Source organism: Plectropomus leopardus, chromosome 13, assembly GCF_008729295.1.
Source record: "Plectropomus leopardus isolate mb chromosome 13, YSFRI_Pleo_2.0, whole genome shotgun sequence".
Lineage (NCBI taxonomy): Eukaryota > Metazoa > Chordata > Actinopteri > Perciformes > Serranidae > Plectropomus > Plectropomus leopardus.
Genome location: NC_056475.1, coordinates 26,166,773 through 26,310,951, shown reverse-complemented (window position 1 = coordinate 26,310,951; position 144,179 = coordinate 26,166,773). Strand labels below are relative to the sequence as shown.

The 144,179-nt window shown below is 38.9% G+C and overlaps 7 protein-coding genes across 19 annotated transcripts in view; 5 read left to right on the top strand and 2 right to left on the bottom strand.

The window, feature by feature from the left end:
• Window positions 1–86, bottom strand: part of LOC121952786 (unconventional myosin-XVIIIa-like) — a 2,351-nt gene extending 2,265 nt beyond the window's left edge. Inside the window, exon 1 of the mRNA XM_042499611.1 lies at window positions 1–86. This exon is cut by the window's left edge and continues 868 nt beyond it. Within this exon, the coding sequence (XP_042355545.1) occupies window positions 1–86 (86 nt within the window).
• Window positions 87–3,867: 3,781 nt separating this feature from the next.
• Window positions 3,868–4,974, bottom strand: LOC121952335 (gap junction delta-2 protein-like). The gene has a single exon (XM_042498941.1). The coding sequence runs from the start codon at window positions 4,972–4,974 to the stop codon at window positions 3,868–3,870; it is 1,107 nt and encodes a 368-aa protein (XP_042354875.1).
• Window positions 4,975–8,828: 3,854 nt separating this feature from the next.
• LOC121952704 (vascular endothelial zinc finger 1-like) lies at window positions 8,829–27,133 on the top strand. The gene is made up of 5 exons (XM_042499512.1): window positions 8,829–8,923; window positions 17,823–18,574; window positions 21,962–22,031; window positions 22,136–22,298; window positions 24,708–27,133. Exons 1-5 carry the CDS (start codon window positions 8,891–8,893, stop codon window positions 25,067–25,069), a joined length of 1,380 nt encoding a protein of 459 aa, XP_042355446.1. The 5' UTR covers window positions 8,829–8,890; the 3' UTR covers window positions 25,070–27,133.
• Window positions 27,134–38,162: 11,029 nt separating this feature from the next.
• ksr1a (kinase suppressor of ras 1a) lies at window positions 38,163–79,497 on the top strand. 2 transcript variants are annotated; one of them, XM_042499010.1, is made up of 21 exons: window positions 38,163–38,682; window positions 52,982–53,122; window positions 62,481–62,628; window positions 62,713–63,202; window positions 65,057–65,238; window positions 65,536–65,605; window positions 65,759–65,842; window positions 66,432–66,493; window positions 66,577–66,686; window positions 67,176–67,344; window positions 67,646–67,687; window positions 68,007–68,055; window positions 68,496–68,559; window positions 70,212–70,499; window positions 70,580–70,776; window positions 70,876–70,972; window positions 72,276–72,409; window positions 72,832–72,963; window positions 73,099–73,234; window positions 74,573–74,706; window positions 77,854–79,497. In XM_042499010.1, exons 1-21 carry the CDS (start codon window positions 38,458–38,460, stop codon window positions 77,858–77,860), a joined length of 2,961 nt encoding a protein of 986 aa, XP_042354944.1. In that variant the 5' UTR covers window positions 38,163–38,457; the 3' UTR covers window positions 77,861–79,497. The 2 variants fall into 2 exon arrangements, with proteins under 2 accessions (XP_042354944.1, XP_042354945.1); XM_042499011.1 differs by lacking the exon at window positions 67,646–67,687.
• A 7,007-nt stretch (window positions 79,498–86,504) lies between these two features.
• On the top strand, window positions 86,505–88,835 carry LOC121952878. Its single transcript, XM_042499735.1, has 2 exons — window positions 86,505–86,656; window positions 87,677–88,835. Exon 2 carries the CDS (start codon window positions 87,685–87,687, stop codon window positions 88,489–88,491), a length of 807 nt encoding a protein of 268 aa, XP_042355669.1. The 5' UTR covers window positions 86,505–86,656; window positions 87,677–87,684; the 3' UTR covers window positions 88,492–88,835.
• A 2,712-nt stretch (window positions 88,836–91,547) lies between these two features.
• Window positions 91,548–94,022, top strand: LOC121953043 (oligodendrocyte-myelin glycoprotein-like). The gene is made up of 2 exons (XM_042499967.1): window positions 91,548–91,856; window positions 92,621–94,022. The coding sequence occupies exons 1-2, from the start codon at window positions 91,849–91,851 to the stop codon at window positions 94,020–94,022; spliced, it is 1,410 nt and encodes a 469-aa protein (XP_042355901.1). The 5' UTR covers window positions 91,548–91,848.
• Window positions 94,023–107,130: 13,108 nt separating this feature from the next.
• LOC121952124 (RNA-binding protein Musashi homolog 2) overlaps window positions 107,131–144,179 on the top strand; it is a 332,436-nt gene continuing 295,387 nt past the window's right edge. For 11 of the 12 annotated variants that reach the window (XM_042498631.1, XM_042498626.1, XM_042498630.1 and 8 more), the window contains exons 1-5: window positions 107,131–107,314; window positions 107,637–107,677; window positions 107,975–108,056; window positions 108,607–108,691; window positions 122,753–122,794. In XM_042498631.1, coding sequence (XP_042354565.1) covers window positions 107,253–107,314; window positions 107,637–107,677; window positions 107,975–108,056; window positions 108,607–108,691; window positions 122,753–122,794 — 312 coding nt within the window. In that variant the 5' untranslated portion in view covers window positions 107,131–107,252. The remainder of the gene's footprint in view (window positions 107,315–107,636; window positions 107,678–107,974; window positions 108,057–108,606; window positions 108,692–122,752; window positions 122,795–144,179) is intronic. The other variant, XM_042498627.1, reaches the window with a different exon arrangement.

Below are 144,179 nucleotides of genomic sequence, written 5' to 3'. Positions count from 1 at the left end.
TGGGACATACGCTCTTTCTTCTCTTTCTTCTCCTTCTTGCCCAAGTCCTTCTCCTTTTCCTTGTCTTTCTTAATTAGGTGAAACATGCTCCAATTATTCTTTATACCAGTTTGAATTGTTTACAGTGACAAAAGAGCTGTTTGGTTTAAATGATGAAACATAAGAGCATCCACAGTAGCTATGGACCCGTCATGTCATCTGTAAGGAAGAGAGAAAGAGAAGAAAAATCAGAAAATATTAGATGAGAGCTTAATTGTATCGGCTAATTTAGTTTTGGCATGCCAATTATTTGCCAGCATTGTTAACACATGCTCATCTGTAACTGCACATGCAGTGTAGTGACAGATGTGCAAAAGAAAATTGCAGTAGATTCAGTAAATTCTGGCTTTTTTAACCCTTTGAAACCTGAGCGAATTGCCTTGATTTCTTTTAAAAACATGGGAATAAGGCAATGAGCAACATTAGAAGAAATGACACAAAAATAGCAAGAAATTGGTCAAGAAAAAAGAGTACCAGAAAATTACCTGGAAAAAAATAGTTTTAAAAAAAAAATAAAAAAAAGAGAACAACCTGGGAAAATACTTACCTTCCTAATAATTTATAATAAATTATATAATAAATCATAATACATTTGTAATTATGATAATTAGCTATAAATACAGTTTTCCCTAGCCTTTTTTCTTTTCTTTTTTGTTTATAATTTTATACATCTACTAATTTCTTGCAATTTCTCCAACACTTTTTACCAAGTTTCTCAAACAATTATTTGTTGCGTTCTTGTGACAATACTATAAATCCATTCCCACACACAATTGCCAAAGCTAACAGTCCAAGGTCCACAGTCCTGTCTGCATTCTTCCTACATCTTATTGTTGCAACTAATTTGATCAAATAGGCTACAGTACTGCATGCCATAACACTTCTCATCTTGCACTTTTTGTATGGTTTTAATCAGACATTTTCCCACCCAAACATTAAAATAACTTAGATCTGAAGTACACTATCAACTGTTTGAAAGCAAACTCACATCACCTACATCTGGATGTTGATGCATTAGTCTCAACAAAGTAAATGACCTACAAACATTAATATATTAAAGATATGGGATGTATTCTCTCAGTCCTACACACATACCACAGTACATTTGAAGCTGCCCTACATAGAGACATGGTTTGCTTGACCTCATCTTGTCTTGCTGTCAAATGATCAGCATCACCATTAAAGTGATGGAGAACATTTGAACATGTGCGCACGAGGCTCTGTACGCCTTGCACAAACATACATGATGTTTGTGAGGCCATAAACGGTTAAATTCGCACTTAATCCACACTTAATCACGTCTCCTGAGGTCAGACAGGCAGTGAAAAAACAATACAATCACCTTAAGGCACTTTGTAATACAACTGCGAATATTCTCAACATGACAGTTAACAGACAATAATAAGAAAATATTGGGTTATAGCTTTCGTAAACTTACTGTAGTGTACACATGCTATAGCTATGTTGACGCTTCGACTCGTCCAGAGCTTGGCTGTAATGCTCTCCCTTTAAGCTGCTTTGCCCTCATTCTCTAGCACCGGTGGCCTTTAGGGAACACTTTCAGTAGAGAATATAACAGTGTCATTCATGTAAAATAACTAAGAGTTAGAGCTATTATCAGATATGTCACCGACCTACCTGTAATTTCCCGCGTTGATGTCTTGCTTGAAGTTTGCAGCATTTTCCTCGTTTGGATTGACAGTAGGTGCGAGAAATGTTTGTGCTGCCTTCAAATGCTCCCCGTAAACTCCGTTTTCACAACAGCGTGGTCGGTTAAAAACGACCTGGGAGTAGCCTAAAACCAGTGTCATGTTCGCAGTTTTAATTTGGCAGTTCGTCATCGTGTATAGAATAGTCTATGTATATTTAAAGACGGAAAAAAATATGAAATCGGGACCTGAATTCTGTGCATGGAGAAAAAAAACACAAAATGATTGAAAACTTTATTTCAACCACCTTTTAGTTATGTTTATTTTATGAACTTCATCTTTATGTGTTACTTTTAGAAAAACTGTGTCACGTTTAGTATTCTACAATGATCATTTTTGGTCGTCAGTGTTTAAACTGCTCTAAAAGTCTAGTAATTCGAATGGTATTTGAAGGCAGCATCATTGTAGACCGGACAGCAGTGACCCCTCCTGGTCTTTTTGCTCACTGAAACACTAAATGAGCAGGTAAACCACAGGCCTAATTGAGTGAAGTTCATGGTGAAGGCAAAAATTATACTTCCAGGTAGTCCATTTTTACTCATCTTAGAACTTAACACCCACAACACAGGCTTGGTAGGATAATGTAGCCTAATATGTGTTGAATTCAAATTTGATAAAATATGAAATGTTCACTTGAATCTTTAAAACTTTAGCTGTGCCTATAATGACTGCATTTAAGCTTCATTATAACTTTCAAATGTAAGCTCTTGGAGATTTAATATATTATGTATAGCCTATATTCAGAGGTGAGACCACGTCATTGTTTTGCAACTCAAAAGTAAGTCTAAAGACTTGGCACTCAAGTCCCTAGTCAAGTCCCAAGTCTAGACTGACAAGTCCTAAGTCAAGTGTTGAGTTTTGAGTCCTAAACAAGTCATAATGTGCTCCTCATCAAATTTGATGACATTTAACAACACAGTATTATCATATTAAATTTTGAAAAATTAGAAATACTTGTGTATTTATCAGTCAAAAGTTGTTGCATCTGTTATTTTTTCCGACAGGTTTTGCATACTGCAATTTGTAAACTTTGAGTTCTAAACAATCATAAAGTGCTCCTCATCATATGTAATGACATTTTTAACAACATAGTAATATTATATCACAGTTTCAACAATTATGAATACTTTTTAAAATTTTGCAAGTTGTTGCATCTCTGTAATTTTTTACCCATAGGTTTTGCATACTGCATTTTGGGGTTTTTTTTTTGTTTTTTTGGACCACTGCAGATGTTAGCAACGTGAATCAAAATTATCTTAATAACATACTTTTTAGTCTATGAATCGGGGAAGCTATCAAGTACTTTCTGGTTGACATTAAGTCACAAGTCACTTGTTGAAATGTTGATATCTAAGTCAAGTTGCAAATATTTTTTTGATTTTATCAAGTTCACTCGAGTCCAAGTCATGTGAATCCAGTCCACATCTCTGCATATATTATATTTTTGCCATGCAGGACAGCAAAAAATATTTTTTCAGAATTATATCTGGTCATGTTTAGAAAAATCAAGTCTCACTCTATGGCACAGCAAGCTGTAGGTTACACATTGCTGTAGGTGCTGAAATTTGGCTTCTGGATAAAACACTGACAATATGACCAATATAAAGTCTTCTTCACCAAACCAGAGCCCCTGTGATCACATGCCAACTTAAGTTGGTGATGTTTAAATGCATCATCTGTATATTCACAAATGGTCCCTTATGGACCCTTTTCTTCAGCAATGGAAGTGTGAGTTAAGAGTGAGTGTAGGTATGAATTAACCACTGCAAAGACGTTAATTTGACTATATTTACAGAAACATTTTCATAAACCACCACGTTCATATCAATGCTTCCCTCTACAATACAACTAATAAGCCAAGAAACAAATTGCAACATCTCCAAATCATTCCAAAACCCCAGCTTACCAATGTTAGCTACACTTGCACCGTTTTAAATCCCTGTGATTAGAAGCAAATACACTGAATCTGCCACAGTCTCTCCCTGAAACTGAATCATTTGAATAATCTCTTACGTACTTTAACTGATCTACCCTGAAAAGATTTCAATTCAATTTAGAGATATGCAAGCACATTCATAAATAAAATTGAACACAAAAGAAAAATATAGTTTGAAATCAATCACAGCCATGACTTTTTGCCCCGTCCGATTTTTGCCATATTGTGCAGTCTGGTCTTGCCGCGTTCCTTTTCATCTGGATTTCTCTTGGAAGTGCACTCCAGTGTGGAGTCCGTCTCAAACGAGATGGCCGGGCCCTGGTTTGGGATGCCGCTGCTCTTGTCCCGGGACACGGTAGAGGTGGTCTGAAGGACGACCCTGCCGCGCAGAGAGTGTTTGAGCTCCAGCAACAGTGGGTTGTTATCGGAGTATAAATCCACCTGCTGCCTGGGGTTTCTATCACAGCATATACAGCATGCAGAGAATAAGACCCTGAAAATATAAATCCAGCCGAGGTAATGCAGCTCCACAATGTTCAGGATAAAGCAGCCAAGACTGACACTGAACATGAAGTTGAGAAAGATGGTCTTTTCTGTTGCTCGAGACACGAAGCAGTCAGTCCTGTTCGGACAGGGGTAGGTCTCACAGCGGAAAAGGTGGGGAACTTCAAATCCAAATAGGTAGTACTGCCCAATGAGGAAAATGATCTCCATGATGGAGCGCAGCAACACATGGATGATGTAGATGAGTAGCACTTGGCTGGAGAGCTGAGTTGGGTCCTCTCCGACCTCTCTGGTGTCCTCCTCCAGCTCACTCCTCTCCTTACACTCACCTTCCTGTGAGCTCCAGTCCTCAGTGTTATAGATCGTGTTGTAAGGACCGCCGGCTTCCAGCGTCACCTCTTTATCTGCTCCTATGTGTATGTCCTTGTCAAGTGAAGTTGACGACCTGGGTTCAACCTTCTTATCCTCTATCTTTTCATTCTTGGTGATTTTCTGCAAGACGTAGACGATGTAGAAGATAGAAGGTGTGGAGACGAGAACAATCTGAAAGACCCAAAAGCGTAAATGCGAGACAGGAGCAAAAGTGTCATAGCAGACGTTGTTGCAGCCGGGCTGTAGGGTGTTGCAGGTGAACTTGGACTGTTCGTCACTGTAGACAGCATCCCCCACCAGGGCCACGAGCAGGATGCGGAAGATGAGCAGCATGGTCAGCCAGATCTTGCCAATGACTGTGGAGTGGTTCTGAACCTCGGTTAGGAAGCGGCCAAGAATGGACCAGTCTCCCATTTCTGTGGAACACACAATAGTTAAAACACTACAACAGCATTACTACTAACAGTTGTCAGAACGAGCGTAGCACCAAATTCTGGGACCTGTGCTCAAGAAACCTCAGTGGGCCCCCTGTGGGCACCTTTTTCTTTAAGTCAGTTTTCTCTCTTACTTTCATTTTTTTCTTGTTTTTTTTTGGAACTTCAATTTCCATTTCTTGGGGAAATGTATAAGAAGTATGAGCAGTCACTCACTCGACTCTAGCTGAGTTTAGAGATGAATCCTCGGGCAGGGGTAGACTATACCATTTTGTGCCTTTAAGCAGCCTGTTCCCAGCTTGTCGAGTACCACTTGATTTCGGCATCAGACATCACAAAAAGCCACTTTTCACTACAGTATGATATGCCTCTGGTTGGCCGGGCAACACCTGTCGTTGTGGTGTAATATGCCACCGGACAGCAAAAGTCAGACGGTACCTGTTGTGTCAGTATGCTACACCAGCTGATGGCGTCAGTTTGAAATTTTGCCAGAAACTAAGAAACATAATGAAATGGAAAGTCCCTATAGAGTTTGCAGGAGGTGCAGTGGTCCAAAAAACCCCAGACTTTCACCTGAAGGCCTGCTGCCTACTTCCCATATGAATGTTGGGCCAAACCATGATGTTTTTTTTATACCTAACTACATGCTTGTGTTGCACATGGAATTAGAAGTCAATGCAAAATGTTGTATCAACATTCTAAGTGTATGTTTTAAAAGATTATCTAACATGCAGAAACAGTATATTTGAAAATATATGCAATGCATAATGCATTGAGCAGGTGGAAATTGACACATCCTCCTGCAACATCAACAACAGACACACAAGGATATGCTTTATGCAAAGTTCATTCATTATTTATCCAATTTCAATGTATTTATGGCACTTTTTTTTTTTTTTAAAAAAAAAAAAAGCAAACTTCACCAAACTTTTCATTACATGACTTTTTTAGGTAGAATTTTTTATTGATAACTGAAATAACTTAAATGGTTTGGGAGGAAAAAAATGCCCTAAATGTGACTCAATAGCCTTACCGTGGAAGCAGGTGCAGAAGAACACATATTTGCACATTATTGCTTTCAAATATTATCTAGGCTCAAATATTGACCTAAACATCCCCTTTAACTGTAGAGTAAATATAAAATAGCTTTCATGGTGTGTCATCGCCTCAAATTTCACATTCTTCAGTGTAATTTTTCACTACGGATTTCTTCAAAAGGACAAACTGCTTGAGTTAAAATCAATAATCATTTTTAGATGTGTATTTTATAAGAAATTACATGAGATCAGATATTGCATTAAGCTTTAAATTACCAGCAGTCTCTTATATTTACAGGAGACTTTGGCTGAAATTAATGAGACACAATTTCCCAACAGAAATTTGTGTTTTGTTTTGGGTTGGTTTTTTTTTTTTATTTAACGAGATATACAATCTTTGAATCTAAAAAGGGAAAATGGGCTAAAAGGTAATCAGCTTCTGAAATATTCAGTCTGTTCTCCTGTCCCTGAGGAGCTTACCTTTGGAGAATCTGAGTTTTCCTTATCCAAAGCTGGAAAAATATCAGAGGAAGCAATCTGCATAACTGTATTTTCAAGTGGAGCCCGTTGCTGGACGTTATCGTGTCTTTTGAGCTGGATGAGGGCAGAATGGGCTGACCACACATATTCCCCAACTCCTAACTGAAACATTTGTTGCACTGTATGTGAATAAAGGCTTTCAATGTACAGTGGGACAAAGATTGAAAATGTACAATGGGGGCACCTTTACTGAACAGCCCATTCAGGCACGAGCAGAGAGTTCAAAGAACGTACTGGAAAGAGAGTGCACAATACTGATTCAAGCACGGATCTGTGTCCACTTTCTTTTTAGAGCTGGGACACAAGTCTCGTTTCCCGGAAGATTTTATTACTTTGGTTATAGTGGGAGTGAGAGGAATCACTTCATAATTTGCATGACACTTGTGATGATGTTTTTCATAATTTTTTAAAAACTTTTTTCGACTTTAGGTTGTTGTGGAGCAAAGAATACCTCAACTCATTCACTTATGGCAGCTTTAACAATGCTTTTCTCACTCTCTACAGAATAGTGTGAAATAATAAAGCAAAATAGCAGAATATTCCTCTTTGCAAGAAAAAAAACACATTAAAAGTGGTATATATATATATATTAAGCATCATGAATTAAATGTAATGGTTATTTTCTTTTAAAACTGTCATAATGACAATTTAATATTGTTTGGAATACTTGCCCTAAGTGTGTATGATGTACATCGTGTTTTGCTGCTAAGCAATCTGAGCCCTGTTGCTTTGGTGACACCCAGGTACTTTAAACAGCACTCTTTTGCAACCTTGAAGCTGATTATTGTATCTGCATGACATAGTTATTAGCTGAACTGACATGTTTATTTTTAGTTAATTAACATATTTTACAACAAATATGGACTAAGAAAAGGATAATGGGGATATTATATCTTATTATATGCCTAGCCTGATTTGAATAAAAGATATTGGAAAGACACACAATCACGTGTCTCAGTGATCTGAGCCTCTATAGGACAGCCGTTGGTGCCTATGAAGGTCATCTGGCATTACTTCAGATGTACTGTGCTTTATTTCTTGGCTGTCTAGAAGGTTTGAAGGTGTCATTTGACCACAGGCAGCCATCCTGTATTTCTAATGTCCTCTGCCTGCATCTAGAGATATCAGTCATAGGACTATATTGTTATTTAACAGTAACATATCCCTTATTCCGTTCTATCAAACAACTTAACTGAAATCAAATGTGTGAAATTTCTTTACGACAGGTGTAAAAACATCAGTGAGACAATGCAGCTATGATTCATTTTCATTGTGCTCATGTCAGTTTCCTCTCTTTGTGAGGTTTTAATAATCTTTCGTTTTACATGTTTTATGATATATAACACAGTGAAGAACAAATCTGCATTTCGTTCAAAGAAAATAAACGCGGTAATTTGTAGAAAGAATGCTGACAAGATTTGGTTAACCACACAGAAAGTATCATTTCCTTTTTTTTTTTTTACACACTCAGCCTTCGCTTTAAATCAGTCAACAGCCTTAACATGCAAACCAAAAATGTTGTGTGTCAACAATCTTAATAAAAACCATATTAGAAACAACTTATTCACCCAGGTTTAATGTAATCGTTATTCCATATGTATCAAATTCTGCATAAATACGAAGAACATTTTTTAGTCATAGTTTGTTTTTTTTTTCAATACATGTGGTGTATTCACAGTCAAGAAGTAGAATGGATGTGTGCTGTTTTGGTCCACTGCAGGCAATTCGTCCAATTTATGGGTTCTGTCGTTTTCATTCATCCCCATCCTATGAATGAAAACAAACTGCTGCGCGGGCGATTTATGTATTGCTCCGTTTAAACGGAAACCCCTCTAATTTTCGTTAATAAGTACGGCCAAGTGTTAATAATGTGGATCAAACCGCTTTCCAGATCATTTTCTTATAAATACGATCGTAGTGTTACTGAAACACATTCATATCCCAACCACATGCGACAGTAGTCGACTATAACAAATGCCCCTCGCAGAATCAGCGACAAACCATTCAGAGGGGTGTTCAAAAAAATCAAACTACATCAAAATAGTTCTGTTACGGGAGAATGACGTTTCAAATAATGTCTTACAAATATATTTCAGGATACATTTTAAGTGGGTAGTCTTTGGTTGTTTATGTGTGCTTTATAGGCTGCGTAAACAACTACATTAATTCTTCTGAACATACTAATTTTAACATCCTCCCCCTAAATATTACGCGAAGTGGTTCAGCCCTCGAGGTTACCGGAAGTTGTTTCAGCTGCCATGTTTGGTTGCTTTGTTGTAGGCTTCTACAAGGTTTCCTACAGAATTAGTAAGTGTGGAAATGGAGCCGAGCTGGAGTACGTTTCTTTTCCAAGTAAGTTGACTCTTTGGGAGGGAAACTGGGATAGCTCGCGAAACAACCTTAGAAAACGAAAGCATTAGGTATCTTAGCGGTAAAATCAGTTTTTGAGCGAGTAATGCCAAGATCAAGTAACCAAGCAAAACAATGGTATATGAATCCAGGCGTCCAGCTGTGAGGCTTGGGAATGACGCTAGAACAAAAAATCAATTCTCCTCAACGTGCGTGTGGAAAATGTGGCTTGTTTTTGTATTTTACGAATAGTTAGATGAATATTGTTGGAATAACTCGACAGCGTTTAGGGGGTTTTAAGTTTGTTTGCCAAGTGGAAGCCAGCAAACATGCGGGATAATTTGAAGTAAGGCTGGAGACGCCACTGCACCGTTACAATCGAGACAGACCTGTTTTTTTCCCTGTGACTGAGAGCTTTGATCGGACGCCGTAGGATAATGAGATGTAATGCGGGTGAAGATGTTCATTATAACGCTGTTAATACCACATATCATTTCAACCCAAAGCAGTGGATATTTGCAAACGTTGAATAAGTGAATACTTTAGTTATCTGCTGCTGAGATTTACCAACGACGACCCGTAAGTCCGCGGTGAACTTTCCGCTTGCCTCAGCCGGCTCGTCAGTAACTAGCCAAGTTAGCTAACGATGTTTAGGCTGCCTTCATCAAACTCGCTGGCTAATTTAGCTTAATTTGGGCGAGGCTGTCGTAATGAGCTTACAAAACTAGTGTTACACGTCTTTATAAACAGCGCTGCACGGCTTTCTTGTTTATTAACTAGCTATTTATTCTGGAGGACCGTGGTGGAAAGGAATTCAAACTATGCACAGACACACATCAGCTAACACTAGCAACGAAGATTTGAAATTAGCAACGACATTACGCAATTTAGAAATCCTTTTTCTGCCAGAAAGTGAGTGCTGCTGTCGAGAGTGATATGTCTGCCTCGGTTAAGTGGTTTTCGCTGTAGAAGGAAGGTTTTTGTAAATAAAATTAATGAAATGGTTTCTTCCAATGGCCTTACTTAGCCCAAAAGATTTAAGCCTAAGTGAGGACATGAAACATGTTTTATAAAGAAGAGGGTCAATTTTAAACGATTAAATGTTTTGCTCCGCGTCCCATTGTTTTATTTGAATGCTGTCATTTTGTTCGTTGTTAATCAATATAGTATGGTATAAAATATATCCCATATTTTAAGTATATCGCCATGCTGCTGTCTCGGTTGTAGTTTTTAGTCTTTAGAGGGATATCTTGGTGTATTACTTAAGGAGTTATGCCCCCGTGTGTTTTAGTGGGTGTGACAAACTCCTCGTGGGAAGAACCTCCTCAATGAACTTTGCAGTAGTTCAGTATCATTCATAAAAATACTTTAAAGGTCCCATATAATAAAAAGTAGAATTTCCATGTTGAATTTAATATAAAACAGGTATATGTGCTCCATAAATACTGTGAAAGTATGAAAGCGCTGAATCCACAGAGAAATGCACACAACCTGTATACAGAAACTGCCTTTAAACGAGCCGTGAGGATTTCCATCGATTTGTGATGTCACAACCGTAGGCTACTAAATGAAATTCAGTTTCAAACTCAAGTAAAATGTTCTGAATGGGGTCCTTTGTATTTCTTGTTGGAATGTTTTGTAGTGTGTGTAAAAAACGAGTATTTCAGATAAAAATGAGCACAATATGGGATGTTTAAGCATACTTTTTTTCTGTTCTTTTTTAAAGAAAACTATCAAATCTACACCCTCAAATCGCCACAACGGAGTTGCTGGCTGTTAAGGTTTTTACTTTACTGTAGCTTCATGTGAGTGACTAATTGAGAGCAGGATCAGATATATCATGAGTGTTATGACCCTTTACAATCTTCAATAATATTTATTTAATATTTTGTGACAAGTGTACAACCTATATAGAGAAAACTTGCTCACTTTGTATCACATATTTACCTATCCCTGCGTGGGACCACATTTATACTACTCACAGTCAACTGAAATGCATGAATAGGAAAAAGATGATTTGTCCAAAAATCTGTATTAAATTTTGTTTAAAAGTATGTCGAGGAGGTCTCAAAAAGTATTACATTTGATACCTGTAGATACCCTGTGAAGCATATATAAAAGTTAAATAACTCAAAGGGCTCGTGTGCTATCATTACCAGGCTAATGGAGTTGATATCACAGCAATAGCAGTCAAGAGTTGATAGAAGTGCCACAGGGAAGCTTGTATTTTTATCGGTACTTTGGAGAACTTTTAAGTTTCTCATTTGATGCTTTTAAAAGGTCAAAATCCAAAGTTATCCAAATTTTGTTGTTAACGCTTGTCTCTTTTAGTATTAAGCAAAGTATGAATGCACTTTGGACTGCTTTTATAATAAAATTACGTTGGGTATCACAGCCTTTAGGATACGTCACCTTTTTTGTAGTATTAGTAACATTTTGCTGTGCTGTCATAGGCTGATCACTTACTCACATTTTGGAGCACTATGTCTTCTTGATGAAAAAGGCAGATGGGCGGTGTGGCTTGTTGTGGAGAATCTGGCATCTAGCCAGAAGCTCTGCATGTATTATGTACCGCACACTGTTACTCTGTCAATCTCATGTAAATCTGTGAGCAGTTATCACTTGGGCGCTCGATGTAAGAGGGCAAATATTTCATTCAGCTTTACCATCCATTGACACATGCTTTGCATTTTTAGTTTGAAAGTACTCCTAAGGGTTACCTTTCGTAGAAAGATATTATTTACTAGGAGGTGTAAATTAAACGATGGTGAGTCTTGTTTAAATACTTTGTCAGGCGTTTTAAATTAGCCACATTGTTGTGTAAATGAGCTTGAATATTACCATAAGTACAGCTGCATCTCCTCCTAGTTTTTGCTAAATGTGCAATGTATTAAAAAACAGTATTTGTCAGGCTATAGTTCAGTGAAAACCCCCAGTGAAATATGTTGTTGGGACCAGTTTGACTCTGGCTGTGCAGTGATACATCAGTAATGCTGCAAAGTAACAGGAAAATGGTAAAGGGTGCCCCAAAGTGATCACTTTGGGTCACTTTTTCTCCCCTTTACTAAATATTAGAGAAAAACATCGTATAAACTGCATAATAATAACAGATAAATGTATAAAAGTGATACTCATTCATGAATTCCCTCAGTACATCGGTACATTTTTTTCAAAGCATTTGGCTGACAAGTTCCCAAATGTCTAAAAGAAAATGACGTTCAACAGGTGAAGACACTATACTGAAAATGGTAAATGATTGGCTCATCTTAAACTAATACTCGTACAGGACGCTTCAGGACATGTAAATATAGTTTAAAAAATAGCAGTTGGTGATGCATTTTGCATGTGGAGGCCATTTTGTTTATATTTTTTTGACATAGATTTGTTTCTTATGATGTTAAATAACCATCGAAAGGTATACAAAATTACATTTTATATACTCACAATCAGTGCAGTGAAACTTTATTTAGATATAACAAAGTGTTCCGATAGCATTGGAAATTGCATTCAGTATATTAGGTTAAGATGACAGATAACCAGAAAGTTGTTTTGGTTAACATGAAAGCATATTATTACCCACTGAAATACTCAGAAAACATGACGTGATAATATCAATAATTTGTAACCATGGCTCTGGTCACCTGCAGAATGCAAGGCCAGTATTTTAGCTCTGGTTTGTTCTCCACTTAATCCTGAAAACGTATCTGGGTCTAGCTCGCTAAGTTTAACTTTGTTTATTAGTTGACATTAACTCCAGCTGGTGGAGTTTTTATTGGCTGTATGAAATAATGGACAAAGCAAATGGAGCGTCGGCTGTTGCCAAATTGGATTTGTGGAGCTAGAAGTACACAAGAGGGTCAAGATAACCCTATACTAGCCGCTAGTTTAATTAGCATGATGCATTGGCAGCTATAGTTAACTGTGTTAAGGTAATGGTATTTTTTGCAAAAATCAGGCTCAAAATCATTAAAACAAATCTACTTGCTAGAAAAACATCTGACCACTTAGAGGTGAACAGAACTTTTTCTTTTGGTCGACAAAAACATCAAAAAAATGTCAGAAACTGCTATGCGGCTACGCCTATACTCTGTCAATCTGGTTACGTTACCCTAACCAGATCGTTGTTGATTACAACTTGTCAACGGATGTCACCCACCTGTCAGTCAAAGAGGGTCATGGCCTTAATTATGCATAACTTTAAGTCGTAGTAACATGTCGGCCGAACGGGTAAGAATGTAAAAAATTCACCCCCGTACAGTTGTCATGAATGTTGAAATTGGCCGTATAGACCAATACCGTTTTTTTGTACCAGGCTACACACATATTTATTTCTGTTATGAAGTTTGTTTTGGGGGTCTAGAGCGATTGACATGCTCTCGAGGCCAGCCTCAAGTGGCCATTCATGGAACTGCAGATTTTGGCACTGCCACATGGGCTTCATTTTTCCGCCCTGGAAGTTGCTGCTATATTTTTTATAAGGGTTCATTTGGCATGGTCCATTCCAACAAACAACCCCTTTGAAATAAAACAAAGTTCTTAAATTTGCTGATGTAAAAGGGAGAGGCTTCATGCAGGCTCTGCATTTGGCTGGTCAGTAGTAAGGGTGAAATGATACATTGATCTCGGTCAATATAAAGATTTAATGATCACGCAACAAGTTAAAATAGTGCTAGCAGCTTAGCGCTAGACAGATAATGTCAAGCAAAAGAAATGAAAATGAATGAATGAATTCATGTCTTTATTTCGAACCACATATTGAAACATATTAAAATCAAACAAATAAAACAAATGTACAGTATGTAGAAGTAAAACTTTTCATTATTTTTCTTTTAACTACGACATTATTTCAACAAATAACCACCCCCAATTAACTTACCACCCAGTTAAATAAATAAATAACTATCCCAAGTTTATTTACAAATAAACAAATATATTGTATCAGAATACAACTTGTGATTACACCCATAGTTGGTAGTCTGTGATAAACCTAGCACAAGTAACTTTAAAAAACAGACTTGGAAAACTTAAAGTAAGTGTCAGCACTGGCACTTTTAAGCCTCGATTTCACAGTTTCACATTTAGTGTACGGTTCGTTGGTGTTCTGCATGTTTGTTTTTAACAATACATCTGTTTCGAGGGTTAGATATTTTTAACATGATCTAAAATAAGTGTCCCAGAGAGTTAGCAGTACAGTTCACCTAAATGGAATGCAGTTGTTTTTTAATCAGTGACGACACCTGTGCTCTTACTGCTATGGCAAGCCAAGATATCTGCTTTGAAAAATGTCTATTACCTTTTGAGAATCGTATTAACTTTGGCCAAACAAAAGCAGAGAACGATCAAAATACAGTGATTATTTAAATTAAGGGCGACTTTGGTGTTTTACAGTACTGTTACAAAGACCACGTGCTAGCTTTTCTCATCACTGTGCTTGTAACCACAGTCATTTTGCCAGCAAGTGCTGAACTTTTCAGGTAACCGAGCCATTTCATCATAGCTGTGAAGCCAAAAAATAGCGGATCAGTCTGTGCCATACACATGCAACAGAGATGTACTGTAAATCAGCTTGTAGAGTTACTATTTTAAATGTTATCTCACTCTACCACCCGAGGCTTCCATCAGATACAGTCCTTCTTTATGAAATCCCAGCTGTGGCCACATTTAAGAAATATTTGCAGTTTTCCTGAATCAAGAGAGTTCTTTGTGCTCCCAGGCAATATGTGTTCAATATATTTTAAACCACATTACATCTCACAGCTGTTTCCTTGCTCCTGACAGGACTGTTTGCTATCAGATGCTGTATTAAATGCCACCACTTTTGGAGGTTTTGGATCATTGATTTCAGTATTTTTGGGAGAAGGATGGCATGGTGAGTTGCTTAGAGGTGGCCTACATCATCCTTTTACATGATGCGGTCCACAGCCCAGGTGAAAGAATTAATAAATCAACCTCCTCTAAAACATTTTGCTCACTGCTGAAATACCACTGCTTGCAATCTACAATATCAGCAAGCAAGACTGCGGTATTCATGCAGCTTTACAGGCTATGAAAAAATCCAGAAGGATTACAAACAATACAAAAGAGATGTTTTGTGAGAACTTGTCAACTCAGCAGACAGGGTAGCAGCCAAAAATGTCTGAACTTGTAAACAAGTGAAGAGCAGGCTAGAACAAACCCATAAACTTGAAGAGATTGCTTTCCATTTTATTTTATTACTCATAGTTTTTGTTTTGTTTTGAAAAAAAAGTGGGATTTTTGGCAAGCAGCTGTAGAGTGTGGCACAAAAGATTGAAGAAAGACAGCGCATAATCTGACTCAGACTCAATTCAAGTCTACAGTGGCCCATGGAGCCATCAGGACACTCCCTCCATTTTGATGTTATTTATGAGGGAGCAGCCCCAGTTGTCAGAGCGCATTTGTGTCAAAATGGTCAGAGCTGCATGAAGGCACAGCAGCTTACAGGCCCTGCACCTCTGTATAGACGCAGGCTGTCTGCAGCGGCTATGTCTGCTGTTCACAAGCTTCACAAAGAGGGTTCCCGGCTGGTATCCCCCCACCCAAACATAAACCCCCCCCCCCGCCCCACCCCTGGTGTGCCAGCGGACGGGTTAGCATTGGCATGATGATGACTAATCCTAGAAGGTGGCAAGTGTGAGCAGGTGCTTAGACAAATGGATGGGTGGGCTTGGTGGCATTCTCCACGAGTTCCCAGGTCCCCTTGCGTATGAGGGAATGACGGCTAGTTTGGTTGAGTAGTGTGTGGATAAACAATGTCCCTGTCTCATGAATAGATGAGCCAAATCAATGAAGATGAGCATACAAAGATCCCCTGCTGAGGCATCACTGCTCAGATTTGTGTCTCTCACAATAGGCTGGATGACATAAGGAGGACACTGTGTGGTTCATTTTTCTTTTCTATCCCCTGCCTCCTCTTTTGCAACTCCTTTCTTGGCTGGCCTTCTGCGATGGATGATTGAACCTCAAAGGGAAAGGTCAAGCATTTCACCTTGCCCTTTCTTGCTGGTGTTTCACAACACAGTTGTCTTGACTGTGTCCGTTTAGCAAAGTAACAGTGTCAACTGTGATATAATATTCAGTGTTGTTGTAAAAATGCTTACGTTAAAGTTTAGCAGGACCCACTGACATCTGTCCCTGCTGATAATGTGTTTGCAACTCTGCCTGCTTCTCTGTTAATTGCGCTGGGTGTTGGTGGGGCAGTGCTTAGGTCTACAGGAATCTAAGGCATTTCTTAAAGGAATACCTCACCCCCCAAATGATCATTTGTATGTCAATTACTCACTCATTTAATTTGAGAAAAAAACGTAAGTTTTCTTGCATGCCTCCCCAAGGAACGGAGAATCCAAAAACTGAGGAAATTCTTTAAGAGGTGTCCACGTTTAGCAAAACTAAATCAAAACATGTTTTTGCAAACTCTCAGACAACTCCTGCAGTGTAATGCAGGTCTCATTTATCCAGTCATGCGCTCAATACTTTCCAAACATGAATTTTCACCAAAACTTTATTATTCAAAACCCTTTTGCATTCAGCGTAAGTGCACTACTGGTCTGTGCCTCAGACTGGTAATGTGGAAACATTTTAAGAGAGATGTATTTTAAGTGTTGGATTATACTGTACAAGTTGTGAGAGTTTTGTAAACAGATGTTTTTGATGAAGTATTCCTGTTATGAAAAATTTTGAATTCTTCGTTCCACTTTTCTCCCTGAATCGAACATAACACTGGGTGAGTAATTCATACACAAATGATCATTTGAGGTGTGAAGTAGCTATTCCTTTAAGGGGGGTAAATCACAAACTCCTTATAAACTGATCTGAAAAGTGTGCACTTGTCAAAATATAGATTTTTAACTAATCTGATCTTGGTTAAAACAGTAACTGACCTGAGCTGACAAACCCCAAGAAAAGCAGTTGTACCAACATGATCCCCATTGTTCTGTCTAGTTTAGTGTGCTGTGTTTTTCTGTAGTGTGTGCACTGTACTCCCTTGCTTCACCATGTCCTCTAACTGAGCTCCTTAGCTGAGCTAATGGCCTGCTCTCCAGAGCACTGGGCTCTGCTTTGCCTCTAATTTGGTATGCTTGCTTTGCAGTCACATGATGAATCAGCACCGTCATGATGGGATCATTTTTCATCCAGTATATTTGGATTCTTTTGCACTAGTGGCATGCTGCATCCACCTCATTAATGACAGATCCAGTGCCCACTTTGTATTCTGTTACATCTTACTAACCCCTGTTGTTTTCATGGACCTGTCAAAGCTGATTCCTGACGGGAGTGGTACAGCTGTCAGTAATGCTTTTGGTTTGCTATGGTTATTCTTGTGCAGAAGTAATGAGACACAAGGGTATTTCAATGGTTTTGAAACTACAATCCCCAATACTGGAGGGGGGGCACACTTCCTGTTTTTTTGTCCCCCTTTTTTAATCATTCCGTGTCCTCTCTGAATTCAGACATTTTTTTTAGGTCCATGGCGTGAACACAGCACAGGCGGCACACTTCCCTGAGTTCTTTTTTCCTTCAGCTGCAGTTTAAGTACTTTGAGTACCAACATCAGTAATTGCTCTGTCAATCTGATCAAAGCTGACCAGATCAGATTGATAGAGAGAGGAGCAGCTGAAAGCAACATTTAGACCCAGCACAATGAACAGGTTTAATTTTCACTGCATCTGATGTTGTGTTAGTCCGTCTGTCCCCAGAGTATGCTCTGCGCTCCGAGAGTGTGAAGCATGAGCAGTATATTTGTTCCAATAGTGCACCCAATTGAACGGACCCGCTTTAAAAATATAACATCAGTACGTGGTGGGCTGCCACAAATAAATGAATGTGTGGAAAACACTGCCTCAACGAAATATTTACCTTTGAATATGTGTTTTTGTTCCATCAGCAGGCCAATGAAGCCCTCCACCACCAGCACCATGTGGCCCAGAACAGCCTGCTGCCACTGCTGAATGCAGGAACTGAACAAATCGACCAGAAGCCTATCCTGCCTATCCAAATAGACCAGAAGCCCCCTTCCAGTGCCGCTGAGCTACTCAAAGACAATGTGGCCAGCGGAGGAGGTGCACGGCCACCAGTGCCTGTGATAAAGAAAGAACACAAAGGCAAAACGCCGTTTGTCTGCGGCTACTGCAACAAGGCCTTCCGTGACAGCTACCACCTGCGACGCCATGAGTCCAGCCACACCGGTATTAAGATGGTGTCGCGGCCAAAGAAGACTGCCCAGACAGCTCCCACCATGGTACCCATGATCTCCACCATGCCACGAGAGAACAACGGCAACCCTTCCTACATCTCCACGGTAGCAGGCATCCTCTCCACAGCGACAACCTCAGTTTCCTCAGGCACAAGTATCATGACATCATCCGCAATGGGCAATGTGCCGCAGCAAAACGTCCCCAAGAAACCCGCCAAACCCGTCAAGAAAAACCACGGCTGTGAGATGTGTGGCAAGGCATTTCGTGATGTCTACCACCTGAATCGCCACAAGTTGTCTCATTCAGACGAGAAGCCGTTCGAGTGCCCCATTTGTCAGCAACGCTTTAAAAGGAAGGACCGAATGACCTACCATGTTCGCTCTCATGATGGGGGAGTCCACAAGCCCTATGTATGTTCTGTATGTGGGAAAGGCTTTTCAAGGTAAGGACCGCATTTTCTGGCCTTTTGTTAGGTGGTTTAAATGTTGTTCTTATGAAATTGTGACTTTTTTCAAGTTAAGCCACTGGTTTGTTAGTGATGTGTCTACAATGCAAGTATCTGGGCCTATGAATCTCTGCATATTATGCTCTCAGTGAAGCTCCATTCTATGTGTATCTGAGGTGTTTGGTAGGCAATTAGATCAGCAGAAACGGGGGCAGTACACAGTGACAATAGCAAATTCTAAATTGGTGAGAAAATGGGGTCAAATGCAAAAAAGATCGCTTTATGACTGCTCTAGTTTATTTCTTTGCTTTCAATCAACGTGTTACAAGGCTATTGCAAACAGGAAGTATGAGATGTAATTTATTGTTATGGTAGCGGAAACAGTGATTTCACTCTGATGGATGCATCCCAGGGTCAAAGAATTAAGTCTTGACTTCTCTTCTTGGAATTTAACAATAACATCAAGATTCAACGTTAATGTTTTGTTGGTTGTATTGCAAGTGGGTCAGAAATCTACTTGCCCAAAGTCAGTTTTTACTTGCCCTGATACAAATTGTTTTATTAGTGGTTATCAAAAACGAACAGAAACCAAATATAATAGTCACATTTAATCTGTATTTAAGAGAGCTGCTGTCAGCTGTTTGTATGGAACTCTGGCAACAATTTTCGGAAACATGCCTATGAAAAACAGCCCTATTTTATCAGCCTTTCTCTCAAACATGCGGCAAACTGTGCATTACGTAGTTGGAATCACATTCCCAAATGACACCAGAATACCAAAATTAGCACCATCCACGAGCCAGATGCTTGTAAAATAGGCAAGTGGTTTGTAGATTTGCTTCCCTCATCAGCCAGAAAAACAGTGATAATCTATTTAGTAGCTTCTAAAGTTTGAACATTTACTTGACATTTGGCAAGTGGACAAAATCTATAAATTTAAACCCTGAATGCCACCCAACTAAACCCAGGATAACTCAAATTATTGCTTGCACTTCCAAGGTTTCCCACTCATTCATTTATTTTTGGCAGACCACCACAGTCAAAACATCTGCTGCCATGTATTGACATTATATTTTTGACACTGGACAGTTCATTGGGAGTGCTATTGAAATTGCACCACAATGTCAGAGCGCAGGGTGTATTCTGGTCATAAATGGAGTAGCAATCCACCAGACACAGTGAAAGTAAAACTTAACTGTTACTATTGCGCTGGCAAAAATGGCAAAAAAGGGATTTATTTAAACAAAGAATGCAATCACTAGGTGCTGCATAATTATAATTTTTTGCTCTGGCTAAAGTTCACTAAACAGTGACCCTATTGCTTGTAGCAGCCCATGACTTGTATGCGAGTGATTCAGCTAGTGGTGTTTGGATTATTCGCTCGCACCATGATTTCATATAAAGGGATGATTGTATGCCCATCTACTGTCTGTGTGGCCTCCCAGTGGCTGTGTTTTCATATTTATAACTGTGCGAAGCAGTTGAGATTTGTACTTGTATTGACCCCCATGCCATTTCAACCACATGTTTAAACAGTCGCACATGGGAGAGCACCAGCGGTAGAGTATCAAGGGAGGGGGAGGCGTCACTTGTCACTTTGCGGTTCCCGCCAGCATGTCACAGACTCTCTTTCCCCTGGGAATTCAGTGAACCATGCAGTAATGTTCAGGTCAACACATTTACTATGTAGGGAATAAATATTTTGTTTAAGATGGTCTCATGTTGCCTTCAGATTTGGATTTGTCAAAATAAAAAACAAAAAAAGGTTTCACTGTCTTTTAACAAGCTGAAAATATCTGTTTGTGTGTGTAAATGGAGTGAGCAGAGGGATATTGCTGCAACACGATTTCAACAAAAACATCAGCTGTGTACCCCAAGCCAAGCTGTAACATTAGCACTGTGCCGTGTAGGGCAGTTTCAGGCATGCCTCCAACACGGTGACGTAGGGCAGGGATTCATCAGCATACTGGAAAGTGAGAATGGGGACTGAATAACAGGGCACTGAGTCACTGCCACTCAGCCAGATATGTAGGCAGGCACTGTCTGGAGTCTGCTCCCTTCATCAGTGGGACAAAAAAAATAAGAGAAAGGGAAACAAAAACCTAATTCTGGTTCATTGTAAGATTCCTCTCATTTGTATTGAAAAAAAAAAACAGTAGCATGAAACTTTGGGTTTGGGAGCAGCTGCCAATGCTGTAGCCCTTACTCACTCCATTATGGCACTTCTAGCATGATTCAGCTCACAGCGTCAGTAGAACTAACAAGCTGACAGAGCAGGATCAGTGCCAAGAAGAATTTGTGAATGCTGGAGTTTCACTGTAAAGGTCAAGAGGCAAAGAGCTGTATTCTTAAAATGGCTGTTACGCAGCGAACGGTAAATTATACAATAGAACACTGAGGTTTTTATTTTTAACCTTCAGGTTAATAACACATTTGTATGAATCCTTTTTTTTTTAACAGTTATGAATCTAAAAATATATTTCCCCAAATGCCATCTGTTGCAAGTAAACATCACCTGTTGTCAGAGTTTGTTTTCAGCTATTTGTCATCTAACTGTGATTAAGCTACATGTTACATGTTGATGACAAATTGTGGAAAGAAGTGAACACGTGTTGTAGCAAGTTAAATCACACACATTGTATTAATGAAGTTGAATTAACTTTGTGGCCTACACTCTGTAGTCTGAATCCTCAGACAGAGATATTGTGCAATTCAGTCCAGGATTTTAGGAAACAACAACCAAATTCCTGGAAATTGTCAATAACATTCTTTTCATATTTTTATAAGTAATGTCAAGGCTGCAAGAAAATAAACAGAAGAAGAGTGATATAATGCCACATTGTCAATTTACACAGAAAACAAGTGGAAAGTGAACATTTTTTACCATCTCTGTTTTGTACGCTTTTGAAACTAGGTCAAACTGATTCACGCACGATCGATCATGGAGAATTAACCGCCACTGACTGAAATTTTAGGGATGTTTTTGTGCCCATCCCCTAATTATGACTGCACAATGCATGTGCTTCTGCACTTGCAATATATGAAAAAGATGTACATCGGGTTTTTTTACTTTGTGAGGCTCCTCATAGTATGTGGCTTCTTGACAGTAAATAATGCACATAAATATGTATTTTTGAACAAAAAAAAACTACTGCTTACAATTTCTTTTGTGATTGGAAAATGACCTGCGTTGTTTTTGTTTACAATAATTACAAATCTTTAGCAGACGACACAGTACTGTTTTAAAATGAAGGGTTGGACACTCTGTGCTCTAAAGAGACTATGGAATCAAAACAACATGCTGTATTACTCATCTACAACTCATGGCGCTCTGAGCATCACTGTCCAAAAATTAAATGTGTTGTTTTTGTTTTTTACATCTAGGCCAGACCACTTGAGCTGCCATGTGAAGCATGTGCATTCTTCAGAAAGACCGTTTAAATGTCAAGTAACGGTAAGAGTCGTGAATGCCTCCACATTATTGTTGTTGTTTTGTATAGTGTTGTTATTGTTATTGTACTCCACTGACCTTTGACCCCGTCTGCTCTGCGGCTGCAGGCCTGTACCTCTGCTTTCGCCACCAAAGACAGACTGCGTTCCCACATGATCAGGCACGAAGGCAAGGTCACCTGTAGCATCTGCGGGAAGATGCTCAGCGCAGCCTACATCACCAGCCACCTGAAGACTCACGGACAGACCAACTTTAACTCCTGTAACAAAGGTTTGTCACACACATCACAGACACACACCCACCAGCGTCACAACAGTGTTCAGCAGCTAAAAGACAATTCCTGAAAAATTAGAAAACACAAACTACTTGTGTCTTGTCTAAACCGGTCCGTAAATCACACGCTCTATTAACTTCTTTTGTTTTTACAACTTTCCTCTACACTTTTGAAGTTTTGCCAGTGCGGAAGCTTTTTTCCTTTGTGTTAATTTTGCTCTGACATCATTTAGTATCTCTTTACTTGGCAAAGAGCCTTTGTGAGTTACATTACTGCTGTTGTAGTCATAAAAACAGGATGTTAGTCAAGCCTCACATGTTCAATCCCATCACCCAACACTATTCAGGGTTCCCACGATCCTGGCATTCTTGGAAGAGCTATAAAACTTTTTTTCAGGTTTGGAATGAAAAAAGTTTTAAATACACTTTGTTTTGGCTATTGTTTAAAACATTTATAAAAATCTCAAAAGACATTGTGCAAAATATGCTCCTCCTGTGTTACTTATATAAAATCTAATGCTCTGCTGCGTGACCGTTCAGTGTCACTAGTATCGCTTCACGTGATAAACGTACACCAGATTGGCATTGCTAAGGTCATGTCCCCTTTTGGAAGAAAATAAACATGCTGTCACATAAGGAGAGAAAACAGTAGAATATATTAAAGCTGTTGTGTAGCTGGTTGAGATTTCGGGCACATAATATTAGTGATTATTCACCGTCAGTGTGGTTAATCTCTAAAAGTCAGTTATTACTGATGGATAGCTAACACTGGCTTTGAGTGGGAGGCTGCTGCTGCACAAGCACACTGTACAGCAGCATCAGGCTGTTATCTCCAACTAAAGTCTCAGATGAACCTGATCAAACAGTTTGCTATATTAACCTGTTGATTTTAATCCAGTATAGATGTTTAAGTGAATCACCAGGGATTGTGGATTGGTCATCAATCCACCTGGATGACTTGATGACAATCAGCCTTCATTTATTAATGATATAGTATTCAGGTTTTTTCTTAAAAAGAAAAAACTATTTTAAAAAAGCACAAAATAGATACTAATACAGAAGTGATCCCTCTTTATTAACACTCATGACCCTCTGCAAGTGTGTGGTGGTGTATTTTGCTGCAGTTATTCTGCCCACTGCCTGTATTTTCCTATTTTCTCCCTTTTTTCTGTGATCTGGTCTGTTTATGGGCGTGTCCCCCGGCAGCACTCAAATGAGCTGGGGACTTTAGAAATGGTAGCGAGCAGATGCCGGACCGTAAGCGGCCGGCCTTTACCAGACACAGTGCCAAAAAATAGAGTGAGGTGAATCCCCAAACAAGAGTGAATCTTGGCTTTTGCTTTCACTTCTGTGGGCGTACGTGTTAACAAACAGTAACTGACAATCCTGCGTTACATACTTTTGAGGTGCCACAAACAGGTTCAGGAAAGGTCGCAAAACAACCATTAGGCAGGTTCATAAAACTAATATTTGTTTAACTACAATTAAATGCAAAGAAATTTGTCAAAATTGTAATCCAAACACATCAAATAGGTCTCAGTCAAGTGATGTGTCTGTATCAGCTGACACCCCAATCTGTATCACTGTGCTGCTGAAGAAAGGCAGCACAATGGTCAACATTATACTTAGAGAAAAACAAGAATAATAGAAAAATAAAGATAAAATAACAATACAATTAAATGCAAAATATGTGCATGACAAAAATAGAGGAAAAGACAGCCTGTGGGTTCCCCTGGTCCTGGTCACACACTGGACGGGGTTAAGCAGGCAAGTGTAAATGTTTCATGTAAATGCTTCTCCAGCATGGCAATTCAGATAACAGTTATTGAACTTTCCGTACTTACCACAACTGTGCCGAACTGCTCCTCCTGGTCCTTCTGTTGTTTGCATCCATGTTACATCCAAAATGGCACCTGTGGGTTTGTCAGCTAGTACAGACACGTGACTGACAAAGACCAATTGTTGTTTTCTATGCCCTAGAAAGGGGCGAGGCCTTGACGCTTGATAAAGTACTCGTATTAGCCAGTCTGTTGGCACATGCAGCTAGTTGGCGGCTGAAATATCTAAGGAACAAGTAATATTAGCAAGCAATAGCTTTTTACTAATCTGCAAACACTTAGGGAGTGCATCCTTTAACAATACGGTATATTAATTTAACTACTTAAATTGGAAATGGGTAAACTATTATAGAAAAGTTTAAAAACGTGCGGGAGCCCTGTTCTAATCATGGTTGTTGCATTACAATGTATAATGTACTGGTACTGTTAAAGTCTTGTAATGCATTAGATCGCAGTAGAAGTCATGAGGATTTTGCCTGTATAGCTCATTTTTTATCTCCTATCATCACAATAATTTTGAGTAGCTGCCAACCAAAAATTAAAAACCCCCTTTCTTGTGTTTCCCCAGAGGGTAACGGAGTCTGCAATTCTTCCTCAGCCACACCTGTGACCATTTCCGCCCCTATCACCACAGCGATGAACCGAGGCCACTCCAACAACCCCGTCACTATAGCCGCACAAATGAACATTAGCACCAACACGGTCAACATCACATCTCCCATCAGCCTCCAGCACCCAGTCACCATCACCGGGCCCGTCAACATCGCCTCCGTCAACATCCCCGCCACGGCGCCCATGAATATCGCCCACCCAGTCGCAATAACGACCCCCATGCCTATGAATATGGCCGGGCCGCTCAACATCGCCATGAGGCCAGTGGATAGCATGCCTTTTCTGTCCCAAGTCTTGCCTTCTTCCCCACCTTGGTAAGAAAAAGAAAAACAACGGAGAGAGGGAGCAGTGAACTGGCCAGAAAGAAAGGGAAAATGAAGTGAAACAAGAGACTCCTGTCCTCGTTATTTGCACCTCGAGCCCTGCTCTTTCTCCCCTCCGGAACCATGTTTACTTACCCCGAAGTGAATATTTACATGAGCTGTGCGGCCGGTAGGAGCTGCCCAAGTCACAGCTGCGTCCCGACTAATAAGTGACTGAGATGCAGAACACTTGAGTAGAAATCGAGTAGGGTGTACCTTGAAATCAGGACAGCCGATAAGACTTAGTGTAGTCAGTTAGAATGATGAAACTGTGATTTGTATAACGAGAGGAGAGGATTTCTCAAGCACCCCTTGAGGACTCGGTAGAAAAAAAACACACCTGTGCTTTTGTTAAAGGGAGACGAGGAATGGACTGAAGCAATAACAATAAATTGCTGTTTTTGATGTTTTACAAGTTCTCTCCCAAAGCCTCTGGGTGTTACTTTGTATGTTTTTTGTTTTTTTTATAATTATAGCCTGCTAATCACTATTTAATGTTATAGGAAATGAGTCTAGTAAAAGGGACAGCAGCTTCCATTTGCATGGAAGAATATTTTTTCACATAGCTTTCTTTTCAAATAGTAGATATGCTCTTGAGGTACAGTGACTAACTTGTACAGTTGACATAGTAATGTATTTTCATGTCAGCATTTAAATTTATTTTTTTTTGCTTTCATCACTCAAGCTGGCGTCTCGGCGCCGTCCGCTTGACAATGAAATACTTTGTTTTCTGTCGGTATGGAAACACAAAGGTTTTGTTTTTATTTGCCTATTTGTAGTGTTATTATTTTCCATGAAGTCAGAGTGGAATGAGTCTTGCACTGAAAGCATATCCTACACACAGGTGAGCAGCAGTATTATCTAAGATCAAATTGGAGTCTTAAGTGTTTTGGTTAGCCAGCCTGCACTTGAGGGCCATCTAGTGGCTGAACACAGAAAGGCCTGGCCTTGTAGTGAAGCTTTTTCAGGCTGTTACCGTCATCATAATGGTGACTTATTAGTTTTGTCTGACTCTTCTATACACTGTTATTATTATTAATTTTTTAAAAATCATTTATCTGTGATTGCCCCAAGATGATACTAAGGACCCTTCACTCAGGAAACACACATAAAAGCCCATTACACATTTTTAAATTGAGTACCATGATTTTGAATCTCTCCATGTTGCTTTTTTTTAGATTTCCTATATCATTTGGCATTGTGGTGTTAAAAGATTTCCATCAAGAGGTGCGAGAATTATTGATTTTAAACAGCCGTCCATTTAAATAATCATTTCCTGTGCAATGGCATACACGCTGTACCTTTTTTGAAGTTCAGCTCAGGCTGCACGTTTATGTGGCTGAGTTTGATGAAAATGCAAGTTTGTGTCCATTGAAATAATGGGACAAGATTGATGTTGCATGACCCCGAACACTGTAGCTGTTGAACATTAAGTCTTTTTTTAATGAATGCCATGTTATCTCAACAGTGTTGCAGCTCTTTTGAGCTGATTCAGTTGATACTGAAAAATGCAATATGCATGTGTGTCATTTTTCCCAAGTTTTGTTTGAAACAAAAAAAATATTAGTGTAGCTTTTTTTCTTTGTTCTTATGCATTTACGTAGAGACACTATGATAGCCTGTTTGCCAAATTTGATACAATAATAATGTGATAAAAACTGAAAGTTTCTGGTGGAATTGAACATCTCTTTATTTTTTAGAAAGAAAAACAAATAATTGGAAATTCCAGGACCCTTGTGAAAGCAGTTGAATGTATATCTTTGTACAAAACTATTTTAGTTCCAAGGACATGGTAGTTACAATAGATGTGAAAAATAAGATAACCTTTTTTATAAATCTTTTGTATTAGAACATTAACAATGGTAATTTTGTATATATGAGAGGCTAGGCTTTCTGATTAGCAGAAAGGTCAAACATTCCTACATTTTTTTTAAATGTATGTTTGTCAAATTATTACATAAACATGCGCAATGTTATGTGCCTTTTATTTGGGTTGTCTAAATAAAAGAAAACTATCAAATGTGTTTATATGTATTAAGAAATGTTCAGTATAAAGAAAGCATCACAGTTTTAAATATGCAGGAGTTTATTACTGTTAATCTCTTCTTCAGGTTATTTTCAATTTTTACGAATGCCAATCCATAGCTGGAAACACGGTACGGTCACACGGTCTGTTTAATGCTTGGGAAAACTTTGGAAAAGCAATAGAATAAGCAATTTGGAAAGAATTGTCTCCTAAATTGAAAAAAAAGGTATAAGGTGGTGATGAAATCATTTGAAAATTAGCTAGGGGGGATTATACAATATTAACAAAAACTAGGGAAAAATATCCAGAACTTTTCTTTTATTGATCTAATCATGAGAGTTATTCTACAAAATAAATCATTTTTTATTTTTATTTATTTTTTGTTTTTTTACGGTCATTCTCATGTTCTTGTGATTTTTAGTAAATGTCCTGCTATTTTTTTTTTGCAATTTTTTTGGTAAGTTGCTCATTGCTTTCTTTCTCGTGTGACTTTGAAAGAAATCAAGCCAGTTTTCTCAGGTTTTAAAGGGTTAATGTTTTTAAAAACCAAATTCAAAACTATTCATTATTAAAATGAACACTGACTCAAGGCCAACTTAAATATTGTACCACTTTAGATTTCATAGCCTGTTGAGTGGTATCAGAGAAGAGGTTTTGCCAGTTATTCGCACATTGCATTAACTTAACATATTCCCAACCGTTTTTCAAAACAAATCGCAAGTTTTGACTTCAGTGCAGCATATAATAATATGAAAATCAACCCTTAGCGAACCTCTTTTGAATAATAAGATGCATTCAGGACACTTACATATGAGAACTTATTGTCTGTTAAATTTGGGGATTTCCTGCCTTAAAGCTTTTACAGCTGATTTTTAAAGCTCAGATGTTTAACTGCTTGAATTCACCAACAGTGTGTATTCAGAGGTGTAGTTTGTAGATTCCGTGGCATCTAGCGGTGAGTGTGCAGATTGTATATCCTTGTGCAGACTCTCCCGCATGTCAAGTGTGCTGGAGAACTACAGTGACTGATGCCAAAATGCTAATGGCGCTATCTAGAGCCAGTGTTTGGTTTTTTCACTCTAGGCTACTTTAGAAAGAACATGGCGGACTCTGTGGAAGATGACCCACTCCGCAGAGATGTATAGCTGCAGACGCATTTCAACAAACCGTGCCTACCACTAGTACAAGAAAACCCACCGTGATACCTTAGCCATAGCATATGTAACGAGCTGCAGCCTTCACATTACCCTTACTCTTACCTTAACTGTCTCTCTTTTATTAAAATATAGGATTTCAAGTTTATACTTTGAAGCGGGATACCCAAAGGCCGAGGAAGGCTTTTCCCCATTGACTTACATCAGTAGAGAGATGCCTGTAAATCAGTAAATAATTTTTTGTGAGTGCCAAAGCCCCCACAAAACAACTGATTTTTGATAACTGATTTTGCTAAAATTAAGCTGGCCAGTTTGATAACATTTGGAAAATCTAAAAGAGCTGCAAAAATAAATTTTATACCGCCATGCAAGCTAGCAAAGCACTAAACTGGTAGTCAGTCACTCCGCAGGCAGAGGTTACCTGCTTGGGCACACTCGGTAGCCGTAAGTCAACAGTGCACATGTATTATAAGTCAGTAAATCCATGTGTTTTGTTGTATTTTATACCTGGAAAAGGAACTTTATTTTTTGCTTCATGCATGAATGAGCAGCTCTCATAGAAACAAATGTAGCCCTATGTACTTGGATCCGTATGTAGATATAAAAAGTAAATTTTAAGATAAAGATGTGTTTCTTTGTCTCAGCTGATTATAAAGTAATGAAAACATAGTTATGCATATTTCCATGTTTCATTTTTGCTGATATATAAGCCCCCCTAAAATCCCTCACACGGGACCTTTAATTTAGCTGCAGTTTGCACTGATGACCTGCGTGGTCCCACAGCCTTCACCAAGCGCCAAGAAGGAGACCATGACGCAGTCAGACAGTGTATTCCAGAGACATGTCCTTAGAGGTTGGCTGACCAAGTGATGTTACTGGTCCCACCCAGGGAGCACAGTCCATTGTCTCATAATCTGTGCAAATGTCTAATTGGGGCCCCTTGTCATGTTTCATGTTGTTAGCAGCTCAATCCAAGATCCGCTTAAATTGTCAGATGGTTAAACTTAAATAATCATTCAAAGCCAAAAGAGGTAGAATTATCCAATATTCCACACGCAGAAAAATGATTCTGGAATATCTTAAAAAAAGATATAAACATTTGTATGGCAGAACTTTTTCTTCTCTTCTACTCCACTGATCATCATGTGACCTAGATTCATCTTGTGCTCCTTTAGGAAGGGGGCCCGACTCTTCATGTTTGGAGTCACTGGACTAAACGTAACTGCGTATAAAGCAGTTTAAACTAGCTCCACCTTGAGCAGCTACAACAGCAAAATGCTACTTACTCATTGATGGATTAATATTAATAATCAAATGATGCATAAAACTACATATTTTTTTCATTTTTTGCAGGTAATACTTGTGTACATTTACTTAAGTAAGAATGCAGAAATTAACTTGTAATGGCATATGTTTACATTGCTTTATACTTTTATTTAACTGAAGGAACTGAATATTTTATCGAACCCTAGCAGTACCCAATAGGACTGCACTGTAGTACTTCCTGGCACCTTTTAAAGGGTTGAATGGCACCAGTGAGTCTCAGGGCAAGTCTTAATCTGTTATGGGTTTAAAATAAACTTAGAAAGATATCAAGTTCGGTTCTGAAAGAGGAACTACACCCATTTATACCCACTGTTAGCTTGGATAAGTTTGCTTTCAGCCACAGAACCGTCCTTTGTCAATTGTGAATTCAAAATATTCAAGCACATGAAAGTCCCCTGAGGGCGCCTGCTTCTGAGATGACGAGATGACCACAACTGACAAACTATCGTACCACATTCAGAGTCACTTCGGTCATGCAGCTTCCTGCTGCTTGGTCAAACTATAGGAGTCAGTCTCGAGCTGCCTGCATATTCACTGAACTGCAGCCAGAAACCATCAGCCGTATATATGCACTGCTAAAGTACCTTAAGTCTGCTGGACATAAATGTCAAACAAAGATGTTCTTTTTTACATTGAATATGTTTAATGTTAAGAGATTGCGTTCTTTGTTTCTGATTCAGATCAACTTGTTTGAAGAGTTTCATAGAATCCAAAAAAATTTTGTTAGATTTTAGATTCTCATCTGTTGAGAATTTCAGAGAAAAAAAGGAAATATCTCCCTGCACACTAGAGAAGTGGTTCCCAACTGGTGGGTCACAACCCAAAAGTGGGTCACAGGTCCATTCTGAATGGTCTTCAACTCGTGACTGTGTCAAGTTTGTAAAAAAAAAAAAAATGGCTTTTTATTTTTTACTAACCCTATAGCTGCAAATACATTTTCCTTAAGCATCTCTGAGTGACTAGAAGACATTACATAAAGCGTTTGTCCCATAAGATGTGTTCAAGGGCCATCAGAAACTTGAAAATCATAATGATAATTTCAGATTGTAAAAGTTTTTCTTTAAAAATTGCCAAAAATCTTTAGAGAAAATAAGAATTGACCAAGAAATTTTAGAGAAAAAGGACTGCCAAAATTTTTTTAAAGGAAAAAAAAACAATCACCAACAGTTTTTCAAAATTACCCAAAACTTTAGAGGAAAAAAATTAAAATTTTAAATAAAATAAAAAAATCCTGCAAAGTTCTGGGCTAAGCACCTATGGTGGAAATTACAGTATTTCCATTCAGCAAAGTGAACAAATAAATGATAAAACAAAAGCAACTGTCTTTTGTATATTTTAATGAAGTAAAGAGAACAAAAAAAGAAAAGGATTTAACAGAGTCAATCTATTTCAGAAAAGAAGGTAGGTTACCCACGCTGAGATAAGGTGTAATGGAACCAGGAACGTTTGCTTCCTTTTCCCAGCAACAGTTTCCTCACACAGAAATGAAACTTCCAAGGACAGCTGGTCAGATGATCAGCACAAGATCATATGTTAACTTCAGGCCAAATCAAAAGTTAATATAAGGTGATTAAGGTGAATGTATTTGGTAAATATAAGGTGATTAATTTGAATATTTAAGGTAAAGGAAAAGTTTTGTCTCTACAGCTCCTAATATCCTCAAATGCTAATAATGGCACTGGTTTTAACTAATTGCACTTTATTCTTGCAATATGTTTTATTTCATGGTGTTTTAAGCCCACATGTTATTTACATTTTGTCAAATGAAATTGAATATGTGGTCATTTCTGTTATGTGCAAACCTTGAACTAGTGACCCAGTGGCTGGACCAGTTGGGAACCATTGCTCAAGAGAATCTTGAGAGCTGAATTTAAGACTTACTGTTTTTGCAATACCCAGTTGTCCAGCAGATGGCGGTGTCTATGCATACTTCACTGTGAGGTGCTGTTTGCATCCTCTCTAGCTTTATCTTCACAGTATTCCACCTATAAGGTATAATCCAGCTGAGCATATTGATTTACATATGATAGCAGCCAGTTTACTTACTCAGTTGCAAAGTTTGAATTTCATCCTGTCTCGATCACATTTATTCTATTTTACAGGGAATGGTGCAATCAACTAAGAAAAGGACACTCCAGAGAAGAGTATCTGGAGGTGGACATGTTATAGTGTTGACTACCTATCTGTCTGCAGTGGAATAATTTCACTTTACATTAAATGTGCAAAAGGAAGTGTTTCTCTCAGATTTCATCACAAAGTGTGACAATGTTACTTCCTACCTCTTTACATTCATAAGGTCACTAAGAGCAGACACAGAATGAAGAAGTTCCATTCATTTGACTGTCTTCAGCAATGTTTTATTTTTTTTTGGCTTCAAAATATAATTTAATGGAATTCAGGCTGAAGCATTGCTTATGCTTATGTACTTTCTCTCCTGCGCTGTATCTATTGTATAATATCTCCATGGCTGTTATCCTGCTGTATGTATACAGTAAAAATAGTAAAGGTTAGCAGAATGCCCTGTCCCTTAAAGAAAAAAAACAAAAACAAAACAAAACTCACTTGGCGTCCCTGTAGGGTGGAGAGTTCAGCTGAAGTTCACAGGACGCCTGCTCTGTCTTACGTCCTGTTTTCAGATTAATGCAATAATATCAAATTGGCAATGGACATACTTCTGTGGTCTAGTATGTTCAAAAGTACTTAAAAATAGAATAAAATAAAGATATATATATATATAAAGATCTATAAAGATACAAGCTGACTATAAACTTAACATTTTTATATATGTATATATAAACACTCATATTGACCAAATGGGCAAAGACTTGTGATTTAAGCCATGCAGACAAGTAATATAACAAATAAATAAGTATGCTCATGTTGTGTTACCAGTATACTGATACCAGTATGGTGGTGCTCTTGCGAGTGCTATGATTAAATAAAAACACACACATTTGGCTCTGTACCAAAACAGCAGTTGACATTTAAAGCCTAATTTCTTCTCCAGTCATAACCAAAGCTGTAAGCAAACATGTCAAACTTGTGTTCAAACAGCTAAAGGCCTGTATGGCCTTGAACTGCTCTCCACTGAGGAGTGACTGCATGACATATGCCCTCATGACATATGGGATATGGGAATGTTGATACAGAATTTTCTTCGAACTACATTTAGTTGGGGGGTGTGAGAAGTACGCCAAAAATTGTCTTAGCGGTGGTTATAAACTTTGACTCACGAGGAAAGAAAATGTTAGAAATAGGACATAAAATTGTACCTTTTAAACAACTAACGTTAATTCATTGTTTGCATTTTGAGTGAAGCTCATCTGTAGAGGTCCTGTAAAATGTCTTTAGATTTCAGATTAATTGTTTTGATTTTTTTACCAAAGCAGAGAATGCAGTCAAGATGTCAAGATCATTTGAAAGGCTACTTCCATCGCACAAGCGTTGTTTTTTCAACACGTATGCACATATCAAGGTAAAACTGATATGTTTTTACATAATTTTACATATTTAAAATAATTTTGATTTGTAATTTCTATGTTTGATTTATTCACTGTCCTTCAAATCCACCAGAGTTCATATTTTTTACAGCTCTGCTAATATAATATATTGCATATTTTATAATGAACAGATCTATTTAATATGAGGATTAGGAAGAATCATACCAAGACAAGAAAATAGGACATGCCAAAGGTGGGACAAAGTTATTATTTTGCAAGTCACAAGTCTCAATTCTTCAGTCTGAAGTCAAGACAGGCAGGTCCCAAGTCCTAAACTTTGGGTTTTGATACTCTTAGTACTAATAATGCACCCTTCACCCAATGTAATGTCTTTCTAACAGAGTAAAACTACATTAAATTTACAAAAATCATAAATGCTTTTTAAAAATTTGTATTTGTTTGTTAAAACAGGTTTCTTGAAAAAGTGCTGTTCATCTAACATTAATTAAGCATTAGCTTGCTAGTTTAAAAGCCTGTCAGCATCAACTTACTGTTCTACCAAATTTGAAGTTGGTGAGTTTCCATCTGCAGTTTTTGACTCCAACATTTTCCATACTGTAATCTGTCTTTTTTGTTGACTTCCACATTTTGTATACTGTAATCTGTCTTTTTTTTTGACTTCCACATTTAGAAATGATGTGTCACTGGTATGTGAGGAAAATTTGAGTTGCAAATCATCCAATTTGTGACTCAAGTCCAAGTCATGTGACTCCAGACCACACCTGTGGGACAAGCCTTGCCTCAGTTTTTTTCTTCCAAACATTTTTTTTCCTTTTCCCCATTTGTCTGTCAAGGCAGCAATAATTAGTTAATTCAGAAAAGAGGCACTAATGGGAAAAAAAGACATTTTTAAAGATACTTTCCATCAAAAATAGTCACATATATACAATTTCTTCAGGGCTTGCTTTTTTATATTGATAAAATATCTTGCCCTGATCTACTGTATCTCCAAGTATCAATAATTTTGCAGTATTTTGGAACTTAGCCCTTAAACCCTTAGAGCAACATCAGTTTTCTTGTGCTGCATTCAGACACCTTTTGCAAGCTTTTAAACCTCCAAACCGGAGAAAATGGATTTGATTTTTTTTTTATCATCTGTTTTTATTTGTGAAGGACATTTACAACATTTTTCAGTGATTACAAGTCACAGAGGTTTTCCTTCAAGATACCCAATACCACCCCTAGATATGTCATTTCACATTCACATACAGACCAACGTACACAAATTTCTAATCATTGTATTTAATTGAATAATCCAGTGAGTAGACCCACATTAAAATAATGTATCCAAATGGTCCAGTGAGCCAAGTCAGCTGTTTCTGCAGACCGCAGGGCAAAGGCTCCAGACCTGAAGGGGTTTGCCCGTGGACATCCTGGCCTGCAAAGAAGATGGAATCAGACAGTACACAATCTAATTTAATCTGAAGCCGTGAGCTCCGTGCTACGCGTGGCCGTCCAATAGTACAACAGTTTAAACGGCTTAAGGGACAGTCGGGCAGGGAAAGGATCACGTTATCCTCAGCTGAGTGAGAACTGTCAGCAAGCTGTCAAGTGCCTATCTCCACATTTCACATGCAAATTATTTTTGGACTATATTGCAGGTACTTTTTGGATCTCCCTGCGTGGTGCACACTATTTATTACTGAACAAAGGTCAGTGATGGGGAAGGAACAAACGGTGAGGCACTGAAGTGTTTTTCATCAGGGATGCTGCTGTTGTGCTCATATTTTTGTGAACTGTCAACTGTCTGGTGAACACATAGATTGATACTTGCTTATGGTGCTGCAGTTAAAAGGGTTAAATATGGAAAGAGAGAGGGAAAAATTATAGAGAATTTTCTTTTTAAATAGATTTTTTTAAGCATGTTTTACCTTAACTTTTAAACACATGCATTATTACTTCATTATGGTGCTGCTGGAATTGAAAAAAGGCCAGGCATATAGTATAGTGCTTACAGAACTTAGCAACAGTTATGTAAAATGTGAAAAAAAGTCTTGTATATTGCAAGAAATTAGTGGATTTAAGAATTTAAAAAAGAAAGCCAGGGAAGAAATGTCTGGAAAACTGTACTTCTGGTAAACACAATAACACATTTGAAATTATTTCATAGAATAAATATAATTTTAAGCACATTTTTTCAGGTCAGTTCCTTGTTTGTTTTTTTCTCATTATTTCTTTTTAGTTTCACTTCTTTTTGGTTTGGCTTTTTTTGTTTTTGTGTGTATTGTTAGGTAATGTTCTTGTACTTTTTTTTTTTTTTTTACTAATTTCTTGCAGTTTTCTTGGGTCATTTTTTCTTAAGTTGTTCTTTGCCTCCTTCCCATGATTTAGAGAGAACTCAAGCCAATTTGCCCAGGTTTCAAATAGTTAAAAACAGAGAGAGAAAAATATACATAGAAAATCCTTTTAAAAAATGACCTTTTTTTTTAGCACTATTTACTTTATTTTTTTTAACACATAGATAATTCCTTTCTCACGGTGCTGTTATGCAACAGAAAAAGGCCAGGCATATTGTATAATGCTTACAGAATTTAGCAACAGTTATGAAAAATGACACAACTGATCTAAGTCACCCTTTAGTTTGGGTATATGTGCTCGTTACTTTGTCGGCACGCTAAAGGGTGAACATGTGCAATATTAATTTTCTCTTTAAAGCCTTCCTTTAGTCCTATCCCACTGTTTCCACTTAGTGAGTTGATTTTAAAGGCAAAGAAGAGCAGAAATTGGCAGGGTGTTTGTTGGCATGTCACGATCAAATCTGTGCTGTTAATACAGCAGGACTGAATTTACAAGTACTGGACCAACAACAACAAATAGTTTAGCATTGAAACTTGGCTTTGTGTCTGATTCAATCCGCTGTTGTGATGCTGTTAGACGGATTTACAATTTCATGTTGAATCAGTGTCAGATTTCAGTGGTATTACAGAGTTTACATTGCTGATTTGGAGGTTGAGTCAGCGGTGTAGCAAAACACTCCAAGTGAGGATCCAGCTTCCCATGTTTGACTCTGATCCCTATATGTTAGCATGCAAGGCCATTGAATGGACATGGAAGTGCATGTGTGGCCAGAGTAAGATGAAGTACCCTGAAATCAGAAGACGAGAGGAGACAGATAGACAGATGGAGAGGAGGAACACAGGGCTCCATGAGAAGTGACTCACATTCCATTGTATAATCAGGGTATATTAAAGGAAGGAACATCACACCCTCATTGCAGCAATGAGCCATGTGTACTGTTGCTTCATGGTCTTTGAAACCTGCACACTCCTCCCACCCCCATACATATCATATGCGCTGTCCTCATATCAGGACAAACATTGTGCATTGCTCTTGAAGTTGCATTAAGTTCCATACACTGAGATTTAAAACATGTTCACATTTTTGGCTGCATGTTTTTTGCTCTGGCTGCATTGCTTGTGTGGAAATAAGAGGAGCATGAGGGGGGATTAGTGATTGGTTTTAATTTATTTTGTTGTAGTGCGTCAAGAAGACTTTCACAAATAGTTAAACCTTTGAAACTTGAGTAAATTTGTTTGATTTCTTTGGAAACACGGGGATAAAGGCAACACGCAATTTGATGAGAAATGTCCTGCAAATTGCAAATTGAAAAAAACATTTTTATGCATGAAATGTTCATCCCAGATGATGTGTTAAAGGGCCATCAGAAATGTGAAATTCAAAAGCCTAAGATCATTTGTGATTTTAAAGTTTCTGGCTATGATACATGGCATCATTGTGGCATTTTTTTAGCAGGCCAGTGATTTGGAAGGCATATTTTCTTTAAAGATCACCAATCACTACTGCCATTTTTTCCCCATGTAAAACAAAATTGCCAAAAAATTTTAAAAATCACCAAACAATTTAAAAGAAAATTATAATCCCCAGAAATCAAGATTTTTTTTAAAATGAACTTTATACTTTAACTTTTTATTTATTTATTTTTTTTTCTAATTTCTGGTCATATCTTGTCCAGTTGCTCATTGCCTTATTCCAATGTTTTTTAAGAAACAAAATCAAGTTATGTGCTCAGTTGTGAAAGGGTTAAAGGCCCAATACTCAAAAGGTGTACAGCCCCCTTTCCACTCCAAACATGACATCATTGTGAAAAGTGCACAGTCTGCATTTCAATGCAGACCATGTACACTCAACTACATGCATGTGGAATGTCAACTATGTGGACTTGGACTGGCAGGTTGGGGAGGGGGCTGTGCACTGATCACAGATTGTACCTTTGATAAAAGACATATAGATCTTTTGGTCTATTATTCATAGTGCTAAAGTCTCTTTTTCTCTTTTTAAGCCTGATGGTGCATCTCTTTTGCTCAACACAGGTGGCATGTACTGGTAGCGAATGGTACTGTAAGTGAGGTGAAAGGTAGTGAGTATTCCTCAGGCCTAAAGCCACTCCTGCACTGCCAGCCTACAGGTACGGGAATCATTAGATATTATTAAAATACAAGTGTAGAAAACTGTCATTCTTATAATTAGATGATAATTAGAAGTTATGTTACAGAGAAAATATTATTTATTTATGTATTTATGTATTTTTACCTCTTTCTTAGGATCATTTCTTCTGACTTTTTTTTTTTTTTTTTTTTTTTGCTTTTGCTTATTGGAGGTGATTTTCTTTTACTGTTTTTACTAATTTCTTGTTCATTTTTTGGTAATTTCTTGTTAGTTGCTCATTGCCTTCTTCCAATGTCTTTGAAATAAATCGAGCCAATGTGCTCAGGTCTCAAAGGGTTAATTGCACCTGTGCTCTTCCCGTTATTGCTTTTTGAATAATGTTAGGCTATAATAGGCCTACACTTTGCTGTAATAATTGAAACTGTATTTCCTTTAATAAGTAGATATAGTTAACTGTACACAACTGGCTGTTCCCTCTTCTGCGCGTGAGCACGCGCGCACGAGAGGGTGGGGGAGGATGTGGCGCGTGGAGCGCCGTCTTTGTGACCTGCGGGCTATGACTTCATTTCCCAGACTGCACCGCGCCCCATGATGTTCCCAACAGCTGACAGACGGTGAGAGCCTCTGCCAGTGCTGTCGGTGGAAGAGAGTAGCCTGTCGTCGGTAGCCTACACGGACTCTAAAATACAAGTCGAGTCCTGCTGGACTCCGTGACTCGCTTCACTCCGTGGCTCTACCGTCGAGCATCTCGCTTTGACACGAAGAAATCTCGTTTTGCATCCTGACTTTTCCACATTGGGAGCTGCTGGGGGACATTCGCTGTCAGCTAACTTCCACAATAGGTCGCTGCGTCGCTGGACTGCTGCATGTGTTTTATTGTAGCCTAACAGTTTTTGACTCCAGCCCTTCCAGCCGTGCCCAATGCTGAGGAATGGATAGTGTGTCTGCTAAAGGTGGGAAGATGGTCGAGAGTGATGAGCAGCCGGAGAGGGATAGCGGCGGCGGCGGCGGCGGCGGTGGCGCAGCGATGGCCGCACTACATCAATGCGAACTCATCCAGAATATGATTGAAATCTCCATCTCCAGTTTACAGGGGCTACGGACCAAATGCGCCGCGTCCAACGACCTCACACAGCAAGAAATCCGCACTTTAGAGGTAACGAGCCTTTCAGACATGTCACAGCCCTATCCTGCGATACAGCAGTGTAGTCAAATTGCGGAGTCATGAAGCCTTTAACACCATGTCCGCCTCATATAGGCTGATTATTGGCTACAAGCGAGTGTGTGTGAGGCACATTTTGTCGTTTCAACACACCAAGGGGTCAATGCATTACTCAAATGTTTTTTTTTCTACATAATAAATGCACAAACTAAATAGTCAAAATGTCAGTGATGTATGCTCCAGCTATTTGTGTGACCTCTTTCTCTAGGTTGGAAATATTTGTCAGGAGCCTCTCGGATAGTTCCCTGCACCGTGCTGTGCAGCTGAATCCAGCCTGGCCTAATGGCACACATTCAATAATCTGATATCATTTATTCCCCTGCACAAGGATTTCGTGTGTGTAGCGTACAATGGGCTCGCAAAATGTACGACGTGTACCATGTGTTTATTTGTTTGCCCCTACAAAGCAGGCAGGGTTGATGTACGCGCTGCTTTCTATGCGTGTGGATGCAGATTTAGTCCAGTCGTGTTGGGATGACTTGACATTGCTTTGCGCAAGAGCCACGGCTTTGTAGGGCCTCAGCATATCCTACTATAGCAGAGAAGCCATGTCTGGTATAGCATACAAAGGATGCACTCAGTGTTCTATGTCTCTGGTGCAACCACCACTTTGCATATTTAAAAAATGCTCTTAAAGTTCAGATTCAGAATGCTTTTTAAAGGTCCCGTATTATGCCCATTTTCACGTTGACAGTTGTATTCTAGGTTGCTACTAGAACATGATTGCATGCTTTAATGTAAAAAAAAAAACAACAACTTGTTTTTCCTCATCTGTTTGCTTGGATATACCTGTATTTACCGTCTGTCTGAAATGCTTTGTTTTTCACATAAGCTCCACAATATCCCAGCAGGAAATACAAAGGGACCCATTTAAATTGTTTTATCTAAACTTGAACTGGTTTACAGAGAACCCCACGAACGAGTCCTAAAACCCGTAAATTCGCTAGGATTTTAGAAACCTTTAGATGTCTCATCTCAAAGTCAAGTTTTTTGAACAGGTTTTTTGGTAGATGCCTGAAATAAAGTCTGTGGTACACAAGCTCAAGATAATAACATGTTTTGTTCCACGATATAAAATACATCAGTAAATACCCCACTCACTAACTATTTATGTGTCTTTCACTAGCAATGAACACACCATTAACAAAATGTGTTTAATGGTTTTCTTGAAGAAAACAATTAATAATGTCCAATGGTTTGACTGTTTGTAGCTCTTCCGTATTGTCAAATATGTTGTGTGGGAGCAACGAAAGAGGATCTGCCGTAGCAGTGCCCCATGTAGAGTAGAGGGAGAAAGAGAAAGCAAAGAACGGGATGAGGGAGGGGAGAAGATTATGAGTGGAACAGGAGGTGTGGGTTAGGTGGGTATTTATGCAGGAAGTGACACAACTGAGGTGTGGTTCTGCTCCTAACATGCTGCTAGAAAGCGTCAATAAAAAAAGGCTGTTGCAACAAAGTGGCTAAATTAATCCACTGAACATCATCACGCAGACATTAAAACATGCAACTGTGGGGTTGTTCCTATAGCCTAACATTTTTTCTTCTGGTGATTGCATTTAGACTTCAAAAAACCAAAAAAAAAATGGCTTTCATTTAATTTCATTTGCCAAATATTTTGCTGAATAAAACATGTAAATATCATAAAAAATTTGTTTGCCACAGAGCTTATTTTTCTACAGTTATCCAATATCCAGTGGGTAAATCCCTCAGGTTTTTGATGAGGGAACCAGGGCGAAGCTAACTTCCAATTTGGCCTACATAAAAACATCATCCATGGGAAGCCCATAGTTGTGACATCACAAACTCACAGAAATCCAGGCGGCTTGTTTTAAGGCACAGCTTCTGACTACAGGCTTTGTGTTTTTCTCAGTGGAGTCTTAAACGGTATTTATTTCACGCCTTTACCTGCTTTATAATACATAAGAAATGGAAATCTGACTTTTACACAATGTGAGACCTTTAATGCAAAGCAGGCCTTATTTAACTTTAAAAAATGACCATGCTTCTCATATTATGTGAATCTTACAATAATGTCGATATTGTAAGGGTCACCTTTATCTTGGGCCTGCATGTTTCCACCCGTGGGATGTTCACAGTCACATATTGTTTTTGTGATATTCTCAGCTGCAACATGACTGAAAGAATCATGTCATGGAAAGTCCAGCTTCATGTTGTCAGTAACAATGCCATGAGGGGGCAACAGGCCCTGCTTCTGCTGAGGAGGAGGATGGCGAAGTGGTGTAAGAGGGTATAAAAGGCTGATACAGTACATTTTGATGAATTGTGGAAAATCTGTGGATTAATGCCCACAAGTAGATCGATGTATCTGTGGTATGGGCTCCAGACATACTGACATTCTAGAGACACGATAGATGGTAAATGGGTTTTCTTGCTCATGGTTTATTTAAGGGCTATACCTTGGATAAAAGGAATATCCACTCCTGATTGGCTCCAGGCTATCAATTATCCATGTCTTGTTTTATTTCTGTATAACTGAACACCCTGTGAACAATTGTGCCGTCGCCCCTAAAAACTAATGTTCCAGAAAGCTCCGAGCGTTTAGTTTCAGCCACACAAGAGAGGCAATCGCCTGGTTGAACTGGTTTTCAAGTGACCTTCAGAATGGTCAAAAAGGATCACAGTTATATTTGTAATCTTGTCACATTGTTTGGCCAGATACACAAAAGATGTATTTGCGATGGTTGTATCAAAGTCTGCAGGAAGAAGAAAAAGATGACAAAGCAGTCCTATGTTTTTAGGCACAGCTTTTTAATCGTTTTCATAATGTCTTGAAAATAATTTGGTTCATCCTTAGCTGGCTGGCAGGCATGAGGTGCAAGTTGGCAGGCCACTGTGTGGGAACAAATTTTCACAGGCTCAAGCAAAGAAGCCCAGCATTACATGAAACATTCAAAGTATTAAACTGAAATAGAAACCAGACCAGATCAGTTGTCCATTTTAGTCCCCCCGCTGCTTTTGTACAATGAGTGAGTGAGAAAACATGTTTGCTTGAAAGAACTGTTAGAATAGTTTGTACAAAGAAATGTGAAGTTCACAGCCTGTCGTGCTTCAGCTCTTCATCCGCTGTCATGTGTACCTTGTCGTCACTGTGTGGAACAGGACGTGATCTGGCAGAGTGCTTCCTGTGCTACACTGTCTTTTAGGTGCATTTTGAACCGGCATTGTTCTTCATGACAATGGGCACACCATGCAGCTCTCACATGTTTCTTGAAGGCTATTAAAACTGCTCTGAGGTCTCTTTCCTGTCATTAGAGGCCGTTGAGAGGGGGTATCCCCGAAAGCCAGAAATGCAAATAGTGGATCTGGTTGCTTTAAGTTAGCTTAGCTGGTTTGTGGGTTAGCAGGGTTCAGTATCCTTATAGCATTTTGAGCTTGAGAACAACTAGGCGCCTTTTGATTTGAAATCGACCATTTCCTGCAGTGGAGATGATAAGATCCACGCACTGCTCGCTGGAAACAGGTATGTTAGATGCTTTCTGGTTTACAGCACAACTCATTGCAGGTCTCATTGGTATATTAATATACATTTTATTTTCACTGATTATAACTGTACTTTTGTCACGGTGGTCAAACTGCTCCTGCTCTAAAGCCTTGCCTTACAGTACAGAGCATATAACCTGTACTAAGGGATGTTTTGACTAAAAATGTGATCATCTTGTATGAGAGCATGTCTTCGGTCACAGCTCGAGTCAAAAGTTTAGAAACTTCCCTTGATCTGATCATTTTGCTTTTGGTCTCATTATGCAAAAGCAGGAATGTTGATTCATTTGAAAACGTCCAAAATGACTTTTGAGACTTAGTCTGGCAGAACTTTATCAGTTCTAGTCTTGGTTTTTAGGGTGATGTGTAAAGAATATCATGGTTTGTTATTCTTGTGGTATCTCGACTCAGTGATGCAAGCTTAAAATCTTCCCTTCGTTGCAGCTGCAGGTTTTCCAAAATCATCTCCCTTTTAACTTTTTCTTACTAATTTCGAATGATATGATTTACTGTTAGTTTCGCTTTTAATGTCATGTTTTTTTGCTTATCCTTCTGTCTTGTATGTTGTAGACATAGCAGCAGTGGATGAATGAGTAATTCCTCTAACTTATCTACATCAAATCAAGTAGATTCTTGGAAACTGCCTTCATGTTATATAAATATAGGATGAAGTCACAAACCGACAACTGGATGCAAAGAAAGCAGAGGAGAACACAGTCATGAAAGTGACAACTGAAATATATTCAAATTTTCAAATTAAAGAGCTATTTCACCACTTTAAAGATGGTCCAGTGAAAAATTGGCTGTCTGTGCAGTTAAAGGGGAAATTATTAAAAACAGAAAAGAGCTGCAGAGTTTTGCTCAAGAGGTAGAAAACCTACAACTACCATAATGCACTGTGCTACACCGGACCAATTATCGCAATAGCCGGCCGCTGACCTCATTTTTTTCCAGACTTTTTTAAAAGAAATATAGGGAACAGTATGGCACCCACTGTCTGTACACATAGTATAAGGAAACAGTGCACTAAAATATGTTTCTGAAAAGAAATAGGAGATACATCAACAGAATATGGCTTCATATTTCATCAGCACTGCCTATTTTTACTGTTTTCGATTGGAGTTTGGTCTCAGTTTAAGAGAGAGAAGGAGAGGCGTCTCTCTCCTCTCTACTTGTGTTTGTGATGCGGAGTTACAATCTGTAGTTTTAAGCAACAGCCTCAGAGCCGGAGACAATCATGTCATTAGGAAGGTTTGAGCTGGGAGATAAGCAGGGAGAAGTGGGCGCTAGCAAATTGGAGTTAAGTTAAACACAGTTCATTTTTGCATGCTACCGATGTTGTAAAAATAACAATAGGACTTATATAGCGCTTTTCTAAGTACTCAAAGACGCTTTACATGAGATGCAAAAAGAAAACAAATACAAGTACAAAATAAAAAATACAAGATCCTGAAAGACACTTACATGAATCAGAAGAAGATACAAATACAAAGAAAAGAATACAAATACAAAATGTAGAGGATATGAAAGTTAAGATTTGGGGAGGTAGGGGAAGACGTGTTGTAGGCTCTTTTTGAAAAGGTGGGTTTTGAGTTGATTTTTAAATGAGTGGAGTGAGTTATGATACAAAGCTGATTGAAATTTTGCAAATTTTGCAAAGAGTCCCTTTAAGTGACAATACAGTCGCTGTTGTCAAATACCTTCTCCCCTTATAAATCCTATTCACTGTTTTAAACAGAAGTTTTAGAAATGTGTTCGAGTCTACCAGCTTCAGAGTTGCTGAATTTGTCAAGCACCTAACCTCTATTTAAACAATACCGTGATAGCTCTTTTAGCCTGTCTTCCAGCTTGTCTTATATTGTTTAAATTCATTCATAAGAGTGTGAACTGACTAAAAAGCTTGTGATTGTTATTCCAGCTCGACATCTAATTCAAACACAGTCAAATGTCTGGTTGTCTTTAACAATCTTTTAAGTGGAGCTGGCAGGCCATGGGGCGCAGTCTTGTTCAGCAATCTTACTTCCTATGTCTTTACTGGCATACCATCTTGAAACCACATCTTGCCATAAGTGTGCACTTTCACTTCTTGCTTCGGATTCGCCTTCCTTAAGATTTCATTTGCCAGCTGCCTCAAACAGTCAGCAGATTCTTGAGTTAATCATCGATTTTGTCCGACCCTCTAGACCCCGACACCGCTATCATTCCAAATTTCAGCCAATGTGTCAGGTGCTGTGGTTCAGACGTGCACAAGACATTCCAGAAAAACTCATCTCCGTTGTGTCTGAACTTCGACCAGTTGATGTGGGAGGTGTGCAATGGCCATGATCTTGAAATTCTTGCCAGCGCTCTCCCACATCAGCGTCTAGGTGATCACATGTAAAACCATTCTGCAGCAGCCAGAGATGATAGATGCCGTCACTGCTGAAAATTTAAGGACTTTTAATTCATGTGATGATTTTTAAGTGAACTGGAGGTCAAAGTAGTTTTCACACTCGAGGTGCAAATGGGCATCGCTCCCATACTGCACTGGAGGGCCGTGAAGAGAGGCTTGAACTCACTTTATACTCTCGTTGAGAGAGCTTTATAATTCCACTTGAACTGTGTGTTTTTTCTGCCTTGCCAGTGAGAGGATAATGATACTGGCCTCTCAAATGGAGTGCTAACTGGTACTTCACTTTTCACATGTTAATCCCACTCAGCCTGCCTCTCATGCTGCCTCTGTGTTACTTTTACTGTAGCTCTTGATGTATCCCTGACTTTTGCTCTATCACATCTACATTTGTGTTTAGGCCCCAAAAACATGATCCAAACACAAGAAACATGACCTCAAAACATCTTGTAAACAGTTAAGTGTTTTGCCTACGTGTGGTATTTTACATAACCCCCAAAACAAGCATGCCAGATATTTATTCACTGCTGTAAATCTTCACACAAAAGCAATTCACCGACTTATCTGTTTTGTTATTAATCACTGCTCTCAGTAATGAATAGCAAACAGCAAAACGTCACTCTGTTTTGTCTCCTCACGGTGTTGGAGTGAGTTTTTGCAGTGCGCTCGTGGTGCGAGCTGTTGTGGCTGCATCTATATTTAGACATCTTTCTTCCTACGCATTTTCAGGGTTGGTTGTTAAATAAGAAAATCAAATGACGCGCAAAGAGCCTGTGCAAGAGGGGAGAGCAGGGAGGAAAGGGGAGGGGAGAATCAAAGCCAATCCGCTGGGCTGCTTCTTATGACATGACAACTGCTCTGTGTGTGTGTGTGTGTGTGTGTGTGTGTGTGTGTGTGTGTGTGTGTGTGTGTGTGTGTGTGTGTCGGAGGCCTAGGAGAAGACAATGGAGAATGTCGCTCACATGAGGCTGTAGAGGAAACACAACTCTAGTGAATGTAGCAACGCCGACCCAGTCTCCGTTTCCTTTTTTGCGGTGCTGTCGATATGGAGTGGATGTGGAAATCAGCATGGTTGAACAGTGTAGGCAGGCCTTCATCTATTCTTAAACTGACTCAGGATGAGTTGCATTACATCCTGTAATTTTGAGGTCTGCTGTACTTCTGTGGAGAAAGGAGGGGGGGATTTACTTGCTGCAAACCATAAGGAAGTCAGCATGGCGTGTGGAGTTGTAAATGGCTATGTGGTATAAATGGTTAATTGATGTATGTTGAGGCTATATATATTAGCAGTGAACTGGAATTATATCCCTTTTGAAAAGTGTTTATCCTTCAATTCAAAGTTTTCATTTATTTTCAAATTTACAGTTTTGACAAAACTTGTTTTTTACTATCAGCTGTTAGTGCTTTTGTCTTTTAGGTTTTCAGATGTATAAAATGACTCAACTGAGCACATGTTATTCTGTCAGACATGTCACAGTATACTAAACAAAGCCAATGGTCTGTCTGTTTATGTATGCATGTTGTAGGCAGGGATATTCGCTAACCTTGCACAACCTTACCACAGAGAGTTAGAGGCTTCTCTATCACCTCCTCACCCCCTCCTCCAGCCAAACATAGGGGTCAACTTGCACTGCTGGTAACAATGATGGAGGAGGGGCAACACACCATTGTTTGGGTCTGTCAGCCATAACTAGGTCTGCCTTTCTCCAGTGTGTTGTTGTCTATTTTATTTATTTTATTTTAATTAATTTTTTTTATTTGTGTAGATAGAACTGTGCATCATTCATAAAACAGCTACTCGCCATGGCTTACTTGCATAATCTGGTAGAAAATATGTCCTTGAAACCAATGTTAAACTTGCCTTTAATTTTGTCTAGCACCAGTGCTACAGTTGCTACTGTCCAACCCAATCACTAGTAAAAAAATGTTGGCATTGTACCTTTATGCCTTTATGTTACATTTGCACATTATTATGTAGCGGTTTGTTGCAATTTTAGGCTTCAGTGACACTGTGGTTAATATTTGGTTAGACTTACACACAAAAAGCAATTTTTGGCTTAAAATACATGCTTATGGTGGCACAATCACTGCTGGAAAAACAGAAAAAAAGAAAACAAAAAGAAAATTGCGTTTCATGCCACTGTTCCCACTGGAAAAAAACATTTATGGGTTGCTACAAAATGCCTATGTTTGATGCCTAAAAAGCTGCTGGAAAAACAGTGACAGCTCACTACAAAACACCCACATTTGCCATTGCTGGAAAAACAGCAATGACTCACAAAATCATAACCAGTTTTGTTTGTTGTTCAACCGCTTTTTGTTCTACTACACTGGCAGAAAATGTAGTGTCTTGAAATAAAACAAAAAAAAACCAACAGATTTTCGTGGTACTATCCCTGCTTGAAAAACAGTGACAGATCTCTACAAAACACACACGTTTTGTGCCCAAAAAAAAAAAGCTGGAAAAACAGCAGTGACTCACTAAATCACAACTGTTTGTCATTTGTTTGTCTCAAAAAGTGGTCTGCAGCTTGGCAGGTGTCTCACCAGTCTCACCAGTCACCCCCCCCCCCCCCCCCCCCCCCCCCCCCCCCCTACCCGCGCACACACGCACCCCCTTGGCAGGTGCGCCCACGTCCCAATGACAATATCAGCTCGTACACTACGTCACTTTGGAAATGTTATTTTGATCTGTTAGAGACGTGGAAATGTTGGTGGTTTGCAGAAACATACAGTGTAGACATTTTTCTCTGGCAGCCAGGCTCCTGCGTCGCCTTGTTGCTGATTGTAATAATATTATGTACAGATTTGGTTTTCCGTGATTGCATTTGTCTCATAGATTATACTGTAAGGACTTGAATTTTTACATTGTCTTTTAATGTTCGCTAGCTATTACACAAGGCGACATAACGCTTCAGTGAGCCTGCTTTAACTCCAAGAAACGTGAGCATTTTCAGTCGGGGAGAAATAACCTGACCTTCCTGTGCGAATATAATTTTCTGGGATAGAGCGTCGTGGCTCACTTCTCAGACAGGCCGTGCTATCCTTGGCAGGTGCGCCAAAGTGGCTGTGTCAGCAAGAGCCTCTGGAAAACAATTGGAGCAGTGGGATCTGCTCCCCGAGTCTGCTGTGTCAGGCAGGGCCGCTGCTGGGACTCCTCTCCCCTCTCTGGTGGCTGACACACTGGCTGTCACTCATCTGCTCGCAGCATTAGGCCGTTGCCATGGTGTTGTTTAGCTGTGCTGACAGGTGGGCTCTGACGCCAGTTCTCCTCCTCCCACCTCCAGGCCACACGTCAAATGCTGCTTTCTCCTCTCTGCACCAAAAATAATATGCAGTGGTGGGGGCTGTCATTATCTCCTGGTTTTTGTTGATGTGCCTGAATGTGCTCTCAGCACAAATACACATTACTGATATCAATGAGGGATTTGGGGACCTGTGTAATTGTATTATTTGTTTAGGATAGGTAAAGTGAAAGCTCTGTGTGATGGCAGATAAAAATGCTGTTTTGTTCCTACCACGGTTATCGCCTGGATGACATTTTGTATGTTGAGATGTTTTGTGTCTGAGCTCTGTGTTTCACATGTATGGGAAAATCCCACTGAAATGTTGCTGACGACTCAGAAGAGGGGTTGCTAGGTAACCTGACGTCACAGGACTGCACTAGTGTATAAGGGGGTAAAGCGGGAGGCTAGCTCATTAGCCACATTGAGTGAAGGCCTTTCATTGCTGGCTATGCTGCTCTCCAGAAACACTAAATTCAGACTCTTGATGAGAGATCTGAATAATCTGCGAGGCTCTGTAATTCAGAATGTGGCTTTGTAGCAGATTGGACATAAAATGTGTCACAGCTTCACATTGTTCAGTCACCCATCTACTTGGTATGCTTGCTTGTCTTCAGTGTTTGCGTGTGTGCTCATGGATATACTGTATGTGTCTACAGCTACAAATGTGTATAAATAAGAGTGTTTAAGGGGGATCAAGCTGCCTAGTGTCACTAGCTGGGCTCTAAGGCATTGATGGATTATGAGACAATGGGCCCCTGGGCACAGATATGCAGAGGGCCCCACCGCCTCTACTAGATACACAGAATTTATGGAGATTTTTTGTTACTTTGTAGTTGTTATGTGTCTTTTTGTGGGGGTTTTGTCTCCTCATAGTCATTTTGTTTCTCCTTGTGGCTGTTTGTGACATTTTGTTGCCATTTGGGTTTCTTTGAGGTAATTTTGTGTCTCTTTGATGAAATATTAGTCAGTTTGCATCTCTTTGTAGTCATTTTGTTGTCCCTTTGTGGTTGTTTTTCATGGTACATGTAGTACTTTTGTGTCTCTTTTTAGTTCATTTGCATCAGTTTGTGGTCCTCTTGTGTCTCTTTGTGGTCATTTGGAGTGTCTTCCTAGTCGGTACGTCTTAATTTGACTGACATTTTGTAAGTGTAGGCGAGGGGAGCCCCTGACACTTTGGACTCACGGCCTGTGCCCTGTAAGTCCGTTCTATAATCCATTCCTTCTCAAAGGTCAAAGTCACGCTACTAAAAGGAGGTTCCAAAAAGATACTTTGGAATATTACACCACTTTAATTTCTAACTTTTTATCAGAATTTTTTAAAAAAAATTTAAATACCCTCTGAAGATTGTTTAGATTTTCATGTGAGATAGGAAAGTTAGCATTGATCCTTTATTTTATTTGTTTGTTTGTTTTTTTCTCTTCAGGACCAGTAGTTTTTATTAAATGCAAGGTCAGAAGTTTTGTTTATGGGGGATAGATATGAAATGGTGAGTTTTGGGGGTCCTTCTCAGGAAATGTTTAGCTCCAAACGCTTACTTTTCTGCATCTGGTAAAATTTTACGCACAAATTTGTGCCTTTTCTGTATCAGCTTATGTTGGAAATGTATTTACTTCCATCAAAATAAGTGTAGCTGTGTATTTTGGCTGACAAATGTCCATGTTCTATACAGTATATTGAGGGGTTGGCGTGTACCCTGCATCGTCACCCCCAAAATCTCAGCCTGTGATTAATGCCTGAAGGATTTTTGGAACCAATACTGATTTTGAAGCAAAACAATCCACAGATTGCCAATATGGCAGCCAGTATAGCCTTGTGATTTTTTTGAGTTGGACTGAAAATAGACTTGTTCTGTGTGGATTTCACACTGATCGTGCACCAATGCAAAGGACTCAGAAGGCTGCTTTTTAAACAACTAACTTTAAAAAAAAATTAATATTATTATCCACTGTCAACCAATCCTAGAAATGGCAAATTACTAGATTTGCTAGATCTGTGGTCTATCTTTGCTTTGCGGACATATATTTTTTGCATAAAAATGATCTGGAAAGTGATTAGTAACAAACTCACAAAACGGCAATTTTTTTATTGGTTTGATTTCGATAACATTTAATGATTTTCTAATGCTCTCAGTACAGCTGATAATAAACGAGTAACTGTGGAGCTGAAAAGCTGCAGTGGAGTTGACACGGAGAGCATTTACTTCCTTTCCATCCTCTTTCATCTCTCTGGCCCTCAGTGGAGATGCTTTTGTTAGCTGCCACGAAGCAGCCTTTTTACATCCCAAGGCCGCACTTTCTGAGAGCAGCATTTTTTTGCTGTATGAGTTTCTCTCTGCTTGGCAAGTGGATGTGTCAGGGAGAAAAGCTGAATGAGCAGAGAAAGAGACGCGCTCCCCCATTGTTGCTCAGGCACTCGAGAGGTGCGCAGCGGGGTCGAGAGCTAGCTGGTGTCGCGCAGCTCATCTGAAGGTGCTGCCTGCTGTAATGGACTCTTAAAGATAGATGCCGAGATAAGGAGACACACTATACGGCCGTGCCGGGCTGCACAACGCGGGTTGTGCAAACTAATACCATGGTGTTCATTGTGATACTTACTCACAGGACCACTGCACTTGACATTGGCTTGGGATAAAGTCTCACAGAGTTATTGTGTTGGTGAATATGAGTGTTTTTGCAGCACGACAGGGTTTGGGATGTTCTGATGCATCATGAGACAGAAAAAGTAGAGCTTTAGTCATTAATGTGCTGATTAGCAGATGCAAACCCCGAGAGGAAGATCATAGGGGGATTGTGCACCAGCATCTTCCTCTTTCTCTCCTCTTCATTCACTCCTCTGCTTCATCAGCAGCGCCACCAGAATGTGAAGACATTAGGGACGTTCTCTGGTGAGAATTAGGAGGCACAAGTACAAGGAAAGCGATAATTCCTAGTAGCTTTGTCCTCAATTGGCTCATGCAGGAATAGTCATATATTAATGCATTTTATGACAAAATAAATACATATAAGTCTGATTGTTACAAAAGTTGCAACACTGCAGTGGTTGCTGAAGTACCTGAAAGTCATACCTGAGAAAAAGTACAGATATATCACCAGAAAATGACTTTGGCAGAAGTTAAAGTCACCAGTATTATTTGAGTAAAAGTCCTAGTGTCTTATATTTACTGTACTTAAATATCAAAAATAATTTTTATTAAATTAACCCTTTAAAACATGTAAAATTAGCTTGGTTTCTTTAAAAACATATCGGACAATGAACAATGAAAGATGAAGTGATCCAAAATGATCAAGAAATAAGTAAAAAAGCACCAGAAAAGTACCTGAAAATTAGTTTACAAAAAAAATAGAAAAAGAAGAAAAGTAGGTTAAAAAACCCAGACAAACAGGAAATGACCTGGAAAAAGTGCTAAAAAAAATTCAGTAACACAATTTTAAATCTATGATCATAATAACTTTACACAAAGTTTTTACCTAGACACTTTTCCCTAGCTTTTTTAAAAATAATTTCTGAAATTTACTAATTTTCTTGCCATTGGTACAAGTTGCTCATTGCATATTTTCCCATGTTTTTGAAAGCAAAAACCAATGTGCTCAGGGTTCAAAGGGTTAAATACTTATTTATTACTCATCAGTTTGCCAAGTTTATTTCTCTGCAACATGTGCACCATCTTTAAAAATGGAGTGTACATTATGCTGAAAGAAAAACAAGGTCTTCTTACAAATTAACCCTTCGAAACCTGGATCAGCATCAGTTTTCTTGTTATGCCTTCATGTGCCTTTCATAAGCTAATTAACACTCTGGAACGTGAGATCATATTTTTTTTTATTTCTTCTGAAAACGTGGTGAAGAAAAGCAGTGATTAACTTTGCAAATAAATGACAAGAAATTACCTGAAAATTAGTTTTAAAAAACAGGGGAGGATTATTAGAGAGAAAAAAAATAAAAATAGGGCAAAATGTCCAAAACATTATATTTTAATTATTATAACTATATATTTGAAATTATGTATCTCAACATTTATACATTGATGTTTTAAAATTAAAAAATCTGTTTTTTAACTCCTTTTTTTGTTCATTTTCAGATAAGCTTCTTGTCAGTTTTTACTAAATTGTCTAATTTTTGGGCCATGTCCAAGTCAGTTTTCAAAGGATTAAAGGATATAAAGAACAAAATCCAATTTTTCTTCCCTTCTATTCCTTCATGTGTCTGTCCATCCATTTCTTTCTTTTTCCTCCCTCTTTCCCCCCTCCCTTCTTGCCCTTTTTTTGTTATAAGTAACTAAAGCGGTTTGGGGAAACGTAGCGAAGTAAAAGTGAAGGTTGATGGAAACAGAAAAACTTGAGTAAAGCACTGACACTCCCAAAAAAGTACTGAACAATTGTAACAGATTAATATTACTTCGTTACATCACAACACTGCAACAATGTGTCATGTTTTCTAAAAGCTGGTGATAAAAAAGAGATCAGAGTGGCTCTGAAACTAACTGGAGAATTGACTGGTCATATGGCACTTTCTTCCGTCGTTATGTCACAGTTCTGCTCCCTTGTTCCAAGTACACTTGTTTGCTGTGCCAGCACCGCAGATGCTCTCATTAAATGACCAGCTCATTGTTCCTCTGTATGATAATAGCTGTTTATATCTAATTAACTGTCTTGTGCACCGGGAGCACTGGGAAATTGGGTTAAACTAACACTGGGATCATTACTGCAGGTACATTGGGTTCAGACTGGAAAAACAGTGCATCAGGTTAACCTTTTTATTTTAGTAAAAAGGCATCTGATAGCTGAGGTGATGATTGTAAGATGAAAATAACCCCATCTAAGGTCATTTTTTGTAGAAGCAGCATTAGTATCTGTTACTTATTATGTGTGGTGTTGCAATGACAAAAAAAGTGACACATACTGCATAATTTCTGTGCCATCTCACCAAAAAATTCCACTGCCAACACAGAGGTGTGACAGTGAAGGCCTGCTCCTTTAGCTGTAGCCAAGCATGCTGCCAGTCTCCCCCTCTAACCCGCCCCGCCGTCTCTGCTGTGTTCTCTATTGCTCCCTGCAGGTGAAGCTGATGAAATACATCTGTAAACAGCTGCAGTGCAAGCAGAAAGTGCCAGAGACAGAGAGGCCCGAGGCCCTGGACAGCTACCCACACTTACGAGACTGGCTACGCACCATCAACCTGCGACCGGAGCTCATCAAGGTAGGTCACGTTGATCTGTGTGAATATCAGTGTGTTGCTGTCTCTCCCTCTCTCTCGCTCGCAGGTCTGGGTGACAGTCATATTTATGTGGACTCAGTATGTGTGCTCAGGCTCCGCTCGCATGTGCATGAGGAATATTTGACCAGTGACTGTCAAAATGTCTTTCTAAAAGAGAAGCGCCGTCATTTTTATGATCACAATCAGCTGCACACAACTTGAACGTTAACCCTCTGATAACCTGGACTGACATCAGTTTTGTGGTGCTGTGGTACTTTTGAAAACGATTGGTAAAACGGGACAAGAAAATGACATAGGAATGAAAAGAGAGAAAGACAAAATTAGTAGGAAATTACAAAAAGTGTTTTAAAGTACACTACAGAACATGTATGGTTTTTTTTTGGGGGGGGGGGGTACCTTTTTATCAAGTACTTTACTTTTTTATTGTTGTTTTTAAAATTTTCTTTTATTGGTAATTTTCAGGTAATTTTCTTGTAACTTTTTACCTTTATTTGCAAATTTTTTGGTCATTTCTTGTTAGGTTGCTCATTTTTCCCATGATTGCTCAGGTTACAAAGGGTTAACCGATTAATATTAAAAAAAAACAGAGCTTTTTTTCCCACATTTTTCAAAGCAGCATGTTTCATGAGACTTATATGGCACGGACAATGACCGCTCACCATAATGAGGACAACATGATCTTGTCCTTCTTAAGACAAACTCGTCTTGGTAGCCTAAAATAATTCTGGTTCCCAGCCTTCTGCCATTTAATTTGACATAATAAATGTTAGTGGAAGTATAACTTATCATTAACCCCTTAGGGTCCACATTAATATTACACACACTTGTATTGCTCTGCGCACAGTGTGCTTGTCAAAATCAAGCTTCAAAAAATATTATACGTCAATATTATTTTTGACTTAATTGGGTTATTTTTTAACCAGCAGCAGTCCTAATCATAAATATAAAATACTGATTTATTTTCAAAATTTTAACCAGGTTTTTGGCATGATGCCACCATGTTTTTAGATTAAAAAAAAAACACAGAAAATGAATTATTTTCAATATACTGCATGCAAAGTATATTTTTTTAAAATTTATTTATTTAGTTTTTGATTATCACAGCTTGGGATATGTCAATGATTTGTAGCAACATTGATTATGACAGTGCACCTAGTGGAAATAGCACTTATTTCCTCCATATGCCAAATATGGTTTAAAAAAAAAAAAAAAAAGACGTCATCGGCTGGACAATGGTTAAAATTACAAGTTCCAAGGCAAAAGCCCAGAATTACACCCAGAAATAATACAATGCATGTGTTTATGCTTTAATGGCTGTGGGGTCAAAAACTGCAGTTTGAATGGGTTTCAATAGTGCATTTTTTGCACTAAACAGTATGAGTGTAACAATTTTGTTTCCACAGTGTATTTTAGACTTATTGTAGGATTTGGGCTGGAAGTTCCAAGAATAAACAAGAATATACAATCTTGCAAAAATGTATGCCATATGCTTGAACACAGCCAAAATTATCAAAGAAATTAAGAATAGAAAGTGCATAAAATTCGCCAAACAGTCCCTAAGGGTTAAGTAAGGTCTTTACTTTGGAAGATTTGTTGAAATTTGGATCTGCACTGAAAATAAAGGGGCTTTTTTTTTCATCATTTTATCCAACCCGAGCTGCAGATTCCAAATGCATTACTCTGCCCATTAAAATCTAAAAAAAATCTCTTTTTTGCCTATGCTCTAATGGCCCTCTTATGTTTCCCATGTAAATATGAAAATGGTTTTCTACAGGTGAGAGAAGCACAGCTGTACAGTAATTGTAAGCAAACCATAGCAAACAATAAATGCAACATCATGTATTGTAAATTGTTGTACAGTATTTCCAGACAGCTCAGTTCAGAGTCCATGGAAATGATGCGATGAATGAAACCAAAAGCAGCATCAAAGGGTGTCATGGTGGCAGTGGTGCCCTTTGATGGCCTCACAAGAGGTGACCTTCAGATTAAGGCCTGGTCCACATGCACAGGGGTATTTTTGACTATGGTATATTCCCCTTCTTCATTAAAAAAGTCTGTCCAGAAAATCATTGTAATATAAAAATATAAAAATAATGAGTATAAGCTATTAACTTACAACACATTCGCAGTGAAATCTGAACAGTTGCTTAAAGGCTAAATAGCTGGCACACTATCAAAAAAGTCTGTAATAAATGATCATAAACAAATATTTCTAAAAAAAAAAAAAAAGTTTGGCTGAGGAGTACTACTTCACATGTGAAGGTTTCAAAAACAGGTGGTCTTTGGATTCAAGGACAAAAAATGATCAAAAAAGACGGGAGAAATTAGACGTGTTATTTCTTTTGTCAATAAGTCAAAACCCCAAAATTGTAATGTACACTGTTTTGCCAAACAGTGTGCTTCGGAAATTTTGGGCCCCATGGGTTCAACTCCAACCTGTGGCCTTTCACTATATGCCATCCCCCTCTCTCTCCCTCTTTCACGCTTAAACTGCCCTATTATTATAAAGGCAAAAAGACAAAAAAAATCTTTAAAAAAAGAACATTTAAAAATAAAACCCCCTGAATTAATATTTCACTGAAAAATACAACAAAAGATTAATGACAACAAACAGCAGAAAAAGAAACCAGCAAGTAAACATTCATCTAAAAACCAAGAAGTACATAGAACACAGTACAAAGTGTATATATATATATATATATATAAACACATCCAGAAATAATTAAACATCATGAATTAAATGAAATGATAATCTCCTTTTATTTTATTTTTTTAAAGATGATAATTTCTTGATAATGTGTACTTTATCATTCCATATCCATACAGCCCGATATCTGAGGGAATACTGGCTATGTTTTGTTTTGTAAAACAGAAGGTGACCTGTCTTATTTAGTGCATTCTGATGCCACTTTTTCACAGTGTAGTTGAAGAGTAGCTTTATGTCAATGTGTAAACATGTCAAAAGTGTAAATCTTACCTTGTTAGCAAGATTAGAGGCTGCACTATTCGTGGCGCCTCACAGTGTAGATAACGACGCACACTCTGATGTCATTAGCCACAAGCTCAATTTGCTGAAAACAGTGTTCTTTAAAACCTTCACCCTAGACAGAGTTTAACCAAAGATCGTTTTTCAGTGACTTTAACTGCGTGTAGATGAAAGGCTAAAAAGGCATAGAAAAAACTGTCTTCAAAAATACCCATGCAGCCTGAGTTCAGTCATATGTTTCGCATGTGTTTGTCTCTGAGCAGGACACAGACTCCCCACCAGCTAATCTGACCTCTGACCTCTTTGAGGAGGAACAGGGGCCCTAACACAGACATTTCCCGCAGACAAAAACTTTCATCAATACATGTTATTCTTAATATAAACATACTGAAAAAGTTGTTGCTATTTGCAGCCAAAAAGAAAAAGCATTACTTTAAATCACATGCTACTGTTGCTTTAAGAAGAGAAGTGGCTCTTATTACTGTGGTTTTTATTATCTTGTTCTGACTTACGAAATAACAGCTGGTCTGAGATCCATTAATAAAGATATTAACTGCATTGCACTAAATGTGCTCGTGCTTTGGATCAGGAAGCTACAGTGTCTGCAGTTAAGGGGCTATTAACTGTTTAGTGACCTTGCCCGCTGGATCACAACCTCTCAGTATACTAGCACCACCAACTAGCTGCTTCTGCACTCCTGATTTTGCAAGTTTTGCATCATTCCACCACAATTTGTTTAGTTTTTTCTTTTCTTTTTTTTCTCGAATTTCCTCTTCTTCTACCAGCTTCCCTCCCTGCGCTGCTGCAAACTCCTTTAATCTCCCTCATCTACTTTATGTTTGCATGGCTTTTGTCTGTTTGTCTTTGTTTTGTGACCCAACTGCAACCTGCTTATTTTAAATGTTTCTGCACTTGTTATTCTTTAATATCTTCCAAGCTTGTGAACACTTTTTTTTTGTTTTCTTTCACTGACGTGCTCCATATCTGATTATTTGTCTTGTGTTTAGGGTTTAGTCATATCTGTCGTGCTCAGTGCTCTGATTACTTTGCAGTTTAAACCTCATCACATTCCCCTCAACGAATTTGATGATAGCGTAATAAAAGCACTCATTTGTATGTGTTGTATACAAAGTGGGATTTCCCAAAAGATGTAGCGCCATCATGGTGTGTTGATGACCCATTTAGATCAAACATTATTAGATTGAGATTTCTACAGTGCATCTCCTCAATCCATACTGGATTATATTATGGATGGTCCAAAAACATTGCAACAATTAAATGTAGTTTTTTTTTTGTTTTTTTTTTAAAAACTGGAATCCAGCCTCTTTGCCTCCATGATGCAACTGGCAGTGGGGTATTACATAATCTTGCACAAGCATGTGGATACCATGTTGGCAAGCTTCTTAAATGGTCATGTGTGTCTTTCTGTGAACTAATCAATGTTGTCTGTGGCTTTGCTAAGCGGCCTTACTGTATCTTGATTAACTGGCTACAAAAAAGTTTGCCAAAACATTTTTAGCATTGCCAAGAAATGTTCTTAAAGGGGACCTTTTATGCTTTTCTGCATTTTGTGTCATATGTATGGTTTTACTATTCCCTCTGATAACCTGGATGCTCATGTTAAATGTGGTCAAAGTGTCAAATATTGAGGAAAACAACTGAAAGTAATCCCTGTGAGTAAAAAACTAATGCTTCAGACCTTTCTGAAAATTATATTTTCAACCTTTTTATCTGCCTTTGAGACGAGCTGACGCAAGTTTGTGACAGATTTCTGCATATGGTCATCTGCTCCAGGCACACTACTGCAAGTGTTAACATTACATAGCCTACACTGCTGTGTATTTAGCTACATGTTACCAAAAGGGAACCATGAAATCTGGGTTGCCGATGTTGTTAATTTCTCTCCAACTTTGGGTCACATTCCTGCTGGAACATGTCCAGTTGTGAAGATTTTTGGTGTAGGATATTTTCTTGCTGATATTCATAGGTAGAAAGTGCTTTGATACTCTTTTAGAAATTCCTGGCGGCAAGTATACTGCTACATGTAATTCCATGCTCATGTTAGGGAAACATTTTATCTCAGTTCCCCATATTCTTACCGATAATTTCTCCCTAATGTTAGATCATATTCCCTCTGTACCATGTCTGAAACATTTTTTGTGGGATTTTTTTCATGGTAGAAACTGCTGGTGTACTCTATTGTAGTTATTCCCCATTTGCAAGTACATTGCTACATGTAGCAATGAGTTGATGTAGCCAATTTCTTCTCAGTTATGGACTATATTCCTGCTGGAGTTGTGAGGATTTTTGGAGATTATGTTGGTGATTTCATAAAGGTAGAAATTACCCCTATACTCTCTGTTCTAGACCGTCCTCAGCTGCAAATACAGTGCTACATGTAGCTACATGCTAACTTCAGTAAAAGATATAATCGTGGTTGCTGATTTTGTTAATTTCTCTCCAGTATTGCATCATGTACCTGCTGGAACATTTCCAGTTGTAAAGACTTTGGTTTATAGGCTTTTAATGGTGATTCTTAAACAGTAGAAAATGCTGCCGTACGTCCTACTCTATCATAGTCATTCCCCAGCTGCAAATACAGTATACCGCTACATGTACATCAGGACAACACACACTCTCAGTTGCCAATGTTCATTTCTCCACAAACATCAAGAGTACAGATTCGGAAGACCAGGAAATACTGACCAATCGGAGAAGACTGGGCTTTTTCAGGAGTGGTTTTAAAGAGACAGGTGCTAAAGCACAGTGATTCAGACAGAGGGTATACACAGGTGTTTCAGCACAGACAGTGTGAGGAAAATAATTTTTTTTTTTTTTTTTACATTAAAACATGTGAACATGTTCCAGTAAGCCCAAAATACAAGTAAGAACCTAAAAAAATGAGCATGATAGGTCCTCTTTACATTGACAAATTTGACTAAAATAAGGTTTTGATGTACATTTTAGCCTGGTTCATTTCTCTGTTTGTATGACATTTTTTAGAAGTGCATTCATTTTCAGTTTAATGTCTATGTGCACGACCATTATAGAATTCTAAAATGCCAACCAGTTAGCGGCCAGTATAAACTCAAACCCACTTAATGTGTAGACTCAATAACCACGTGAAGGTAATTTCTGTGTACACATACAGGCAATTCTGATCAGTAATACTGTATCAAGGATGCTGCGGTACAGCAATCATGTATGCAAGCTGTGCTGTTCATGGTGCTAAAATTGTAATGTTATTATGAGTGAGTAGGTGGGAGGGGAGCCGAGGGCCCACAGCCACTTCTGAATATCACATCACTCACCCTTATGTGTTTGTGCGTCTGTGTGTGTGTGTGTGTGTGTGTGTGTGTGTGTTTGTGTGTGTGTGTGTGTGTGTGTGTGTGTGTGTGTGTGTGTGTGTGTTTGTGTATGTCTGTGTCTGTGTCTGTGTGCTTCCTTTTTGCTTACAGTGTACACATGAGTGTGGGAGGTTGCCCTAGTTTTTTGATCAGTGTTTGCCCTCTCAGAGCAAGGGTTTAACCTGACTGATAAGCGATTGCGTACTTCCCATGACAGAAAAAACATCCTAAAGTTACTGGACTATCTCCCATTTCCTTCTGTGATCCACAAACAGTTTGTGCTGTCATATTGCCCACTTTCTCAGTATCAGTAATGTTTGTCTCCATACAGCTTTAGTCTCTATCGTTGACCCCTTTGTCCTCAGCTATTCCCTTCTATTCTGTTCAACTATTTAGTGATTTATGCTGTATAATCCATGGAAATGAGACAAAAGAGAGATTCTGTTCAACTATTTTCGTGATTTATGCTGCATAATCGATGAAAATGAGACAAAAGAGAGATGGGAGTATGTGGAACTAACTTAATGGAGCACTATACTCCCCATATGACCATTTGTACATAAATCACTCACACTGGGTAAGCAATTGATAAACAAATGGTCATTTGAGGTTGAAGTACTCCTTTAAGAACTGCTCTTACATGCACAGGATATTAGCAAGTGTTCAAACTACTGTTTAACGAAGTGGTGGTCCAGCAATGTAAAATTAAAGGTACAGTTAACATTACTGTTCATTTAACTACTGCAGCATGCATGCATAATGTAATATTCAAAATCTGCCACTGAAAATTAACTTTTATGTGTAAGTACAGATACACAAGTTTAAGTTGTTTTAAATGTAATTTTCCACCATGAATCTGTTGATATGGTGTCTAGTTAACAAGAGCCAAGGCTTGTTTTATTTATTTAATCTCATTGTTGATTTTGAGCAGTTTTGCTGTCTGCTAGTTTAAAAAAAAAAAACTGATCCATTGCCCTGTTTCTGTCTCAGTAGTGTTGCATTTTTCTGTCTTTTCACTGTGTGATAAAATAGTTGATTCACAGTATAATGTCTAGTATAAAAATAACAAGTTGTTTATTGTAGGTTGTCACATTTTTTCTGTATTTTCTAAGTTTGGAGGAAAATGTGATTGCAGATCAAACCAGGCTACAGTGCACTCAGTCTGAGCAACTTTATGTATTATGTCTGAGTGTTCTTTTCTTAATTTGTGGGCTGCCAGTGTTACTCAGTCTGCCTCCTACTCTGATTTTCCTTACTAATATAATCCTCTACTTGCGCAATGTTGTGTTGTTTGATGTCTGTTGTCTTCCTGTCAGATGCTGTCAAAGTTTCCCTCACCTCTGTACAGTGATCACTAACTAAGACTCATAACAGCAGTATAATAACTATTGCACAGACTTACTAAAATGTCTTTGAAGCTCTGACACAAATTTGTCTGAATTCAGCTGCAAGTTCAAAACTGAGCACAAACAAGTTGGCCTTGACCACTGCAGATTTTGGAAGCAGGTCCTGTCTGAAGTTTTGACTCCTATCTGCTGATACAGACACGAAACCACGTCTGTAGTGCTGAATAATCTGCACAACCAGATAAGTGAAAGAAGCAGAATGATAAATGCCCCAAACATACAGGATTACCACCGATTTCCAGGAACAGTGCAAGTCAGAGGTTGCGTGACCTATTTAATACTCTAACATGCTGCCCTTTTTAATGCTGACTTTCAGCCTGCTGCCGGCCATCATGGTGTTGAGACCACTGCACTGCTAGAAGACTTACAACAGTTTTTACTGATATTATATAAACAAGCAGAGTATCTTTGCTTTTTTTTCTGAGACACAAATATCATCAGTTTTATTATGTCCACATTAATCGTTTTAAGTTTCAGATAGAGGAGAATACGGCTGTGCGATATAGCTTTAGAATAATATCACGATATCTTTAGGCTATTTCAAGATATATATATAATAAGATATATAATATTTATTTCGATATTTTGAAATCTCCTCTAAACTTATGGAAACTACAAAAAAATACAAAATTATTAAATAAACTAGAGTTCAAAATTAGGTAGCTGCTGCCATAAAATAAAGTTTTATTAACCACTGTTAAAATAGAGATGAAAAAAATACTGTTAAAATGTTAAACTAAAGTATAAAGTCAAAGTACTTTTACAATAAAGTTCAGTATCCCTTTCCAGCTCCTCCATGTTTGTTTGTTTCGGTGCAGTGCTCTGTGTAGACCTCAGCCATTTGGACAGACACAAAGTATTATCAGATGATGTGAACAAAATAAATGATAAAGCACAATATGAAAAGATTTTTTTTTCACCAGACAACAGATTTTATCATATCACACATCCCTATGGGGGAAGCTAATATGCAACTTGTTTCTTGTGATTTAACAAATGATTCAATTCAGTTCAATTCAGTTTTATTTATACAGCCCGTTATAACAAATCACACTTTGCTTCAGAGGGCTTTACAGCATATGACATCCCTCTGTCCTTGTACCCTGGCAGCAACTATGGAAAGACTCCCCTCAAAAAACCCTTCAAATGTTGGAAAAAAAAAAATGTCAGGAACCCCAGAAAGAGTGACTGAGGAGGAATCCCTCTTCCACAATGGGCAGATGGGGGGGCACAGCAACAATAACAGTAACAATAACATCACATATAACAATAGTAAAAGACATAAATATTGAGTGTAGTTTATGATAGCATGTATATTGCATGCAAATATTGTAGTTTATATAGAAGGCAATAATAGTAATGTGTATTATAATAGTGGAGCTATGACTAATAATAATGGCAGCAGTAGTCGGCAAAAGACGAATAATCACCAATAGCTTGATTATTATGTATACACTATAACTGTTTTCCCCTCAGTGGTACACCAGCAGATTGTTTTCTTGTTGCAGAGCTTCATTTATAGCATTTTGCTTGTTTGTGCTCATTCTTGTAAAGTTATTGATCATGCTCTGTTTTTTTTCCTTGTTATTGCTTGTCTGCAGGCAGTGGAAGCAAAGTTGTCCCTGGATGCCTTACTGCAGATGACAGGTGCTCAGGTGAGGGACACAATGCGAAGACTAGGCTCCAGTTCAGAAGAATGTGCTAGGCTCAGTGCTGCCCTCTCCTGTCTGAAGAGTGCCACTGAATCAGGTATGTGTTTACTCCATAGGAGCGACACACATTGTGTTCTTTTTTTTTGTCTTTCTGCTGATGGTGTTTTCTTTGCTCATCTAGGAGGTGAACTAAGGGAAGACAGCAGCCCCTGGCTGTCCGAGCCCACAAGAAGGGACAGCGGCTCTCTACTGACTGCAGACCAGCTAACCAGCCTTGGGAATCCACTCCGCCCTCACAGTCCTTCACCTCTCGCCCGCCCATCCGCCATCCAGTCCACCCCATCCACCCCCTGCGCTACCTTCCCTCATCCCCGCTCAGGCTCAGTGTCAGCGGCGCCCACGCCCGAGGCGCTAGCATCATATGGCCACATTGAAAGCCCTCTCACAGATCCATTCCCAATATCCTTAGCTCGCACAGCTCGGCTCCACGGACACACCTCTACCCCACCCATAACTCCACCCTCAAAGAGGCGTCACCGGCTGAAGCCCCCCTGCACCCCTCCGCCTCCGTCCCGCAAAGTGCTGCACCTCCTTCCCAACATCACCCTGACGCGCAGCAAAAGCCACGAGTCGCAGCTGGGTAACCGCATCGAGGACCCACCCACCAACAAGTAGGTGCTCAGAAAGCCTTATTGAATGCTTTTGATTTGTCTTGACTTTTGATAAAATGACTTCATACACTATGTTAGCCAGTAGGCTTGGGTGGCATAATGGTATTCTGGGGTATTTAGAAATGCTCAAGTTATGAGTATCAATACCGTCAAAAACACAGACGCTTCTTTTTCTACTGAACTGATACGGAGATGCTGTAATATTATTAAGGCGATGTATTGTAGTACAGGGCTCATGCCACCAGAGGTCAGTCTCCTGCTGGTGGAACAGAGCTGAGCTGAGAAAGATGGCAACTGTGAGTGACGGGGACAACATTACAGGATTAGTGAAAAGAAAATGCCTCATAGGTCTCCAAGCTAATCAATCAAATATAATTAGATGTGGAGTCCTAAAAAAAAAATGCCACATTTAACTTTATTTTGAGATGACCTCTTAAAACTACAGAAGCAGTTGATTAGCCACATAATTTTATTCAAGTGCCAGTCTGCCACCTGTAGTGGCAACAAGTGTCATATAGTAAGTATCCTATTTCCTGTCTCTTTGTTATTCTATGGACCATAAGTATTCAAACAAATTACTCAAATTCTGCACAAACCTTCACTCGGACTCAAGAATGAACTGATTAGAATTTGGTGGTTGAGGGTAATTCTTCCCTCTTTTTCTTTAATAGAAAACACTGTCATATATGATACACCCTGGTGAATTGTCAGAAATGTATGAAAAAATAGATACTGCCCAAGCCTATAAGCCAAAACTGTAAACATGACAAAAGTTATCCAGAGGTGACTTCATATGTATAGCCAAACAATCCTCGAGGACTGTAAACTTTGAAAACTAGTAAAATGTCAACACAGTGGGTAAATGGAGGGAACAGGTTTTGCTGAAAAGTCAGCAGCAGTGGGTGCTGTAGCCTACTTAAACAAGCGTGATCATGGTGGTATTACAGTAATTGGGTTACTGGTGTAGCCTCGTGCTTCTTATCACCCACTGATGAGAACAGCTACTGCTGCAGTCGTCCTGAACACATCAGCCCAGCGTCTCGTTCTCACCTCAGTCTTAACACTGTGTCAGGACAGAAGCAGACACACTCACACACACTTTCTCTCTCTTCTACATCCCTCCACATCCTGCCTGTTGCTCCTTTGCTCTGGCTGTTTGAGTGGAGCTAATCCCTGCACAGATTCCCAGAGATTATGACTCATGTCAAAACAGGAAGTATTTCCTAGGACTAATGCTCAGAGGTGGCAAGAAGCACAATCTCTCTCTCTCTCTCTCTCTCTCTCTCTCTCTCTCTCTCTCTCTCTCCCCCCCCCCCCCCCACTCATCTCTCTCTCTATTGTGATTGGATGCACATACACAAACAGGCCACATGTTTATCCATAATATCCTGTCTGTTTATGGAAAGCTTTAGTGGGAAAAAAACAGCGTAAATGCAGGAGTAAATACGGCTGACATAGATCCAGTGCATCTAACGCACACACAGACAATCCTGCTAGTTTATCCTGGCTTTGTACACAGTACGCTTTATTACAACAATCAGGTCTGATTGCTGATTGAAAAGAAAAAATATGAGACAAACAGATTTTTTTTTAACCGGGATTACTCACGTGCTCGTGTGTGCTGGCTGCTTCAGTCCTTGTGACTTCGGTCTGGGTGTTAAGGATGTCACCCTGTCTATCCCGTGCCAGTGCTATTTAGGTACACCAACGTGCTTCTCTCTAGCCCTTACATAACCTGTCCCGTACAGTCTGCTGTCCCAGCTTTGCTGAACAACCTGCTGTAGCATCCAGTCTTGTTTTTGACGGTAAACCGAACCCACTGATGCTCCAATTTCTTTGTTCCCTTCTCTCCAGGTGTGTTAAAAAGAATAAGTTGTTACTGAATATGCAAGTTAACGGGAATGGATGTGAGGACTCGCCTTCTCGTTACCCCGTCCTGTCTGCACGCACCCCCGGAGTCCACCCAGCTGCCACCACAGCATCTTACACCCTGCCCGGCACGCCCACCCTCATGGAGGAGCACAGCACCATTAAGAGTGAGTCATGCACATTGTGTGTGCATTTTTTTATTTTGCTGAATTCGCACGTTTGATATGTCAGAAATACAGTAGTTGTTTATTCAATGTGACCTGTTAAAAAAAGATGTCTGGGCTAAATAAGCATAGTTTGTTGAATTGTGGTTTGATGATGTTTTAATGATAGACCCCACATTTTTTAAAATCTAATGTTTAGGTCTGCTGACGGCGGTCTAAACATTGGATACTACTCTTTCTCTACATAACCTAACCCTCCTCTTGGTATTTCTGTCTTTGCGTCTTTCTCTGCCTGGATAGATAATGTAGCAGTGCATCGTAGCTCCCCACAAGCAGTGAGGAGGGACATCGGCCTCGCAGTCACACACAGGTGCGTCCTTATGTCATCTAGCTTCACATACGATGTATTCTGTCCATATGTCATATTAAAGCTAACAGGCTAGATTTGTTATTCATCAACTAAAAAAACAAAAAACAGTAATATAACACTGTAGGTTTAACAGCATTTCTTGTGTTTCTGTAGGTTTTCAACCAAATCCTGGCTGTCCCAGACGTGTCAGGTGTGCCAGAAGAACATGATGTTTGGGGTGAAATGCAAACACTGTCGGTAAGTTAAGCACTTTCTGTTTTAAGGGTCATTCACTCAACTGTTTTCTGTTACTGACTGAGACAGTAGAACAGCAGCATGTTAGAAGGAAACACAGGAGCTCTTTCAGGATTCAGTCCATGGTAGAGCCCAACAGATGTATCAGTCAGCTGATATTATTGGCCGATATTTGCCCATCACAGATGTATCGTTATTGGCTTATATGTTATCCAACATGCAGGTATGTTAAGTTTATCTTGAGCAGAATATGACGCAGAAAAGATGCTTAGAGCGATTTAGAATGATCAAATTCCCAATGAAATTTACTGTTTCAGTGCGCTGAAACATTTTTTATAATGAAAGTTTATTGTCAAATCATTACTGCCTTCATTACATCACTTTGTCACAAGTAGTTGATAACCATATAATTGCATTGCATAATTGCATGCATAGATAACATCAGCCAATATATCAATATCGAAATTTTTTACTCCCCAACCTCGTTATCAGCATTGGCCTAAAAAATTCAATATCGGTCGGGCTCTCGGAGTTTGTGGAGCTGGACTTGAAGAGGAATCATGTACAGATATTCTGCCATCTTTCTGTGCAGGTTAAAGTGCCACAACAAATGCACAAAGGAAGCCCCATCCTGCAGAATCTCCTTTCTACCAAGTAAGTTTTCTTTTATCCTCAGGGGGTTGATGGACACTATATGTTGTGCACATACATTTTGACATTTCCAATTTCTCTCCTAGTCGCCAAAATCCGGAGGACTGAGTCTGTTCCATCTGATATAAACAACCCTGTGGACCGGCCGCCAGAAGCACCGCAGTTTGGCACACTACCAAAGGCCATTACAAAAAAGGTAAAATAAGGAGTTCTGCAGTACAGAACACAGTGTCACTTTATGTAGACCTTTAAAACAGTACTGAATCATCGTGAAATTACAAATTAAGACACCCTGACAGAAAGTATGTAAATCAGTGAGGCCACAGTGTTGGAATGCAGAGTTTTGTCTCTGGCACTTAAGCATTTTTATAAATGAAAATTAAGACCACATTTGCCATAATCCCCATCGGTTCCTGTTGCACAGATGATCTCTGTCTGATCCAATTCTGCTTGTGTTTGTTTTGGAGAGAAAAGACATGTGATTGTGCAACTGATTTTGCCATTTGCTTTTCAGTCTTCTCGCCATCTGCCCTTTCAAAACACCGTAAAGATTCATAAAGCTCTCTCCGCCGAGCAAAACCAGCAGATTTTCCTTGGAATCGCACAGTGTCAAATCCCAGTCAAATTAAGTTTGGAAGCTGTAATATGGACTCTGATTAGTTTGCATCCGTCTCTGCCCCAACAGGATCATCCTCCAGTGCTGAACCAACTGGATTCCAGCAGCAATCCGTCCTCCACCACCTCATCCACACCTTCTTCGCCTGCACCCTTCCAGCAGAGCAACCCCCCCAGCGCCACCCCACCACCCAATCCCTCGCCCAAAGGCCACCGGGACAGCCGCTTCAACTTCCCAGGTTAGCCTCACTTGTGCCTTGATGCAGAAACACCAGCAAAAAAATAATAAACAGAAACACATAACTGTACTTACTGTGCATGCTAGCATTGGATTTGTCCACTGGATTTGTTACTGGATTTTTTCCCCTGACCAGTTTAACATTATTTAATGGGCTCTCTTCTTCCCTTCTCTCTCCTAAATTACATTAACACTAAAATTTTTTTACAATATCTGTCATTATTAAAGCTTTTCTAACCAGGTTTCTCCCTCCCTGCCATGCTTGTCGGTCTTTCCCTCTCTCTTTTTTTTTTCTACAAAAGCTGCCTGTTACTTTCAGCATAGACAGCAGTTTATCTTCCCCGGTGAGTTGACGGTCCCAGAGTGTCATGCTGCATTGCTGTTCTCCCATCGCTCCACTCTTTGAACCTGAGATTCCCCGTAGTTCTCTCCATCCTCTGCATGTTTTCTTCAATGGTTGGAACAGTTATTGTCTTTAGCTTGCATGTTGACTCCTAATGGTCTTCTGACACCATCTGCTGGTGGTAGTGGGTGATTGCATGAGCAGTCATGTTCTGTATGTGGTGGCCCAAGAAGCTTTCCTAAAGGAAAAGCAGGGGAAACATAAAGGAATTTTTTTTTATCCTCGTATTTCTTTCTAAAACATCTTATTTTTCTCTACAGATGTCTCCAGTCCTGCTCATTTACACCCTGATGTCCTCCAAGACTCTGTGTAAGACATTTATATGTCCGTTCATTGTTTTAAGCCTTTGAACCTGGAGCAAAATGATTTCCTTCCTTTTTTTTTTTTTTCCCTTTTTTGAAAATATGGGGAAAAAGGCATTGAGCATTTTGGCAAGAAATGTTCTGCAAACTGCAGGAAATTAGTAGGCTAGATTTGACAAATGAAAATAAGAAATCTAGGGAACTGTAAAATAAACCCAACATATTTATACATTTACATTTATAAATTTAAAATGATCGGAATTATGTATTTAAATATTTTAGCAGAATTACTATTTTGGGCACTTTTCAGGTCATTTTATTGTTTGGTTTTTGTGTTTTGTTTTTTAACTTTTTTTCTACATGTTTTGTCTAATTTTGAAGGAATTATCTTATATTTTCACAGGGTTTTTTGAGTAATCTTTCCATTTTGTATTCTCTGTATCGTAGCAGTGAGATCGAGCCGTCAGCGGATGACATCCATGCTGAGCTGGTAGAAGACGAAGATGAAGAGGTAATGTTGCAACATGATGCACATGCAGTCAAGAAAAAACACACTTTAGTCCAGGTTTAACTGTTAGTATAATGTTGTCCAGAGTCATATCTCTGAATTCTATTCTATTTTTGACGATTGATGATGGTTGATTGGATGGTTTTCCAGCCAAAGCAGCGCAGGGAGGGCAAAAGAAATTAAATAAGTATATGGATTAAAAGACTGAGATGACTCGGACTGGGAATGGTGCAATATGAAAATTTAATGTCACAGTTATCCTCGCCAAAATGATTGCTTTTCGTGATATACTCCTGTTAATCATTAAAATTTGCTTCAGAATCTTAAAATGGCACTAAAACAAACTGGAATCACTGCTCCTTACATATTGCACTATTGATAAGACAGCCATCTTTTTTGAGTAAATATTCTTATTTGTGATAATCTAGACATTTCAGCTATTTGAATTGGCATCATGTCTTTCAATATGAAATATGCCAGTGCTTTCTTAAGATCTTTTGCTTTTTTTTAGGTTAGTGTGTATTAGAGTTGAGCCAAATACTCAGATTAAATGAATACATTACAAATAATGTACTTTTGATGAGTACAAGTATAGAAAGTGTAGAATGTTTCATTATCCGCACTCGTGGTAAGGGAAAATCCTCCTTTATATAGCTGTGTTCAATCTCAGATTGTTCTTAAGATTGTTCTGTAAATATAATTCTGAATAAATAATAAATAAAGCAACTTCTTCAATAACACCTTCTGGTAAGGCCCCACCCACCTCCAGTTTCAACTTTACCTCTTGTATACAACATGTAATGTAGCTGGTTAAACAGATACAGATAATAGTGTCCACTCTGCATTTCCAGTGAGTATGCAGCCTGTTTTTGCAGTCATTTTTTTCCCACCTCTGGCCTGTCTGCAACCTATTTCCAGAGTTAACCATGTGCTGTATAATTATTTTATTTTATTTTATTTTATTTTATTTTATTTTATTTTATTTTATTTTATTTTATTTTATTTTATTTTATTTTATTTATTTTATTTTATTTGTATTTTATTTTATTTTATTTTATTTTTGTTTTGTTTTGCCTTTTAATTTTCACACACACACACACACACACATATATATAAATATATCGTGTGTCAAGCTTATTTCTCAGACTGTATCGGACATGGAGCAATATATCTTTTATATTAATTCAGGCACATCAGGTAATTTAATAGTGATATAACGATAACAATTTTTCATTTCATAAAATTACCCAGATTGCAGGTTTGTTGTAAATAATTTCAGTATGAATGGCCCCGACATTAACAAAAAGCAGTGGCTCTTTTGACATTTATTTGTGAGAACCAGGTGAACTTGTTTGGCTGTGATGATGACCATGCTGTGGTGTTATTAATTAAACCAGGAGAGTTGTACTGAAATGGAAATATCACTATTATTCAACTGGGACTGCAACACAAAGCTGTAGACAAAGGAAAAACAGTCCTCACAAGTCACTACTGGCTCACATTTACCAAATATATTGACTCATCCTCCATTAGACTAAATATATAAACATGCAATAAGGAGATGCAGACATGCACATCTAACTGCTTTGTTTAGATTTTATGTCTTTTCCTTTTTTTCGGAGTGGATTAGTAAATCCGTCACCACACTCTTGCAGGAAGGAGAGGAGGAAATTGAGGTTGAAGATGAAGACCCTGACGTGGAGGATGATAATGAGGAAGAGGAGGATGAGGATGAGAATGAAGGGGAAGATGAGGATGACGGGGAGGAAATCCGGATGAACGTGGGCTCAGATGGCGAGTGCGACGAGCTGGACGACCTGCCCACCTCTCGAGGAAACCAGTGGAAGGGCCCCATCTCCCGCAAGGCCAGTCAGACCAGCGTGTACCTGCAGGAGTGGGACATCCCTTTCGAGCAGCTGGACCTCGGAGAACTCATAGGAAAGGTGAGGAATCGAATCTAAAAAATGAATAGTTTGTGGCATATTCCACAAAAGCACTCTGCTGAAGATGTTTGTTCTTTTAGGGCCGCTGGGGCAAAGTGCACAAGGGTCGATGGCACGGCGAGGTCGCTATCCGACTTCTCGAGATCGACGGGAACAATCAGGACCACCTGAAGCTCTTTAAAAAGGAGGTGATGAACTACAGACAGACCAGACATGAGAATGTGGTCCTCTTCATGGGGGCCTGCATGGCTCCACCCCACCTAGCCATCATCACCAGGTGAAAGCAGACATATCAAACCCACCTCTGAAATGATTTTAAACAAAACACGTTTTTTTTTTTATCTTTAATTCAATCTTTTCTTCTCTCTGCCCACAGTTTCTGTAAAGGGAGGACACTGTACTCAGTTGTTCGAGACACTAAAAACACGTTGGATATCAATAAGACCAGACAAATTGCTCAAGAGATTGTAAAGGTAATTTTCTTTTTACATCTGTTCATTTATGCATTTGTAATGATTTGAACAGGAAGACTGTTTTTTTGTTTCTTTGTTTTTTTTATCCTGGATCCTATTTTCCCATGTTTTCACGTCCAAGTGACTCATAACTAACAATTTTTTGAAACCGATCCAGTAGCAAAAGAAAGGGCTGCAGCCGGCGGTAGCAACACAGGCTGAAGTGTAATTACTGTCAATTTACATCCATGTGCTTGTTTTTGTCACTAACAGCGTTGGATTTCTATTATGAGTTTCTGACAATATTAGACAAACGAATGTAGTCCCGCTGAATTGTGTTTTCTCTTGGTTAATGCATATCACCCCCCTCGGAGGTTCAGGTTAGGGCTAAAGGTTTGGCAAAGGGTTAGGAAGGCGGAAACACATAATGACAGGGAAACATTCTTCAGCACAGCACAGCTAATAATTTGTTGTGTTGGATCACAGAAACCATATCTTACTCTAATATCTGTCATGGCTAGATATTAAGCTCATTTTGAAAATTTTAAAAACTCATTGAGATTTCAGAGTGAGATTTCTGCCTCAGCGAGACTCCAACATAAAACAAACTTCAACAAGCGAAAAGAGCAGGAAAAATGTATGGTTCTGTCCATAATCTTGCAGGGCTCGCATAACAATTGGAGCCTGTTGGTTGCAAAAACAATCACTTTAGTTTCCAATTCATAACAAAAATAAGTTTGATATACATATTCCTAAAAAAACTAAATTAATTAAAAAACTGGAAGAAATATAAAGTAAAGGAACAAAATGCAAAAAAAACAGAAGAAAAAAAAATATTGGCATATGACAGATAGGTTGGATACTGCACACATTTATGAACATTAAATACATTTACATACATCTAAACATAAACACACATACATAAATACATACACATGCATTTACCCACTAGGCAATTTGTTAATTTCTAAAGAGGGTGGCTGACCCAGTTTGATTTACTGAAATTGAAAATAGTTGTTCCCATGAGTCATTTAGACATAAAAACATGGAAATATCAGGTCTAAGATGAAAAATATTGTCGATCCCCTATAAGCACTTAGAAGTGATAACCCTGAAGTTACATGCCGAGAAATATCTTTATTATAAGAAACAAGAAATCTGTATTTAAAAAAACCAAAGCTGTTAAATATGGCATTGTTTATTAAATATCTTTATATTTTGGAATATGTTCCATTCTGTCAAAGTGTTTATGTGCATGAACAGCCAGTGCTACAGCAAAAAGACTCCCAATAGTCCATAACTGTCACTTTGTCTTCCGATGCAGGGAATGGGCTATCTGCATGCTAAAGGCATTGTTCACAAAGACTTGAAGTCAAAGAACGTTTTCCATGACACCAATAAAGTCATAATCACAGACTTTGGGCTGTTTGGCATCTCTGGAGTTGTTCAGGAGGGGAGGTAAGAGACGCCACTTGAGAGGCTTTGAAAACAGCCAAAGTGCTATTCGCACACCGCACTGCTATTACCTGGGGAGGGCCAGTGATTTGTAATAATTGCTAAAGTCCACAGTGGCTCCAGTCCTGCAGGCATCTCCCCTGTCAGACAGGATTGTTTTTTATTTTTTTGCAAAGAGTGAAGTCTCCTGATTGTAAAATACTTTCCAGCATACTCTTGTTTTGTTTTTTTTGCACACACAGATTGATAATTTTGTCCTCCCATTGTGTATGGTTTCATGAGTAGCTTGTGTGCACAGGAGTTTGGAGATGGACTACATTTAGTTAATGCATTTTCCACTCTAGTTAATGCATCAGATTTTCCACTCCATTTGATTTGTTACTGACAAACGTGTACCTTTGTTTTTTTTGGGTTTTTTTTTCCAGGCGTGAGAACAAACTAAAACTTCCGCATGGTTGGATTTGTTATCTCGCACCAGAGATTGTGCGCAGGATGAGTCCAGGTAACAATGAGGACCGCCTTCCTTTTTCCACTGCAGCTGATGTGTACGCCTTCGGGTAAGTTCTGCATCTTTGTATTAACTGAAGTTGTAGAGTCCTAATGTTCTGTACGTGTTTCTGACTGAAAAGCTCATTTTACTAAGAAAGTTTAACATTGACAGAATAATCCTACTTATACGTTCCCCATTTAAGCACTATTTGGTATGAGCTTCAAGCAAGGGACTGGCCAATCACCAACCAGCATGTGGAAGCGACCATCTGGCAGGTGGGGAGTGGAGAGGGCATCAAGAAGGTGTTGGCAGAGATCAGCCTCGGCAAGGAGGTCACTGTGAGTTGAACAACAGGCGCAATATGTCAGAAAAATCCATGTTTGTTGTGATTCTATAATAGTGGCAAATTATCATCTGTACACTAGGGGTGTTCTATATCATATCATACAATAATACCACTGTAATTTTTAATATAATAAGTAAAATACATATCGGGATGACAGCAGTTTTGACTTGTTGATGGAATAACGTCAGACTGTCACACAGCAACAAAAAACGTGGCTGAAAGCGAAATTACTACTGGCTCTGCGGTGGAAGAGTTACGTTCTGAGTGCATTTGGTAGTGTAGAATCAGTCAGCAGGTTTGATTACAAATTTTTGCAAAACTTAAGTGATAGTTTTTAAATTTTTATAACACAATTGCAAGATGACTGCGTTTACGTTGAGTGATGTTATGTGACTTCTCTCGCGATGTTATGCAACATCAAAACATTAGCAGGTTTATTTCTATTGCAACCACTGCACTAGCTATCATTAATATTTTCAAATGAAAGCAACATAAGGGTGTTATGAGAGCAATAATGGAAGCCCCTTATATGTGGCTGCTCCCATGTATGAGGGATTTCTGGAAGGTGATTGTTCACCTTCACCTCTGAGTAAACTCAGTCAGCAGCTCCTCTGCCAGCAGCACGTCTCTTTCCCTCTCCTTTCCTCTGTGAGCATGTGGGAATCGGGGACGGCAGGTAATTTGTTACTAGCCTGTTGTAATGTAAACGTAGCTGATGGTCGTGTCCTGGCAAAAACACTACATATATATGAATTTTGCATTAGTCATTAAAGTCGGCCTGTCAAAATAAACCCAGGCCTGTGTGTGTGCGGCTGGGTGTGATGGTCAGCACTGACTGACAAACACTATCCATGAAGTGATTATTGATTCAAGGGTACTTACACATATTTGGCAAGTCTTTAGATGTGTAATTTGTGGTTGATTATTTTTTTCATATTATTTATATTTCACAGACAATGTGACTCTCCCTCTGAGTTACTGTTGTTCACAAAGTAAAAAAATGAGATACTATTTTTTTGTTTTTACAGAATATTTGAAGGCAAACATTTTATATTGACAAATAAAACCATAATACTTATGTTGTTGCGATTTTATGTTCCTATAATTAATAATATCACGTATATTTGTGTTTTTTAATATTATTAAGAATATTGTTACTGCAAAATACCCTGAAATATTGTTATATATTTTTATGGCCATATCCCCCACTTCAACCATGCCCTAGATATGAAGATGATTTGTACCTTTTTTAGCTCAGTCATCATTCGTAGTACAAATGCCAGTGAGGTCTCAGCTTTGCAGTTTGACTCAGAGTGGTTTGTCATCTCAGGAGATCCTGTCCGCCTGCTGGGCGTACGACCTGAGAGAGAGGCCGACCTTCACCCAGCTGGCCGACATGCTGGAGAAGCTGCCCAAACTCAACCGCAGGCTCTCTCACCCCGGACACTTCTGGAAGTCTGCAGAGTAGGTATCCAGAAATGAAGGACGATGTCAAAACACTGGAAGTGTAAAAACAAACAAAAAAAAAAATCCTTAAGTTCTCATCATCTGGTTCCTTATGGTACAATGGCTTGTCAGTGACGATCCTGTTAGTCTCTGACAACACAAATTGAGCCTGCAGCCTTCAGGCGTTAGGGTTGGGGTTACATAGTCTTGTTTATAGGCAAGATTTCTACATGTAAATTTGTTTAATATATTTTAAAATAACATTAATGGGTTTGAAGTATTTCATCATTTCTGTTCGTCATCGTACATGACCCAAATCTGCTCTGTCTCTGCACCACAGCACAGTTCCTCTCAGCTCTGCTGTAGCTTGCTCTCTAATGAAATGTGAAGTTTGTGGTTTTTGTTTTATGTAAATTGTGAAGTTTAATTTATTAATCGTCAAAACTCTTGACAGTTTTCCCATGATGGAAATGGCGCATTTTTAAAAGAAAAAAGGATCAGAAGTAAAGACTTCTAAGATGGATCCAAACAGATATTAAGTTGAATTGCATTTGTTTTAATTTTTGTCCTCGTGTGTGTGTGTGCGTGTGTGTGTGTGTTCTGTGTGTGTGAGTGTGTGAAACAACTGTAATTTTGTAAGAAACAGCAGATGGAAGAGGTTAACTGTATGATCGTTAGTTAAATCATTTATTTTGTCCCTCTGTCTGCGTTTACGTATGCTAAATATTCAGTTTCTTTGCTCTTATTCTGAAAAAGGCAAGCTGTCTACTTGGCTAATGGAGGCAAATATTCGTGTTTTCATGCAGCCATGCATACTTTAATTTTGCCATGCCCCAACATGTTGTTTTCACACAAAAATATAGAGTTGGTTTTTTTTTTTTTTTTTTATGTTTTCCACCACTTGTGGACTTTTTCAACCATGCTAACACAAACTCCGTCTTTCCTTCCTTCAACCACCTTGTTGAAAAGTTTGGTGTTGCAATATTTCTGCATGTCTAAAAACCTGTCGATATCCAGTCTTTCATGATATTTAAAAGTAGATGTGTTTATCCTTCCGCCCAGAAATGTGGGCTTCTCTTTTGGGCATGCAGTTCTACCCCAGCCTTGCAAACTGTTGGCGAGTTGGTTTGTGCACAAAGCATCCAATGCAGGCAAGATGCTACGTGCATCTCATTTGGGGTTTTTGGGGTTTCATTTGGGGTTTTTACTGCAGTGTGCAATTAAACCTAAAGAATATCAGCATATCCCACGTCTTCATAGCAAAATGCAACATTAGAAAAGGGTGTACTTGGGATTATTGGAACGGAATATGTTGTTTACATGACCCATATCAAATTTAGAATCTTGTCAAATTTGGAATAATAGTGGAATATTAGTGTGCATGAAAATTAAGCCAAAAATATGAAACATTTTGTGTCATATCATGATCTTAATATGAGAGTAACCAGGGTTTTGTAACAACCAAGTAAAACAGAGTTTAATATATAGAAAAACAAGAGATGGGAGAATTTTGGGGCCTAAAAAGTCACAACCATAAAAATCTGAGAAAAAAGACCTTTAAAACGTATTTTTTTTGCACATGTTGTCATCTACATATATTTGTGGTAATGCTGTACATTTCTGCACCATTATGAATTTCATCCTGGTTTTACCCAAGCCAGCTTTTCCACTTTGTGCTGCCATGCCATCTACACATTTCCACAACTTGATTATAGCTTCGCTTTTAAACCATGTTTCCTGCTTGTTTCCGCTTCTTATTCGTATTTAGCCTTTTCACAACCCTTTTTCGGTTTGATTCAATATGACAAGCAACCTTTTTATTTTGAAGGACTTGGTTTAATGCCAGTTTTGTTTAGGATGATGGGAGATATGTAAGTGAATTTCCTTTTTAAAGGAAATGTCAGAAATGACTATAAGAGGTCTGCTTGGTCATAAAATGATGAATCTTAAAAAGGTTTTTTGATTAAACTCACACAGCCTGACCTGTGTTTATGTGGCAAGTGTCCTTTAAAGTCCCATATTGTAAAAAGTTTGATTTCTTAGTCAGTCCACATAGAAATGCAGACGGTAGTTCAGAAACTGTATTAAAATGAGCTGTCAGGATTTCTGTTACGTTGTGATGTCACAACTTTATGGTATAATGTTAGAAAATACAGCTACAGTGCTGTGACAGTCATTTCCCAGCTTCAGTGACGGTGCAGAGACACGGAAAGTTCAGATGTAAAAGGCACAGAAATACTGACCTATCAAAGCCAGCTGAGCTCTTTTGGGAGAGGGGTCTTAAAGAGACAGGCGCTAAAACAAACCATTTCAGACAGAGAGTGAATACAGCTATATTCAGGCAGAATGAGAAAAATAAATTGTTTTTGTCTTTGAACATTAAAGGGATAGTTTGGGATTTTTGAAGTGGTGCTGTATGAGATACTTACGTATAGTCAGTGAATTACATAGAGTAGCTGGCGGTTGGCGCACTCCTGGTTTGCAGAAATAGACGGGGGGGGGGGGGCCCACAACTCACAACTCACAACTCAGCATTATCATGCTGTATGGAGGGGTTTATATCAAACATGTTTTAGCCTCTTTAAAAAGCTAGCTAAACAACACAATATCAGTCTCAGTGGATGATGTATTGAGATTGATTTCAATATTAAGTGTTGTTTTCATCAGATCGTGTAGGAGCTGCTAACAGCACTTTCTGACCCAAACAGCTGACCAGCGGCAGATGAGAAATGTAGTGCCAAAGGAAAAGGCTGTGTGACGGCAAGATAAAGCAGTGAAAACACTCTAAATATAGCCTCTACTAAAATTGACCTGTGGGGTGCATACCCTGTTTGTTTCTACAAACTGGGAGCGTGCCAACAGCCAGCTACTGTATGTAATACACTGACTATAGATATGTGTATTTCATACAGCCCCACAATGAAAATCCTGAACTATCCCTTTAAAACATGCAAACACGTTGTAGTCAAAACCCAAAATATAAGTATGAACCTGAATATGAGCAGATTATGGGACCTTGAACTAATCTACATTTATGTAATATCTTGCTGCTTTTCAAATTAAGCTTTCTTCACTGTACAGCTGTTCCAACTTTCACTAACCGTCTAACGTCTGTGTTTTCCTTTGCTCTTTTCTCTCTTTTCCTTTTCCTCTCTTCTAATCTAGGTTGTAGCAGTCACTCTGAAACTTAAGCAATGCAAAACAAAGCCTGGGTCTGCCTTGCATGCTCCTGTATCCTTAACTCTTACAGGATTGATCAAAAGCATTGCCTCTGCCTGAAACAGACACTGCTTCCACTAATCCACAGTCTGATCTTCCATGTCTAACCGTTGGGGTTTTCTTGCTGGGGGAAGAGAGGATCGGTGGAGCGAGGTGTGGTGGGAGGGGAGGGGAGGGGGACACAGCTGTCGTCCTTCATGCTTTCCCTCCTTTTCGTCCCAGTATCTCTTTGCCTTCCTTTTGGTTTTGTTCTGTGATGTCGTTTCGGGACTCTGAGGCTTGTGAATAACTGTACTGAGACTGACTGGTGTGCTGTGTGGTCCGTGCCCTGCTGACGGCTGCCACCGTCCTCGGGCCCTGCTCTCTTGTGCTGCTGTGATGTGGTTGTTCTCGCCGGGGCTCTGACTGACCACATGGCTATTTTTTTTCTCTAAAACACAAACACACTGCTGGACATAAAATGGACCCTACTACCAAATGGACCACTTCATTTATCTGTGTTTTTCCCCCCCTGAGGGGGTTTACACACATTTGCAGGCTGAGTGATGTTCTCAAACCAACTGCCTCTCTGCTCCTCTCTCTCAGTTTTGAACGGTTGTGTGATGACATGTGCTGAGACGGCTCATGTCTAGACACAATTATGCACTTTGTCAACAGGAAAAGAAATGATCACTTTTATTTTGTTGTTATTTAGTTTTGAATAGTCATATTTGCAGTGTTTTATTTTCTGCAGGAGGGTCTCAGAGGCTTGGACAGTGTGATATGCTCACTTGTATGTTGTCTTTTTTGGAGTATAACCTGGTAATTTCACTGTTATTTGGATGCATTTGGGGCACTGATGAAGACTTGCGTACGCTAAACAGCAGCTAAAATGAAAAGACACAGGTGAATTATTCCCTTCATCATTCACAATCCACACGGGAATAGAATAATGCTGGCTATTTATGATAAAAAAGACTTTTTTATTAATGACATCCATCCATTGAAGTTGTAAAGTGCACCTTATAAGAGTTATTTAGAAAGATCCTTCTTTCAAGAAATTTCATTCTCTGCGCAAAAAAATATATATATAAAAATCAGGAACCTGGCGCAAAAGTGTCCTATATCTTCCTAAGACATTACCTCTCGTGCGCGCTTGTGTATACTGTTTGTGATTGCTGGCTTCAGTTGGCGTGCTTGTATTTATGTGTCGTGTGTGGGTGCACGTGCGACTGAGCGAGTGTCGGAAAACGTAGGGTTGGTTTTGACCGTAAGTAAATGTCGTGTTGCAAATCCAATGGTATGTACTGTACATACATTATTTAATGTATAGCAAATGAACATGATTCTTCTAATATTTGTACAAACATTTTTCTATGTAAAATACATCACAACATTTTTGAATAGGTACTGCTATGGCTATTACAGATGTATATATATTTATATTTTTTTCATGTATTAAAAAAAAAATCCTGTATAAAAGCTGTACAATTTTTTAGAACGGGCCAATACATGTTTTTTTATGTTATTGTAAAAATTCATATTTTTGTATTGCATGTGACTACCATTCTGTACACGCAGTTTCTGTTTTCATCCATGAAAGACAATAAAATGAGGCTTGTCATGTAACAATAGAGTGGACAGAGTTATTTATGGCCTTCCCGACAGTATGAGGCTGCAGTATAACTGATGTACCCTGAGATAACTTAGTTTTCCTGTCTCACTTCCAAGAGATTTATAACTGCTAGATAGAAAATGCAGGCTACAGTTGTTGGATTTTAACTGTCTGCACTGGGTGCATACAGTATATTAACTTTTTTCTTCAACTATGGTCCATTTTGTTTTGGAAACTTTTAGAAAATTTACCACATATTTGGAGAAACATTTTATTTTCTCGTATAGGCAAAATTTAGACCATTTCCAATACCATGTCTTTTGCATCACCATATTCAAAGTGACAGAAATGACTGTTGTGGAAAAGACATTTTGTTCCAATTTTTTTTTTGGAACAAAAAGTCTTTATGTGAGCTTGATAATGTTTATTTTAGCATTTAATATACACAAAATCTAAAATATATGTATAAATAATGTTTTTCTAAGTATTTTCACATCAAAGGAAATATGAGATGTTTGGAAATAACAGCTGATCAACGTATTCTTGATTTAACAAAATATTTACCTGTGTTTCTTCTTTTTTTTAAGTTATCTCCATGGAGCTAGCTGCAGCCATGTGCTCTCTTCTCACATGACTGACTGTGGTCAAGTATGCCAACTCTTGTCTTTTTATGAGAAAAAATATAAAATACTATATCTTACAACACATTATACATTTCATTGAAATAGGTATTTGTGTATTGTTTGTATTTGAAATAAATATAAGATAAATATTTCAATTAAGCAGGGTTAAATGTCCAAATTCTGGCTCTGGGACAAAAAAAAAAAACAGAAAAGGCCACTGTTACATAATAAAAAAATGACTGATCAATCATTTAATGAATTTAATTTCCTATGAGAAAGCATGACCAACAAAAAAAATGTGTAGGATGTGTTTTTTTCCTTTTTATGAAAGGTAAACAAAAATGAAAATAGTTCAAGAATCACCCAAAAACAAGTTATACAAAAGAATCGTGAGTCCTAAGATTTCAGTTTTCTAAAAATATAAACAAGCATAAACCGTAAAAACATGCAAACGTAACAGTTTGTAATTATTTGCTTATTCAGTGTTGATGAGTTGATTTTGCTTCATGCAAGAAAAAAAATAGAACATTATGTACATTTATTTACAATGATTACTCTACATTTCACAAATCCGTCAGTGCAGTTAGAAAAAATCATTTGTGGTGTGAGTAGATGATTGAAAGTAAACTGATGGTTGTTTTGGGAAAAGGCTTCACTCTGGAACGCGTCGGAAAAAGAGTGCACATTTCAGGCTCTTAGGGTGTCATGTCCTTAATAGTCCTGCAAACATTAAAACTGAAAGAAAGTTTTATCAAAGTACACTTTCCAAGGTCGATAATGCATCTCATTTAAGTTGAAGGTCATGAATAAGCGTGTAGCAGCCGTGTAATGTTCAAAATCTCATCTTGCCTCTAGGTGGCATAAAGAGACAACAGAAAGTCATCGTCAGTCTTTGTGTTGTGAACTGTGCCGCTGCTTCTCATTACAGCTGTGCACATTTTACATTGAGTTTTGTCAGATCTTTTGTGCTTGTGTTATGCAATGTTCAGGTGTTAAAGGGTAATCATTCTTTAACTAGAACAGCTGAATCAGCTCTTATTAAAGATGAGCTAAACCTGGAAACCACTTGAACCTGTGAGTTTTTCAGCTCAAATGTCTGAAGTTGCTCCAGAATTCATGGAACAAAAGTGACTTAGAGAGGACATCTCTGTATAATAATGTATTATCTGTTTTTAAAAAAAATAAATAAAAAAAAAAACAACATTAAGTAAGACTGCTTGCATTAACATAATCCAAATCTGGCTTGGACACTTTATTGATCCACATTCATCTATAGTTGCAATCTATAGCAGAGCAGTATAGACTGTTGGCAAAGGTAGTGCTTTTTTGTAAGCTTCATAAATAAAATGCAGGCCTTGTTTTTCCACATTGTGCCTATGCAGCTTTTTGACTATCAAAAGTTTATAATATAAGGCCTTGGGAGTTGTCGGTAAAATGATAAATACTGCTTACGTTCGGTCCTTGAAACCTGTTATGAGTGCGGATGCATCTGATGTGTGGCTTTGACTAATAGGAATGATGGATTGATTTCTGTATGCTGGTATAAATCCAAAAGAAAAGAAAGGACCTTGTTTCCTGGCTGATGATGCACTGCAAGCAAAAGCTCTTTGACTCCAACTGGTACTGCATCACATGGCCAGTATTTGGTGAGGGGGGTGGGGGACTGTTTCCTTCACTGGGAGACGAGACACAGAATGTCCTTTCTTCCCTGCATGGCAATCAAAGCAAACGACAATTCGTGATTTGTTTGTTTTTGCTGTTACCGAATCTTGGACCTGAGGAAAACTGACGGGCAGGACCAATGTCTTAAGCACATTTAATGAGGTCTCCTTTAGCAAATAAATCATTCAGAAGATGATTTATGACAACTCTGGGTTGAGATGATCTCCTTTGAACTGCTCTGCAACCCCAAATGTTAACTCAAGCCAAACAGTAATTTAGTGTCTGACAGAATTGTACCCTGCACTCTTGGACTGCACTCTTTCTCTGTGCTCATCAGAATCAATGAAGTGCACAGACTGTCATAAATTGTTACAGAAGATTGCAACACTCCAGACGAGGATATTTCGAGCTGGAGAAGTCCTCTAAACTCCATGAAATTCTGCCAACGTCCTCTGACGGCTACTAAGTTCATCAGGGTTCAGCTTGACAAGATTTAAATGGACAGCGATTTCTAAATGACACCCTGACTTTCCCAAGAAGACTCACTAAAATCTAATCAGCCATGAGCTGTGAATGGGATTTCTACCTGCTGGGTGCAAAACCTAAAGATGAATGCAAGACCGTACTTCCACAGAGGGCAAGATTTATTCAGCCAGTTTCGACCCTGGACATCTGATGGACAGCCAAAGGTGGGCAGAACTGGAAAACAAGTTTAAACCGTCTTGATGAGACACAAGTGGAGATGACTACAGATAAACATGGACAAATAAAAAGGTTCGTGGAGCAAACAGGGAAAGAACTCATCCAAAGAAATACTCGTGTGGGGGGGGCAGTTATGTCTTCAGCTAAAAAAGGGTTTTGTTGGGCTGTTTAATTGTCTGGAGAAACTGAAAGCCCAGTTTTTTTTTTATTATTGAGTGTCTGCCAATAGTTAACAGAAGGATCAACAAGTTCAGCAGACTCCTCAGACTCAACCCATGGCTCAGCAAAACCTGCAGCCTAAGAGAGATCAATTATATTGATAACTTTCAATCTGTTCTGGAGACGCAGGCATCTTCTTGGGGCAGATGGCCTCCACCCATAGTCCAGACCTGAGACGATGCACCCTGACACACAGCGGCCTCCATGAGACGAAGACAAAACATCACAGCCTCAATGTCAGTATGCTGACAACCAGCTCATGGATCATTTTCCTAATTGCTTCGTCCTTCACTCTGGGATTCTCTGGATAAAAAGGAAGAGCTGGTTAACACTAGCATTAAATTGACTCCCTCCCAGTCATTGCCACATCATTTGCACCAGCCTCACTACTAACAAATAAAAAACTAAAGACCATCTTTCAATAAGATCACTGCAGCCATGATAGAGCGATCTGCACCTTAAAGAGAATGTCATTCAGGAGTGTAAAGTGGGGGATCGACAGGCCTTTACTCTACTTCCCATCCTCCTTCTTCTGGCCCCCTTAACTTGGCCTTCCATTTGATCTCAAATGCACACCTGTAAAGTTTTGTGACTCGTGGCAACTGCGATGCCATTGTGAACAGTCAGATTGCTAAACATGGGCCCCAGAGGAAAGTGGACGGTGCTCCGTGAAAAATCGATGCACTTCACGGTTATTCTCGTCCAGCATTAACCTGACATTATCCTGATACTGTTTTCCGGAAGCTTTTATTTAAGATGCTCTTTAACTGTTTTTCTTTGTTATGCTTTGTTAAAGTGTAATTTTATTCTGCTTTTATTGCTGCGTCTTTGTTTTATTGATGTGCTTTAAGTTATGATTGTTGTGTCTTGAAATTTTTTCTTGACTGCCAAGAAGCAAATGTCAAGCCAAGGTCATTTTATTTATATAGCCCAATATCACAAATGCCTTAAGAGTTGTCTTTGCTGACATGGATGTTAGCTTCTTTAATGCTGCTCCTTGGTTGAGCTCCTCATGTAAATTGTATTCTAACACATCTTCAGGCCTCCGAAATTGATGCAAACTTCACCTGCTGTCTGCATTGACTGTGACTATACAGATATTGTTGATGATTTTAATATTTCAGGTGACAGCCTCCTGGAATGCACTAAAGAGCTTTGTTGTATTCTGAATAACTATGGACTGACACAAAATGTGATGTATCCCATACACAAGAAGGGGCATGCTCTTGACTTCAGTTCTAAAAATCACAAATGGTATTGATGCCATTGTCCCACTAAGGTAAAGGTAATCTCCAGATAGAAAAATAGCACCGTGGAGAAATAAAACACTGGTAACGTTGATAAAAGAGACTGTTGAAAAGCTGAACACAGGTGGCGAAAAACAAATCTCTAGGCGCATTAGGACATCTAAAAATAGAGACTTCAAACGTATCATTTTAAACTGAGGCAGTCCTTCACTGGCATCATTGCCAAAGCAATAAAATTGCCTTATTTGCTATTGATGACAAACCCTCCTGTATTACTGGTCCTAAACTTTTTCTACAAAGTATGAATCTGCCTCATTCTTTACCAACAATATTCAGAAAATTAGACAAGCTGTCAGTTCGTCCATATGAAGTCTAGGATCTGTAATGTCCTTGTTCCTGCTGGAACCCAGTTCAGTTGGCTTGACACAATTTGATCCCTATCAGCTGTAAAACCTTATTCTTAAAAAAGAATAATCTAGATAACTTGCTACTGAACAAATATGGGCCATATCAGACCTCACAATTTTAAGCAAAATCATTGAAATGCTTTTTTATTTTTTTAAGCAGCAGCTTTACACCCTCTTGGCAATAAACAAATATCCTTGTTTTTCCATTCAGGATTTTAACCACAGCACAGCACCGAGACAGCTCTTGTTAAAATCTTTAATAACATCCACTGAAGCACAGACAGTGGAAGAGTTTCAGTCTTGTGCTGCATTCATGTGATGTCAGAAGGTCCTATTTTCGTTGTGTTCATGTGTTTTTGAGATAGTAAAGATCAGCAATGAGCAATTTAATTAATTAATTATCCGTAAATTGCGAGAAATGAGTAACTTTAGAAGATAATTTTTTTTTAAAAGTTAGAAAAATGTCAGCTTATGGCTCAAGCTAAATTCCTCAGGTTTCAGAAGGGTTAATATCTTGAACTGCACTCTAATTGTTTTTCTGTTTGATTTATCTTATTGTATGTTGTCTTATTTCCGTCTTGTCTTTTTACTCCTTTTGAAATCCCATTTATGCATGCCTTTTTGTGTTGCCTTACATTGTTTTTACATCTTTGCTTATTATCTTTTCGCCTGGTGTGCAAAGCACTTTAAATTGCCGTGTTTTTAAACAGTGCTTTACAAATATACTCGCCATGCTACTTGCCTATACTGTGATAGTTGTTACTGACAGATGGGACTTTCCATTACTCAGAGGAAGAATGTGTGGGGCTTTTAAGATGAAGTCACCTGCGTCCCCTCCATTTTCATTTCCTCTCAAACATATTTAGCCTGATTTCTGCTTAATCTCATTAAACCAGCATCACAGGTAGAGGCTGAATTGACACTCTGTATTATCTATGTGGATTCATTTTGAAGCAAGTAGTGGAAAAATTAAAAAATGTTTTCTCCTTCAACTAAAAACATCCACTTACCTACATTTTAATCTTTAAAAAAATAAAAACAATATACTGCATGATCATATGTGGCCAATTCCAATGCAGAGAGTTGATTTTTAGTGGCATTGTGGTGCAAATTAGGAATGAATGTGGTGTATTGCAACAGAATTTCAACTTGTTGCAAGAGATGCTTTTGGCGCATGGAGTGTGTTGACTGATATATTCTGAGTTTGTTCGCACCTTTCTTGCGTGTTGTTATAGTGTCATCTGCAGGGATGAGGCATCTTGCAGAATCAAGGATATCACTTGTGTGTGAGTTACATGTGCAGGTGCAAACTTGCAGCAGAAATTACCACAAATCACACGGGAAACACAAATTTACAGTACCAAAGGGAAACAAGAAGGGGAACTTAATACACTTTCAATCAATGCAAATTCATCATATATTTTCATTTGCTTCATGAGCAGATGTTGAACATGGCATGTTTGGGTCTGACCTTTATGTGCATGCAACATTTTCCACTACATCTGGTGTAAGCTGTGGTGTCAAAGGGCCTTGTAATATTGCTACATGACATCAAACATGAACTATAATTACACTCATCTCTGAGAAATTGTGGCTTGAATGAGAATAAGTAGATGAAGACCACAGACATATGCATATTTGTTCTAGCTATGTCACTTAAAGTTTAATGTGGGGTGGGTAAATGAATGTGGGGCTAAGTGAAAAGGCAAAATTATTTTTAACTATGCAAGAAATGAAATGGCTTGTCAGCATGTCTGCTTCCAAAAAGAGGGACCTGTCACCACTGCAGAAAAAACTGCAAACTGTAGCTTTACTACTTGTGTTTAAAAAATGCAGTTTCTTACTTTGGTGTCTTGTAGATTGTGGGTTGTATTGAGAGCTGTGTTTGGAAATATAACTTCTGCTCAGAACTTAAGCCAAAAGTGACCAATAACCTGAAAAAATATATAGTTCACAGTCAGTGAGTTAGGACTATTTGACCGTTGAGTGCAGTGAGCTACTCAGCGAGCATTTAGCTTGCCTACAACTTTTTAAAGTCCGCCACCGCATAGATTTCTGCGTGACCAGCTACACAACACTGAACAGAGCACAAAACCACTTCCTTTCCTTTTTATAGTCCAAATAGAGAAGTAAGAACAAGACAGCCAGATGAGTGTGCCACTTATTTGGATTACTGCCATTTGACAGTATCAGTCGTTCCTGTACTCATAACTCATCTTTTTTTTTTAACTTGTGTACATATTTAATTGTACAAAACTTAATTCGTCTTGGAACTATATCAAGATCACCATCAATGTAAGTGTATGATTGGATTGATACAGAGTCTTATTTTGGAACCTCTGACTTTTAGGATACAGTTGGAGCAAACTATAAGAAGTAGAAATATTATATGTAATGTTAGTGTAATTGCATAGTTAAGTCCCAAATTTTAATGAGAAAAATGTGACATTTTTGCTATTTTTGATTATTTCAAAGCCAGCCTTGTCCATCTTTAGTCTTTAGTACAACTAACTGTTGAGCATCAGTTTACATCAGTTTCAGGAACTTGCAGTACAATTACTATTGTATGTTTACAAATATGTCCTCACACAATGTGAGAAATATGATTATGGATACTAAAAACTGATCTGCATAGTTGGTAAATTTGGGGGGGGGGGGGGGGTTGTTTCACCTACAGTCAAAAATGTTTCAAGCAAAACAATGCAGGCACCATAGCCAATAAATTCAAAGCTAAAAACGGGATCAGAAATTTAGGAAGTAAAAAGATAAGTTGCATGAAGTGTGAAGAATGAAAAACTCATTTAAATTACTTTACTACTACTTTATTACTAAGTACATACGTGTAAGCATCAAACTTTACTTAAATTACTGAAAGTAAAAGTATTCATTATGCAGAATGGCCGTTTTAAGAATCTTATTATATCAATCGATCAAAACTATGGCTGCAATAATATGTGAGCACATAATTAAATGTTGGTAAATGTGTGGCTAATTTTAACACAAATACTGCTGGGTAGCTTAATCTACAATATTGTATCTTGATTTATGAGTTGATTATATTATTATATTATTGATTATATTATTATTATTATTATTAGTAGTAGTAGTAGTAGTAGTAGTAGTAGTAGTAGTAGTAGTATATTATATTATACATACGTTAGAAATAGGCTAAAACACCATTTTGGTTTGATTATGGCTGTCTAAAAGGTTATCTTAAGGTGCTACTGTGTCTGGCCTTCTTCCTAAGTCTCTTGCCTGTATTACATACATATTCTAAAACTTATTTTACACTAAACTGCTCTTCTGTCTGCTCAGATACCAACATGAATGGCCTCATCTTCCTGTTGTTCTGCATAGAAATACTGGGTGCACTCTTGTGTGGAGCTCAAACTGCCCCAGGATCGACTGCTGCTGTCTTTTTGAGTACTACAAATCCCAAAAGTGATTCAAATGCAGACTCCTTTGTTCACTCTTCTCCAATACCATCCCTACCTGATCTCACCAGTGTGGCCGACGCCATTTCTGCAGCCACCACTCAGCCACCTGCAACAGCCTCCAAGAGTCAAAGCATTTTACCTCCAACTCACCCACAGCCCACCCCGACTTCCACCCCCACTTCCATCACCATGCTAAGCTTTTACAAGAAGGAATATCTGCTGGTGTTCATGGTGGTCGGTGGACTGATCTTGCTCTGCGTTATTCTGATGATTTGTTGTTTGTTCCTGATGTGTAAGGTTTGCCAGTTGAACAAACGCATCAAGATGCTGAGCAGCGATGCCGACCCCGACTACTGGATGGGAACTGCCAAGAAGAACAAAAGCACGCCGGAGACAGAAGCCAAAGAGACCACCGTGTTAATGGCAGACATCAGTCAAACAGTGGAGGAGGTGGGTAACGGCACCAACAAGGAAGAAGGGGGGAAGGTAAACGAGGACGAACAAACAATAGAGGAGGGCAAGAATGAGGAGGGAGATGCTGCAAGGAGTGAGGAGGCTTCATCTACACCTGCGACCGTTACAGGAAATGCACCTTCCTCAAAGCCACAAGAGGAGGCTGCAGATGCCCAGACAGCTAAAGCTGAAGCAGCCTCCTCCTCTACAGGCACAGAGGAGCCAAAAGATGTGGCATAGAGTTTCGTTGTGTACCAGAGTTTCCTGAGCACCTGACTCCACTTCCCTATAGCTTTACAAATCTTTGCGGTACATAAAGGACATTTTTTCTGCAGCTTTTTATTTTTACAGTGAATTAAACCGTTGAAACCTGGAACAACATTGCATCAGACACCATTGACAAATATTTAAATCTTAAAACCCTGAGAAAATTTAGAGAATTTAGTACATTAAGAAAACTGTTTTTAAAAAAGCCAGGGGAACAATTTCCAGAAGACTACATTATCATATTATATAAAGTTTTTTCTTTTTTGCTAATTTTTTGGTACTTTTCATGTACGTTTTACTAATTTCTTGCTAATTTAGGGGTCATTTCTTCATAATTTGCTCATTGCCTTCTTTCTATGTTTTAAAAAAATCAAGTTAAATTGCCCAGGTTTCAAAGAGTTAAATAACTGCATGTGTTCATAAATCTGTCAAACTGGGCATTTCCAGTTGAAAATGTTGTATTTTTTGTGTTTTTTGAATACTGAAATGTATTAATATTATAATACATATTTGTTTATGTCCATTTGTGTCTGACACACTTTTAATTTTTGAGATGTACATACATTTATAATGAGGAATAAAACACCTGTAACCTCAGTTTTGAAGTTATTACTATGCATCTCTCATTTAGTGACTATGCGTTTGTGTGTGTGTGCGTGTGTGCAAGAGAGAGAGGTCTGCTTGATTAGCAAACACAGAATGTGCCTCCTCCTCTGGGCAGTGCCACTCAACTCCGAAAGAACCCTCTCTTTCACCTCAGCCAGAGCTGACAAAGCCAAACAAAAAAGCCTTTTCAAAAACCCCAATATGCGCTTGTTTCCGTCGTCTTGTGCAGATATTTGTTCATCTACTTACTCGTGACGTCATGATGGATGTGCACCCTTCATTAAAAGTCTGAATAGTTTGTCCCTTTTCAATACAGCCCTCCCTGCTTCAACTCTAATAGCAAGTAAATGAGAAACACTGTGGTAGCTCTGGGTGATGTGCAAGTTTAGAGATGGGATGTAGAAAAGCCAGTAGAAGTAAAACATGAATATTTCCTGATAACACATTAAAACGGGAGAAAGAGAGATTTATTTATTTATTTATTTTTGTTTCTGTGCTGTGATGTGTTAACACACATCAGGGGGAAATGACAGGAAACTCAATCTCAAGCTGGTAGCTACCAGGCAGGCAAGAGAGGAAAATAGGGTAGAGGTGTGAGGAAGCAACAAACCCTGCAAAAGAGGTACTTTGTTTAGTTTATGACAACTGAACAAAGACAAGTGAATTCAAAAGAACAATGACTCTCAGTTGTTATGGTTACATAAATCAGGAATCTACAGATGCAACATTATTTTGTTGAATTTGTCACATTATAAAGGCGCAGTTAGAAAGATTTAGTGGCATGTAGCGGTGAGAATTGCTGATTACAATCAGCTAAAACTTCTCCCATGTGCCAAGTGTGAAAGAATTATCTGTCTAATTATCTGTCTCTCGCTCTCTAATCAGAGCAGGTGGGACGTTTTTTGTTAGTTAAGTTAAGATCTAAACATGTTCTGCCACAATGTATTAATAGACAGACTGGGAAACTAGGTTGGAGTTTCTGACACAGTGCTTAACTGATTTGGACCCCATTAAATTACAGGTACTTTGTGTCAAATAATTACACATCTGACGTACTAAAATGATGTGACGTGGAGTTCCCCAAAGCTCTGTTCTTGGGCCTCTCCGATTTAAAAGGAACGGTGTGTATGGTTTCAGCTGATTTAGTGGCATCTAGCAGTGAGTATGGCAGACTGCAACTAACTGAAACTACTCCTGGTTAGAATTCCTTTAGTGTTTATTGTTCAGGAGGTTTTAACTGGGAGCTGAATTATCCACAGAGGTCTCCTCCTCACTAAAACAAGAAGGTGCAGTAATTTAAACCAGTAAAAACACTTAATGGAGCAGTTTCATGATTAATAAAAAATTTTTATGATGCTGTTCAGCTAGTGAGATCAGTCACAAGCCCACCACTTGCTGTTCACCTTTTTCTCTGATAACTTGAGATCCAGATGTTCAGGAGGTTTTTAATAAGAGCTGAATTATTCACAGAGGTCTCTTCCTCTTCAAAATAAATGGACCAGGTGATTTAAACTGATATAACAAAACACTGGATAACTTCTTGTTAAAAAATGTACGTTTTTGCAATGCTGTTTGGCTTGCAAAGGGTCTGTCAAACACCATGGCCAATGTGAAAACATAAATGGCCCTATCTAGAGCCAGTGTTTGGTTTGACTGTTCTGGGCTACTGTAGAAACATGGCAGTGCAACATGGCATACTCCATAGATTAGGGCTCTCTTCCTATGTAGATATAAGCAGCTCATTAGTTAAGGTAATAAAAACATGATTATTCTTATTTTCAAGTGATTATACACTAAAGACAACATTATACTACATCCCTTCACTGCCAATATAGCCCCTTAAATCCTACACAGTGGACCTTTAAACCTGGACCACCATGTGTATCACTGTCCCTTAGAACCCAAGGTAATGATGTGTGGTGGAAGTACAGCAATGCAGTGCAGAATGGAGCGTTGCCTGTATTGCTGATGACAGGTGGGAAGCTGCAGTGGACTGGAGTCCCCTGCAATAAATCTTGAAGGATTTTCGTGACAGTGTCTAAATTTACACAGGGAAAATAACAACCAATTACAGCGCAGTGTTATTTTGTAAAGGGACGCTTTAGAGAGGGATAATATTGATTTGGGTGATAACTGATAACAGTCTAATTTATTTTGAGCACAAACAGCAGTGGAATCAGCCAATTAATCTAACAACAACAGTAGTTGTCACTTTAAATGCAGAGGTAAATCCTGAAAGCCGCCAGATAAGGGACTGAGGAGTTTTCTTTGTAGCAGCCTTGTATGCAGGGGACCTTTCCGTTATGCGCTCCATTTCTCCTCCTTACTCCCCCTTCCTAATACTTCCCCCCCTCCATCATCACCACCCCACCCCTCCTCGCTCACTTCCACTGCACAGAGTAAATCCAGAGTCTGCAGTGCCTGATCTCGCTTACCCCAAAGATCCATACAGGCAATATCAAACTCTCGCCTCTTCAGAGAGAACAAAAAGGACCAAAGCTGCGAGCCAAGTGAGGGCAACCTCCCAAAAAAAAAAAAAGAAAAAAAACAGACCCCAGCACCGGACAAGTGAGCAAGGGTCAAATTCTGTGAAGGGAATTCAGGCAGAGAGAGAGGAGAAAGAAATCAGCAGAGCAGCAGCTGGTCCCGAGCTTGAAAGCAGGAGAGGGGAAGAAGGGAACTGGACGGCAAAGAGGAGCAGAGAAAAGTGACTGGAATGATAAGATGAGAAGGTGAGTTATGTACACATTTATAGACTCTTTTCTTATACACACATTCTGCCACACCCCGGCTCACACACAGTGTGCTGCAGTTTCAGCAGTGTAGAGATCCCGGCTGTGTCTTTGCCTGCCTTTGCACCAGCTGATGCATGAGTTCTCTGTGGAGTCATTAATACAACCCTGTCTATTGAGCTAGTTCTCCTCCTCTGAGAGCATGGGACTGACTGCTCTGACAACTACTGATGACTGAACACGCAAACCGATGCCAGGGAAAATGACTACGGGGATTTCTCATCCTTAGCGATGAATAGAGTAGAAATATCCCCTTGTAGATCAAATCAAATGTTTGTTAGTTGTAGAAAAGGATGCATTTCCACCTGCTACTGATAATGCATATATGCAAGATGAGCATTTCTTAAAAGGACACTGCTACAGCATCCCATCTGCATAGTTAGGAGAGTCAGTTTGGCATGTGATGTGAATGCATCTGCAAGCAATGCAGTGATGTGCAGTGTTCAGTATGCATGCACCTAAGAGATATATGTGTGTGTGTGTGTGAGAGAGAGAGAGAGGGAGAGAGAGAGAGAGAAAGAGATTCTGGCAGAGGGTGGAGCTTTAAAGAAATGAAACAAGTTTTATTCAGCTCAGTCCTCTGCAGTTATGCTTCTACAGACTGCAAATGTACAGCGCGCTTCCTGTATTCAAGATCCAAATGCTCCTGCTGGAGACTAACCCTAACATTATCCTGTCCTGTCTTCCCATTTTTTTTCTTTCAGCAGGCATGTGCCGCTGAAGCTCTCCCCTAATGAGGCCCTTCTGGAACTCCTGCTCGTGTTGTTGCTAGGGTTGCACGTCCTAGCCGTGTGCCCCTCCATGTGCTCCTGCAGCCGCAGCCACAGGGAGGTCGACTGCTCCTGGAGGGGGCTGAGACAGCTGCCCGATGGCCTGCAGCACAACATGCGCTCCCTCAATTTGTCCCATAACCGATTCCATAACCTGGACGGCCAGCTTACCTCATACACCCACCTCCGCTTCCTTGATTTGTCCCACAACCGGCTGAGCCACCTGCCCACTGGCTTGCCTCGTTCCCTCTGGCAGCTCTCCGCGGCCTCCAACCGCCTCCAGCTGCTGGATAAGAACGACACCATCCACCAGTGGAATCTGCGACTGCTTGACCTCTCCGACAACAAGCTGGAGCGGGCTATCTTTATCAACAATACGCTGATCAATCTGTGCACTCTCAACCTGAGCCACAATCACTTCTGGACTTTGCCTACCAACCTGCCAGTCAACCTGGAGCATATAGACCTGTCCCACAATTTGCTTGTGAAGGTGCTTTCAGGATCTCTGGACCGGCTCCTTCGACTTACACACCTCTATCTGCATGCAAATCGCTTCTCCACACTGCCCTTTGGAGTTTTTGACAAGATGACATCTCTTAAAGTCATCACTCTTGGGGACAACCCTTGGGACTGTCACCTTTATGACGACGTCGCCTACTTACTCTCCTGGAGTCAGAATACACCTGCACGTGTCCTTGGTTGCCCCTGCCACACCCAGCCTGTCTGTGGAGGGGTGCGCCCCAGCAGGACTGGAGGGTGGCATTTTGCCTCCTACAACCTGCCCCCTTTGGCAGCGAGCGCCCAGGACTTGAGCTCCATGCCTCCTGAGGCCAGTGTCACTGGGTGGTGGTACTTGTCTGTTTCTGCTCTGCAAAGCACCCCAAAAGAGACCTTCAACACAGAGCATCAGTTCTTCACCACCACATCCATCAGCATCTCCACCCCGCAACAGAGAAGCAAAGGCACACACCTCTCTGAGACTGGTAGTCCAGATGCTACAGAGCATATGCTTCACACTGATCTCCATCTCATCTCCAGCACAAAGGAAGACTCAGTCCGCACCACCGACACCTCCTCTTTTTCTGAAACGAGCTTCATTACCGAAACACCCATCAGGGCTGACATGACGCTGGCCACAGATAGGTTCTTTACAACAGAGAGCCCCTTCGTCCAAACAAAGAAAACAACCACTCTTCGCACCAGGAGTGTGAGGAGGAAGAATCAGTCCCTTCCTGGTGGTATAGGCAACAGCAGTCCAACTCTTGCTCCCTCCACTTTGTTCCCTTTCCTACACAATCTGGGACTTCTGTCTCTTTTTCTGCAACAAGTCCTATGAAAGACAAAAAGACAAATGAAAAACACTGACATATGTGCTCAGTGTTAAAGGGATAATTGGGATCTTTGGAAGTGAGGTTGTATGAGGTACCAACACATTCTGATCCCATTCATCACATATTTCCAATTAGTTAATGGACTTCCACATCAACATATTACACTGTAGGTATCCCTGTGCGTCTGCTGTTGACATTCCAGAGTGTTGCTGCCTATGCTGTGATGTCCATAAAAACACATGGTGGGACTGCACGACAAAAGCACTTGGTTACGTTTAGGCAACAAAAGCACATAGCGACCATCGCAGGATGTCAGCAATAGCACTAGCTGGCACAAATGGTTAAGATTTGGATACAAAGGCATGGATGCTTAGGTTTAGGTAAAAAGGGCACATGTTTGGGGTGCCCAGTTGCTCAGTGGATAGAGAGGGCAACTAATGTAGAAAGGCAATGTCCTTGCCGCAGTGGCCTTAATTTGCTTCCAGCTCATGGCCCTTTGCTGCATGTCATCTCCTCTATGTCCCCCTTTCAGGCTTACATTCTGTCCTGTCAAAAAAGGCAAAAATGCCCCCCAAAAATGTCAAAAAAGGCACATGGTTATATATAAACAAAAACATCACATTTGCACGGGAAGCAAACACCAGCCTCCTTTGTGAATGTCCAGGCTTTGTCAGACCCATCAACCACCCGTCCTATGGAGACCTTCATGCTCCTTATATTAAGTCGTTGACAGTATTGTTTAACCTGGCACCATCCAGTGGCATATAATGCAGCGTCGTTATCAACTGTTGCCACTGGTTCACGTATCATGCTGCCATGGCAGGTGCTGTCCAGCTGCCTGTAGGCATATGAAAACAATGATAACATAACTGCAATTGATTCTGTTTGGCTGCATTCTCAGCTGATGCTGCCCTGCAGCGTATTGACAAAAGGTGGCTTTTATTGTCCGGCTGTAGTTGACCTGCGACCTCAGTTATTGTGTAACGTAGGTGTTTTCAAGAGCTAGTTTAGATTCAGCAAAGTTTTGCTGTGGCCCCCATCCACAGCAGTTCATTGCTTCACTTCAGTGGCAGTACTCCTGCCTGCTTCTCCAACCTGGGAGGGTGCCAACCACTATCTATCGTATGTAATACACTAACTATGGATAAGTACCTCATGCAACCCTATTTCAAAAGATCTGTACTATGCCTTTAAGTCTGCACATGAAATTACAGCACAAACAAATACAGCACACGAGACTATTGACTGTTGTAGTACTGTCATGTTGGTATATTACCAGCTTTCTCAGCAAATGGCCAATTACAATACAAAGGCTTTATGACAAGTCCCATAATTCCTGCTGTTCTTGTAGGACTCTTACAATAATTAGGCAGAACACAACAACAATAAATTACCTTTTCTTATAACACTTTTTACAAGCCTCCACTCAAATGAAGAAAGAACATTGTAATGAATATAGCCATGCACACGATGGCACTATACATTCAGGTACCAGTTTATTATGTAACTGAATGTGGCCTGTACTCTCTGCAAGTACAGTCTACCCTTTTCAGTGATGTCCAGAACACATATGACCTACAAATGATTGTGATTCTTTTTTCCCCACTTTTTCTACAAATATTGGCTGATGTTGCTTTGGTGATATTGTGGTCATATCTTTTGATTTGATTTGATTGTAATGGCTTTCAAAAAGGCATGACACTCAAAGTTTAAACTGGCTTATTTAGACTCTTTTGCCTTTTTAATAGATGTCCTTCATGCTTGCCTGCTTGCCTCATAAAACAGTAACAAAACATATCACTCAGAAACTGGTCATTATGACACACGCATAACAGGGAACAACAAAGACTCAAACGCACAGTGTTGCATCACTATATTTAACAAACTCTGACTGCTGGAGTACTGCTTCTGTATTTTGATCACATCTCAAACTTAAGTGTCCTTCATGATTCAGTGACGCTCGTGAAAATGATCTGCATGGTGATTGAACGTTCCAGGAATGCTAACCTACCGCTATATTGCCACAGAGCGCAGACATTCTCAGCTTGTTTATATGAAATGTTAAGATATTCCGATCTCGATTGCATTAAGCGTAGATAACAGCGCCAGCCTAAGGCTCTTTACATTTTAGAAATACATTTGCATATGGTAGCGAAAGGTGCCCAAATAGTAGTAAGTGCATCACAGCAAGCTGCATTTGATAAACTTGAGAAAAATACAGTTTCAGGGAATCACTTCTCCAAGGTGATTTCTGTAAAGTTAAATAAAACTGCTGAGTTATTTACACCTTTTGATGAGTGTTTGAGTTTTGCCTCTATTGTTTTTTTACGCTCAAGAGTGATATTTTTAATTTCAAGCTGTTTCACTGATAGCGTCTCCTGGGACAGTATTCAACAACTGCATCTCCCATGGGTCTTTGACATAGGTGTCATCTCTCATGGGTAACTGAAGTTGTTCATTGCTAAAAAAAAAAATAAAATAAAATAAAATAATAAACAAGGTTATTAAAATAATCAAACTCATTAAAAAGTGACTTATTCAGATTAAATTAGCAGGCATGTTTTTTGTTTTTAAGTTTAATCAGTAAGGGAGGGTTCACTAAGCACAAAAGCAGTTATTCCAGACAGACGTTGCTTCACAGTTTGTGTTTGTACTGGGTAGTTTCCAGGTGTGATAGTCTTATCTTTAAGTCATTGGGCAATCACTGTGCAATATCATGTCTGAGTTTGATTTTTGAACTTAGATTGGTGAAAAAAAGAATCATCTGGTCTATTCAGGAACACATTGTGGAGCCATGGGTGGATTACTGAGTAGGTCTACTGGGCACAGGCCCAGGAGTCCCAAGTGTCAGGGCCAACCATGGCCTTAATCTGCTGAATGTCACTCAAATGAAGACATACTGACCAGGAAGAGATTCAAAACAACCATTAAAAGATGCAAAGGAACTGCCAGAAACACAAAATAACCACAAAAACGTACAAAACAACAACAGAAAAAGCCACAGATGATCTCAAAGACATACAAAATGACCACAAAGAGACACAAAACAATTACAGAGACAAAAAAAAAACAGAAAAGACACAAAACATTCTCAAAAAGACACAAAACTACCACACAGATACAAAACATTCCCTCAAAGAGAAACAAAATGACTACAAAGTGACACAAAATAACCCAAAAAGGCACAATGTTATATCAAAGAGACAGAAAATGACTACAAAGTGACACAAAACAACAATAAAGATATACAAAATGACAACAAATAGAAACAAAATAACCACAAAGATACACAGTGACTACAAAGAGTCACAAACTATTACAAAAAGACACAAAATTACTAAAAAGAGAAACAAAACAACCACAAAACAATACAAAGTGACTACAGAGAGACAGAAAACTACTACAAAGAGACACAATGCAACCAAAATAAGACGCAAAACAACCACAAGAATACATAGAAATATTACAAAGAGACACAAAACGGCCTTAACGAAACACAAATATTTACAAAAAGGCACATAAAAAGGCACATAAAAAGGCACGGTGGCTTTGTGGTTAGCACTGTTGCCTCACAGCAAGAGGGTCCCTGGTTCGAATCCCGGTTGGAATGGGATTCGGTCCGGGCGGGGGCCCTTCTGTGCGGAGTTTGCATGTTCTCCCTGTGTCTGCGTGGGTTCTCTCCGGGGTCTCCGGCTTCCTCCCACAGTCCAAAGACATGCGGCTCAGGTTGATTGGCGACTCTAAATTGTGACTGTGAGCGTGTATGGTTGTCTGTCTATATGTGTCAGCCCTGCGATGGTCTGGCGAACTATCGAGGGTGTACCCCGCCTTTCGCCCAATGACAGCTGGGATTGGTTCCAGCCACCCCCCCCGGGACCCTTACGAGGACAAGCGGTTACAGAAAATGACTGACTGACTGATGACACATAACAACAAAAGGATGCTTCACAACTACAAAAAAACAAAAACAAAACTGCAACACAAAAAAGAGGCATAACCATCACATAGCCTGTGTGTCTTGCTTCTATGTGGGAGAGTTGGTTCAAGTGTGGAACAGAGATGAGCCCAGATGTGCATGCTCTCTATGTAATCTTTATTGATGTCCCAAAGAAAAGTGAAAAAAATCTTACATCAGAAACATCTGTTAAAGAGAGACCAGGCCTCCTCCTGACACTGTGTGGCACAGGAAGGTGTGAGCCTGGTGAGCAGGTGACCCTGTGGTTCAGAGCACAGCGTGACTTCACCACCCAGTCGAGCCTTGCGTCACACCTGAGTAGCTAGCTGTACAAAAAACAAACAGATGAATAGAAATAAAAAAGAATATACATTACACAGAAAACTGGTATATAACTTGATTATCATTCCTAAGATTTACTGAATAATCACAATTAAATGGGAGCCAGATGGAGTGATATAAAAACAACATGATCGTTTTATCTGCATACCAGACCTCATTCTGAAAACTCAAACACCTCCTGAATAGATTCTGTGTATTTATAGCTCAGAGACAGAAGCCAGAACAGAAAGGAACTTGTGGTTAGTGTATTGTGTATTGATAAGCATGATTCAGTGCTAAAAGAATGTTCACTTTCATTTCACTCCTCAGTTTTTTCATTTAGCTCACATCTATGTTGAATTACTTATTAATTATTGCATCAGTATTTCATTGTGTTTATTCCAACAATTATACCAAATTGATACATTTCTGTTGGTATAAAGCTCTATTAACTAGCCAGCAAGTGTTTTCCAATGTAGACATGGGCGGATAATGAGACAGTGGGTCCCTGGGCACAGGTTTACAAAAGGCCCCACCACCTCTGCTACACAGGAGCACACAGACATCGTAGTGGTTTTGCTTTTTTGTTGTTTTGCATCTTTTGTGGTTTTGTGGCTCTTGGTGGTTGTTTTGCTCATTTTTGTTGCCATTTTTTTTTCTTTGTGATAATTTTTCCCATTTTTGTCATAATTATGTGTCTCTTTGTGGTTATTCCGCTGGTTTTGTAGTCTGTGGTTGTTTTACACATTTGTGGTGTCATTTGTCTCTCTTTGTGGATGTTTGCTGGTTTTTGTGGTCATGTTTTTATTTTGTAGTTATTTTGAGACGCCGTTTGTTTGTTTGTTTTTCTTGAATCTATTCTTATCTTATGTCTCTTTGTGGTTGTTTTTCCCATTTATGTGGTTAATTTGTGTCTCTAATTGTTTTGCTTGTTGTGTAGCCATTTGGAGTTTCTTTGTGGTTGTTTTGCATTTGTTTGTAGTTTTTTGTGTCTCTTTGTGGTAATTTTGAGTGTCTCTCTGGTCAGTAATGTGACTGACATTTTGCAAATGAAGCTCATAGGGGCCCATGACACTTTGGGCTCCTGGGCCTGTGCCTGACAGGCCTGTTCAGTAATTTATCTGTGGAGCTTGTTTATGGAACATGTGTGGACCTAATCGTAGGACTAACAGTAGAAAATTACTAGGAAATTATTTTTGCTTATTATTTTATTGTTTTTATCTGTCATACAAGCAACACAGCCCATGCATACTGTTGGTTTCGTTGCCATATTGCAGTCTTCATATACATTCCCTACGAAAACCATGATATATTTTTTTTTAACACCATGCCTCCTTTTAGCTGCAAAACTTTAAAACATCTCTTCAAAGTACTGTAGGTGCCAGTGAGCTGGCCCCGCTAGCCAATTATTTTCTCTGTAGACAACACAAAGTAGTGTCAGATTTCTCTTCTGGCTTCTCCTAATAACTGACAAGGTGTAGAAGGCTAGCATCATTTACTGCTGCCATGCCTCCCCTCTTCATCTCTCCGCCCGGGCTCGTTTTGAGTGAGCTGCCTTCTTTCTTCCCGCCACACTCAATAAGACTCACCCTCAGCATGCTTCTTTGTACCCCACAACCTCACTGCCCCCTTGTGTTCTCAGTCATTTAAGCCCCTCTATCAGCTTTATATATCACTTTGTTCACACAATGGCATATAGAAGGGCTTAAGGAATATATAGTGTAATGCAGGCAATCTATGTGTTTTTTCTTACTTTAATGTATCTTTGTGTGTGTGTGCTTTACTGAAAAAGTCCCTTGATTCTGTTTTTGAGCACTGCTTACAAAGCTGGCTTACCACCAAGCTAGCAGGTTATTGGAGTTTAGACATGAAGCTGTTTTAATATAGAAATAACAGGGAGTCCAGAAAACAGCCCTTACAGCAGACTGTGGACATCCTGCAGTCTTTCCCTTCAGTGTGAGAGGCCATAAGGCCGCTGTAGGTGGTGAACCTGGGTGTGACTTCACCACTCCTAAAAGGAACTCAAGAGACGTGTCACTTTGAAACACCTCCATGGATACACAGGCAGACAAAGACACACAAATGACATCAGCTGCTATTATGATTCCATGTGATTGAAGTGCCCTCTTGTGGTTGTGAGACAGAAATGAATGTTTGTACCAAAACAGAGAGCTTGGAGAGATTGTGTCCTTCACTAGGACACAACTTGACATAGATAATTCCCAAGGATTTTTTTTATTTTTTAAACTTGCTAGAATGCAAAAAAAAAAGTGTTTTCTGCTCTGTAGTGATATGATTTGATAATCCAACACGCCAAAAATGCAATTAATCAGATTCAGAATAAAATGCATCTAAAAACTGGACACCATCATGACAGACCAAAGTTCACACACATCCCGATGCACAGTGACATGTCCTGAAAAGGCCCCTGCAGCCTGCAAAACAATAGCTGCCAATTTCGACCTCCTTAGAGCCCTGCGTCACAATATCAATCCAGAATTAGGCTGGTGTCCAATCAAAGGACGCTCAAATGTTGCAGATAAAGTTTATCTGATAAACGTTATCTGTATTGACAGCTAGGGGTCTATATGCCGAGTCTCGCCGCCGTCTCTTTGAGCCAAGAGCAATGTTTTTCCCAGTCTGGGGCACTGATCAGCTGAAACGTGTAGGAATCTAGAAGAAATAACAAGGCGTACTCCAGCAGCCAGAAGACTGATGAGACAGGCAAAAAAATTCAGCATAGTGGGAGGGGGGATATGGTATCTCCCACTCTTGTCTCAATGGTACAGACAAGGCAAGGTCAGTGTTAAGGTCAGTGGTTGCAGGATAGGAAGTGGTTGGCAACTGAGAGAATATATGGTGGCAGCCAGTAAGGGGAAAAACAAAGGAGAGAGAAAAGAAGGCTTGGTAGAAAACAAAGAATGAGCCAGAAGACAGAAAGCACCACTTAGCTGGTGTGTCCGGAGAGGCCTGCTTACTGTGCCATTCTTAGCCTCTGGAAGATTTAAAAGAAATGTCTAGGGCATAGCATATGCGTCAAACAAGGGTGTAAGAGGCTGGAAATCCGTGGCATTATTGTGTGTATGTATGGAAACACAAAAGCTGTTATAAAGAGGAAATCTTGAGCTGTATATTAGCATGATGAACCAGCTGTCCTGAGGAATTCAAAATATGACCTAGAAAGAAAAAAAGAAGATTTGGGGCATTCACTTTCAAAACAATGTTGAATTTAAAACGCTTAAAGTTTGATATAGGTGCCTGGGTCTCAGTATAGAAAGGGGTATACAACTTCTTCCGCCTCGACAAAGCTCCCCAAAAGGCCAGCGTGCACATCTTTCTCCCCACTGCTGACTGTACAGGTGATAGGATGGCTCCTTGCAGTGCTTTAATGCCACTCGTCATCATCTGTAATACACAGCTCCCTCCGGAGTCGTGCAAAACAGCAGCTAGAACATTCCAGGGAGCAGCAGGGGCATGAGCTTATCTCCCAGCCCAGTGGAGCAGGTAAATGATGTCGTCATCATCTACTTGTGTTGGAGCCTGATTGGTCTAAAAAGCCCTAAATGCAAATGGTCTGAGGTCAAAAATGCACATTGGTCCATATTGTTGAAACAGAAATGTACATACTGTTCTGATGTGTGATCCTCATGGATACTTACAAGTTATTTGGCAGCAGCTTGAGGTGCTTTTGTACACTTGGTACAAGGGAATATTGCATTTTTTGAAATTTGCAAGGATAATTTGCAGGAGCTTCATGCATTGTAGATATTTCAAAAGTCAATATTACACTTTCATTTTTTTTAATAACGTGGATGTGCGAATATCACAGCGGACCATCTACCTGGAATGCGAGTGCGTAGCCTCTGGCACAGCTTAATTAACTCATCTGCGTAGTTACAGAGGGCATAATGGGGGGGGGGATCACTCATCACCAGAACATCCTTCCCACTGATCTGACTTCAAACAGTTCCTCTATGTGGTAGCAATTGTACACAGTCCCACTGATCCTCATGATCAGGCAACAATGTTTTTACACAGCTACGCTTTGGAAAAACATACAGATTTCATTATTCAATAAAATTGTACTATTTGGCTGAAATATTAATATAAGATGCTTAGTTATTCCAGGCAAGATGAAAAGCCAGGTAGGCTGCAGTTTGGTGGGTGGCTAATTCCTGAAATAGGACTGTCAATTATGCATGTTTTGGTCTAGCTGTCTCCTTCCCTACAGTCTGAGAGGTGCTTTAGCTGTGCAGAGAAGAAGAAGCTGAAAAGAGAGGACACTAGAGGGAGACAATTTGTTCACATGTGCAGCCTTTTCCACAGCTTTTCCTCTGGATTGTGAATTTTCCTGTAATAGGCCCTCCTGAGGAAACAGGCAGAGATCACTCAATCCACAGTGATCAATATGAAATCATTCGCAAAATCCGACGGATCAGATTAACAACATCTCAAGAGTGTCTGAATAATATCCATAACAAATTCATGTAAGTGATAGAGGGTATTTACTCTGAGCTCTCTTTTAGTGCTGGATTAATATCTGTTCGAGTCTTTTTCATGTCTGAGCATGCTTAAAACACACAGTGATGCTCTGTGTGAGTTATGCAAATATATAAAAATGTGAAATCCCCTCAGACTTTAGGTTTCGCTTTAAAATCTAAGTATTAGAAGTCATTTATCATGACCTGTATTTATGTCTCCAGACATCTAAAGGTTAACATTATATTTTGTGATTCATGCCCAGATTATAGGAATCTGTGCAGAGAGAAAGGGGTTAGACACGATCCAAAAACAATTTCTCCAAGGTCAAGTGAGGATTCTGAGGGTGTAAAATGATTACTGCAACAGGAAACAGGATGCCTCTTCTCAAAAACAGCATCTCATAACACTGTCAGCGAGTCTATTGCTTCTCTCACTTTCTTTTTCCCCTCAGCTCTTTCACACACTATCAATTTTACTTCTCTCTCGAGCCCCAAATCCTCCAGTTTTCATGCAAAAGGCTTGGTTAGTTACAAGCTTTTTAGCATGCTGAGTTTCCTCTCTATTGAGAGGCGGGTTCATCTTTCAGAACTGAATACAGGCTGCACTGATACAACTATATGATTTCAGAAATCTCTGCGTTTTTCCCTCGATTCTAAAGTGAATAGTGAATTATGATAGTTCAAAGCATGCAGGATATAAAAAGGTGTCTATTTCTTGGAATTCTTCATCCCCCTCATTAATCAGAACGTCTTCAGCAGCTGTCACCTTTATGAATGCTTCCAAGCTGGGTGATGATGTTACAGTGTGATCTGCGTCAGTTTCAAGGAAATTTGTTCATATTTTGTGGGAAAAACATAACCCTTTCTGTTTCCTTCTCACTCAATACTAAATGCTCAGCTGCACTGAAAGCATAGCTGTCAGACTGCCTAAACTTGCTTAAAGAAGGATAAACATTTTGGGCATTTTCATTTGGCAGCTGTGGCTGCTCAGATTAAAGGAAAACACCAGTTTGTTTAAAAATCTATACATGTTTCTCTTTCAGTCAGTTTAAAAAACAATCCACAGACCTGAGCCTTGACCTACTGTTGTCCAAAATACATGAAAGCGTTATGCTGAAATATGCCAGTTGACAGTACTACCAATTGTTGAAATAGTTGACTGTTTTACCAGTCTTTGAAATAGTTGATGGTGTAACCAGTCTCTTTAATATGATGACGCTATCACCAATCTTTTGAATAGTTGACGGAAGTACCAATCCTACAGATAGTTGACGGTAGCACCAATCTTTAAAATAACTGATGGTAGTGTCAGTCTTTCCAATAGTTGACAGTAGTACCAATCTTTTAAATAGTTGACAATAGTATCAATCTTTCATATAGTTGACGGTAGTACCAGTGTTTTGAAAAAGTTGATGGTAGTACCAATCAAATTCAAATTCAAATCTGCTTTATTGGCATGAATGTTTATGTTTCATTGCTGCCAAAGCAAAATATCAGATTATTAAATGAAGAAATACATTACATTAGAAATAAATTTTAGAGACATCCCAATCTCAAACAAAGTTGATAGCCATACCAATCTTTTAGATGGTTGACAATAGTACCAATCTCTTCAATAATTGGCAGTTACACCAGTCTTTTAAATAATTGTCTGTATAACCAATCTTTCAAATAGTTGACGGTAGTATCAGTCTTTTAAATAGCTGACAGGAGTACCAATCTCTTCAATAATTGACAGTAGTATCAGTCTTTTAAGTAGCTGTCGGTAGTTCCAATCTTTCAAATAGATGATGGCAGTACCAGTCTTTAATATAGTCGCCAGTAGTACCAATCAATTAAAAGAACAGGGCATGTGTTTGGCATCAGGCTGTTTTGGGTTCAAATCTGGTTCACAGTCCTTGATCAGATATTGTAAAACGTCACACCTAATGCACCTCTTCTGTCACGTTTGACTTTGCTCTCTACATGGTATAACCACAGTGAATAGAAAGGCCACGATAACAATGTTCAAAAGGCAGAATAATTGACAACCAAACAGTGAAACCTGAGACCCCAGATTTATTTCAGCCTTAAACAGAAGTTGCTCTTCATGTGTTAAATTCACTGTGATTTTTTGCACACCTTGTGATCGCTTTAAAGCCTGTTGTTCCTCAGAGCTCATATTCAACATCAATTTATAACCTCCCTCGCTCTTCTCTCTCTCTTTCTGTAGCTGCACGAGTGGATGCAATTTTCTCTCATTCACATTTTAGGCATATGCTGTAGGACCCTGTCACACATTTGACAACTTATAGAAAATGCAACACTAAGATAATCTTTAATGTATCACCAAAATGGCATGGGACAGAACAATAGTGCATAGGAGGTAGAATAAGTAATAGTGTTTCACTCAAGGTGTCATATTTCCATTTTCTTTGACACTCCTGCGCTGCGAGGAATTGCCACCATTTGCCTCAATACCTTCGTTTCAGAGATACAGACAGCTGCAGTGTGGAGTGTCCCCTAACTAATGACAGAGTTTTAGCTGTTAAACTGTCAAAAGTCTTGTTATTTGGGCTTTATCTAAGTCATTGTTTCAAAAACATGCTGCTTGGATAGATAAGAGATTCCCTCTGGTGGTGCCCTGAACAGTCAGCACAGGCGGGCCTATTCACAAAAACTTCACTGAATGTGAGAAATGAAATAAGATCACTTGTCACGTTTCACTGAGAGCTTGGAAGGTTTTGTTTGTAATTATTCTCATGCTAAGATGAATGAATTCTGCATTTGTAAAGAACATAATGTCTGTGAGCGGTTCTGTGGTGAACAAATGTATAATTTAAAACACAATACATAAGATTTTTTTCTTAAATTCTCTTGATAGCAAACTCTGCAAACAATGTTTACCAAAAGCATATTTTTCCCACTGCAAATGTCATGCGTGTTCATTTACTCATTAATTTCTCATCCTGCTTTTTCCTCTTCTTCTTCTGGGTCATGAGGGCACGAGGGCAGTTTATATCCATGGGGGGCAGGGTTGGCAGCTCAGTACAGGTCATCTACATGAACAGATGCATAATTACGCCGCAACATGTATAGATACCATACTTTATTGATCCCCATAGGATAATTCTTTGTTGGCTTTCATAATGAATATAGTAGTTAAAGGTCAGACCTCAGGGTCAGGTACAGAGATTCAGTAACGTGCTTCAGTGACCTTTTCCACAGGATGTGAACCTGCTGGAACACTGATTTTATGGCTTTATGGCTCTGTCTAATAATGAGCCCACCTTACTGCCCACAGTTGGATACCTTTTAGCACATATCAAAATCTATATATTCTGAGCTGTATCTGAAAATATTTAAAGTACCATATTTTATTTTAATATGTACATTATAACATTGTTTAGAAAATACAGACTTACATTCTTGGTATTATAGCATGAATGCATTGGTTAAAGCTGAAGGGCCCATTAAATGTATGTACAAGAATTCAAATGCACTAACCAAAAATCACCTTTATTGAAAGAATGTTTTACAAATCACTTTGCAATGATACTGTTATTGGACATGAAGATTTGACTCATGCTAATTAAAAAAAGCTATACTGTATTTTTAAGGATCAAACACTCAATAACTGTTGTTAGTATCTAAATATTGTTCATCAGCATGCTTCAATATATTTTTTTTAAATAATGAATAATTAAAAATGATAATAAAATCAAATCAAAATGAAATCAAAATAATGGCATATAATTGACTTTTGGTGCACAATATAATATAATATAATATAATATAATATAATATAATATAATATAATATAATATATATAATATAATATTATAATATTTTACATTTTTGCTTCACATTGTATGTAACTTTTAGCTGAATGCAACTCTCCTTATGTATTTACAAAACACTTGTGATCCATAACAATCAGGATAATTTCGATATTAACATTTAATTAAGACTTGCCCCACTTTTCTGCTTCTATCCGAGGGACTATATTGCACGGCGGAGGAACATTATTGTAATTAATCAAAGTAATCACTCTGCTTCTCTGCAAAGGTTTACTTGTCAGTCGAATAATAATATGCAAACGCTGCTAATTAAGAATAACACTTCTCGAACAAAGATTCTTTTTCTCTCTCTCTCTTTTTAATGGTATGTGTCCACTGATTTAGAAGAGCAATAAGCCACTTTCACCTCTAGTGGCTTAGTGCTTAATTAAATGACAAATCGGAGGATTGGTTTGCAGATTGCCTGAATTGACGTCAATTGGATTGGTTAGGTGACAGCGGCAGGCTCCGCCCCCTGTGGGCCAAGGTAGAGCACGCTGAGAGAGGGAGGAGGGAGCAAGGGGGCTGAGCTGATCCCACGTGTGACGCTTTCATTCCCGGCTCAGTAATATTCTCATAGCGGGGCTTTGCATATCTCCTGCCGTATCTGTGTGTGTCTGTCACTGTTACTGTAGTCCCAGCCTATAGTTTGAAATAGATATGGAAGGAGACGGGAGTCAAGCCACATCCGGAAGCCTAAATGATTCACAACATGACCCGGGGTAAGAATCTTTCTCAATTTAACGCTAAGGTACGGTTTTTTTTCATGTTACAACATCTTGGAGAGGACTTCGACTGCCGTGCTGGATTCGTCCCCACACAGTACGCACTTAAACCGTGCACGGGTCTTGTTTCCAGAATTCAGTTTTCAGCTTTTCTAGCGAGAGTGGCCTCCCCCTTTTATGTAGATAGACTATAATTACCAAGCGCGAATGTGTTTTCATAGTCTTCCTTTATCCTTTAAGGTCGCTTTTAGAAGTAGTTAGTCGTCAAAATGGCCGAACTGACATCTGGACTCACTTCTGTTGTGTTTTCCCCTTACAGTAAAATGTTTATCGGTGGCCTCAGCTGGCAAACCTCACCAGGTGAGACTGTTATTCTCTTTTACACCGTGTCCAGTATTTCTTGTTGTTTTGTCGCTGTGACTGAGTGCTCGGTGGAGCTGCTGCTGGCGGTGTATGTGCGAATGTGCACTGTGCAGTAGTGTACTGTATGGGATATCTCACTAGTGTGTGCGCACGATGTTATTTTTGATCTCCGTCCATCTGAAGTCCTCTATTCGACCCCTATGCGCATCGCGGGGTGTTTTTTTTGCAATACAGTGACAACAGCATGCCCATATGTTTCTGTCAAATGACCCGACATATTTTCTCTATCCACAGACAGCCTTAGAGACTATTTTAGTAAATTCGGAGAAATAAGAGAATGTATGGTGATGAGAGACCCCACGACAAAACGCTCAAGGTAAATACAGGGCTTTCCTACTTTTCCTTTGCAGTGCATGTGACGATATCGCTTACTTTGTCCGTGTTTCAGTGTTAATCCAGCGTGTATGTGTGTTTCTGTGTCCGCGCGCGCACGTGTTCGTGTGTGTCCCTGTGTGCGCGCGCCTGCGTGTGGTTTCACAGCAAGCCAGATAAGCTTAAATGCTCACTGCTGTAAAGCTGCAGCCGAATGCAATTTGACATTGACTTTGTGACTGCAGCACAATGTTGGTGTAGTGTCGTCTCATATTGGAACATAGCAAATAATGAGCAGCAGTGTCCCCAGTTTGGCTTTTAAATCTGCTACAGGACGTCCATAATGTGGATTTTTAATGCATTTGCACTGAAATATTGCAACAATATTAAGGTCATAGGGATATTATGCCTGCTGTTGTGCAGTTTATCATGGCAAATCACAGTATTTTGTGTTATTTTTTTTATGATATATTTTGCATTTGCAAGAAACATGCGTTTTTTTTGTGTGTATGCATTTTAACATTGTTGTTTTTTTTGTCTTTGTGTCTTTGCAGAGGATTTGGGTTTGTTACGTTTACAGATGCTGCCAGTGTAGATAAAGTCTTAGCTCAACAACACCACGAATTAGACTCAAAGACGGTGAGTTGATTTTGACTTATACATTTCTTCTTCCTTGTTGAATGTTTGCACTGTTTTGAAAGTGGAGACCCCCCCCCCCCCCCCCCCCTGTCATAACTGTGTGACTTTTTACTGCCTCAAGGCCTTGTGGGTAAACACCTCTTAGGTTAACAGGCTGTGTGGATCAAGGTCATGCATAAAGGGCTAAATGCATGACGCTAAGCTTAGCAATAAAACGCAACTCCAGGGTGAATATTATGTGTTCACTTTCACTTGTGTGGATGAATGGGGTTGACACGCCCCCTTCTTCGCTGCAGCCACATGTGCAGTGTGCACATATCTCATGTTCCACTGAAGGGCGTGCTGTCTCAGGCCCGCTGCCTTGCTACTGTTTGACCCGGCAGATATTGCATGGTATCATGCTTCATGCACTGACACTGTAAGTGTGAAAAAAAAGGGTTGAAATAACACATGGCCCTAATTTCAAATACAGAGGTCTGTATTTGTGAGCTGACAAAAGCAGAATTAACTTTTTAAATATGTCATCCAAACTATATCATCAGTAAATAATTTGATTATATAATGTAGCAGTGTAACAGCAATCCATGACCATAAATGCATGTTTAGTTTGAAATAATGGCGTGCATTGACCTGCGTAAATAAGGCAGTTGATTTGTAGATGTACACACACGCGCCCACACGCTCATTTATGAAAAACTTTGAACTATTGTGGATTCTACTTTGCCCTTTGAAATTTGTCAGGAGATGAATAATTAAAGATGCTAGTCATTTTTTGAGAGATGTCTGTAGTGATGGATTAGACAGGGTTCAGCTGAAATTGTATTTGTCTGGGATTTCTGCTCGCTAGGTGGTAATATCCAGATATGCTGGCATAGCTTTGGAAATGGAATAGTGCACGTTTAGGAAACATAGTGCCAGCTCGGCTGATGGCAGCTCTGGATTGAGGAATATTTTTAAGGATTTTGAAGGCCAAATAGATTGTGCTTTGGGATACTCCAAAGTCTCTTTTTTTGTAAAGGCTATGACGAATAATTTTAAGATTTGTAAACCCATGCATATTCTTCACCTCAGGTGTGATTGGCACTGAGCTAAAAACATACTTGTTTTTGGGACAGTGCAACTTACTTCATTTTCACTCCAGTTTTTTTTTTTTTTAACTTCAAAGTTCCTAGTATTGTGCCTGATCTTTCTTTTATTTTTTATTAGGGGGCTCTGAGTTTTCTGGCCAGTTTTCAGAACAGCTCAGTGATGGAGGCTTTACTTCTCCAAACGGGCTTAGGGGTTTAGTATTTGTGCTGGTCTAAAAATGAGATATTAACCTTTTATATATATAAAAAAAATACACACATACTTTTAGAAAATGTTGATAGCACTAAGTCAAAATACATTCTTTAGGAGGCCTTATTGGTATTAAAATATTATTATATTATAAATAAATTAGAAGTCTTTTAAATGCTAAGACATAGGAAGTAGGAAATTAAATAATCTTTTTAAAATTTTCAGTAAGTTGCATTGCAAAATGTCACACTTATTGGAAACATCCTTTTTTTAGGGTTAATAAAAAAAAAAGATTGCATTAACATCACACAGAACAGGATAGCAGAACCAACAACACTCATGCCTCTGGCAGAGTATCTCCTGTCTGATAGCTAGCTGTCATTGTCAAAATTCAATAAAATTTGGCTATTTTTCCCAGATTTTGCAGCATGGCTGAATGCATATGAGACTTGGTGTGTTTTTTTTTTTTTGCAAAAATGTTTTTGTTACTCTGCATGATGGGAATCCCACACGAGGGTTAGTATCCCAAAATCACCAAGAAAAACAGTCAAAAAACGCCCGCCGTTTCCAAGTGCTCTTCTACCCACATCTCCACCACAAGCAAAAAAAAGTCATGTTTTATGTAACAATAAACATTTGGGAAAATTTGCCCCTTCCACTAAATAATTAATATAAGCTCATGTTTTTTTGCTTCAATTTTGGTGATTGTAAAATTGTCCTTAAATTGTATTGAGAGTGGCATTAATAAAAGTCTTAAATGTAACTTGCTTTAAGCTGGAGGCACTCTCATGATGGGGCATAAAGATGATTGGACCACAGATGATTATTAGTTTTCTCTTCCTCCCAACCTATCAGATACTTCCTTTTCTGTTATTTGAAGTCTCAGGTGGGTTAAAATCTCACGCAAACTTTGTGCTTCAGTCTTCCAATGTGTGTTATGGGCATAAGGGTGTTCACTCTGTTGTGATCCAGCAAATATAGAGACACGACAGGGTTCTTGGCAGTGAAATGACCAATAAGCACGACTGATGGCATTGCGAACATCTATAGAGGAGAGGATATAGAAGCAGGTTATGGGGCTGTTTGAAGGGATAATGACACAAACATACTTTGAGGCAGAATCTCGAGCAGTCTGACAACTTCAAGCTTGACATTTTGGATGAACAACTTTGTGACAGCTTGACAGCGTATATATATATTTGCAGCAAAGGTCGTACGGATACGTGTGAGGGAGGGATGCACATAAAAATATGCGTACACCTGGGAGTTGTCCTGCTCAGCCCTTGTCTTTTACTGATGCCCGATAAACGGAGCAGTTGTCGGTTCAATGCCTTGCCCGAGGGCACTTTGAGCGTATTGGCAGCTGGAAACTTGTGCGTTTAAAGTGATTCTATTAAGATATTCATTGAGTTTAACTCGATGACCTCATGCTCATAGCAGCACAGTCTCAATCTGCCACTGCTTCTATGTTGCAACTGACTTATTGATTGCAAAACAGTATTTTCACCCATTAGAAAAAGGTCTTTGGTACTTGTTTACTTATGTTGAAGTTACTAAACCTATGCCTGCAGCTTAAACATGCCATCTTTTTCATATTATAGAACATTCTCGGCCTATTTTCTTATGCCTTATGCTAGAAAACACAAGGTTTTCATGCTCCTCTGAAGCATAATAAGTGGCACGTAAAATCTCTAATGTCAAATTACCATTTTGAGATTGTGGACCTCCTGTGTTTTATATCCAAAAGATATACACAGTTTTTGCAGCTACAGATAAACAGTTGTATTATATCACACTTATTGTGGGCTATAGGTCATATCTGGCAGACTTATGTCATGCACTTCACATCTGACAGTGCCTCACACTGAGAACTGAGCAATGACATTTTAAGGTCTGACATCCAATCATCATTTTCTGTGAATTGTGGCCCTATAGTGCACAGGCACAGCAAAGTTCTCCAAACTTGTTGCGCATCTGTCCTTACTTAATTGGCATGTCACTCTGGGCTTGTTGTGAAACCTTTCCCTTTTTATTATATTTATCATTACCTCTGTCAGGTCGTAAATCTATATGTTTGTTATGGTATTTATTTTTTTGTTGCCTTTATTAGATAACATAGAGTTGAGAGCTGACAGGAAATGAAGGGAGAAAGGGGCCTGGGATGTTGTGATTACATGGTCAGCGTCTTAAACCCTCTGGCCACCAGGCTGCCTCAAATAAATGTTTTTTTAATGACCATTAACGTAATCATATTGGATGCTGACTTTTACACAGTCCGTATTTAAAAAGATACAGAGATAAATTTGATTTGGATTCCTGTCTGATGTTAATGAAACAATTTGTTTTGTGTATGATTTATTTGCTCTCCTTTCGCTGCCATGTATTTTGTCTCCATACCCTCCAACTAGAAATCTTGACAATACTAATAGTGCTGTGATAATATAACTAAAGACTTTGTCATAATAAATAACAAAGTGAGGCTATATGGGTTTTTTTTGCTTGACATTTTTGTAATCGGATGAGTGTTTGACAGTGTAATTGACATACTGAAGATCCTGAGTCAAATACATGCAGGAATTGATATTTCCTCGCTGCTAATGTGCTGCAGTTTCTCCGTCGGCGTGCAATAGAAGATTACAAACCTGAGGCAGCTGTCTGTGTTGTTTGCCTCACTATTAGTCATTGGGCTGTATCTGCTGTGCTGTTGTATATCTTAACGCTCACACTATCAAGATTGCATTGCATTAGGATCTATCATATCTCTTTATAAAGTTGCTCAGTAGGATGGAGAGAATGAAGCGGTCCGGCAAAATGTGGATGGTTCTTGATGTGTTTGCAGATGTTGGTTCGATACAAGCCTCCTATTTGTATTTTTTTGCAGTGCTCGAATGAATCCTTACCAGTGTTTTTGTCCTTAGTAACCTTGAAGGGAGTGAGTGGCTGGAGGTGCTGTGACTGTGAACAAGTTGAGTCATATTATTCGTTCAGGGAAAGAGGAAATCATACCTAATTTGCATTTATTTTTAGTAGTTTGTTTATCTCATTTTATTTGACAGATATAGTTGGTTGTGTGAATTAAATTAATGAGGCTCTCTGACAACCAGAAACACACGGTATCGTAATTATTGTTAAGAAGTATTAGTTAAAAAGCTAACACAAAAGAGGCATTTCTTAGTTTGATTTCACTGATACCTCACAGAGGTTTTTCACTATGGAACATAATTTTAGCCAGGGGCGCTCCCAGAAAATTTTCAAAGGGGTGGCCACTGAAAATCTTGGGGTGGCACGTAAAAATCAAAAGACATAACTGAGTTTCTGGAATTCTGTTATGCTGTTGAAGTATATAGGCTAGTTGAAAATAATTTAAAAATTAAAGTTAAGGAATTGCATGACGATATACTATTATTTTTTATTTTACAGTTAATATTATCAGTTATCCGATTTGCTTCAACTAATACCAGTACAGCTGAGTATGGGTATCCATAGAACCCATTTTCATTCAGATATCTTGATGTGAAAATTCAAGGGACCCCTTTGTAGATCGCTATGCCAGTGTTTCCCTCATCAAAAGTTAGCCTAAATTTGTAGCTTTTTTTAGCTGCCTTCCTGTGGGGTTTCCAAAAGAATTAGAGTGTATGTGTGGTGGCACATGGTGACAGGAGGGTGCATGTTGTTGCATGGTCCTTTGTATAATTCTGTGTCCCCTCTCTAAAATCTGAGGTTTTTGTGTGTCTGTGAACACAGTGCAGGCAGAGTAGCAGCACTTTGTGACTCGTGGGGCAGATAATTGAGATGTAGATTGGTTCAAAACCGATCAGATTAGGTTGATGGATGAGAGGAACAGTGATTATGAGTGAAAGCAAACATTTAGATCCAGCAGAATGAGTGGTTAAATTTCACTTTCAGTGATGTTAATGCTGCTCCATGTCTGCCCTGAGTGCACTCTGTGCTCCGACAGTGTGGTCCCATAAATAACCCAGTGGTATATTCTAATAGCGCTCCTTAAAAACAGTCCAGATTCAAAAATTAAAAACTCATTTGTGGCCGTGCTGTGGTATGAAACTTGCGGGTTATGTTACAGTATATATTTGCTGATCTGCTGTGTGGGAGAAAAGTGCAACTGGATGGAGAATCTCACCTCTAACTTAACTTACACTTACACATACTTCCATTAAAAATGGGTTTCAGCGAAGTATTCGTTCAACCAAAAAAAATTATTTTCAAGCCTTCAAAGGTCTTTTTAGTGGATAAAATAATAATAATAATGCTGTGAAATGCTGAACATCATCATACTGAGAAACTGCAATATTTTTATCATTAGTTATCATACTGTAAAAATGTCATACCATAGCAACCCTACCCTCCAGACAAGCTAGGCTGACATGGTTGGTACCAATGGATGCCTTAGGGTGTTATGAATACCTTTGGGCTCACAAAAAAAATTAGGGGGGCAGCAATTGTATCACTGGTACCATGACCCCACCGCCTTGGAGGCACCCCTGATTTTGGCATAACATTTCCCTGTGGTTGAGATTAAATGAGCTCTAGAATCAATGCAACATTCACAACAATGCCAGCTCGTGCAACGACAGGAACACTATTGCAGTCTTCCTCTTTTTCTTTCTTCGTATTGTTTTGGTTTTTTTCCCTACCGTGCGCTCTGCCTTTTGTCCGGTTATGAAAACACTCTAGGATGAATGTGAATGAGACATATGGAGAAGCACAGCCCGGGGCTTCGAAACGCACATGCTGGTAATTCAGAACATATTTACCATTTTTCATGATGCTTTGTTCAGTTTAGAAATATGCAACTCGCAGCATCTGTTCCTGAAGATGTTTCGAGGCGGGCCGGTATGAACAGGAGAGATCATAGTACATGATTTTGCATTTGCAAAGTAACAGTTGAGAGCTTAACAAGGCAGCAGATTGATTCCAGGTTGGCTTCTCTTATGGTTTTATGTAAAGCAGTTATATAAAAAAATAAAATAGAATAAAATTAGATAAAATATTCAACTGGGACCTAGCAAAGGTCACGTTTGAATGCAAAATATGAATTTATCATGACTGAGTGATAACATTCATCATAGTTAAAACACCATGGGAAGTTTTAATTTTAATTTCTTGCAACCTGTAAAAACCACAAATATCTTTTTGATATATTTTATGTTACTGAATGACCAGGTCAGCCTGTGCGCACAGTTTTGATGTAAGAAGTAAGGCAGGAAGCAACCCAAGAGGAAAGGAGGAGAAAGAGCAGGGATGAGCAGCTGCTCAGGGCAGATCTAAATTCATCAGATAGGATTTGGAAGTAAAGTCAAATCAGTGAGCTCAACTCTGACTCGCTCTTGTTTAAGTATAGCAGGTGCTCTGTCTTCTCCAGTTAATTATGACTGAAGGCGTTATTAGTTCAAGCTGTATCTGTCTCTTGTCGGTACATAAGGAACATCAGATGTTTGTCAAGGCAGTAATGCGATATTGTGTGTAATACCAGTGAGTATGAATCATGATGGTGCTGCATTTTTTATTATTTTTTTTAGAAGAAAAAAAAAAGTCCAATTTCCTTGTTGAGCGTGAGATTTGGTAAAATTCTCATTATTGATTTGAGGAGCATAACAAACTGAGTTTTAGAAGTGTTATTCCATGGCCCTAAAAAAAAAAATTCAGTAAAAGATTGACAGCACAGATATGAGACATTTTATGTTTTAATTTCTTGTCTATTCCGTTGGTATCACACGGGCACACCTGTGGACCCGCTCGCACACTTAAGTTGGGGAAAAGCTGCAAGCTTTGATAAGCCTTTTCCTTTTAGCTTAAACACCACATCATCATGCTAGTGTAGATATGTCTTAAGAGAGAGGACGAGAGTTTACCCAGGAGCCGCATTAATATATGAAATCCTTTTTATAAGATGTGAACTTAAGATATAGGCTGTTTCTCTGCCCTGATCTCCCACAGTCGCATGCAGAAGCGGCCCACAGAGACCCTGTAGTAAAAGGCTGTGGAAGATAAAAGACGCTGGGGTGGGGTTTGGTGGGGGGGATTCCTCTTGGTCTGCTCTCATTTATTATGTTGACATATCAGGCTGTATGATGTCTCGAGGATATCCACTTTTGTCCTGCGTGAGATCATGTTTCATCATGTAGGAGAGGTGCACCAGAATTATTAATTTGAAAAATTCTTGTCAGGGTGATGTAAAGAGGCTATAAGGTGAGCAAATACTTGCAGATACTCCAGAGAGACCTGTGTTGCTTCAGATTGAGGACAAAGCTCTTGACACCGACTACAGCCGTGTGAGATACTCCATCTTAACCGTGACATTAGTCATGCTCTTGTGCTCTACATGAACTGAACTGTGTAAACTTGCCTAGATGCTATCTGAGAAACCCGCATTGCAAAAGGCACACACACTGTAATTGCAGAGCCCTTTGAAAATGACATCACATTAGAGGCTGCCAGTCAATTGTACATTACAGGTACTGCTACCATTAGATGGTCGCAGTAATTTAATCAAAGGGAAAAAGGAAGCCTACAGTGTAGTTCTATATGATAAATGCCTGCAATAGTCATACCCTTATTATAGGGAGGAATACGAATTAATCTTTTCTCACAGAGAACATAATGAGTGCGTTCACACTAGTATTCAAGTTTGGAGTCTTATCCTGGTTGTGATCTTATTTAGGATGTGATGTTAACATGGAACCTGGTTAATCGCATCCCTGTATACATGATTCTAACAATATCCAGGTTTCCGATCGCCTGTGTGCAGCTGCGTCTTTTTAGATTTCTTGCTATTTCAGTCACTATATTCTGTATCAACAAAGGATGTTCAGAAACCTGGAAAAGGTGTTTACATGCCACAGTATTCTGGTTTCTATCAGAATACTGCAGGTCCTTACTCAGGTTTTTGAAGCTCGGAAAAGATGTACAAAACATAACCAGGACTCAGGTGTACATGTAAATACATTTAATGACGTGGAACTTGTCACATCTGTTGATTGGATGTGGCTTAGAATAAAAGTTTGATTTTTATAATGGCTCATACATGAAAATAAAAAATGAAAATAGGTGCAGGTTAGCTCATTCTAGGTTGCTTTTCAGTTATGCACTTTGATTGCAGTTTGCATTTGAACACATTACACTTTGACCGCAACAATTATTTTCACAATGTATTAATCTGCTGATCCATTCATTCAATCAGTTTATAGTTTAGTCTACATAACATTAAAAAAAAACATTAAATAAATGCCAGTTGTAATTTCTTACAGCCCAAGATGAAGGCCTCTTATGTCTTGTTTTGTCTGAGCAACAGTCCAAACTCCAGAATATTAAATTAAGTATAATATGATAAGAATGAAAAGCATCAAATTTACACTTTGGAGAAGCTTAACAACAGAATGTTTGTTTGCATCTTTATGTCTTATTTTCCTATTTTTGCGAACGTGATACATTAAGAACACCTTGATGGAATTTCTTCAAATTTGGCACAAACGTTCACTTAGACTCAACAATGAAGTGATTAGATTTGATCAAAGGCCACAGATCAAGGTCACAGTGACCTTGTACCATTCTGTTGAATAATATCTCAAAATTTTTTTTTTTTTCAAATTTGGCACAAATGTCCACTTGGACTCAATGATAAACTGATTAGATTTGGGTCAAAGGTCAAGTTCACTCTCACCTCGCTCCTCCCATTTTTGTGTGTATGATATCTCAAGAGCACCTTGAAGAAATTTCTTTAGATTTGGCACAAACTGAAACTGTGGTGACTGTAGAGATTTGCTGGCTTGTGTGTGAAGCATCCATGTTTTTGAATATAGCTTCTTTGCAGCAGTGTCCATATTTGAAACATTGTCTGCTGTCATGGCTGCGTATGAGTCTGGACAGACATGAATGTAAACTGTAGCTGCAGCCTGGTTCATGGAGGCATACAGACGTGAGGCAGTAATTCTAGTTTACTGAAAATTTACCTCAATAACAAGTTAACTTTTAAAAAGAGTTTTAAGAGTCACTAATAATATATTTTAGATAGATATTAGATATTTAGATATATAGATATTTTTGGCCCTATCTGCTAGCCCTACCTGTCATTTGACCATACAGGTGTGTTAACTCTTTAAAACTTGGAAAAAATGAGAAAGAGAGTAAGGTAAAATTAAGGTTAATAATAATAATATTAATAATTAACATTAAAAATTAAACAAAAAAGAAATGGAAAAATAAACAAGGCAATGACCTGGAGAAAGTGCTTTGAATTTATAATTATTCTGTAAAATAATTTTAGACATGTAACTGTGATCATTATAAATATAGCTGTTTCCTAGTTTTTTTTTTCTTTTTCCCCATAAATTCTTCCCTAGCTTTTTAAAAATGAGTTTCTGTATCTATATTTCTTGCAAATTGTGGAACATTTTTTACCAAGTTGCTCATTTACTTTTTAAATTTTTTTTTTTTTAAAGAAATCGCACCCGTTAGCTCAGGGTTCCAAGGTTTAAATACTTAATAAAGGCATCTGAAAGCAGCACAAGAAAACTGATATTGCTCTAGGTATCAAAGGGTTAAACTATTACTTCTGCTTTAACAATTACAATTTTGTTGTACAGCAATCAAGTTATTTTTGCGCTCCTTAATGAATTATACAGTCTCAACGATCTTCATATTTCCACAGTAGGAAAACAAAACACAGAAGGTAAATTTGGGGTGTTTACCTGCTTAATATTGCTGATTTCCCTCGTTTGAGCAGCTAATCTGGCACCCAATAAAATGTAATGTTCAAAGGTGGAGCACATTCATATTCACAGCAGCTTGTTCATTCAGCTCCAAGTCAGGTTTCTAAATATCTATGTGCTGTTTAGTTTGTATGCGCTGCTTGTGATGTTTCCACGATAAAGACGTTTCCAAGAGGGGGATTAATAAAGTACTTTTACTGCTGCTAGATGATAACTACAGCTGGATGGGAGGTCTAGCTTTCTGCACTAGAGTTATGTGTTTTTAATTTATGTGCATTAATGTGCCTTTTTGCACCTAAAAATTACCTTTTACATCAGTTTGTGATTTCCTCACAGAATCCATTTCAACAAAGCACAGCCTAAACTTGTTGCGTTCAGCAGGTGTAGGGAATGTGGAAATAACAGTGAAAACAATAGCACAGTAAGGACAAAAGTGTTTTTTTTTCCTACAACCCATTGAGAAAAGTACTTTTTCAAAACAAAATGTACCAAAAGGTATTGTTTTGTAATTTTTGTCAACATTTTTAACTCATTTAAAGATAAAAACAGACAAGAGTGAAATAACATTTGCAAAGCACTGCGTGTGGAGCCACTGAAACAAGTGCACTGCCCAGGTCCGGTTGACTGATCCTAAACCCTGATGGTATGTGTGTTACATAACAAAAATATTTCAGAAAGGAAGTATCAGGTGAAACCGAGACAACACAGTCTCCGGTTGAAAGGTATGGTTATCCAGCGCGAAGGGCAGTGCGCATTTTCTGTCTTGGCTTTAAGCATGAAGGCACTTTGTACACAAAAATCCCACGCACATGAATATGTAAAGCAAAGGGAAAACAATTGCTACATCTCCCCTCCTCGTGTTCACATTTCTCAAAGGAGTCATTCATCATAAGTTGTGACCTAAAAAGGTGCTGCTACAGGATTTCTCAGAAGGATTGGTTAGTAAGTCCTCTTTGCCTAATTTGGTTGCATTGCTCTGAGTGCGATTTAAACAATTGGCTGTATCATAGCCTCATTCTGAGCACAATCCTGTGCATATAATTGCCTCTTTTTGATAGTTGTAATACTTGCAACTGACAGAAAGCTATATGACCTCCACCGCCGCTGTATTTAAGTGCTCTCTCGTGCATGGTGAAACAGGAAGCTTCGTAGTGTGTAGGAATTCTCAGCAGGACTGAAAAACAATTAGTTCATGCAGTGTGGTGAAGATGAGGTTTTGTACGTTTTGTATAGGCTTAAAAGGTAAGATACATTACCAAGTATGTAGGACTTTGGTATTCAAAGCATAATGTGTTGTCTTTGCTCAAACAGGGGTGCACAAAATAATTGAGTTTGAATTGGTTATGCCGGGGGCTAAGTGCTAAAACAAATCTTTAAATGAAATTCATTACAAGCAGGGTTGCCATACCCAGGTGTTATTGAATTCATTTCTCATTTTGACTTGATTTAGAAAGATAACGGTAATAACTGAGACTGACAGAAAAGATGACAATGACATTGCACATCATGGTTTCCCTTCAAACGCATTAAATCGTAGTCAGTCTCATTGGCTTAATTGATCTGTGCAGATGGTGTCTTTTTTTTTTTGTTCTCGCGTTCTTTAATTCACTTTCTTTCCATTGTTTTCCTCAGCAGGAAGAGATATCTTTTTCTTAAATATATCCATCTGTGCTCAAGGAGTAATTCTTATGAATGCTAAGAATCGGAACACTAATTGTACTTATTTCAGAGTAACACAAAGCAAAATATGGAGCATTGAAATGATCTTCCTTTAAACACGAATGAGTAAAACTATGTCTTTTGTTAAAAAAAATATCTTTGGTATCTAGGAAAGGACAATTTAGGATGACATTGCTGTTTGAGTTGGTTCCTCCTCTTTGTATGTGCAAGGTTGATGAGACCCCCCACCACATACCTTCATACCAGAGAAATTAACGAGGAAAATGTAGCTAATGAGATAACAAGCAGGAGATGGAGAAACAGGCTGATCTGACGCATCCTCCCGGTTATTTGGCAATATCTTGAGGCGTCAGCGGCCTCAGACTCTCATTTTCTCCCTGTCATATTCAATCAGCCATTCCTGCCTAAAATAAAAGCGAGTCTCTGCTGTGACCATGACCAGCAGAATGGTGGCATGGATGGCCTTCACACTAACTTTTCTTTTCTTTTCTCTTTTTTTTTTTTCTTGTTTTGAAACAGTTGTGTGTTGTTTTTTTGTATATATCATAATTTGTTATCACCAATATTTAGGGCAGTAATCATCAGTTATTAATATGTGTTTTTTTTTAAGTTAATTGCCCAATGAAATGAATATTTTTGCCAAAACTGTGCCATTTAGCTCCACTAGTTGTAGAAGAATGTATAAAGTTATTTATGAGGTCAGTGATATTAGCCAGCTCTCTTCAAATCCTCATTATGGGAGAAACTACAGGTGGAACACTTTTCTAATGCACTTGTCAATTTTTAGATTTGGGCTTTTTTTTCTTCTTTTTTTTCTTTCAGACTAGTAGGAAAAATGCATCATACATATTTAAGTGTTTATTTTATTCAAGATTCCTGCACTTTAATTTATGTAAAAAGTGCAAATTTATTCTGATAATCCCTCATTTGCATATTTAATTTTTTTTAGAAAATATATAATACAGAAAATAATTCTCTCAATGTCGGCAAACAACAAGAGAAGTTTGATGTTGATATCTGCTTGTTCAATTTTTACTCTATTCACCTGTAGTGTCTTATTTTTGGTCTAAAAGTGTATGGAATTTTACTGTACATATATTTAAAGGCCATTTCCCAAAATTAGTTTTTGTTGCTTATACTCTGAACAACAAATCTCCACTTAAGTAGCATTTACATCCACCAAACTTTATAGTTTTATTCCTATTTATATTCTGAAGATTGCATAGAAAAAGATTGTTTTTTTAATGGCTGATGACATAATTTTTTGATTTATGGAGTGATGAAAACAGATAACCAAAATCCCTTCTGTAACCTATAACCTGTTACCTGGCATTAGCTAATTTGGAAATGCAAATTAGTGCATATTTAATTAGATACTTTGCACATTTTAAGAAAGGAAATAAAAAAATTTAAATTAAAAAACAATTGTCTTACTGTAAGCAATCAACTTGGTAAGTTTAACCTTAATATCTATCCATAGTCCATTGCTTGTATAAATTCTTGAAGTGAAGTGTGCTTTGTTTTTAACCTAAAGCTCTGCTGCCTGGTGACAAGCCTGTCAAACATACCTAACTTGTAATCAAAGCAGTTATTGGGCCAAATCGCTGCACCAGACTAATTATTGGCTTTTGCAGAGTCAGAATTAATGTACTGACTAATAAGGTTCTGTTATTGCGTGCTTCATTTAATGATAGTTTATAATCAGTGGTCAGCGGGAACAAATGGATTAAATAATATCCAGTAAAATGATAGCTGACAAAGGTGCTGCTATTTGTTCAGTTTGAACTGAAACATGACTACATGGATACTAAGATGTTTTGCTGCCCATACCTTATCGAAAATAACTTACCCTAACCTTAACCAGAGTGGTTCATAGAGGGAGAAAAATGACAAAAGCCAGGCGTTTTGTAGCAGAGCTGCTGTGTTAAAGTAACACGTACGTTCTCATCGCCACTTTCTCGGGCCATTCATGTGCACTTAATTTGTAATTGCAATAATTTTGACAGCTCTCGAATGCAGTGTTAGCGTCAAAAAAATGCTCCTCAAATTCAAAAGCAGACCGTCTGTATCGCCACAGGCTGATTATGCAGCTTTTGTAAAATCATAATGGCTCGGATAAATTGTTATCATTGTGAAAATATCACATTTTAATACATTAAGTTTTGAATATGTATTACTGCTATTAAAACCCTGGTATTTATTCCCAACCACAGAGGATTTAGAAATGTGACCGTGTTGAACGCTTGCACTCCGGGGTCCCTTTTGTTAGCTTACAGTGTTAGAAATATTTCCAGCACCTGTTCATTGCTTTTTTCACCCTTCCAATATCACAGCTCCTCTTTTAACAACAATTTTGCTATTCTTTTCTCATTCGCAGATTGATCCTAAGGTTGCCTTTCCACGTCGCGCCCAGCCTAAGGTAAGAATAAATTGGTCACTAACCCCGCTCAAAGAAAATGATTATGTCTCATGTCACTAGCTTACCTAATTTTGTGTGCTCACACAGCAGATACAAAAGAGGCTGCGCTTGTCTGTTTGTTATTGGAGAGAAATATCTAGTCTGGCTCTATTGTTCTCACCTTGTCTCTGCTGCTTTTCCAAAGCAATTAAAGTTGGACATTTTAGACTTGAAGAAAATGTTCAGCATGATTGAGGTTATGCTGTTTTCTATATTACCTTGCTGTTATATATCTCTTTTTTTCTGTGCATTTCTGCTTATATCTGCATTTCAGCCCTCATTACAGTTGTTTTAATGTCAAAATAACCTCACTCCAATTTTAGTCTGCAGTAGTATGAATCAAGCTTTACTGTGTGTGAATGCAGAGTATAAGTATGAAACCATCCTACATCTGTGACTCATCTTATGGCTTGATGGGAGTTGTGACTGACACGAGGCGGGCTCTAATATATCTGCAGGGAACTTTAGCTATTGGTTTCATTCCTGTGTGGAAAAGAAGAAAGATCTAAGAAAGTGGAATCCAGATTCTGCTGTCTTGTGTTGGCTGTTGTTGTGTAGAGATTATTTAGAGAGTTTTATTTTTAAAGGTTTGGTTGAGATTTTTTTGACCTGGGCTTGTATGAGGTACTTATCCATAGTCAGGGTATCACATACAGTAGACGGTGGTTGGCTTTCCAAGGAAGAAGCAGGCCGAATGTATTTTAGCCATCTAAAAAAAAGTCACACCAAAAAAATAGACATTAGTTAGAGTGTAAGCAATATTGAGAGTATTTTCACAGTTTCACCTTAATGTCAGAAAGTGGATTTGGATTCCCCAAAGTCACACAACATAAACAAGGTTATCGGCCTGGTCGATAATTAGAGCCGATGTTTGGCATTTTGCCGATTGTCTGTATCTGTGTTTTATTTAATAATCACTGACAAAATTAACTGATCAAAAAATGCAATGAAAATGACTTTGCAAGAAAAATTGCTGGAAACTGACTGGATATGATGTTGAATGTTTCAGTTATCTTTAATCATTTGCTAAAGGCATTCAAAAAAGTGTTGTGTTTAATTGATGGAAAGATTTTCATTTTTATTGTAAATGCATATGTGTTCCAAATATCGGTTATCAGTCTTATTAACTACTAATAAACGGTATCTGTATTGGCCCTGAAAAACCAATATTGGTTGACCCCTAACACAAACCAACAAGTTGTTTCAAACATTGGCAGATCAGCAGCTGCCATTTTTAGCAAGCTAAAATCACTGTTTTTCTCAATGGAGGCTGGTGGCATTGACGAGAGCAAAGATGGGGAACTGAAGCCGTCAGGGGCTTCCCTGTTGAAACGGACTGTCTGAAGAAAAGATAATGCAGTGAGAATACTCTTAATATAACGTACAGTTAAACTGATATTGATTTTTCTTGGTGGGTAAAATTTGTTTTAAGGCTGACTATCATCCTCTGCAGTACATTGCTGAGCTTTCATGTCAGATTCCAGTCTGCTTCTCCAAACTGGGGGTGTGCCTACTGTCATTTACTCTGTGTAATACCCATACAATCCTGCTTCAAATAATCCAAACTATCCCTTTAAATGAGTAGTCTTTGCAAGAATTGATATGACTTCTCTTTGACAGTGATGAATTACGTTTTCTGGGGTGAATTATAAGCCTGTTGGGTTGTTTTCTGAAGCAATTGGAGTTGAATAGGATTGAATGACACAAGTGATTGAGAAATGCCTTTAATTGTAGTGCATGCATGTAGAAATGGTCACAATTAGCATTGAAACAATGGGCGATTCAAAAGATAAGCCAATCATGCAGGAACAAGCTCATGATGCGTATTATCTTTTGATTACTGGTCTCGAGCAGTTCTATTGACGATTAAAAATTCAGAGCGTGCAGATGGTGCTGTGGCGTAGAGTTGAGGGCTTTGTTGACATGCCCCCTCACACCATCCCTCCCCTCCAGCTTTCGTGTGAAAGCTATGGCACAGTACAGTGTAGCGCCATTCAACGGCGCTATCAGGGCTTTTTCCACCTAAACCAGGTGGAAATCGATAATAGATTTTCTCCTTCCCACTGGATCAGAGAGAGGCATTGTTAAAGAGTTGGTCGGGTTTCAAATGAGGAATTGGCAGTGCAGGCTTTCAAAGCCAGAGCACATGGTGACTTAAGGATATCGGCATATGGTTGAGAAACTACCAGTGTTTCTCCACATTTCCTTCCACGCCAAGAGTATCACTTTAACTTCTTCTGTTCGGAGCCTTGCTCGTGAAAGTCGAAGGTGCAATAAAACAGCTCAGATGGTTGATGATGCTTCCAATTTTTAAGTGAACAAGAAACTCCTCTTGCTGTCGTGGATATTGTTAATCTTTTTTTTTTAAACAGTGTTATACTCTCTTTTTTTTTTTTTTTTAGCAATGACTCAGAAAGAAATACAATATTTTGAGCTGGTCTTAAACATATTTGTCATTCTACCTTGCGTGGTTCATAACTCTGTGTAATAATGACACCATAACAGAATTTGTGGCACTGCAAAAGCCTTGTACCAATGATTTATAAAATGGCTATAGGGCAAGCTTGTTAGAGAAGAAAAAAATGGTTGTATTGAATGTGGATTATAAAGGATCTTAAAGCAATGGGATTAAGCCAGATAGATTAACATTGCATGGGTTTGTACTTTATGTTCAGTTGATTTAAGACCTTTAAAAGAAGTCCCATTCTGAGGTTCCCATTTAGAAAGTCCTCTCTGTTTTGCATTTGCTTTCTTTTGTCCCTCTTTCCCCTCCACTGTCTGCCCGCCCGGCTGCTTATGCAGCTGTTGAATAGGCTCCGTTCTTGTTTAAAGAAGCTCGCCTTGGCAGGTGCCTCGGCGGCACGGGCTTTCGGGGGAGCAAATCGTGACGAGAGCAATCAGCGTTAATTTTTCTCACGGCTAACAATGACCTCACGAGTAACCCTGCCAATGACCTCCCACCGCTGAACGCTGCAGTATGGTAAAACTATACAGTATGTACAGCACGTAGAGTAATGCTGAAAACAGACAGGAAGTGAAGGTGAACACAGAGGACATTTCACTGTAAACAACTGAAGGTGTTTGCACCGGGATGACAGGATCACAGGAAAAACAACTTGTATCAGCAGGCAGAACTGACACTGCCCCAAAGCATGGACATTTCCATTAGAAAGAGAGACGGAAACAGACAGGGAGAAGCTTGGCAACAAATAATCATTAGGAACATTGAGACAGACAGCCGGCAATCATTTCATTTAAATGCCATGTATGACAAAGTCTTGCTCAGAGCGATAGTGTAAGTATGCACAATTCTGGAGAATTTAAAAATGCAACATTTGTGCTTTCAAGGCCAGCACTACATCCTGATTTTAGCCTATTGTCATGATAAGACATAAATATATTTGTAGATGACAAATCAGTCATACAGTGCGGATTATCAGCTTTACCCCTTTTGTTTTGGAGTCTTGTATATGTTGAAATTTAGTATTCTTACGTATTTTGTCACCATCTGTACCAGAGTATTGGTCAAGGGCACCAAGAGGCGATAACCACAGGTCCCTCAAAGAAAATATGCTTAAGAAATTTTGTATTAGAATTAACTGCTCACAGTTTGTGTCACACGTGTCATTACAGACGAGTCCACAGATATTGAGGAATACTTCTGTTGATGATTGACAGATGGAGAAGAAAGAATGAAACAATGATGATGTGTTGCAAGGTGCTTTATGCACATTCATTTATACCTTGTCTCCTCCAAGCCCATTGAACCTGGCTGGTGTTAGCCATGGTTTTATTAGAGAGGCAGCTAAAAGGAGAATTCCAGGATTTCAACATACTGTAAATGTTTTAGCAGCTCAGCATTTAATTTCACAACAAGCCGTCCTTGATGCACTTTATCAGTAGCAGAAATCATTTAATTTAATGGCATTCTTGCAATAGAGATATATTGTGATGATTGTATTGAAGCTGATTTCAGAAAATATGAGTATGAATACAGATATTATAAACAAAATATATTCATCAACACATTTTTATGTGTCTGTGCAAGCAACTCATAGAAAAAATTGTATATGCAGGGATTATGTTATTTGGGAGATCTGTACATCCCATTCTCACAATTGCCTGTAGGGAATTTATTCAAATTTGGCACAAACATCCACTTGAACCCAAGGATGAACTGACTAGAATTTGGCAGTCAAAGGTCACTGTGACCATAACGCTAGAATTCATATGCTAGTTATGTATTAAAAAAAAAGAAATTGTATAAATGCCAGATAGGATAAAATATTGAAGTGGTGACTTTGACGATCAAAAAGTCAAAGGTGTACCCTGGATGACCCCTGTTCATCTTATAGTCCAGTTTTTCCTATAAATTCGGTTCTATCGTTTTGCCATGGTGTCATTACATTACATGACATGTTTAGCACCAGGATGTTTTTAGCGAAAGTGGCACCTTGTGAACGTTAAAAATTCAAGAGGGTTTTGCATCTCATCTAACCATAAATGTAGATGGTAAATGATGATGACAACTTAAACATTTTCTCCACACCATTGCTGTGTGGTGTTGCACCACTGCTTATTTGCACTGAAGCTAAAAAATATAATTTTTCATAAAAATGTGCTAATTTCATTTGTTATAGGTATGCTGTCTCCACATCATAGTTAGTGATGTAGAGTTTCTATTGTTTAGTGAAGTCTTGATTTTTTTATGGGAGAGGTTGGTTGGCTTTAAAAATCAAACATTGGAACCTTAACTTTAACTTCAGCTTTTTCAGATTCTTGTTTTTACACCAAACTTATCAAAGTGTGTTTTTAAAGTCCCAATCCTTATGTTTTCCCATCTAAATTTCGAGCCTGTTGCTATACTGACAATCTTCAAAAAGAAAAGCCCACATGCCTTTTTAGTACAGTGGCTGCGTATAGAAAGTGGTAAAGAAGGCAAAGGCAGAGATGAGATGATGCTGTTTCCTCGTTTGATATCTTCCAGTAAGGTTCATACCGAAAGATGTAAACGAAGCCTGCTCTCAGTTTCCTGGAGAAATCAAAGCGACGGTTTCCGCCGACATTGCTCAAGATTTACCACTCAACTGTTGGCGTCATTACCGCTGCCGCTGCTGCTTTTGTTTCCCACAGTGGAGTCGCACACAACCATGGCATGTCCCAGCATGATTTTAATTGCCAGTGGGACTGTGGCCACTTCAGTGGGAGATGAGTTCTGATGGCTTGTTATGGAAATGAAAGGAAGGAGCAGCATCCATTTACAGAGCAATGGGCGTAACCCTTTCCTTGCACCTCATAAAGGGATTTGCCGTGTAAGCCATCCCGAGCAGGTTGTCACTGTGTCTCTGGCAGTCTTTGGGATGCAGAAAGAAAGACTCTATCTGTGCACAAATAGATGTGTACTGCACCAAAGCAGCTGTGACAACACTTCCAGAAATTCTGTTTATTTTGTTTGCAATGACAGTTTTCTTTCCTGCAACTTCTCGTATTAAACTGCTTGCGTTAATGTCAGTTAGGAGGAAGGAGAGCTGTGCTAGTACACTGGTTGAGGTAATTCTGGGCTATCAGTCAAAAATACCTTCTAAGCACTGCCCCAAATTTTACTTCAGCCTGTTGACAGCTGGAAATGTGGCTTCCCTGTTTGTGGCCTGCTGTTCTACCGCCATCCATGCTTTGCACACTTTCTTGCTGTCAGCATTAGGGAATGGTCTTCAGAGCCATTTCTGCAAGAAATAGGCAGAGTCTCCTAGGATGTACTAGCCTGCAGCCACCCTACCAATACTCCCAGTGTGAGCTGGGATGTGGTTGCCATGTCTGGCCACCTCCCACAATATGGACAGTCTCAAAACCCGACCATGATGCAAGCTCCCAGGCAGTCCTGCAGACACGCTCCAAAAAAGTCCCTTTCCATCTATAACACCTTGAAGGACGATGGAGTGCCAGTCTTTACGGTTGAAGAAGCCGCAGTGGTACTCCTGTGGTGCCAACATGGGCACGTATGATCCATCAATAGCACCAATACACTGCGGAAGCCTCCAGCTGTTCCCAACGTAGGCAGTCATTTTTTCAAACTTCTCCTGGTTTGGGAAACAAATTACTTCTGGTACCAACAACATCTCTGCAGCAGCGTAGAACTCGTGCACATACTGGCAGATAGTTAATACACTTACTCCAGTAAGATGGCCATTACTTCTGTACTCAGAGCTGGTTGCAAGCGTCCACATTGTGACGGGCAGTCTGTTCTGAAGAGGTACATGTTGCCACAGATATTTTAAAGTTCTGCACCCGCTGAGTGTCATCTCACCACTTGGTAGCTTGGTTGAACGCCTGAAACATGGTGCAAGTTTTGAAGTACACATAGAGACTGTACATATTTGAATTTGTGAAAGTGGTAGATTAAGCCAAACAAAAACCTTGTAACATTTTTGTTTGTATAGCGACTTTGACCTGAAACACATTGCTAGTAAGCCAGTGTATGCTGCCAAGTTAGCTTACCTAATTGAGTTGTGTGTGTTTTGGAGCAGCTGTCACACCTGCACTCTGATGTACGATTTCCCACACTCTCCTGTTTGTTTCAGCTGTATTTTGTTCTCCCTGCCCTCAGTCTTTTGTGGTTACAAAGTTTGTTTCCTTGCTGTGACTAACAGCCACATACCAAGAATTAGCGCTGGGCAATATATCGATATTATTAATATTGGGATATGATGGTCGATATTGTTAATATAGTAAGTGTTGTTCACAGTAAACTGATGTAATTCTCTGAACTCACCAGACTGTTCAAACTGTTCTATTTGCCTTTACCCTCTTAGTCATTATATCCACATTACTGATGACTATTTATTAAAAATACTATTCACTGCCGGTAGATTTAAAAAGCAGCTACAAGCAGTCACAGTTAGGTTAGCCATCTCAAAGAACGTCAACAACAAAAATGCAACAAAAATATCAGCAAATAATGGCGAAATGTCTGCAAAAATTACTGAGACAATGAGGTCTGGGAGCTCCTTACCCTCTAAACAGAGGACGAGATCAGCTGCCACATAATAGCGGCAGTAAATTATTGTTATTGCCATGTTATGCCATTGTTATTGTTCAGAAAGCCCATTGCACTTGCTATATGTCACGCTTAGAGATCAACTCTGTTGTGTTACACATCACAGCTGAGACTTTTGTGTGTGGAACACCTGCATGGTATCTAAAATCACATGCTGGAGTTGTTTAGTTTTGTATGAAAAATAAGCAAAGCCGATGTAATGACGGGTCTTTGTTGCAGCATTATTGAAGGATCTGTGTGTAAAAAGAGCATTTTTCTCTCCATTTATTTCTCCCTTTGCATCTCTCTTTCTCTCTTACACTCAATTTCAGTGGATCACAATTGACCAGTGCCCCCACCTCCTCCACTTGTCTGCGTCCCACTCCTCTCTCAGGGACAGTGTGTGCTTTATGTTCTTGCCTGTAGAACAGACTCTCAGGTGTATTGTGATTCTGGAGATTCCAAGTCTTAAGTTTTAATGAAGTCTAATAATAATGCATCATGAAGTAAACACACATTCTTATCCCCTGTGCCTTTGTACTATATGACGTAAACATGCACCCACACACACTTAAGACGCATACTGTATTAGAGACGCACAGGTGTGTAGCTTTTGAAACAAATTCAAAAACAAACTCCTCTTTCATTGTCCTCTTTTACCTCATCTATCTCTCTGACTGTGCTCTTTTTTTGCATTTCTTTTTTAGTCTTTCAGGATTACAAGGCCTTGCAAATCCAGTCTTACACCTTGCTCAGTTATTTGATCTAGATTTAGCATTATGATATTCCTCTTCTCAAAATGATCCTTATTTTAAATGACACAGCTCACTGCTGGGAAAATGAAACCTCTGTAGCTGCCAGCCCCTTTGAATGTCCCTGTGAGTTTATTAAAAGCACCAGCTTCCCCCGTTCCAACTCAGATCTGCACAGCTGCACGAGTGTGAAAGAATATTCAAGGACAAAAGTCTTTAATGTAGAACAGAATGCCATATCAATATCTTTGTTCAGCTTTACAGTTTGCGACAATGAGCCCTCCCAAATATTTATTACAAAAAAGAAGATTAGACATTTCTTATTTCGAGGCATTTCTACCCAGATAGCACGCGGGCTGGGAGAAAGAGAAAGAATGTTATGTTGTGCGGGCTATTATCCGAACCCGACATTGCATTTCAAGGCACACGGAGCAGGTCTTACCCCGGTGAGCGACCAAAGATGTCCAACTGAAAGGATATTCGCCGTATTTCTCGAAATAAATGCACTTTTGAAATGGGTTTTTACAACTGACACTAAATGTGCGGACGTTTCACTGAAACCAAGAGTCAGACGGAAGACGACGGAAAAGTGACAAGCGAGTTGATGGGAATTCTTCACTGTCACTCTCCTCTCACCCCAAAAAAAAAAAAAAAAAAACACGGATGTGAAGCCAACATAAATAAAGCCTCCTTTAGATAGAGGGTGACACAAGGAGTTGTTTTTTCCCCCGCTGTGATAATGGCTACTGTGCCGAAAGTTGGAGATGGGTTTAAATCCCTGACCCGTCAGCTCCTTTGCTTTCAGTGGCCTCAGTGGAACTGCTCCAGATGAAAATGGGGCCAGAGCACAGACATATGAATGACTGTTTGTTTGGTGGTCAGACACAATCACCAACTGAGTGACCCAGTTAACGGCTAGTCAAAGCGATGCACAGTTTGATTCTTGCATGTTTCTTTTTTTTTGTGAGTTCCACACTTTCTAAGTGTAGCTTTTTCTCCGCTTTCCTCCGATATTTATGCCTCAATAGAAAGATAAATGATGTGTAAATGTGAATGCTAGTGTAATTATTTTTTTTTTAACTGCAGATATAATATGAACACACATTTCCTTTGTTTGAATAATTGCCGGAGCGCTTGTAAATGGAGTGCACATGTGTGTGATTCTTCTTCCCTCGGCCTCCCCCCTTTTTCTGCTCCGGTCTCCTTGGTTGCGGGTGGAGAGTAATTAGGTTTTCTAGGGGATTGAGGGGTTCTTACAATGCTTACCAATGGCAGCAGTCAGGCAGGCTAGTGCTGGCAGGGCAGAGAGGACAGAGGGCTGTGCAGGAGCCTGGCACTGCTAAACCTGATGCTGACTGACAGTAATGAGGACAGCCTGCTAGCCAGGATAGAGAGGAGAGGAGAGCAGAGGAGAGGAGGGCATGGTCCTCCACTATACCTCTCAAGACCTCTTATCAAAGCCTCTGTGCGTATGCACACACATGGACATGCAGAGATACAAACAACACGCGCACACACACACACACACGCACACGCACACGCACACGCACGCACACGCACACGCACGCGCACGCACACGCACACGCATCAATGCGCTGTATTATTTCAGACTTATTTGGCTTTACATATGAACTTTATAAGAAAAAAACAACAACAAAAACCCCCAATATAGAATCAGTTAAAGAAAAACTGATGTATTTGTGACTTTCTGTTCAGTCACTGTAAAGCAGAAGGCCTTCAGGTGTTTAGAAATGACCCAAGAAAATATTTGATTTACAGTATAAAAAAACAACATATTCGTGTCTTTCCCTCAAATACATTACAACCAATGTGTTAAAGTCCCAGTCAAACAGAAGTTAAAGTCTGTAGTGCGACATATTTCTCAATGAAACTGAATATTTGAGCGACATACAGTAAAAAAAAGGAATGCAGAAATGAATCATTTGCATTTGATTGGGCTGCTTAAAAGGGGGCGGGCTCAGAGTTTAGAGCGATATGGAGCTACAGTAAAGAGCAAACTGTTGGCTCTACACACATCTCCCTCAGCATTAGATCAGAAGGTGAACGAGGGAGAGATGAATGAATTAGACCGCTGCCACTTAGTTCTGAAAATGAAAACAAAGGTTTTGCCCACTTTTATCCAAACACACATCTCTTCCTGTCTCTCTTCATATTGTTCTGTTAGCCACTACAACCCACAAGTGGTGAAGCGCGTTTTTTTATTTAGCTGGTGTGGCTTGCTAGTCAACCAGAGTCTTATTTAACCGGATAAACCTTTTTGTAAACGTTTGAGTGCATGAATCACTAAACCTTTGAGACCATTTTACCTGCTTTTCCAGAAATAAAAAAAGAAAGGGATTTTAATGTAATAATACTCTGCTAATGATTTTTCTTTATTATTTTGGCATCTAACAAGTGTTAAATGCTGTGGTTGAGGAAGTACTCTGATCCTTTACTTAAGTACTGACACCACACTAAAAATGAGTAAATGATTAAATGAAAAGCAGCAAGTGTTCATATTCGAGGGACAATGTTTTTGCATGAAAAATGACTTGTCAAAGTAGTTGCCAATTACATTTTCTAAATAATTCACTTTTCTTTCTCACCAGCACTTGTTTAATTTTTATGTGGGTTGTGTGCAGAAATCTTGATTTGTTAAGTAACTTGTTGCTTAAGTTTAAAATAATTAAGTAGAAAGTACAATATTTCTCTGTGAAGTGTAGTGGAGTAGAAGTACAAAGTGGAAAGTAAAGTAAAAGTACCTAGGATTAGTGCCCAAGTACAGTACTTACGTAAATGTACTTTGTTATACTTCACCGTTGGATAAATGATCAATTAACTTATTTTTCCAATCTTACGGTAATTAAATAAAAAGATTGATTGCAAGTATAATTCATAACATGTCAGTGGTTATTGACTGGTGTCTCATCAGAAGAGTGTAACTGTCAATAAAAGTGACGTTGGTCAGCATAAACCAACAGTGACTCTGACCTTGGGCCCTCTGCAGCTGTAACACTCTTCTGTATTAGTGACTTGTAATTATGTGACAGGTGGATTAGCCAGTCTTTCAGCTTTCTCATGATATGAGCATCTTTTTCCAGTCTTCCTCAGTCTCTACCCATCAGATGCAAGAAACTAACAAGTCATCACTTCAAGGAGTGGCTTTGGCCGATTAGGAATGTGTTTCTAATGTTTTGTTTTTTTTTATATAGTGGCGTTTTTGAGATTGAATGAAATAATTAAAAAGGAGTCGTCCAGTTTAATCAGGATGATGAGTTCTGTTGTGTTGTCAGACAAATCACCTTGCTGTCCAGTTTTGAATTCTTATTACTTCTCACCACCTTCACCTCTGTGTTTCTGCTTTCAAACACGCAGTCTGGGATTTGTACGACAGAGTGAAATGTGCCGTCAGCGGCAAGAGAGGCTCAGGTGTGCCGAGATGTCTGCATTTGCAGACATTCACTATACCATATATACAGTGCTAGCTCTCTTATTAAAAACAAAATCATAGTAGAATTCCAAAATATAGTTTTTTTTTTATCTCTTTTGATTAAAGACTTTACATACTTAATCCCAGCCCCATTGTTAATACATTGATCAGGTTGACTCATGTTTACATACAATCTGGATATTACACACATTTTAATACAAGGGGTCATAAATAGTTGCTGTTACAAGTTTGACCTTGATAAAGAATTTGGCTCATTTGGTTAAATGTGTTGCATTTTGTAAACCTGCCTATTGTTTAGTAGCTCTTTCTTACTCTATCAACTTGATGATAGAGTAAGTGATTTTTTTTAACATACTGTATCTGTAGTACTTTTGTAATTGTTAAAGTAAAGCTTAAGTCTGATGATTTTGTGTTGGCCGTGTCTGTCTGATTGGAGGATTGCCCGACCGGCTCACTGAAGTGTTCTGCCATGATTGGATCCAGTTGTCATTGTAGAGTAAGATATTGGAATCTCACAGGCCAGATTGCTCTTTCTCACTTTGACGTTGTGTGACAGTTCATGCTCTGTAGTTTTTATGGGCTGTCCCGTTTTTTTTTTTCCTTTTCTTTTTTGGGGGCACCAGCCTCTCAGATTAAGAATGATATTCCTTCAGCAAAACAAGTCTGTCAGGTTATTAGTTGTGCTATTGTTGGTAGCGTGATTGATGGCGATGGCCAGTAGCTTTTGTTGCCTTTTTCTCACTTCAACCGCCTGTCTTCAACACGTCTCCGTGATTGGTGCAACATTGCACCCTTTTAATTAATTGAAATCATGTGGATCATACGACTACTTTGTTGCACGTAATGCGGCATTGTCACTTTTAATGGCCTTGGGTCACCAAAACCGGTCTAATGTTTAGTTTAGTCACTCAGTCACTAACACTCTAATAATAACCAAACATGACTGGATAGACAAGAAATAACAGGCAGAAAACTGAAACATATTCTATGCTGTAATTACATATTTCAGACTGTTATTTTACTTGTCACTCTCAGCAGCTGTGTGATGCGTTTTTCTTTGTGTTCCACCCCAAAATATCTTCGCTGGAAGGTGACTCCAGTTGTCACTTTGATGCATAAATATGATGTAATTACCGGAAAGCATTTAGAACATTGATTCTTTGTTGTTTAATTAAAATGTGCCCAAATGATCGGCTATTTGTTAACGGATGAGTCTTGATAAAAGATTAAAAAAGGTCGACAGGATATAAGTGTTTTGAGAGTATTAACATAAAACAATGTAACAGATGCAAAGTATTTCTAATGCAGGAGGGCCAAATTGCTTACGATAAGAATCGCAGGCCCACCGTTCCTATTCTTACACTGTATTTCTGTGATTTCCACCTGATGTGGAAGCCACTGAAAGGCTACTGTTATGCATGTCCTTTGCCCAGGCACTGCTTAATAGCTCCCAAACAGCCCCAGTGGCAGAAAATCTGCGTGGTATTGTTGGTAATAGGAGGAACTAGATAGAATCTGAGGGTTGAGCTATAACAAAGCAGGAATATGCAGGAGTACAGACAGCCAGGCATTTATGGTGGAGAACCTCACCTGCTTTTTCTCTGCAGCCACATGCTGAGATAATCTGTTATTCATTTCCATAATAACATATGACGTTTTAAATTGAATAAAATGGTATTTTTGCACAATGCATCTGTTGCACGTTGTTTGATTAAAAACCATAAAAAAAAAAACATAAGATGTGTAAGACACCCAAGTCTTCAAAACTGAATTACTGCATCTAAGTCCGGAGCAGTAAAGAGCTTAGCTGTTCCTCTACATAATGCCTCGGTCCTCAGCTGTGACCTTTCTCTTCCGCACATCATTCACGATTACGCCGCTGACATGTTGGCTCATGCCAATAATTTTTCATTGGAGGCAATGTCAGCCACATCATATTTTATCATCTGGATAAATTTGTGGTGCGTTTGCATGTAGGCTCGGGCGTAATTTGTATTTGTCTGTCTATGTGCGCGTCGTTGAGATTAGATTTTACATTTAATTTAACTCAAGAAAGGAATCCAGATTGAAAATATATCTTTGCTAAATGAGTAATATGTAACATTAATAAAGAAGGTGTTTGCGTGTGGTAAAATGTGTGAGTGTGCATGATGATCACACAACGGTGCAAAATGAAGGGGAGCAGAGGAACATTATAAAAAGATAATTTTATGTATTATTATAGGAACCGTTTTTGACCTGACCGTAACTAAATTATAGGCGTTATTGTGTATGGATGAACAGTTTTCAAATACTGATTTTTACAGGCAGATATAACAGTGAAAATGAATGCTTTTCATGCTTAATGAAACTGTCTCTGGAGTGATGTTGTTTCCAAGCGCGCCTTATATACTCCTGTGGCTCCACGCTTAGAAGTCACGAACACGACTTGTTATATTTGAGTGCTTTGGCTGCAAATAACAAAATGGACCTTGTAACAAAAGCAGTCATTTTTCTGGCAAAAAAAAAAGCATAGAGCTGCTGCAGTGGCAAAACTAACAATAGTAAGTGCACAACAGGCATGTCATTTATGTTTAATTAATGCAATATCATTGATTATTTTAGAGAGAAAACATGTCTTTATACGTTTTTTTTTAGAGTTAAGTCCTCAGATAGATATTGTTTGCATTACATGTGTGACAGTGCGAATTATCACCGCAGAATACCAATCAGTAATGCAGTAATCCACATTACATCAATTGCTGACACAGTTGTGAATCCTTCTGAGGCCTTGTCATATAACTTAGTTTGTGTCGGTCTGACTACACCATCAACTCCAGTGATCGCAAACACAAGCCACTATTTTTTTTAGCAAAAAGAAATGTTAACAACTTTTTAACCCTTTATAAATTTTGTTTTAAGAGACCTGAAAAGCTCATTTCTTCCCCTTCACCATGCCATAACCTTATGTTCCCTTATTTAAGTCTGCTATTCCCCATCATCAAGTCATTAGCTTACGTTGTTACCTTGTGCGGTGCAGAAGTAGTATTTTTTTCCTGGAATTACGCCAGAATTTCCCTGTAAGGTTTGTGGGACATCGTAATTTGCAAAATTCTGTATAAATCTAAAACTATAAAAGTTTGAGCATTAATTGTTTTTGCAAAGGTTTTTGTCTTTGATTGTGTGTCATGCTGTACTTTCGTAATGATGTCAATGTGTTATGGTACCTGTGGTGCAAAAACGTGCGGTGGACCAGAGGAATAAATGATAAATCCATCAGAACACCTTTGCATTCTGATCATACATATAAGCATAGCTCAAAAACTTATAGAGTGTTAAGAAGTCATTTTTTATGTTATTTTTTTTACTCACACAATTCCAATATTGAAATTTATTGTTGTATTTGAAGACATTCCCCAAAAAAATATAACACCACAATAAGCAAAAATAGCAGTGTATGCTGCGACAGACCATTACTATGGCAGAGCTCAAAGGGTTAAAATGTGACTGAAATGCTCCTTAGTTAATTGAAACCAACACATAACTGTAGTAATTACTGGACATTATCCATTATCAGAAATTACTCAGAGTTAATGTCAGCTTGGCTGTTCATAGATGTGATTTATTGTACCAATTGTGATATTTCAATAATTCCAGTACAGTTAATTCAACTTTAAATTGGATATCATATGTCTCAGCAGCACATTTTCAATGTCTCACCACTTTGGTCCACAGACATCAACAGTGTTCCCCTGTTTAGCAGGTTTGGACTTTAATTCATAGTGAAACTGTCTTTGCCTCATGTTGGGGAGCACTTTGCTTTTAAAGGGAATGATGGGACCTAATTTAATTGACTGTGATTGACTCCGGCCCCTGCCACATCTACTGGTAATTTATTCCTTCTGATCCAACCTTTTTTGCGACCGCACTGCAGGTGTGCCACCACTGCGCCAGCGACTTTGGTCGCAAAATTACCAAAAATGTGTCCTTGCACCTAAACGCTCTACATGTGGTAGTGCAATGAATTTACACCGCTGCCTGCGCTCTCACCTCGATTCATTAAAGGAAGACCCCTTGCGACACTTTGCCGGAAAATGCAAAAACAACCCCATGAGGCAAAAAAAAAAAAGAAAAAAAAAGATCCAGCTTTGTCTGTGTTGCTGCTGCAAAGTAGTGGAGAATGTGAAATAATCAAACAGAGGTAATGCATGAGCAGGTCAAGTCCGGCTTGTAAGAGTTATTTTGTGACTTAATTTTCCCCCGTGTTATCATACAATAATGAAAAGTGTTGACAGATTCATTTCCTTGCTGCTACCGCCTAGGACCATTTTGTGATTTCTAATTGATAGCTACATGCGGCAATTTTATAGCACTAGACAATTTTATAGCACTTTTAATTAGTCCAACTTTGACCTTCTGTTCGCTTTGCATTTATATTGCTCCAAATTATTTTCACCTTCTTTCCTCATTAACTTTTGTCAAATGAACAGAAGCATTTACAACATATTAATCCATACATAGGCTGTATGAAATATGGCGAGACTCACCTGAATTGATAATAGTCTGTTACATTAATTGTTTGATTTATTATATGCAATTAAATAATATGTGAAATGAATATTCCCGGTGTGTTTTGACCCCGGAGAGAAATTCTAGTGAAGCACTTGCACAACATAGAAAAATATCAAATAAGTGCGTAAAAATACCTGAGTGAAATGAGGCTGCAACAAGCACTTAGTTGACTAATTGACTAAGAGGGGAAGCCCTTACATAAGTCATTAGGAAATACAGGTGCATGATGACTCCACTCAGATAAATCCTTCGTATGGAACTGGTTAATCTCTCATGTAATATTGAGCAGATGTGTGCATTGGTAAATGAATAAACGCCACCCTCAGATGAATCTCAATAGACAAGGCGTGTAGTTCTTTTGGACTTCATCCAATGGATGCTAAAATGCACCATGTGGAGTCATCTTAAGCCAAATATATCTGTACCTTTGTAAAACATTGAGCTGTTATTGTGACATGTAGTGATGAGGTAGAGGTTTTACTGGGTGAACACCATAGTCAGAGACCTGGCAGTCGGGTGCTACTGTGCTTTGGTCTGGTCTTTTGAGGAGTTTGCATCCCATGTAAATTTTGCATCTATAAGAGAAACACTCTCAGCACTGTCATTTGACACCCGAGGAAAGGACGGGGAAGGATAGAGGGGGTGAAGACGGACTGAAATGAATCCCACCAGTAAAACAGAAGTGAATGACAGTGTTCCATTCATTGCAAATGGACAACCGCAATGAAGAGCGAGCAACAGAGGCTAGCCAGAGCAGTAAAAACACTTTCTATTTGATACAGTCCTCTGCTATTAAAAATCGGACCTACTGTAAGCATTTGAATGGCAGCATGTAGTCTGTAGTCTGCTGGCCCTGATTTTCAAATGGGACAGAAACTTTCTCCTTTTTTGGCATTGGAGGGACAATTTACCTGAAAACCAAAATAAGAGAATAAAAAACTTTTGACGTTTATAGAGGTATTTTTAAGTCAAGATAGTTTAGGTGTGAGTTGCTTAGTGATGGAAATACAGTCCGGAGAGATGTCTGCCTTTTTTCTAATATAATGGAACTAGATCGCACTCAGCTTGTGGTGCTCAAAGTGCCACATTTTTTGGGAAAAAACTTAACATCATGACAAAGTTACTCAAGATAATCCACAGACCTTGTTGACAGCAGTTTCATGTAGGAACTATTTTCTCTCTACCTAACTACTACCATCAACTGTATCATTGCCCAGAAGGAAAAGTGTATCTACCCTAGGTTTGGGCAGTGCCATGGTATTATGGTATACCAAGCTACTTTAAAAATCCCATTGGTATAATTTTAAATATTCTCAGAAACTCCCGTTTTTATTAAATTCATTGTATGTAGAGCACAGCAAGCGTCACCGGAGGACATGGCGACCACAGCGAAAACAAGCATATCCAACTTTGTCAATCAAGGTTTTATTTTGACGAAACCAGAGTTGGTTATTGTCTGAAATAACTATATCAGTAACAAGACTAACATACGGTTTTGGTGAGTTTAATTTTGTTTTTGTCAAGTTTAAATGAGGTGTGTTTTAAAATAAATTAATTTATAAGTTAGTTAAGCCAGTCTATTTCGTTTAAACGAAAAAAAAGCTTGAATTCAAAAGGTGTACAGTTGTATTTCTCTGTTTAATAAGAGAAATAGAAATAGAAATAGAAGAGACTTTTGCTTGTGAAAGAGCGAGATGTAAACATCAATGATGGCCGCCTTCTCTGCGCTGTAATGTTCATGATCATGGTACCTGCGCAGTGATACGGTTGGCGGGTGTAGTTTGGTAGAAAGAAAATAGTTTCTACATGAAACCTTGGATTATGGTCTCTGGAAAGTGACAGTGCTGTTGAGTTTTACAAGTAATTTTTGGCACTTTCAGCACAACCAGCCAAATGCCATCTAGTTCTTTTATTTTGGAGAGAACGCAGACATTTCTATGGCCGATATATCTCTAGCCCTCAGTAACTCACACCAGAACAATCTAGGTTGATAAATAGCACTATAGGAAGAGAAAAAAAATGTGTTTTTTGCATTTGGGATGAACTGTCCCTTTCACAGTGTATGTCTGAAAATAATCCAACACAAAATCGTTTTTTAAACTTATTCTGAAAGTTTGTTCGGAAGAGTGCAGAGTTTTGAAGCGGCAAGTCACGTCGTCGGAAGCACTTCATTTGCATAAAGTAGACAGGACCTCCACTGGTGATTAAAAACAGCAAACACAAGCATCTATGAATGCATTAGAAGTAAATAGTGGCAAAGAGTTCATTAACATTATCGGTAGTTATATGTGGCAGCGCTTAATGAGGCCCCCCTCAATTTCACTCCACCGAGTGGACAGTTAGGAGATGCAAAGTGGGAATTTTAGAAAATTAAGAGGAGAGCAGTTTTAAATATGACCTTTTTTGACCTTCATTCTCTGTTAGTAAAGTGTGGCATATTTGTGTTTGTGTCTTTCTGTCTGTTTGTCTCATCTGTCCACCCTCTCTGCAGTATTGGAGTCTTTATCTGCTTGGTTGACTTTATAACTGTAACACTAGTTTAATTTCCTTACCTGCTTAATTGAAATTCACATCTCTTTCTCATGTGTTTTGCCAGTGTGAGTGTGTGTGTGTGTGTGTGTGTGTGTGTGTGTGTGTGTGTGTGTGTGCGTGTGCGTGCGTGTGTGTGTGTGTGTGAGTGTGATTCGAAAAGTGGCAAGTGATGGACAGGATCTCACAGACAATGCCCCCCCCCCACCCCCTTCCCCACCTCCGCTCCCCTCAATCTTTTTGTCTGCTGCACCTGTCTTTTAGATACCTTTCAACCTTGTCTCTTTCTTTTGCTCTCTCTATTCCCAAGTCCCTCTTTTCCCTGGATTGCCCGGGCTTGATAAATCTGATGCTAAATTTAGAGACATATTTCTCAAAGCTGGGCCCCGGACTAGAAAGAGAGAGAAGACCACAGACAAAATGGCCTCTCTCATCCATGTTTATCATCTTTTATTTATCTCTTTGAAAAACGTGAGGTCTTCACAGAAATTCCCTCTCCTCTTCAGTCTCTCCGTCACCGCCGCAACTTTCCTCTCTGTCCTCCCAATTAAATGTCAACGGCCACATTATTGTCCCAGAAGACCGCATTTAAACTGACAGGATATTCAAATTACATCATTCAGCGCACTGGGGTTGTGCTTCATAAAATTAGGGGCTTGTTGAGGTTCTAATAGAATATCTTTGCCATTTAAATTACAGCTGCAAATGTGCTGTCATTGAGTGCGGCCTTCATTACACTCCCCTTATTTCCCAAATTCTTACATTGTTTGATTACAATATGGCACCCACAGTGGAGGATAGAAATTATGTGTGTCCAGCCTGGAGTGGTTTCAGCTGCACCTTACAAGCTTGGCCACAGGCAAGCACATTAGCACACACACACACACACACACACACACCAAAAAAAGCACGTAAATGTAGAGATGGACTCGTGAAGAAGGCAGAGTAATTTCTGAAGCACCATTACACTGTAGACATTTATTTATTCACAAAGTTAGAGAATTTTCAGATGCTTCAGGGTCTGTAACTGGATGGCACATGATGGATGCACAGCATGTGGCTATCTTCGGTACGGAGAATGAGGCCAACGCAGAAGTGCCAAAAACTGCAGTTCCTTGAATTTGCCACTTGAGGCTGGCTCCAAAAGTGAGTCAGTTCACTATTAAAATGGCGAACTTTACAGCAGAAATAAACATGTTTACAGCCTGGTACAAAACATAGCTTTGGTCTCTAATTGGCTAATTTCCCAGTTCAAGGCAATTGTACAGTGGGTAAAATTTGACACTACTCACCTGTTCAAATGTTTTTAAATAGTAAAGTCATGCATAATTATGGGTATGGCTTCTTTGAGTGACAGGCTTAACGTAAGGCGTCCCCAGTAACGGTCACTTTTGGCTCCATAAATCCTATAGCGATGGCCAAAACAGGTGATGTCACGTGGCTGTTTTTTGTTGTTTTTGTTTTTGTCATTTTTACACTTTCTATGATGCACACAAAGTATAAAAATGTACTACGTGAGGCTAGAGCATGCTGTACAAACAAGCTAACAAGTAAAGTTTCAGCATTACTGTGTGACTGAGATGACTATTATTTTTTCTTTTAATGTGTTGTTTAAAAGGGACAAAGCACATTGATTCACATCAGTATTAAACATAAATGTAAATATGTCAGAGTTAGTTATGTTATTACGCGGTTATTTTGCTATTTTTCTCAATTTCAGGGCTTTACATTAGCATTTAGCGCAGAGCAAGTAAACTGTGTTTAGTGAAGTTTTCATGCAGTTGTCAGATCATGCAACGTTTTCTGAAAATAAACCGCATACTTTAGTGCTAAAGCAGAGCTTTTCCAGTCGAGCTAGTCTGTCCAGTCTGTCTCAGTACCAAGTGCTGAACAGGACTGATGAGGAAAATCTGACACTGTAGAAGTTTAATCTGGGGTCAACAGTGTCAGATACGACCGAACGTTACCAACGTCAAATATCTCTGGAATGCTGCGTATGAATGACTTACTGTTTTTTTTCATTTTTAAAAAATGTTAAAATCCCTGGTAATTGCATTAAAACAAAAAACCTTAATGTCAGTTCCTGATTGTATTGATTTAAGGTGCAGTCATACTAGTTATGAAGACAAAAAAAAAGAACAGTTATGCTAATTTTCATATTGAAGAGTATTGTTTGCTGTCATATTGCGCTGTATGGTTTTGTTGTCGTCCTATCCCTAAATAGCCTCCAAAATGTCAGCATGTTTAAAAATCTGTGAATGATTTTTTTGTTTTTTCTTTAGAGGAGCAAGAGAGGAAGTTCTTAGCAACTGCACAGAATATGGCCAGCTGCGCATATTTGTTTGATTTTGTCGGTTAATATTAAAACAAACGCGCTGTTTGTGAATGAAAGTGATTCGGTGCATCCATACAGCAAAGCTGGCGAGTTTCACACTAAAATCGTTTCTCTCTGTTACCAGAAGTGCATGCAAACGGAAATCCAGAGAGTGTAAGCTTTCTGATCTTCGCTCGGCTCTTATATTGCATATTTAGCAGGGATCAAAGTATTAAACAGTGGAGCTGAACTACTTATAGCAAGCTCAATTAAACAGAAAACACAGACCCACTGTTTGGGTGACAATCTCTGAAATTTCTTTTAAAAACTTCCAAAATAGTTTTGGCTCTCATGCTCCATTTATGCTCAAAGATATTGCTTGTTACATGTGGTGGATGCTGTGATGGGAACAGTGCCTTCCTGTAGATGTATTAGTATATTTTGTAAAATAAAAATGCCATAATTAGAATGCAGTTTCTGCGCCTTGTTTAATGCAGCACACTGATGGATCGATTCACTGAACTATACACACATTCCTTACTGAAATGTCTTAAGGAGCGAGGTAATGGCTTGAGCAGAAGACCAGCTCCTCTGTCTCTCTCATTCCCATCTTCCTCTGTCTTTTTTCGCCGCTTTTATAACTCTTATCGGCCTGGTGCCAGTAATACTTCTCCTTTATCCCCTTCTCTACAGCCTCTTGTTTATGTTGAATATGA

Coding starts and splice junctions, on each gene's coding strand:
- LOC121952335 (XM_042498941.1), bottom strand. CDS start 4,974: ATGGGAGACTGGTCCATTCTTGGCCGCTTCCTAACCGAGGTTCAGAAC.
- LOC121952704 (XM_042499512.1), top strand. CDS start 8,891: ATGGAGCCGAGCTGGAGTACGTTTCTTTTCCAA. Junction 8,924..17,822: donor GGAGTACGTTTCTTTTCCAA/GTAAGTTGACTC, acceptor TTGTTCCATCAG/CAGGCCAATGAAGCCCTCCA. Junction 22,032..22,135: donor CGTTTAAATGTCAAGTAACG/GTAAGAGTCGTG, acceptor CTGCGGCTGCAG/GCCTGTACCTCTGCTTTCGC.
- ksr1a (XM_042499010.1), top strand. CDS start 38,458: ATGGATAGTGTGTCTGCTAAAGGTGGGAAGATGGTCGAGAGTGATGAG. Junction 67,688..68,006: donor ACAGCAGTTTATCTTCCCCG/GTGAGTTGACGG, acceptor TTTTCTCTACAG/ATGTCTCCAGTCCTGCTCAT. Junction 72,964..73,098: donor GCTGATGTGTACGCCTTCGG/GTAAGTTCTGCA, acceptor TCCCCATTTAAG/CACTATTTGGTATGAGCTTC.
- LOC121952878 (XM_042499735.1), top strand. CDS start 87,685: ATGAATGGCCTCATCTTCCTGTTGTTCTGCATAGAAATACTGGGTGCA.